The sequence below is a fragment of the Agelaius phoeniceus genome, chromosome W (assembly GCF_051311805.1).
Source record: "Agelaius phoeniceus isolate bAgePho1 chromosome W, bAgePho1.hap1, whole genome shotgun sequence".
Taxonomy (NCBI): Eukaryota; Metazoa; Chordata; class Aves; order Passeriformes; family Icteridae; genus Agelaius; species Agelaius phoeniceus.
In genome coordinates this window covers 20,259,880-20,404,058 of record NC_135301.1, presented here as the reverse complement: position 1 = coordinate 20,404,058, position 144,179 = coordinate 20,259,880, and the positions used below count along the sequence as shown (strand labels likewise).

Sequence of the window (144,179 nt, the reverse complement as noted above, 5' to 3'; positions counted from 1 at the left end):
ACGAACTTCTTCCCGCCTCAAAGGCGCTGTTAGGATTGGAGGAAGGAGTTGACAGAAGTTGACGATGACCAGACAGAATCCTGTATTTGAATGGAATTTATGCATCATGTATGAAGTGTATGAATATGCAACAGGCTATTGTTTTTAAGGGTTAATCCTTTGTTAACGGGTGTCCTTTTTCGGGCTCGTGCCGCCCAGAAAAAGGTACCCGGATGTCCGTAACTCTTTGTATTTGTTGTCTCATATTGTCTTAATTCAAATTGTCCAAATTATTACTACTCTAATTTTATTACTATTTTTATAACCATTTTATTACTATTAAACTTTTAAAATTTAAAAAAAACAAGTGATTGGCATTTTTCGCAGGCAATTAATCAGAGAAGCCAGAATAAAAGTTTGGGAAAAAGAAAACCTGCAGGGCCCTCCAGGAGAAACCAAAATGCCAACAGCACCTCTTGAGTGGGGTCAAAATAATTAGCAGGGGAGGAAACACATGAATGAATATCGTAATTTAATAATCAAGGGAATAAAAGAGGTGGCAACTTGAGGGCAAAATGCTAAAAAGGCTTTCGAGGGACAGCAGGGGAAAGAAGAAACTCCAACTGAATGGTTAGACAGACTTAGGAGAAATATAAAACAATGTTCCAGGATAGACCCTGAAACTGATGTGGGAAAAGCTCTGTTGAGGATTAATTTTGTCACTAATGCTTGGCCAGATATTAGGAAAAAATTAGAAAAAATTGAGGATTGCGATAATAAATCATTAGATGATTAATTAAGGAGGCTCAGAAATTTTATGTCTGGAGAGATGAAGAAAAGGCTAAAGTGAAAGCAAAAATTATGGCAGACACCATGCGAGCAAACAATTTGCAGAGAAATCAAAAAACCCCAGGCACTACTCCTAGATATGAAGGTCGTAGAGACAGGGGAAAGGAAAAGAATAGAACCCCAATGCAAACCAAATCTCAGGAACATTCCAGAAATATTTGTTTTTACTGTGGGGGCAAAGGGCATTCAAAAGAACCATTCAACCCAGAAGAAAGAGAATATACCGTATGCTGGACGGGAAATTTAAGGAGAATAACAATCTTTAAAATATCAGAAACCCCCAAGGACAAAACAAGAAAAGAGAAATGGGAAAGAAAAGGGCTGGGAACAAGAGGAAAAAAAGAAAGAAAAAGATTGGGATCGATTGCAAATATTGCCTCCTCTGTTCCCGCTTGCTCCCCCGCCATTCACAGTTGCCCCACCAGTCCCGGTCCCCATCCCAGGTCTGGTCTCACCACTCTTGGATGCCCTGCTGGTCCCTGCCCCCATCATGGCTCCAGCCCTGTTGGTGAATTTGTCTGCCCCATCCAGGTCTCCTGGCCTGCAGCCACTCTGCTGGCCATGCCGGGGGTCGCATAGGTCCTGGCTGTCCCATCCCTGACCGCTTCTCCCGTGGTTGTCCCCACTGCCCCATCCCCAGCTGCTCTGCCCGTGCCAACTGTGCTGGGCGCCACCGCCGCTGCTGCCGAGGCCGCCCCACCTGCTTTGTCTGCACCAGGAGCTGCCGGCCCAGCCGCCATGAGCCATGTGCGGGCTGTTCACGCTCCAGTTTGGTTTCCACCAGAAGACCCCTCTCCTTTGGCGGTTCCAGCAGCAGACTACACCCTGCCTTTGGAGGACCAAGCCTCGACACGAATCCCTCCACTCACCCCCCTTCCTCCGACACTTCCATCCATCCCTGCCCCGGGTCTCGTTTCTTTGGTAATGACAGCTCTCACTGTTCAAGAAAACTTTCTTCCTGAAGAAGATGCCCCTTATTGAAACACAAGGAGCTCAGTTAAAAGACAGCACTCCTCTGATCTTTCCTCAAAACACAGGAGAAAGGTTATAGAAGATAAAGAACAAAGAGTGGGATGAAGAGATTGGTTTATTTCCACTAAGAGAGATTCCAATGGGAGGGGGTGGAATGGGGTTTGTAAACGCCCCTTTGACTTCTTCTGAAGTCAGAAATTTTAAGAGAGAAATAAAAGGAATTTTGGAAGATCTCATAGGCACAGCTGAGCAATTAGACCAATTCTTAGGTCCGAACATTTATACTTGGGAAGAGATGCAACCTATAATGAAGATAGTTTTTTCTCAGGAAGAGAGGCAATTGATCAGGGCTGCTGTAATAAAAATTTGGGAAAGAGAAAACCAGCAGCGCCCCCCAGAAGATCAGAAAATGCCAATAGCACCTCCTAATTGGGGTCAAAATGATGAGGAGGGGAGGAAACGCATGAATGATTATCGTAATTTGATAATCAAGGGAATAAAAGAAGCGGCACCCTGAGGGCAAAATGCTAAAAAGGCTTTCAAGGGACAGCAGGGGAAAGGAGAAACTCCAACTGAATGGTTAGACAGACTTAGGAGAAATATGAAACAATATTCCGGAATAGACCCTGAGACTATTGTGGAACAAGCTCTGTTAAGAATTAATGTTGTCACTAATGCCTGGCCAGATATTAGGAAAAAACTGAGGATTGGCATAACAGATCGTTAGATGATTAATTAAAGGAGGCTCAAAAGATTTACGTCCAGAGAGATGAAGAAAAACCTAAAGTGAAAGCAAAAATTATGGTAACCACTATGCGAGAAAATAATTTCCAGAAGAATCTAAAACCCCCAGGCACCAGTCCTAGACACGAAGGTCGTAGAGACAGGGGAAAGGAAAAGAATAGAACCCCAGTAAAACCCAAATCTTAGGAGCATTCAAGAAATATCTGTTTTTACTGTGGGGTCAAAGGACATTATAGAAGAAATTGCCCTAAACAAATAAAAGATCTGAAAATCTTCCGAGAGATGGACACAGAGGAGGAATAAGGGGGTCATAGGCTCTATTTTCTGGGGGACAAATACCATCTGGAGCCTGTGATAACTTTAAAAGTGGGTCCCCAAGAAGAACAATTAGAATTTGTGGTAGACACAGGGGCAGAAAGAACCTGCCTGTTAAATATTCCAAAAGGTTATAGTGTAAGCAAAGGCACTGTAAAAGCGACAGGAGCAAAAGGAGACAGTTTCACAGTTCCTGCCATTAAAGATGTGGTAATTGAGGGAGAAACTAGAATTTGAATGGGGGATGTCTTATTAGTCCCTGGGGTAGGTAGCAACTTATTAGGAAGATACTTACAGGTGAAACTAGGAATAGAGGTTATACCAGAAGAAGGGAAAATGACAGCTAGAGTTTTAAAACTTGGCCAAGAGGATGCGGAAAAAACTAACAAGGAAGTTTGGGCTGGGGAAGGAAATAGGGGAGGATTAGATATTGACCCCATAAGGGTCATGACTGAGAGAGAAGATTGTCCCATACATGTACGTCAGTATCCTATATCCTTAGAAGGATGGGAAGGTTTGAAGCCAGTAATAGAAGGACTTATAAAGGATAGGACATTAGAACCTTGTATGTCTCCTCATAATACCCCTATTCTCCCAGTAAAGAAGTTCGATGAGAACTATAAATTGGTACAAGATTTAGGGGAGGTTAACAAAACGACTCAGACTCCTTACCCAGTGGTACCAAATCCTTATACTCTTCTAAGTAAGGTCCCATCCCAGCATCAGTGGTTCAGTGTAGTGGATCTTTAAGATGCTTTTTGGGCTTGTCCACTAGCTGAGGAAAGCTGAAATATCTTTGCCTTTGAATGGGAGGATCCAAAAACTGGGAGAAAGCAGCAATTAAGATGGACAAAATTACCACAGGGGTTCACGGAATCTCCAAACTTATTTGGGCAAGCTTTAGCAACAATACTACAAGCTTTCCCCACTCCTCCTGGAATACAAATTATCCAATATGTGGATGAACTTTTACTATGTGGGGAAGCTGAAGTTAGAGAGGCTACTATAAAACTTTTGAATTTTCTCAGGGAAAAAGGATTAAGGGTATCAAAAGGGAAACTGCAATTTGTAGAACCAGAGGTAAAATATCTTGGACACTTAATAAGTAAGGGTAGCCGGAAGCTCAACCTCGAGAGAATTTCAGGAATTTTATCTCTTCCCCCTCCCTCTTCAAAGAGGGAAATCAGAAAACTACTTGGATTATTGGGATATTGTAGATTATGGATTGACGGGTACACACAGGCAGTAAAATTTTTGTATGGAAAATTGACCGAGAGAGATGATATAAAATGGACTGTCTTGGTTTAGGGCAAATGTGGGAGAAAACTTTCAGAAAGGGTTTTTCTAGAAATCAAACCCACACAGCCCCTCCCCCCAACTGGTTTGGGAAGGATTCTTCTGAGAGAAGTGGAAAGAACTTGCTTATTTAACGGGCAAAGCACTCTTCAGCACAGAAAATGAACGATACTCGATGACAAAACTCATACACTGCTTTGAAGAGATGGCACATTTAGAAAGTCTTTCCAGTGGGTGGTTATGATGTTATCAGTCCCTCCGGCACTGGGAAAGGCTGCAGAGTAGGCCCCGGCAGGCTGCAAAGAACGATGTTTCTTCGGTGATTCTCGGGGTCCCGGTCTGGAGCAGGTTCAAACAGTTTTAAGAAAAAAGAAAGAAAAAGAGTCTAGGGAAAACTTGGATTGCTTTAGCTAGCTAAACTAATTAATTAACTAAAAAGCAAAAGGAGTGCAGTGTTCTGCTCCCTCTGTGCTTAGACAACAAGAGTGTTTTCACAGACTGTGGAGGAGTGAGTCTAGTTTTTGATAACAAAACTCTGTGCTTTTTCTTCTTTTTGCTTTTGCTCTCAGCCAGTCTTGAAGGCACAGAATATAATATCTAGCATGAACAGAACACACAATTGGGGATACAAGCATCATAACATCACCCTAGGACATGGACCAAGGAGGATGATGATAAATTAGAAGAATTGAAGCTAAAACTGGCCTCAGTACCAGCTTTAAGTTTACCCTCATTAGAAAAACCCTTCCATCTGTATGTGAATGTGGAAAATGGGGTAGCTCATGGAGTTCTGGTTCAGGAGTGGAGAGGAGTAAAGAGACCAGTAGCTTATTTATCAAAAATGTTGGATCCAATGAGCCACGGCTGGCCAGTATGTATTCAAGCTATAGCAGCTACTGCAATCCTGGTAGAAGAAAGTCATAAGCTTACTTTTGGAAGTAAACTAATTGTGTGTACACCTCATGCAGTTCGAAATGTGCTAAACCAGAAGGCTGAAAAAATGGTTGACAGACTCTAGAATGTTAAAATATGAAGCAATCTTGATAGACAGTGATGACTTGACACTAGAAGTAAACAGAAGTTTAAATACAGCTCAATTCTTATATGGAGAACCAGCAGGTAACCTAATACGTAATTGTTTAGAAATTATCCAATACCAAACAAAAGTTCAAGAAGATCTTGAAGAACAAGCCCTTTCAGAAGGGGAAACAATCTATGTGAATGGTTCCTACAGATGTCCACAAGGAAAAAGAAAGTAGGGGTATGCAGTAGTTGATGGAAAAAACATGCAAACTATTGAAAAAGGAAAATTACCCTCAAACTGGTCAGTTCAAACTTGTGAATTATATGCTCTGAAAAGAGCACTGGAATGTTTAGCACACAAGAAAGGAACTATATATACTGATTCAAGGTATACCTTTGGAGTAGTACATATTTTTGGAAAAAATTTGGGAAGAAAGGGGATTACTTAATTAAAGAGGAAAGGGATTAGTACAAGGGACTCATTTTAGATGTTTTAGAGGCATTAAAATTACCTGAAGAGATAGCTATAGTTCATATTAAGGGACACCAAAAGAGAATGACCCCAGAAATAAGAGGAAATAATTTGGCAGATCAAGAGGCTAAAGATGCAGCAGAAAATGGAGCTGAAAGGGTTATGTTAACTCCAAATGAGGAAAAATTGGAAATTCCAAAGTTTAGTGAAGCAGAGAAAAAAGAATTAAACAAGATAGGAGGAGAGCAAGATGAATCTGGGAAATGGAAACTTCCTGATGGGAGACAATTGCTTAATAAAACGCTTACTAGGAAAATATTAGAAGACATGCATCAGAAAACCCACAGGGGTACCTAGGCTTTGTGTGATCATTTTTTATGGAACTATGGGTGTATTGGGATTTTTGGAGTAGCAAAGCAAGTAACTGAAAGATGTATAACTTGCCAAAGGATAAATAAAAAGGTGATGAGAAAAACAACATTAGGAGGTCATGAGTTAGCTCTTCAAACATTTCAAAGTATCCAAGTAGATTTTACTGAACTTCCTCAAGTACAAAGATGGAAGTATTTATTAGTAATGACAGACCATCTAATTCATTATGTGGAAGAAGTTCCCACTGTCAAGGCCACAGCCAAGGTGGTAAGTAAAACCCTTTTGGAACAGATCATTCCCAGATATGGAATGGTTAATAGGATAGACTTGGACAGAGGAACACATTTTATGTCAAAAGTGTTACAACAAATAACTCAAGCCTTAGGGATAAAATAGGAGTTACACACCCCATGGCATCCACAGAGTTCGGGCCGGGTAGAGAGGAGGAACCAGACTTTAAAGAGAACTTTGACTAAATTAATAGTTGAAACCCGAATGTCATGGGTACAATGCCTACCTGTAGCCTCATTGAGGATCTGAACACAACTCAGGTTAGACCTGGGAGTGTCACCTTATGAGATGATATTTGGGTTATCTTTTCTAACCACCCAACATGAAAATGCTACTTATGAAGTAGGGGAAATGAATGTTAAAGGCTATGTTAACACCATTGCAAAAACCCTTAAAAACTTGCAGTTAATAGGGATAATCCCTCAAACCACACCTTTAGACTTTAAAATCCATAATATTAATCCAGGGGATTGGGTGCTAGTAAAAATTTGGAAAGAACAATTTTTAACTCCACAATGGGAAGGTCCTTTTCAAGTATTGCTGACGACCAGGGCTGCAATCCGGACCAGTGAACAAAGGTGGATCCACACTAGCAGAATCAAAGGATCCGTGTGTGACGGTGTTCACAGGAGTTCTTGGATGAGGGAAGAGACAAGAATGTTGACTCCATGTTTCAAAAGGCTTGATTTATTATTTTATAATATATATTACATTAAAAGTATACTAAAAGAATAGAAGAAAAGGTTTCATCAGAAGCTAGGCTAAGAATAGAATAGCAAAGAATGATAACAAAGTTTTGTGGCTCGGGCTCTGTGTCCGAGCCAGCTGGGCTGTGATTGGCCATTAATTAGAAACATCCAACATGGACCAATCACAGATCCACCTGTTGCATTCCACAGCAGCAGATAATCAATGTTTACATTTTGTTCCTGAGGTCTCTCAGCTTCTCAGGAGGAAAAATCCTAAGGAAAGGATTTTCCATAAAAGTTGTCTGCGACATGTCACCTTTTTTTATTTTAGTTAAATTAAAAAGAAAAGTGTTTGTAATTTCGACTGCTGTACCCATGCAGAGAAAAGAACAAACACTTGACAGGTTATCTGTTGCCAATCAAAACCTCAGTCAAGTGCTGATGTGGAATGATACGGGAAATTCTTCACCTGTAGAACATCAAATTCTATCATATCACTAAAACAATCTTACAATATAAAAAAATGCAAAAACAATGCAAAGAAAGTTCAAGTTGGAAAAGCTGAGTTTCAGGAAAAGTCCATGGACTGAAGATGTTCCTCTTTGACATGTCTAAAAGTCCCTTTTGGTCCTGAAACAGGCCTGCAGAATCATGAAACAACAAATTGCTAAAGAAAAATCCATCAATAGTTATCAAAAATCCATTGACAGTCATCAAACAATTTTGAGAAAATTTCTAGAATGTCTTGGCCACAGCCCTTTATTGAACCACTTGAGCTGAGGCTAATTTTTGGCTCATCAATGTTCAATGCTTTTGAGCTGCTACTAGCTCTTTCAAATATTTTTATTTAATTTTGTTTGTTTTTGTTTTTTGGTTTTTTTTTTTTTTTTTTCTGGAAAGAGCAGCAGCAGCAGAGGAGCCTAAGAGGAGGCCCTGGCCCTCTTGGAAGGATCAGGAACCCCAGACCTTGCCCACAGAACGGTGGCCCAGGTCCTGACAGGGGAAGCAAAGCCCCCAAACCCAATGGCTGGCTGGGCGGTGGCCCTGGCCCAGGGAACCAAGCCAAATGGCCCAGACCTGGCCCACAAGGCGGGCTCTGTGTCCGAGCCAGCTGGGCTGTGATTGGCCATTAATTAGAAACATCCAACATGGACCAATCACAGATCCACCTGTTGCATTCCACAGCAGCAGATAATCAATGTTTACATTTTTGTTCCTGAGGTCTCTCAGCTTCTCAGGAGGAAAAATCCTAAGGAAAGGATTTTTCATAAAAGTTGTCTGCGACACCCGTGGAAGGACCTAAGGAGTGGACGATAACATCAAGACCGGGTGATACCAAATATACTCTTAAACAGGGAATGGGTGGTAATGAACTGGGAAGACCCAAATGATCCAGGAAGTGTACACAGGATGTCCTAGGTTGACTATATGATGCTTTTATCCCCAATCATCTTGTTCTGTTTATGCTGAATAATAAGTTTTGCACCTTTAAGACTTGTTCCAGAGAGTGAAAGGGGGAGAGAAGAAGCACACAGTTTGTTTTTAGACACTGCACTCACTCCTCCACATTCCTGTTCCTGGACTCTTGTTGTCTGCGGATGAACAGACAGCGGGACAGAGCTCTCATTTGCTTTTAGTTAGTTTTAGCTAGCTGAGGCAAAGAAGTTCCCTGGACTGGGTTTTGTTTTTTTCTTTTTCCCTTTTTTTTTGGACCTGTTTAAACCTGCTCTGGACTGAACACCCAGAAGAGCACCGGCAGCTCGCACCTGTGGCCCACCGGGCCGGGCCTGGGCCACGGCATTTCCAGCACCAGAGGGACTGATAAGAGACTGAGTGAGCTGAACTGCAACACGGGGAGGGGACATTCTCAGTTTGTCATCTCTTTTGGAGCAGCAAGGGGTTTTATTGTTTAATATTGTTTCGATTTTATTGTTTAATAAACAGGTTTTTTCCACTTTTCTCCAAGGAGGTATTTTCTCCCAGACTGGTTGGGTTAGGGGCCAATTGAATCTGTTTTCCTAGAGGAGCCCCTTTGGGGGTTCTCTCCCAAATTTGCCCTGAACCAGGACACAGGATCACTCCTAACTGGGAAATAAGACCAAGATTATATCAGTGCCTTCAGGTACCAGCTGGACAATATCTGAGACACCTCCTATACCCTCCTTGGGGTGGAATACTTCCACTCCAAACAGAAGGATCAGGACTATTTCGGACAGAGAGGTCTTGTATTCTGGCCTTAGCCTGTGACTTATACAAAGAGGAGGAGGATTTACAACTTCCATCAGTGCCATATCAAATACCCTGTTTGATCCACCCAAATACCGGGCATGCTAGCTGGGTTAAATGTAAATGTTTAAATTGTGGGAAAAATGGGTGTTGTAGTTCACTCAATCAATGCCCTTGTTGCAGGACATGTCGAGTGCCAAATCGATCCTCTATCCAGGTAGAACTCAAAGCAACTGAAATAATAACTTTGTTTTGTGGATGGGAATTATTAGTGCCTGTTGAATGGGAAATACCTGAGGAACAGTGGGAAACCACAGTTAAGGAGTGTCAAAAACTATTTGCCTGGACATTAGCTAAGAGAAAGTGACAAGGAAATAGAGGGCAAGACCAGATTGGCCTCTGTATTCGCCACCAAGAAGATAATATACACCTACTGTGGGTTGCAACCCCACAGGCATGGGAGGTGGGAGTATAAGCCATACTGGACCTCTGTTATTCCTTCTTTTGTCACTCATTTTTTGTCTCTTCCCTTTTGGGATACTGACAATGTCATAGGTGTTATTGAAAGCTGTATATGGAAAGACACCGAGCTTCCTTTTTTATTTCTCACACTCGTGTCAACAGTCACTGTTATAACCCATCCAAATTAGGCAATTGCATGCACAGTGGGAAAAAAGTATTGGATTGTGGAGAACTTAGGATCAAGTGGTAACAGGATGGGAAGTCAATGCCCAAAAGGGGAGAGATGGATTTGTTTCATATGCGCTATTGGGAACAAGGCACAAGATTTGGCAAAAGAGCAATTGATAAACAAAAAGGCTAAGCCAGCACAACCACCTAAACCTGTGCAAATCTCACTTGATGATTTGTATATGAAACTTGAACAGCAATTAGAAAGAGAAACAGCTATCTCAAGGAAGGGTAAAAATCAGTTTGTGGACTTGGGGGAAAGAATAAGTAGGGAACTTAACCAATTTTTGGGTCTGTGGAGAGGCCTTGATGTCAGAAAAATGGCCATAGAAAGGTAGCAGCCTAGGCCCAATTGAGCTCCTTAAGTGGAACCAAATGAGTACAAGTGGAGAAAACCGACCAGAAGGGTGGATTTTGAGTTCAATAGTCATAGGGGAAGAATGTCTCTCTGGCACACTGGGAAAAAGTTTCATCATGAAGTAGGAAAAATTCCCTGTAAAAGATATAAGGTTAGTAATGGGACTTCTGTATGGTGGATCCCAGAAGAACCAACCATGTACTGGTCCCAGGGAAAAACAAAAAAAGGAAATTGTAAGTATAATAATAAAATTAGACTTTTTCAATGTAATGATACAGGCAAGAATCCTGATTTTGGCATCCCAGAAATCTCCAAATTTTGGGAGAATATAGATCAACAGAAAAATGATTATTGGAAAGCTCCAGATGGCCTTTTTTGGATATGTGGAAAAAGAGCATACCCAAACCTCCCCTCTCAGTGGAAAGGGAGCTGTACTCTGGGAATCATACAGCCAGGATTTTTTCTTTTACCAGGACCTGATGGAGATCAATTAGGGATACCAGTTTATGAGGCCCTAAAGAGAAATAAAAGATATTTTATTGCAGGACTCCAAAAATGGGGAGATGAGGAATGGTCCCCTGAACACATCCTGGAAACGTATTGGCCAGACACCAGGGCACAAGATGGGAGTTGGGGATATCGAACCCCAATTTAAATGCTAAATCGTATTATAAGACTGCAAGCCGCTGTAGCGATAATAATGAACATAACTGGTCGGGCCATGGAATTATTGTCAAGGCAACAAACCCAAACAAGAGCAGCCGTGTATCAGAATAGGTTGGCTTTAGACTATCTATTAGATGAAGAAAGGAGTGTTTGTAGAAAGTTTAATACATCAGACTGTTCTTTAAAAATAGATGACAATGGGGATGTTGTCCTGGATGTAGTCAATGATATCAGAAAAATTGCCCATGTACCGGTTCAAAGGAAGGAATCAGTGCTAAATACTAGCTGGTGGGATAATGTATTGGGAATAGAATGATGGAAGAAGTTAGGTTTCTTCCTTTTATGCGCTATAGCTGGTTTAATATTTCTTCCTTGTTTGATCCCCTGTTTCATTTGGCTCATCACCAGTGTAGTCCAAAGCATGCAATTAGTGACCATGGACCAAAAATTGACTACATCTAAAATGGTGCAAAGGATTATGGTGTTAAAGAAACAAAATAATATAGAAGACCCCTTCAAAGAAGCAAGATTGATCAGTGAAAAAAAAATGAGCAAATTATGAATTCTAGAAAACAATGAATATTGCTCAAGCCAAATTATTTATAAAAAGAAAGAGGGAGGATTATGCAAAGAGCATGTTACATGATTGGTTCTTTCCAGGAATATTATATGTGTTATGTTGTATTAATTAGTATTACTGTATTGATCTTTTTTTAAAGTAGTATGGTAAATATCGTTTTAGGTTATAACATAATGTTAAAATAGAAACTATACAATGTGAGATACTTTTTTACTAGCTATGAGATAATTAAGAAATTCTTCACACAGAGATAACAGCAACAAGACATCTAAATCCCCAAAGAGAAGAAATATTGCCTCCTTATTGGAGAAGACTAACATCCCTCCAACTCCTTCCTGTCTTTAAGGAGCCACCAGGATTAAGGGTGGGAAGTTGACAATAACCAGAGAACACCCTTTGTTTGAAAAGAATTTATGTATCATGTATGAGATATATAAATATGCAACAGGCTATTGCTTTTAAGAGTTAATCCCTTGTTAGCGCGTGTCGTTTTCGGGGCTTAATTGCCCTCGGAAAGGCACCTGGACAGTCCATATTTCTTTGGGGTTTTTTTTGTCCTTTATTGTCCTAACTCTGATTGTCCGAATTCTTATTACTCTATTTTTATAACCATTTAATTACTATTAAACTTTTAAAATTTTAAAGCAAGTCAAGGGTGTATTTCACACTACTTCACTAAAAAAGGACTTCCACCATCTGCTTGGGTGCCTCAGGGAAAACCCTGGGATCCCGAGCCCTTTCCCTCTCGCAGGGAGCCTCTTCCTGCTGTGTTCAGGAGCTAGGCTGCGCCTGCCCAGCCCCTGCTGTTTCTTTGTCACTGCTCCGAGTGTTTTGCTACACTGTAGCTCTGCATCCTGTCTGCTGGGACACCCCACAGTTCCAGCCACAGCTGTGGAGTTTCTGATGCATCTTGTTTACAGTTCTCTGAGAACTCCAGCGTGGGTCCACTCTCACGAGCAGCAGCCCTACCACATCTGCTGCAACGCAAACTCCCCCCACAGGCAAACAGTCCTCCCAAAACTGCTGCGGCATGGGTCTCTCTTTCCACAGGGTGCAGTCCTCCAAGGACAGGCTGCTCCAGCCTGGAAGCAAGGACCCTCTCTCTCCACCAGATCTTCCACTGGAACACAGCCTCCTCCAGGCATCCACCCACTCTGGCATGGGTGCCTCCCCAAGGGGCTGTGGGTGGATCTTTGCATCCCTTGTGGACCTATGGGCTGCAGGGGGACAACCTGCTTCACCATGGCCTTCACCATGGCCTGCAGAGGAATCTCAGCTATGGCACCTGGAGTACCTCCTCCCCCTCCTTCTCCACTGACCTTGGTGTGAGGGTTGTTGTCTTGGTTTGAAAAGACAGGTGTGTGCTAAGGAAGGCAGAAGCCTCCCCTGAAATGGAAAATGTAAACCCCTCCTGTCGCAGACATCTTTTCACTAAAAATCCTTTCTTTAGGATTTTTCCTTCTGAGAAGCTAAGAGGCCTCAGAGACAGAATGTAAACAATGGTTGTCTGCTGCTGTGGAATGCAACAGGTCCACCTGTGATTGGCCCATCTTGGATGTGTATAATTAATGGCCAATCAAGGACCGAGCTATCTCGGACAGAGTCCGGGAGAGCTGCCTTTGTTATCATTCTTTTCTTTTCTATTCTTAGCTTAGCTACCTTCTGAGAAAACCCTGTCCTTCTTTTTCTTTTTAGTATAGTTATAATGTAATATATATATATAGATATAATAAAATAATAAATCAAGCCTTCTGATCATGGAGTCAACATTCTCGTCTCTTCCCTCATCCAAGAACCCCTGTGAACATGGTCACACCCTCCCTCCAAACTGTTATAAATGTGAAATTAGGGGGGCTCTCAGGCAAAGATATGGGAGCAGGAATAACAGTTCTTTATTAGGGAAGAAAATAAAAATAAAATAAACAATGCAGTGAAACAAAACAACACTGACAGAGTCAGAATACCACCTGACACCCTGTGGGTCAGGGTGTTGGTAGCAGTCCAATTGGAATGGTGGCTGCAGTCCTCTTGGAGTGACAGATGTCGTTCTGTTGAAGCAGTGATTCTGTATAAGGATGTAGTCTTCCTCTGAAGATCCAGTGTAAGAGGCAGCTGCTCCTCTGGGAATCCAGTGGAAAGGCGGATCTGGTGTCCCAGAAATCTCAGATTATATCCAATTAGGAATGCTTGGCTCCTCCCTCTGGGTGGAGCATCTCACAATGGGATGCTGTAATTTTTATGAGTCATGCAGTGATATTCAATGGCCCATTAACAGCAGATGTCTCCCTGGAGGGAGGATTAGTTTGTGGAAGAGATAAAGAAAACTGCCCAATTAACAGAAGATAACCGCCACACCTCTAACAGATGGCAAATAGAATACATATTGCCTTGCAATCTAGGACAGTTGTTTACCCTCACATGTTCTCAGCTCCTCCTCTTCTCTGACTAGAAGCAAAACTGTGCCACTTTGTTTTGATTTTCTTCCTAAATGTGTCATCACAGAGGTGTTACCAACCTCTCCCATTGGCCCACTTTTGGCTAGCAGCATGGCCATCTTTAGAGCCATTAGCCATTGGCTCTGCCGGACATGGTGGAAGCTTCCAATAGCTTCTCACAGGAGCCATCATTGTGGCCCCCTTGCTACCAAAAACCAGGCCATGCAAAACCAATACATTACCATCGCAGTTTTCTCTTTGTTCTTGGGGAGTCCATGAGATTTTGCAATTTTGTATCTAGCAATTATTTACTGGGTTTTTTTGCCTGTTTCTCTCTTGCTTGTTAGTAAACTGCAATTTTTACACTCATATCTACTCCTACTTTAATTCTCCTTATTGTTGGAAAGGGATTGATTGAAACTAAGGACACAATCCATTTTAGAGTGTCCACCTCTTTAAATTACCCTAAACCAAGACAGATTGTTAAGCCTGGAGAAGGGACGGCTTTGGGGTGACTGAATTGCGGCCTTCCAGTGCCTGAAGAGAGACTACAAGAAAGATGGAGACGGGCTCTTAAAAAGAGCATTTAGTGACAAAGGGGGAATAGTTTCAAACTGAATAATAGTGGGTTTAGATTAGATATTAGGAAAAAAAATCTTTACTGTGAGGCTGGTGAGGCACTGGAACAGGTTGCCCAGAGAAGTTGTGGCTGCCCCATCCCTGGAAATGTTCAAGGCCAGGTTGGACAGAGCTCTGAGCAACCTGATCTAGTGGAAGGTGTCACTGCCCATGGTGGGAGCATTGGAACTAGATGGTCTTTAAGGTTCTTTCCAACCTAAAGAATTCTACGATCCTATGAAGTATGAACCCTGTTCCAAATTCTTAAAGGAGTTATAGAATCTTCTTTTGTTTTACAGGGCATTTCACAGTTCTGTAAAATTCAGAAGATGGACCCAGGCTCTTCTCAGTGGTGCCATCAATAGGACAAGAGCAGTGGGCAGAAACTGATGCACAGGAAGTTCCACCTGAACATTAGGAAGAACTTCTTTACTGTGCAGGTGACCAAGCACAGGAACAGATTTCCCAGAAAGTGTGTGGAATCTCCCTCACTGGAGATATTTAAGAACTGTATGGACACAGTTCTGTGCAATGTGCTCTGTGATATCCCTGTTTGAGCAGGGAGGTTGGACCAGATGACCCACTGTGGTCCCTTCCAACCTTACCCAGTCTGTGATTCTGTAATGTACATACCATTTTATTATTAGATTGAGGGGAAACCTGGGCTTCAGGGAAATTAAAACAGAATAATATTCAACGGCAAGGGATGCTGAGCCATTCCCTTATATGCCTCTTACCAGTTCAAGATGTACCAGTCCCATCTGATTTACAAAAGTATACTGAGGCTTGATTTAATGTCTGGTTTACACACAGAGAAGCTAAAAGAGTGAAGGGCAGGGGCTGCCCTTGTGACCTTAAGTCAGAACATCGAAACACAAGAGAGATGGATCAACTGACTTGGCTGAGCTCCAAATGGTAGTGTCAGCTGCTGAATGATGCTGATGCAATATATACTGATTGGAAAATTAAAATAAGGTGTTGGATCATCAGAGGAATAAGAATCTCATTTCTGAGTAATGCATATCCAAAATACCTATACTGAAAAGGAATGAAGCAGAGGTGGGGTGGGTGGGTGGTTTTGTTTTGTTATGTGGGGATTTTTTCTTTCAGGTTGCCGTAACTGCAACATCACCAAATGGAAACTCAGATTATTCTTCCTGGGTTGAGATCCTACTGTATTAGTCATACTGGCTGGAAATGTAATACAAAATGAAACAATATTACAAGCAAATTTCCTTAGTTGTCCTTCTTTATCATAATTGTTATTTGAAATCCAGAATGATCGGGTCATATCTTGTAATTACAATAATGCTTTCTCCCTTATCCCAGGGATGGAATAGCAATCACATTGCTCAGTTTATGAACACAATGTCTCAAGCAGGGAACAAACTGGGGCCTTATACTCTTGTGGGTCTGATGTGCCAGGCGATCAGATCCATAGAGTCCAGTAGATCCAATTGTCCCTTTCCTCCACTTGGATGGAGGCAGGGCCCCTCTAGTTCTGCTCATAGTACTCGTTGCTCACTTGTAAATATGAACTAGAGGTCCCTTCAAGAGGATTTGAAGTAATATCACCACTTCTATTTTGTCTGAGGACTTGCCCACTGGAAACTGCAGAGGCATTTATCTTAGAAGAATTTTCTGTAGTGGTTGTTCTTCTCAACTGATGTACTAGTGCTGCCAGGGCAGAGGTGGGTTTCCATCCCACTTCCTCATTATGTCAGGACCTTTCACCCCCAGTACAGCAAAAGCTGATGTCCCCATCACATATGGCTAAGCTAAGACAGAATAGTTTGTCATGTGATGAATTATCTTGGCTGAAAACCTCCTTAGCCAGCAATAAACATCCTGTCTTATGCGTGAGAAAGGATAAGCTAAAATTAGTGACTACAGACACAAGCACCTTTACAAACTATAAAAGACCACTACAATTTTCATGAAATCAGAAGTCTCTTATACACTCTCTGTGTGGAGAGCTCTCCTTCATGACCGAGACATTGGGGTCAAGCTACTTCCCCAGGGATTGAGAGGAATTAGGAGATGGTCTGCACACCACTATCAGTCATTGCTTAGTGACATTGGCTCCTAATCTAGACTATTTGTTAGCTAGCTGTAACATAGGTACCTTTATTATCACGCACTGTATTTTTATGCAGTAAGTAGTTTGTTTAAAGTCTTATGTCTGTTTTCCTTGATCTGTTCAAATAAATAATTCATGTTGTAATAGACCTGATCAGTCATTATTAAGAACTTGTGAGCAAAAGTGGGTTTTGGGGTGCTGGCCACCTCAATAAAGCTTCTATCTATTGCCAGAAACCTGTCAAAGGCAGGGACTTGTCTAAGCTTTCCCCCCCTCATTTATAACACTCATGTCCTCTCCGTGGTCACATAGGAAAACCACAGGTTACCTCATGGTGTGTTCCCTCTCTCAAGCAGGTGGTGCTTGCTCCCAATAGCAGAGACTTGTCATCTTATTGCAAAAGCTCCCATACTTTCTTAGTGATTTCTCATGGGCATCTCCTCACAGCACTGACTCCTTCTTCTTCACAGCACAGCCAACAAACTCCAACACTCTTCTCACCCACCTAACCCACTCTTTTGTAGCACTCGTCTTCTTTTTGGACACAGCTGTGGCCTATGAAGGGCAGGCCTGTTCCTAATCTTTGGTGATTAGTACAGCTGCAACACCTCAGGTGTGAGACTACCTTCTGCACTATCTTTATTTTCTTACATTCTATCCCTCCACAGAGACTCTGGTCCATACTGATGGGGCATGAGACGTTTCCTTTCAAACTTGCTTGAGTCTTTTGAATGCCTCCACAGTCTTGGACAATTTTTCCACACCAAGGTGCAGGTTGGTAGGGAAGGAAAAGGATGATCTTCATATTGCTGGAGTTGGGTAATCAGCTGATACACTATTTGCTCTCCTTTCTGTCGCTGTTGAGACTGTCGCAATACACAGAGGAACATCATGCATTTCAGAAGACTTCTTTCTGTTTACATCAACAGCATGCTGTCTTTTATACCTTCTTATAAAATTTATACCTATTCATTGGCCACAATAAATCAACATAATGTTCATTGGTGCAGGGTGGTCTCCACCACTGTTTTTCACCAATGTCCAATGACAGGCCACCTCATTTATCTTTTCTTCCTCTCGATTTCCATGTAGACGACCTTGGTAGAACTCCTTTCAGGGGCAAAGGTGACTCTTATCAGGTTCTCTTCTTCAACTAACTCTTTCTGGCTCACAGACTAGCTGTCAGCACCTTCTACAATTCCCCCTTTTTGTATTTAAGCCACAAACACAGCTGCTAAGGATTTTTGCAGGGCCCTTTGCAAAAATCCCAGCAGACGGGAAACACAAAGCAATGATTACAACCACCAGTGAAATTAAGAGAACACATTCCAGCAATACCCCAAGCCATTCAGCAATATCCCAACTTAGAAGGAAACCACTTAACCATTCCCATCCTTCATTCACCTGCAGATAACCAACTTCCTCCTTCAACTCTAAAATGCTCCTGTGAACTGACCCACTGTGATCTGACAAACCCATACAACACATGCCCTCAAAATCCTAACATCCATAACCAAACACCAACAGTAAAGAATACACCAAGGCACATAGAAAATGGATTTTTAGATATTATTACAGACTCTGCAGTCTCTTAATTACACATTTATGGCAGAATGATACCTTTACTTTTAGTTAAATAAATTTTCCTCTACACATAGTTGCATTTTTGTGGCTAAAAGACTAAGTCATCTGTCCAGTCACCAATTAGAACTGAGTAGCATCCACTTAACTTTACAACTGGCTGCTGCTATCATAATGGGCAACTAAACTAGTTGTTTATGATGTGGAGTTTTAGCTACTAATTCAACACCCTTATGTAAAAGCAACACCTCTCCCCTAGGTACATTAAATTCCTCTATTTTGGGACAGAAAGTGCTATGTAAAGGTACAAGACACATTACTCAGTGCTGACAACCTCTCTATAGAGGAGTGCAAAGAACTAAAGTAAAGGTAAGATGCACCAATTTAAATTTGGATTTTCAGCGTGAGTCAATATCCTCATTGACTTTGCCCTGAATTATGCGTTTTGGCTCATAAGCATGAGGTTACCAGAACATAAGAAGTCCAAGATGACAGAAAAACCTCAAAGAGCATCAACGTCTAAATAGATAACAGTGGTTTGGTTACGTCTTTCTTTGTCTGTAAAGCAATAGAGTCTTAACGCATGTTCACAACACATTCTTTGAGGGTCCATGCTTCAATCCACTTGGTCACCAGTATCACCCACACATTCTGCTTCTCTTGTGGGACCATCCATCCTGTTCCTTCTAGTATACTCCAGGTAAGGTTTAACGCAGCAAGCAGAAACCCAATGAGGGCCATTCTTTGTCAAGACACAAGCATATCCCCTTCCCCAAGTAATTAATTCCACTGGACCAGATCACACTCCAGTAAGTAAATCCTTAACCCATACCTTAATGTTTCTACGAAAGTTTGGTTGTTTAGAATTCAAAGAAGAAAAATTATAAAATATAGGAGACAATTGTGAATCAGGTAAAGGACACAAAACATTTACACATAAACAGCTTTATCTAATCTCACTTGAGGTGGTTCCCGTTGCATTCCCTCTTTTTGTTTTTGAACCTGATGCTTCAAAACACCATGAGTGCGCTCAATAATTGCTTGACCTGTTGGGGTATGGGGAATACCAGTAGAATGGTCAACACCCCAGGCATGGAAAAACATCTGCAGTTTTTGTGAAACATATGCTGGGCCATTATACATCTTTATATGTGATGGAAAACCTAAAATAGAAAAAGCATGGCAAAAATGACAAATAGCATCCTGAGCCATTTCACCTGCAAATGCTAATGTAACCATGGCATGAGAGAAGGTATCAATTGTAACATAAACATACTTTAAACGGCCTAATTCAGGTATTTTTGTAGCATCAGTTTGCCATTCTTGCAAAGGGAGTAAACCTCTAGGGTTAGTACCAGAATATTGTGAAGTATGAGTCGCGAGACAATCAAAACAAGAAGAAATAATTGATTTTGCTTCACTGTGTGATAACTTAAATTGTTGATGAAGCACCTGAGCACCTTGATGAAAAATAGATGAGACAAAACAGCCTGCTGAAGCACATTGGGTACAGTTTTGACTTCAGTAGCAGCCACAAGGGAATCCACAGAGGAATTACCTTCAACCAAAAATCCAGGTAGCAATGTATGACTATGAATATGCATACAAAATAGGAATGCTTTCGATTACAAATAACAGTCCATAATTTCAGCAACATGACAAATAATGGTTTCTCCTTAACATTATATAACACAGCTTGATCTAAATGTTTTACTAAATTAGCAACATAAACAGCTTGACCTGTGGGGGAGTGGGGAATGCCTGTCTTATGCTCCACTCCCCAATGCTGGACAAACTCTAGGAACTCCTTGGAGGCATACGCTGGGCCATTGTCAGTCTTAATCTCCCTAGGGATCCCCAGTACTGAAAAGACTTGCACCAAGTGTTGTTTGGCATGCACAGCCCTTTCTCCTGCATGGGCAGAGGCATAAACCGCACCTGAGTATGTATCTATGCTGACATGCACATATTTCATACGACCAAAACTGGGAATGTGTGTGACGTCTGTCTGCCACACTTCACAGCTCCCAAGGCCTCGGGGGTTAACCGCAACACCCAGGGATGGCACTGCCTGAAGTGGGCAATTGGGATAGGTGGCCACAATGGCTCAAGCCTGACTTCGTGTTATCTGGAACTGACGGATTAGACCTGGAATATTTTGATGGTATTGCTGGTGACTTAGCTTTGCCTGTTGGAAGACCTCCGGAAGGCGTGCCATTTCTGCTGGGGCGGCAAGGGAATCTGCTTTGTGATTACCTTCTGCAACCTCACCTGGCAAATCGGTGTGTGACCTCACATGCATCACATAGAAAGGGTGCTCCCGCTGCGAAACTAAATAAATTAGTTTTGAGAGCAACCTGAAGAGATGCTCATTCTCGATGTCTTTGAGAACTGCCTGCTCCGCCCTGGACACTACTCCCGCCACATAAGCTGAATTGGTAACCAAATTAATTGGCTCTGAGAACTTCTCATAGGATCTCACGACTGCAGCCAGTTCAGCGATCTGGGGCAACCCCTCCACAAACTCAACATCAGTTTCCCAATGCTGGGTCTGGGGATTTCTCCAAGTCATCACTGACTTGTGGGATGCCCCAGACGTGTCAGTGAACACTTGTAAGCGCCTTGAGTGGCCTACGACTCCTTTTCTCAGGAGCAATGAGGTGGAATTCCTTGTTAAACAGCTGGTGTGAGGGGGCCTGGACTGATACCTGTCCACTGTAGCTGTCCAGAGATAGCTGGAGACTGGAATTGCTCTGGAGCAGGTGTTCGAGCATCTCTTTGGTCAACCTCTCAGGAGAGCTCTTTCCCTCCTTAGCAAGGTGGACTGGAAGGTGAATACACTGAAAGTCACAACCAGCCAGCTGATGCAATCTTACCCTGGCCTTCCAGACCAGCTGAGCTATTGGCTCCTGTGGCTGTGTGATGGTTTTGGATTGCTGATGGGAGAGAAAAACCCACTCTATGATTAGAAGTGGATCCTTCTGCCCTTCAAACCACTGGAATATCAACCCGTGTATGTGTGGTAACTTCCCCAAAACAATGAATTCGAAAGGCAGCTCAGGCTGAAAACAATGAGCCTGCCTCTCAGCCAAAGCCTTCTGCACTTTTTGGATGGTGGTTTTTGCCTCTGGGGTTAGTTCCCTGGGAGAGGCTAGCTCTCTCTCTCCCTTCAGTAAATTGAGAAGGGGATCTAGGTCCTCGTTGGTGAGGCCCAGCCAAGGCCTCACCTGGTTCAAAGACCCACACAGGGAATGGAGATCTGCTAGGGTTTTGGGATCACTCTTAATTTCCAATTTCTGCGGAACAATGGTCCGCACAGTGATTTGCAAGCCCAGGTAATTCCAAGGTGGCATCCTCTGAACCTTGTCTTCCTGCAGTTGGAATCCAGCAGAGGTTAAAACTTTAACCACTAGGTCAAGTGTGTCTTGGAGTATTATGTCATCGATCAGGGGCACACACAAGCACATCATCCATGTAGTGTAGGATGATTGCCTCTTTTTTCTGGGCGCGCACTGGGGACAGCAATGAAGCCACGTACCACTGGCAGATGGAAGGACAGCATTTCATCCCTTGAGGCAGTACTTTCCAGTATTTCCAGCCAATTTTGGGGGAGAATCGTTGGGGAGGGCATCCCTGGTTGGAGAGATCCCATGTCCACAATTACCTTGTTTATTTCTCTTAAATCATGGAGGAGCCGCCACTTATCCTTCCCTGGCTTTTTTATTACAAAGACCGGGGAATTCCAGCAGCTAGATGTCTCTTCAATGTGTCCTTTAGCCAATTGTTCTTCCACAAGCTCCTCGAGCGCCTCTATATTTTCATTACTGAGTGGCCACTGTTTTACCCAGACTGGATCATTTTTCAGCCATATTAACTTTTGGGCAAGGCGCTCCACAGTGGCCGCTTCTAAAAATCCTGGGGTGTCTTAGGGATGACCAATTTGACCCCCCACTGGGACATGGTGTCTCTACCCCACAAGGGAGCTTTGTAATTATCAACAAATGGATGGACACTGGCCAATTTTCCGTCTGGTCCCTCAATTTGCACAATGCTCTTTGATATCTTTGCCAATGTGAATCCTCCTACACCTTGAATTTGACCAGCCACAGGCTGCAAATCCCAATGTGACGGCCACAACCTTTCAGGTAGGATTGTCACATCTGCCCCCGTGTCAAGCAACCTTTTCACGTGGAGATGTTCTGTTCCACGCATTAGGTTGCATCCCATAATGGGTTTGTCCTCGCCAACCACTTCTGCCCAGTATACACCTGGTGCCTTGTCCTCTACTGAAATTTCTGCTGAAACAGCAATGGCCTGGGCGATGATTTGCCCCTTGGCCAAAAAGAAGGGTGGCTGTGGACAGCGCACCAGGAGAATGAGGTTAGGTATGTTCCCCTTGATGGTCATGGGAGCCACCTCAATCTCCATGGGTGTGTGTGCAGTGTCCCCAATAACAAAGTACTCACTGTCCAATCTTGTGCGATCTTTTGTCTAGTTCTGCGAGTCCTCTGGTAGGTCCACTCCAATGAATGTCCACTGGGTAGACCTGAAAACAAAAGCTTTGGTGGTCACAAGCTTGAAACGCTTGTGAGGCCACCAGATTTTATCTTGTATACAGTTATTTTGCTTTCCTGCACCCTGCTTCCCTTCCTCCCCCTTTTCTGTTCTGAAGGAGGTTTTCCCCTTAGGGAAGCCCACTGCATTTATGTCATGGCGCGGGGAAGGTGCGCGCTCACATCTTAGTTTTTTTGGTGTGAAGGTTTTCTTTTGTTGCTGGCTTTGGGGGCAGTCTTGGGCAAAGTATCCTGTTTTTTTGCATCTGAAGCAAATGACATGTTGAAGTTGCTCTGGTGACATCTGTTGCCTCCTCACTCCTGGAGATACAGCTGTCACCATCTCTAGGTTTGTCGGCCTTGACCTTGCCTCTCGTGCAGCAAACAGTTCTGCCTTCCTAGCACAGGCTTCCATCATCTCTGCCAGTGTAGGTGGGGGGTTGAGAGGCAGTCCCAGGAGCACCCTGCTGCAGACTTCATTGGCATTCCTCTGTGCCATCTCTTTCACTATCTCCACTTGTGTCTTGGGGTCCTGTACTTGTCTCTCTACCTGTGCACAGAGTCAGTTGACAAACTGCAAGAAACTTTCTGAAGGAGACGGTTTAATGTCAAGGAAACTACAACTAGCTTTAACAGTTGGTAGCTGGTTAAAAGCCTTATCCGCAGCCTTTGAAATCTTATCAAGAATGAATTTTGATAACACCCGAGCTTGGTCCTCAGGCTTAGCCCACTCCCCCTCGCTGCATAGATGTTCATAAGTAATGTTATTATTTTCTAAATCTTTGGCACCCTGAGGGGTTTGCTTAAGTTCCTCCAAGAGATCCCTGAGAGATCTCTTCCAGGAGCTTTCCCATAGATCAAACTCTGACTGGGTAAGCAGGCACCGGAAAAGATCTAGGAGGTCAGTAGGAACAAATTTAAGGGATGTTAATGTAGCTCTCATCATGCTTCTAAAAATTTCACTATTTCTCCCAAATTCTAATTGACTTTTCCATAACTCACGCTTTGTTTGATATGAGAAGGGCTAGTAGGTTCTAGGGCCGGCCCTACCACCTGTGTATTGAACAGGGGCTACCAAGGGAATTACTTCTTCCTCCTGGTTTTGAACCCCAGGGTTTTCCCTTTCAGCCCCACCCCCGTGAGACCCAGCAGGGGGACCACCCTTTCCTCCCGTCCCACCCTCATGGGAACCGGGAAGGGGACCACCCCCTCCCCCACCCCCACTGCCTTGGGAAGCAGGCGGGGAAACACCCTTCACCTTACCCCCATGGGGAGTGCGAGGGGGTACACCCCTCGCCTCTGCCCCCCCTACCCTGGTGCCCTGGTAACTGGGAGGGGGGACATCCCCTCCTCCTGCCCCACCCCTATGGGAACCAGGCAGGGGCCCATCCCCCAAGCCCTTGGCCCCAGCCTCTTGGGACCCTGGCAATGGGGCATGGGAAACAAGAACAGGCAGGGGGGCAGGGAAACCGTGGGAACTAGAGGCGGCATCACATGATGACGTCACGGAGGGCGGGGGCATGAAGAGAGTGGAGGAAGGAAGGGTTTGTGAGACTGGAAGGGGTTGGGGGAGGGGACAGGTGGGCGAAAGGGATTGTGGGGAGAAGAAGGGTAAGTTGAGGGCTGAAACACGTGGATGCCGCCATTTCAGGCTCCGACCATGTAGTCAGCAGTATCCTGAATTCCCACCATGTGGTCATAGCCATTTTGGGAATAGGGGGGGTCAGAACGCGAAATCGGGGTAACAGGAACTAGGTTAGAGGGGTGCAGGGAAGGTGCTCTGTCAGCCTGCACACAACTGCCAGAGCCAGGGTACTGAGAGGGAGGTGGGAGGCCAGGGAAACAGTAAATGTGCCAGGTACCCTGTGATTGCCGGGGAGCCTCACTCATCTCTCTCAGTTCAGGAGCAGAGGGTTTGGGAGGAGGGATAGGAGAAGCCGCAGGAGGGGAGATTTGCTCTGGATGTCCATTACAAATACCTCTTTAGGACTTCTTTCTGAATCACCAGGAACACAGGAAAAAATTGAGACACTGTCCCATCTCCCTGTTCCGCTTTTGCTGTTAACAAGGCTCCAGTTTTGTTCCAGGCAGAGACAGAATTAACACTCTGCTGGGTAAACTGAGGGAAATGAAAAGATATCCAGTGAACAAACCGTTTATAAACCGCTTTGGAAACCTTAGTGTTTCCACTACTTAGGTTATCTAAAACTAGGATATAAATGCTTCTCTGTGTTGCAGAAAACTTTGCACCCATTCTGATGTTATTTGCTCTCTGCAGCACTCAATCTACGTTCTTTACAGTCAGCACAAACAAAAAACTGAAATCACTAAGTCCACAGCCAATCCGAGAAACAATCCGGGCAGCCTCCCCCCCTTCCTCTCCTGGGGAGAGACGAAAGTGCTTGCGCGCAAACCACGCGGCTTTTAAAATAGGGGGCGGCAGCTGCCGGCTCCCCCGCACCACGTGGCCGCCACATGGGTGCTCAGAGCTGCCTGCGCCGGTCTGCCACCGCTTGCCGGGGTCCGCCGCTGCCCGGCACGACCGCTCACTGCAAAAACACAAGCCATAGCTACTCTGCCACTGCTCGCGCCGCCGCGCCAAAAGCTGCCAGCGCTACCGAGTTTACCGCGAAACCTGCCCGCACCGCAGAATTACGCTATGCGCGACGGTGCCGCCGCTTCTCGGAGCTGCGCGCCGTGGGGACCTGACCAATGGAACCACACAGCCTCCGGAACCGCGCACAGGTGCTGCCGCAGTGCCGGAGCCGCTCCACCCACGTTCGACTCCACGGACCCGCAAACCCTCACTCTCGGGACCGGACCATTCCCTGCACCGGGAGCTCACCACCAACCTCTGTGGTCCCCCCCAGGGTCCCACTACCACTCGCGGGGAATATTTACCCCTCTTGGGGACTTTGGTTGGCTGGGACAGATGTAAAGAAGTCCTCGTCCAAAATCGGTCCACCAGGGGCGCGGTGGGTTCCCGATTCCACCCTCTAGCCTTCTTGCCGACAAAAACACAACGAAGAAGTCAGAGGAAGGTGAAAGTCCCAAAAGCTAACGTAATCCACTCATGGGAATTACCAGCTCCTTCATGACCATCGTGGGAGATGATCACGTGGGGTGCCACCTGTAAGAATCCTTGTATCTTGGGCTGTTGTAAGGGTCCAGTCCGGCTAGCTAGGACCCTAGCCCACACGGTCTTACATGGACAAGGCAAAAGACGAGAAATGCTCTTCTCCACATGGGGACAAGTGTCCTGTTTATTGGCTTGGGAGGAGACACTTCAGGTTCTAGCTACCTTCCAGGTGAAAAAGAGGGTGTGACCTTCTTGTAGTGGACTTTTATACCCGAGGAATGGGGGCAGGGGAATAGGACTGCAGCCAATGGGATACCATTGAGGAGGGGCGAGGGGAGGGATAACCAGGGGCCAGACTACCAGGGGGTATAGCAGAGGGGTGCATGAGGGAAAGACCATGTGATGGGGGAAGAGAAATAACAATCTACATGACATAACATACTCAGTATAAATTTCCAATCACCCAGTGCAAAACAACAACTAAATAACTATTTAGTGCAATACAACATCACTGGAAAAATCAATGCCCAGAACAAAGACGAGGTGACCGACAAGTGGTTGCACACGTACAAAACAACTGAAGAAAACCGGGGGATTCTACTCCAGCAGATCTAGTGGTTATAACAATGAGGCTGGGGGAAAAAGAGAAAAGGGTAGAAATTTTAGTTGATACAGGGGCCACATATTCAGTTTTAAATAAAGCTTTAGTACGTGTGGAAAATGATTATGTTGTAGTGCGGGAGGCAACTAGCTATTCTGAAAAGGCATATTTTTGCTAATCTTTGAGGTATAAATTGGGAAAACAATAGAGTATTCATAAGTTTTTGTGTATGCCCAGTTCGCCAAAGGCACTTTTAGGGAGAGATTTATTGGAACAGCTACAAGCAACCATTAAATTCAAAAATGAGGAGGCTACTCTGGAGATGAATGATCAAAAGAACATAGAGGTGTTAAGTTTAACCTTAACAGTCACTGAAATTAAGAAAGAAATGATTAAAGAGATATTAAGTCAAGTATTTCCTGGGGTATGGGCCTCTAATGTACCAGGGAGGGTGAAAAATGCCTCCCTCATAGTAATTAAGCTTAAGGAAAGGACACAACCAGTGAGAATTAAGCAGTACCCCCCAAAAAAAGAAGACAGGGAAGGAAGCAGCCCAATAATTGAAAATTTTCTGCGGTTAGGATTATTGAAAGAATGCCCATCTGATTTCAATACTCCCATTTTTTACCCATTCGGAAATCTGATGGGTCATACCAGATAGTACAGGATTTGAGGGCTGTCAATAAAGTAACAGAAGATTTATATCCTGTGGTAGCCAATCCATATACTTTATTAACTTGTCTAACACCTGAGCTAACCTGGTTTACTGTTTTAGACCTGAAAGATGCCTTCTTTTGCCTCCCTATCCATGAAGCCAGCCAGAAAATTTTTGCATTCGAATGAGGAAGCCCTAAAAGCAGGTGGAAAACCCAGCTCACATGGGCCATGTTGCCTCAAGGCTTAAAAAAATCCTCCACTCTGTTTGGGGAACAACTTGCAAAAGATCTGGAGTCCTGAGAAGCTCCACATGAAGAAGGAAGGCTATTGCAGTACGTGGATGATCTTCTAGTAGCCACTCAAATGAGGGAAGCTTGTGTGGCCTGGATGGTAAGCCATTTGAATTTCCTAGGACTCCAAGGATACAAAGTATCAAAGAAAAAGGCACAGGTAGTGAAACAGAAAGTAATCTACCTGGGGTACAAAGTCAATGCTAAGCAACGGACTTTAAGGCAAGCTCGCAAAGAAGCCATATGCCAAACCCCAAAATCCCAAACAACAAAGAAACTCTGAACCTTCTTAGGCATGGCAGGGTAGTGCCGGCTGTGGGTTTATAATTATGGACTGCTTGTCAGAGCCCTCTATGCTCTTATTGCCAATGGAAACAGAGATCTCCAGTAGACAAAGAAAGCCACAAGGGCCTTTCACCAGCTAAAGAGTGCCTTTATGTCAGCCCCAGCTTTAGGACTTCCAGATGTAAGTAAACCATTCTATCGTCCCATGAAAGACAGGTAATTGCCCTGGGAATACTGGCTCAGGACTTAGGTCCATTCAGAGAGCAGTTGCTTACTTCCCCAAGCAACTAGATGCAACGGCCAAAGGATGGCCAGGTTGCCTTAGAGCTGTAGCAGCAGTCATGCTGAGTATACAAGAGGCACGCAAGTTTACCCTGGGGCAGAAAATGACTGTGCTGGTGTCCCACACAGTGTCCGCAGTACTAAAAGTAAAGTGCAGCCACTGGCTTTCACCACAGAGGTTCCTGAAATACCAGACCATCATGGTAGAGCAAGATGATGTAGAGATAGTGGTGACTAATATTGTCAACCCAGCTTCTTTTTTTAGTGGAAATCAAGGAGAAGCAGTACACCACGATTGCCTGGAGACCATTAAAGTTACTTACTCTGTGACGGTGTTCACAGGGGTTTTCAGATGAGGGAAGAGACGAGGATGTTGACTCCATATTTCAGAAGGCTTGATTTATTATTTTATGATATGTATATTACATTAAAACTATACTAAAAGAATAGAAGAAAAAGTTCTCATCAGAAGGCTAGGCTAAGAATAGAAAAGAATGAATAACAAAGGTCTGTGGCTCGGACAGAGAGAGAGCCAGCTCTGCCGTGATTGGTCATTAATTCCAAACATCCACACGAGACCAATCACGGATCCACCTGTTGCATTCCACAGCAGCAGATAATCATTGTTTAGATTTTGTTTCTGAGGCCTCTCAGCTTCTCAGAAAGAAAAAATCCTAAGGAAAGATTTTTAATGAAAAGATGTCTATGACATTACTCCAGCCGCCCAGACTTAAAAGAAACTCCTTTAGATGATGCAGAGACCTGGTTCATGGACAGGAGTAGCTATGTTGCCAGTAGAAAGCGACATGCTGGGTACACAGTGACTACATGCAGAGAGGTAATAGAGTCTGGACATTTACCAACAGGCACCTCTGCACAGAAGGCTGAGATAATTGCACTGACCCGTGCCTTGGAAATGGCAAAAAGAAAGAAAATAAACATCTATACAGACTCGAGGTATGCATTCGAATTTGTGCATGCACATGGAGCCATCTGGAAAGAGAGGGGACTGCTGACCTCACAAGGAAAGAACATCAAACATGCACAAGAGATAATCCAGAAGCTGGAAGCAGTTCAGCAGCCAGAAAAAGTAGCAATTATGCATATTAAGGTACACCAAAGAGTGAGCTCAGAATTGGAAGAAGGAAATAAGCTGGTGGATAGAGAGGCAAAAGAAGCAGCAAAATATGAGGTAACTATTGAAGGAGCCCTAATTCCAGATGGACAAATTTCCCTTGAAGGTAAGCCAGAATATAATGAGGAAGATAGAAAACTAATTGAAGATCAGAAAGGGACATATAACTAAGAAGGGTGGGCTACCATTGAATGGAAGCTGGTAATCCCTTCCCATTTGTTGTGGTCACTAGTAAGGGAAGAACACCAGAAAGCACACTGGGGAATAGATGCCCTAAACACCTACTTGATTGAAAGAATCATTGCCAGGAATTTATATGCTGCTATTACTCAAGTGACCCAACAGTGTGATCTTTGCCTCCAGACTAACCCCAAAAATATGCCCAGGCCGAAACCTGGTCAGATTAAGAAGAGCCATGGGCCTGGATAGCAGTAGAAAATTGACTATTCAGAACTCTCAAGGAAAGGGAGGTACCAGTATTTATTAGTACTGACAGATACATTTTCAGGCTGGCCAGAAGCGTTCCCCACCAGAACTGTCAAGGCTCGAGAGGTGACCAGGGTATTATTACAAGAAATAATACCACACTTCGGAGTTCCAGCCACAATATCTTCAGACAGAGGATCACATTTCATTTCCAGAATAGTGCAACAGATTAGTAGCCACCTGAGCATAGATTGGGAACTTCACACTCCATACTGCCCCCAATCGAGTGGCCAGGTAGAGAAAATGAATCATTTGATTAAGCAGCAGATTGTACAACTAAGGCAGGAAGTTAATCTACCCTGGCCCCAAGCTCTTCCACTGGCATTGTTGCGAATTCACACTAAACCTTGGGCTAAAGAAAAGCTGAGTCCCTTTGAAATGCTTTATGGAAAACCATATGAAATACAAAAGGGAACGTCCACCCACATCGGGGAGGTAACATTGGCCACCTACATGGTGGCTCTAAGCAAATAGCTCAGAGAAATTGAAAAACACGTGGCTGGAACTCGGAGCAGGGAGCTAGATGGACCAGTACATAACATACAGGCTGGGGATTATGTATATGTTAAGCCTCTTGCAGAAAAGACTTTGGAACCACAGTGGGAAGGACCACTGTAGGTGCTTCTCACCACCTTCACTGCAATGAAGATTAAGAAGCATAAATGCCTGGATCCATCACTCTTGGGTGAAGAAGGCCCCAGAAGCCCCTTAGAGAGTGACATCAAGAGACAATGAACTGAGACTAGAACTTACTCAGGCAAAATGAGTATATTGCGGCCGGGGGTAGTTTGTAATTTCATTTACAGAATTGTTTTGTATATAATTATAACTGGAATCTTAGAATTAGAGAGTAGCTCTATTCAAAGCGATGCTGAATGGCCTTGGTCCCAGGCTTTTAATCAGTATACTAGATCCATGGGAGAACTTTCTGAGATAAAAGATCTAAACTTATCCACTGTAGTAATTCATGAAGATCAGGTATATGAGGAGCAGGAGTGGCAAGAATGAGAACTGTGGACACTTCAAGAGATCAGGAGAGAAGAAATCAAAATAGGGTGCTGGGTAGTCAATGGGGCGGCTTTGAGAGACCAGATGCCATTAGTGTCTCAACCTCTCCTGTATACAGGCACCAAGAAGTTTGTGATAGCCTAAGTGAATCAGACTGTTAGTGTAATTTCACCTTGATACAGCCTGTAGAAGTGACCTGCCTTTGGGCTCATGATGCTATCAAGCTCTCATTTAAATTTAAAATAGACACTGCACTTTTTACAACAGCAGGACCTTATACAACCCACACTAGTAATCAAATAGTTCAGACCCAACCCAAACTTGAACCTGAAGTGTATGAAATAGGCCCCTACGTAGTGAGGAATGTGGGTGAACAACAACTGTTGTTCAATCCAGAATGGTCTCTCAAACGTGTTGAGTTGCTAATGCAAATTAACATCTCAAAAATCCAACCAGCCTGCTCCTCTTTCCTAAGAACACTCTTTGAGAGCTAGACAACGTGGTTACAAAGATAGGTATACCTCAGGAGCAGAATAAGAAAGGATCTAACTGAGATATTAAGGAAAAGATTGAGAGTTTTAAATGGAATTGATTCAGAAATACTGATGAATAAGCTGGCCACTGCAGCAGGTAGCCTAGCAAAATTGAAGCAGCCTTTACAGTCATCTCTATTGGCATTAGGAACTAGCCAGTGGCAGATTTCAAAAGTACTGCCAAAGTGAGAAAAGGCCAAGGACCAAGACCACAAGTTAATAGAACAAGTGCTGAGTACAGTTCAAGATAATGTGTCTTTAGCTTTCATTTGTATACAAGCACAGTTATAGATGCAAGCAACAGCAGCTCTGATCATATGGGAAAGGGGCGAAGGTAATTTTCCAGCTGAAATTCGGAAAGTTGTCTGAGATAATGCAATTGATTTTGAAAAGAAGTTTCAATCCTGGTGGACTATGGTAAATTTCACCTATGATCCTGCTTCTAAAGTGGCCACTGCCTTTGTGCTTACCATACGTAATGCCACTGTTTACGTCATCCATCCCATAATTGCACTAAGATTAAATAATGAAAAAACAGTACCCTTCAGAACATAGAGTGTAAGCACGAAAGGTGAATGAAAAGTGGCAAACAGTAAACTTAGATTCCTGCATTACTAAAGAACAACTAAGATTAATTTGTGAAAGCAATACTATTAATGCCCAAGATGTGTGTCTAGACACTGAACAGAGTATTTGCCACTTCGAAGTTCATCTAGTTACTGGTCAGAAAACTGTGCTAGTATATACTGGTAAAGGTTGTGTGTGCTTCAGAACTGCTTGTGCTGCTGTAAAAATTTATAACAACAATGTTATTTTGTCTAGCAGAAATCATTCTAATTTTTGTATTTGTAATTTTGTTAAGATTATCGAGTGTGATTTTTCGTACATGGCCCCAGTGACATCCCACCAGTTTATTAAAATCAATTACACAATGTATCACAGACTATCACCTACTCCTATTAGGATGGACCTCACATTGGTAAAACAATTAATTAAGCACCAAGACCTACTGGGGATCTTGAAAAACCCAAGAAAGCAGAGAGACAACCCTAATTACTGTCCAACGTGATAGAAAAGAAATAACCAGAATTCTGCAAAGAATAAAACAAAATGCAGATCATCACTGGTGGGATGTGATCTTTGGGTGGTCACCAACTGCAAATGGAATCTTTAATAAGTTGTGTCATCCCACTGTAGTTTTGTTAATATTAGTGGGAACAAGTTTAAGATTATCCACTATATTGCTAATTTGGAATTAGAGAATACTACAGCGAGTAGCTGTGTTAACCTCCTTATCAAACGTACATAGTAAAGCACTAAAGTACGCTTATTTTCATAGGAATTTGTATGAAGTAAAAGAATTTACTTCTTCCTTGTAGGAAAGGGGGTAATGAGGCAGAGTAGAAATTTTCCAGGGTAGAAATCCATTTTGATTTAGGTGGAATTTACATCTTTAAGTATCTAGCTTGCTGTGTAGTCTGACTGCAAAAGCCTAGGCTCAGAGAAACTGCTTCAGTGAAGGACAGAGATAAGGGGGGGGGAAATAGAGAGTGATAGAGAGAGACAGAGAGACTGCTGTGAGAGCAGGTCAACCTGACCTAAAAATTCTTTCTGATAAAGAAGAACTAGCGGCAAATGTCATGAGAAATTTGTAAAAATGAATATGTATGAACCTATTGTGAAATTGTATGCATATGTATTTGAGAGGGGGATAAAAAGGGACCTGAAGTTCCCAGAAAGTACGCATGTCATTTTAGGGGAATGATTCCCACATGTGTCCAGCGCTGTAATAAACATACCGGCTTTACAACTTTCACAAAAGTTGTGGAGTTTTGTTTATCTCCGCAACACACTGTGACCAGAGAGCTCCCACCACAGCAATAGTGTGTTTCTTCTGCTGGCAGTTGGTTGTAAGGTGGAGCTTCCTCAGCATGGGTTACCTGTTCTTGCTATTCTTCGTCAGTGAGATCAAAGTTTTCACCTTCTGGCCAGTTTGTAATTATTTCCAAGATCCCAGGACGATTTGGGTTTCCAATATGGGTGTGGTGTGTGATGAGGGCAATCCATTTCCTCCATGTGGCATCGGTGGTGTGGTGGGTAGAGGGAACCTTTCCTTTGAACATCCACCCCAGCACTGGTAGTCTGGGTGCCAGGAGGAGTTCGCTTCAGTGCCTATTACCTCTGAAGCAGCTTGAACTCCTTCATAGGCTGCCAAGATTTCCTCATCTGTTGGGCTATAGTTGGCTTCAGACCCTCTGTATCTTCGACTCCAGAATCCCAGTGGTCGGCCCCAAGTCTTGCCAGGTAACTTCTGCCAAAGGCTCCAGGAAAGACCATGGTTCCCGGCTGCAGAGTAGAGCATGTCCTTCACTTTGGTCCTGTCCTGACTGGGCCAAGGACTACTGCATGAGTGATTTCCTGCTTGATCTGGGCAAAAGCTTGTTGCTGCTCAGGGCCCCACTGGAAATCATTCTTCTTGCAGGCGACCAGGTAGAGAGGGCTCACAATCTGGCTGTACTCAGGAATGTGCATCCTCCGAAAACCTATGGCGCCTAGGAAAGCTTGCATTTCCTTTTTGCTGGTTGATGGAGACATTGCTGTGATCTTGTTGATGACCTCGGTGGGAATCTGTCACCATCCATCTTGCCACTTTACCCCCAGGAACCGGATCTCTTGGGCAGGTCCCTTGACTTTGCTCTTCTTGATGGTGAAGTTGGCTTCTAGAAGAATCTGGATGATCTCTCCTTTCTCAAATACCTCCATTGCCATGTTCCCCCACACAGTAATGTCATCAGTGTACTGGAGATGTTCTGGAGCCTAATCACCAGTACCAAGTTTCTGGCTGCAGGGTCTGCAGCAGCTTGGAAAAAACCAGAGACCACTGCTTCTTTTAGCAGGATCCATCTTTATTAGGCACACTTCACTATTTATATGTTTCTGCTATGAGAAAGGTTTGGGAAGGTGCAGAAGCAAAAACAAAACAGCCACCCCACCAAGCACCCGTTAGAGCAGATGTTTCTGCCCTTATCAGTCATTCGCTCAAACATGCCATCTCCCAGTGTTTGGGTGGTAAAGGGAAACATTCACACATGGTGTTTATGGCTAAAGTCAATCCTTTGGTATGCACCTTTCCCAAGAAAACAGAGCCTTTATAAAAGTTGAGATAAATGTGATAGACTGCTGCTTCTACATAGAGCTCTCATCAAGGTCAGGATGGCCTGAGCAGGCCACTGCTTCTTCAGGCTCCTCTGATACAATGAGCTGGCTTAGTTTGTCCTGCAGCCAAGGGATTGGTGCAGCACTACACAAGCCTTGGCCTGCTCAGATTAACTGTTATGTGGAAAGGCTTTACCTTGGAACTGGAAGGTTACTTGCACTTTAGGAGATTTAGTATCTCACAAGGACAAAGGAGTCTGGGCCAGGAAAGACAAGAGGCTTTCTGTCAAACTCCTGAGCCCCTTTCTAAAAGAGAACTGAGCCTGAATGCAGGAAAGCCTTTTGGGAATTGAAACATGCTTTAATTACTGCTCCTGCATTGGGACTACTGGACTTAGAAAAACCTTCAGAATTGGTTGTGCATGAAAGGTCCCATTTGACACTGGGGGCATTGACATGATCCTGGGATCCTGGAAGAGCAAAGGATGGCCAGCCTGCCTTAAGGCAGTAGCCTCAACAGTCCTCCAAATCCAGGAATCAAGAAAATTAGCCCCAGGACAGAAATTTACTGGGTTTTGTGCCCCATATAGTTACAGTGGTGTTGTAACAAAAAGAAGGACACTGGTTATGACCAAGCAGGATGTTAATATACCAGGCAATATTGTTAGAACAAGATGATGTCGAGTTAAAAGTAACTGCCCTTTTGAATCCAGCAGTGTTCTTAACAGCTGACCCAGGAAAAAGGGAAATTGGTCCGTGATTGTTTGCAGACTATTGAACAGGCATACTCCAGTCAAGATGATCTACAGGACTTGCCCTTGGAAGAAGTGGATTGGGAACTCTTCATGAACAGGAGCAGCTTTGTGAAAATGGAATCTGAAAAGCTGGGTATGCAGTAGTAACTCAGCATGAGGTAATAGAAGCCAAAACACTAATCCCCCAAACATCGTCTCAGAAAGCAAACTGATTGCACTGATGAGAACGTTAGAGGTCTCACAGGATAAGACTAAATATATGGATGTCCTAGGGGGATGTTATGATGCTTGTATCCCGAATCGTGTATTCTGTTTATGCTGGATATATTCTGTGCCCTCAAGACTGGCTGAGAGTGAAGGTGGGGAGAAGAAGAAACACAGAGTTTTGTTACCAGGGACTGGCCTCCTCCTCCACAGTCTGCTGGAACACTGTTGATGTCTGGGCACGGACGGGGCAGAACACCATGTTCCTTTTGCTTTTTTTTGCTCCTTTTGCTTTTTGCTCCTTTGGCTTTTTAGTTAGTTAGTTTAGCTAGCTGAGGCAGTCTGAGCTTTCCCTGGACTGTTTTTCTTTCCCTCTTCTTGGAACCATTCGAACCTGCTCCAGACCGGGACCCGGGGAAATACTGAGAACACTTTGCAGCCTGCCGGGGCCCACTCTGCAGCCTTTTCCAGTGCCGGAGGGACTGATAACAGAGCAACCACCCACCGGAGAGACTTTCTGAAATTGTCATCTCTTCAGAGCAGCAAATGAGTTTTGTCATCCGGTATTGTTCATTTTGTGTGCTGAGGAGTGTGGCATACACATTCTCTGAAAAAATCCCTTCGCCCAGGATTTTTCTCCTGGGAAGCTGAGAGGCCTCAGAGAAAAGGAAAACAATTCTTATCTCATTTGCTTCTCCTGTATTGTGCTCATCTGGAATGTGTTTGGAGATTGTTTACCCAAAGGTGATTGACTGATTGGATGCTGGTGTGAGTTGTTTTGACTCTTTGGCCAATTGGGACCAAGCTGTGTCGAGACTCTGGAAAAAGTCACAAGTTTTCATTATTATCTTTTTAGCATTCAGTAAGTATCTTTTCTGTATTCTTTAGTATAGTATAGTATAGTATTCTTTAATATAATATAGTATAATAAAGTATTAAATTAGCCTTCTGAGAACATGGAGACAGATGCATCATTCCTGCCTTCGTCAGGGCATCCCTGCAAATACAATAGGGGAGTGCTTTGCCTGCTAAATAAACAGATTCTTTCCACTTCTCTCTGAGGAATCCTTCCCAAACTGGTTGGGGGGAGGGGCTGTGTGGGTTGGCTTTCTGGAGGGGCCCCCTTTGGAGGTTTTCTCCCAAATTTGCCCTAAACCAGGACAATGAACTGTCTTGAAATTTGCTTTTGGAGTGGTTCATGCCCATGGAGCCATTTGGCTGTAAACCTCTCAGGGATCCCCCGTGAAACATGGACTATAAAGAGATTGTTAGAGGGGGTATAGCTTCCTCAAAAGATGACAATAATGCATTCTAAAGCTCATCAATTAAGAGAGACCCCAGTGAATATTGGAACTAGCCTGGCTGACAAAGCAGCTTAGGAGGCTGCCAGTGGAGACATTCTGTTGGTCTTACCTGAGAAATATCGGCATTTGGACAAGGAGGCTGCCGAATATCAGGCTGAAGATGAGAAATTGGCAAAATTGTTAGATGCTGAAAAGAGTCCTGAAGGATAGTGGATTACACCCAGCAAAGAGGTAATAATTCCCCATCACCTTATGAGGAAAATTGCAGGGGAACAACATAAGGTAACTCACGGGGGAATAGAGTCTATAGTAGTAATATTGAGGACTCAGGTTTTGAGCATAAAAATGACTGGTGTCATTGAAAGAAATTATCCTGAGGTTTGGAGTGCCAGTGGGAATGTCATCAGTCAGAGGTTCACACTTCGCTGCTGAAATAGGGCAAAGTCCAGCTAAAATGTTAGGGGTGAAATGGGACTTGCACACCCCATGGAGATCTCAGTTGAGCAGGAAAGTAGAAATAGTGAATCAGTCTAACAGACTATGTTATATCCCTAGGGAAGGCAGTACCTTCTCACCACAGATACATTGTACTGGCAGCACCCATGATGCTGGACATCACTGCCCATCTATACCAATCCAGAGACTGGGTGTACCTCAAAACCTTGATTGAAGAACTTCTCTGAGAAAGGTGGAAAGGACCATATCAAGTGATCAAGTGGAAGATGTGTTTAATTGAATAGCATAATGAATCCCAAATTTAAGTGCAATAGCAAGAAAACTGATTGGCATAGTTATCATAGTTTTGATATTAATTGTTGGTTTATGTATTTTATTCCAAATTTGCAAAATAGGATGTAATAGAATGTATAGATCCAACAAAAACTATCTTTTCTAAAACTGAAAAAGATCTCAAAAAGATGGCTGGCTACTGTGTATAATGGAATTTTTTTGAAAAGGTTTTATTAATCTAGTGTTAAGAAGCTTGATTAGTATTGTTAAGGTACTAGATAATTTAAATGTTTTGCCTAATAAGTTTTATTAATAGTGATTATTGCATTTTAGTGTCTTAAGTCTTGCTAAACACTCAATGATTTAAGTGGAAGTAATCTTAAAAAAAGTAGTTAAGATCACTTCCAAAGGGGGAAATTGTTGGAAATGATAGACATTTCCTAACTAATTTTTAATTAGTTGTTTTAATTAATTGTAAGCAGCATCCACTTTTAGCCAGCACTAGTTAAGTTTCTTCACAGACTTATTGTTACTTTGATCATTAAATCACTGAAACCTTAAGTTTTTTAAAACTAACCCCGACAAGCTTCAATAAACAAAGCCAAAAGGATTTGAATACTGGGCATCTGGGATCTTAAATGTATGGCATTTCAAGGACATTTTAACCAAATGAAGTACTAAGGCCTGAACAACAGGCCTTGTGCCAACGTTGACCTCTGGATGAACCTTCCAACCAAATGTTATATGCATCCACTCATTAATGAAGTATTATTAGCAATATGATATATGTATCATTAGTGAAACATGTATTTACCTTTCCGTAATTAGAAGCCAGACAAGGCCATGAAATCAGACATCTGGCTTTGTGTCAGGACCCAGGACATCCCTCCGGCTGTCCTGAGCAGCCAAGACCCCTGCCAGGGGTCTCAGAGACCCTGGCACAGAGCCCAGAATGCCCGTGGTTTTGATTATGACCTGTGGAGCAAGTTACCAACCTTAGATGAAGATCTGCAAGCCACGACAAATTAAGTAGAATGATAGTGAATTTATCACGAGGTGAAAAAGTAGATTTTTGGGGTTTTTTTAGAATGGAGGTTCAGGGGGCAAGATGGAGGAATCTGGGCATGTTCTGCCTTCATCTTTCTTTTTCTTGGCCTCCATCTTCTGCTGTGATGTTGGCACTTTTAGATTGGTTTAGAGTAGAAGCTCACTGTCTAACATAGATGATAGGTATTGGAAAGTAATTGTAAACATTGTATACGTAGTTTTTAGTATAAAGACATAACACCGCCCCGGGGGCAGGCAGAATGCCTCTGACTGTCGTGCTGAGCAGATCTCGGCAGGACAGGAGAAAGAATTTTATAGATAAGATACAATAAACAACCTTGAGACTGAGAAATGAAGAGCTCTGACTCTTTCTTCAAGCACCGGGCTGGGAAAAGAGACTTTCTAACTTTTCTCGGGGTCACTCTGACCAGCTAGAGATCCAGACAGCTTTGTTTGGAGGTGTATGATCAAAGACAACTCCCTTGTTTCATCCTTGAGCCCTGGCCAGGCATTGGGAGAAACCCAAGGGGAGGATGTTCCCATGCTAGAAGTTAAGTCAGCTTGTTTATTCAACAATATAAAAGCTGGGCCTTCTCACAGCAAAGCTGGAAGCCTTGCTTGTGGGTGGACGGACCACGCAGGATTTCCCAGTTGCTGGGAGTGGATCTCCAGTCCTTCGCTGTGACAGGAGCTTCCCCAGCTGTTGCACAGACCTGGATGTAGGAGTTAAGTATTAGGGTAACTGGTGATGTATCTTTCTTAATCACTATAGGCAATGTTTTGTAGTAATTATTATGTGCATTGCTTAGCTTATCCTTTTGCAATTCTTTGCAGTTTTGCATTATAGTAAATTGTCCGGTTCGGCTGTCTGTCTCTGCCCAGACACGGGTAGGGTGGTTCTTGGGTGGCCCGCGTTTCAAAAGACGACTCTGGACTCTTCAGTTTTTCGATCTTCAGATTGTTTATTGTTTCTTATCTACAAAATTTTCTGTCTGCCCAACAGAGGTCTGACCTGCAAGGCAGCCAAAGGCACTCTGACCACCCACGGGGCGGTCGTGTCTTTTTATACTAAAATCTACGTACGTGATATTTACCTTTATTTTCCAATACTTTTCACCCATGTTAGCAAGTGCACCTTCACCATGAACCAATCCCCAAGTGCCAGCATCACCACAGAAGATGGAAGACAAGAAGAAGAAAGAAGAAGGACGAGACACGCCCTGATCCCTCCATCTTGTCTCCATAACCCCCCTGTATCAAAAACCTTAAAGTCTATATTTCACCCTATAAATGTGTCTTATTTACACCTTTCACTCCAAAGTGATTCTCATGTCCTCAAACTGCTGTTACTTCTGTGGATGGATCAAAATCAAGCCACCAAACACTCCTGGCAACATTCCAGGATTTCCGAGACCCCCAAGGGTTCTCTCAGTAACTCCAGACATCCGGAGTGATGTGCTGAGTTCCCACAGTAAATTACACTTGTTCCTTAAGTTTATGTCTGCGTCTTTGGTGCCGACTCTGCCTACTGGCAAAACACCAGAAGATACAGAGGAGATTAAGGCCTGGAAAACTGGAGACTCCCCACCTCAGAAAAAGAGAGCAAAAGGATTAAAGAATGTGGACTGGATTAACATGAGGAGGGAGAAATCAATAACCAATTGAGGATAGAATACTAATTAATGAAAAGAATTATGTAACTTAGAACCAATGAATATTAATGTCTTTGTTTGCTGAAAATGCATAAATAAGTGAAAACGCTTTGTATAGGCATCTGTGTGGAGGCCAGAACTTTGTCACCCCCCCACACGTCTTGGCCAAGAATTAAGTAATATCTTACTCACCAGCATCAAAAAGACAGTGGTAGGGAGTCTCATTTACCCCAACTATTTCAGTGACACTGTCACTTGTTACACAGGAGAGAAGACCAACCCCTACCTGGCTACAACCTCCTTTCAGGCAGTTATAGAGAGGTCTCCCCTCAGCCTCCTCTTCTCGAGATTAAACACCCCCATCTCCCTCAGCTGTTCCTCATAGGACTTTTTCAGCCCCTTTCCCAAGCTCCATTGCCCTTCTCTGGACACACTCCAGCACCTTAATGTCTTTCTTGGAGTGAGGGACCCAAAACTGAACACAATACTCCAGGTACAGTCCCACCAGTACAGGGGCACGATCACTGCCCTCATCTTTCTGGCCACACTTATTGCTGATACAAGTCAAGATGCCCCTGGCTTTCTTGGCCACCTGGGCACATGTTGGCTCATATTCGGCTACTGTCGACCAAAAGATTCAGGATGTGATCAGGGAAAAGGGGCCTGGTGAGGGCTGGGGGAAGGCCATTTTGTCCTCACCATAGCTGCAGAGACTGTACAGTATTGTGCCCCTGAGGGGACACCGTGGTTCCCCATCCGTACCCGGACACTGAGGGAAGAGGTTTTGCCCTCCCTTACCCAAGGAACATTTAAACCTCGATTTTGTTACGGCTTTATTGGCCGCTTGAGGGCAGGAGGTCCGGATGAACGGAGCGGGGGGTGGTGTCACCGGGCCGGGCCCGCCGCGCTTCCTGAGGTAATTTCTGCCGGGAAACAGCGCATTGCTTTTTTCAGCTCCCACCTGCGCCCGGCACGGAATGTTATGGCAGCCGCGCGCGCGCTCATCCTCAGTGCGGCTGCGCGCCAGCGGGTAACCCAAACTTCCGCTCCGATTGTCCTGTCTTGATCAACCACCCTTAATGGGCGCGTGGAACGAGGAGTGATCAATAAGTGTCGCCCTGCCCTCGCCGCGCGGAACACACCGCCCCACCCAACCTCCATCTCTCTTCGCCTCGCTTCTTTTTTTTTTTTCTTTTTTTTTCCTCTTATTTTTTTTTCGGGTCGTGTGCATTCGATCGGCGGCTAAATGCGCCAATCGGCGGCTGGGGTCGGGCCTTGGCAACCGTTGCCCAATCCTCGCCCACTGTTTCTCAAGTGACGAATGGCCGAACCAATGCGGCGCCTCCCCGCCCACTGCCGAGGGCGGGTCTGAACGGGAGCCAATGAGTGTGGGGAGGGCGGGCGCCCAGGGGAGAGCAACGCTGAGGGAGCAGGGCGGCAGGGCTGCTTGCTGAGGAGGAGGTTGGTTTTGGGGTGGTTTCGACGAGCGGCTCGGCCGCGCTGTGGGAAGGAGTGCCCCGTCGGCGGTGTATGGGCTGACTAGGTCTGGCGGGAGACGGGGGCTCCTTCCCGCGCCCTCTTCCCCGCACACCTCTTCACTCTTTGTTGTGGTGGGGAGCTGCTGGCGCTGAGGGCGGCGAACAGGCGCGGTGGGCCCCAGTGGCGGCGGCGGCGGCTCTGGAGGCTGCCTCTCCCGGCGGAAGGAAACTGCCGCGGGGGGGAGGGGGGGGGGTGGCGGCAGCTCCTGCTGGATGCTCACAGGGTCTGCTCCCAGGAAGTAGGGCCGGGGGCGTCGCTGTCACCTCCTCCGCCTTTCACACGCCAGAATAGCCCTCGACGCGGGGTGTTGAAAGGTGGGAAGGGTTGGCCTGCACCCTCGGTGTGTGTATGAGAGGTGAGGGGGAAAAGGAATATATGCTTTTCTCTCCTCCCTCTCTTGCCTGGACTTTTTATCTTACAGAGGTTAGGTGTGCAAGACTTCGCGCCGGGGTGGTGGAGAAAGCTAGGAGCAAGTTGGAAAGAAGTGTTTAGGATTGCAAGGTTTCACTTCAGCCAGTGCTCTTTTGTGTATTCCAGAGCCGTGGATGTGAAATATACACAGTCTACATGAGACATATACATGCAAATTTATTAGTGGTTTTCTTGATGGTATTAGTCTAAATGCTGTGGCTGTCCATGCATTGGAAGATGTAAACAAACATCATCTGTTAAATACGTCATCTACCTAGAAAAGTACATGGGGAAAGTTGTGTTGTGATAAATGCAAGTAGTTGGTGTTACGGCAGAGTTCCTTTTTGTAAATTTGTGGAGTTCCTATTTGTAATTTTTTTGTAGGGGCTGGAGGGGAAGAGAAACAGTGTGACACTAGTCTATTAGTCTTCATTCTGGGGAAATAAAAGAAGGCTAAAAAGTGGGTGAGTGAAGAGCTCTTGTGATAGTCTTGGAGAGCTGTTGAATTGAACAGCTGGAATTCACACTGCAGCCTAGTCCCATGTATTTTTGTTTGTCTGTCACAGTTTTTGACTAAAAAAACCCCAATGGGGTTGTTGTGCTCTTTTCAAATCCTTTACAAACAAGTGGATAGCATTAAGAAAAAGTTTTGCTTACTGAGTTTACCATCAAACTATTTCTGAAAAGAGCGCTAGTGAATGCTGCAACCTGTATAGGGCTCACGTTATCACAGTTCATGGTTATAAATGAGTCAGATTCCATATATAACAAAAAGTTTATAATAATAGCTTATTAGGAGACTGCATGTAACAGCAGGTTTGTCTTTTCTTAAGTGTTCCTCTTAGCCTGGAGTGCTGTACTTTCAGATTGATTTCTGACATTATTTTTGTGGAGACTGGACTCTCTAGTGAGAGACTGATTAGTCTTTGCTCTGTTCTCCAAACTGGAAAAAAACCCCAAACCAACAAAACCCCCTCTTGTTAAAGTGAAAGGCTTCCCTTAGTCTATACAGCAACGTTGTTCTTCTTTTCTATGCTTCACTGCAGTGTTGGAGCTTGCATTGTGTGAGTAGATTGACTGTGTATTTGTTCTAAGGTATAGCTTTAAAACTTAAATGTTTACAAACTAGTGAATTAGAGGAGAATGAGAATGTAAGTAAACAGGAGGTTTGTGAGGTCCCTTCCCCTGTTTGCTTAGCACTATCATGATGAAAAATAGCATTAGTTACAAATGCCTTTAAAAAGAGAAAGGGGAGGGTCTCATTTAAAGTGGCTTAAATTTAACTCAAAGACAAGTCTAAGCACATATTTAAGACCATATTGTGATTTTAAAAGAGTAACCTGGTAGTTGATTGTTGTTCTTCGGTTGTGTGGATCAGACTCAGACTACACTGACAGTCGCCAAAAGGAATGAGAGTGTTTGAAGATCCAGTTTTCTTTATGGAAGAAGCTGGGTTTGTGTAATATAATCTTGAAGAATTTGTCAACTTTCCTGAGGTTCTGCTTGATGATTAAAAAGAGCACCACAATTGGAAAAATGACGTTAAAATCATTGGTCTCTTAATTGATCTCTTCTTTTATTCCACCCAGAACAAAATCAAATAATTACAGTAAATCTCCAAATGAAAGCCCCTTCTGGGTCCTCTGTTTTCCTGTTCTACTTGATGTTTCAGAAGTGTTGAGCACCAGTTGATATAACTGAGTTTATTTGAGCTCCAAAAAATTCTCTGCTACTAAACAGAACTTAAAAAACCTTCTTTCCACCTCTGTAATCCTTTTCCCACAAAAGTACTGTGAGAACAGGCCTGGATAAAGACTCTGATCTCTGCTTGAGACTGAAATAAATTCCTAAGTTTTGTTTGTATAAAGAATAGCGTATAAAAGTTTTAGTTATTATCAGAAGTGTTTTTGAGCTTTCAAATGTATTCAATGCTGCCTTAATGATTGTGCATATAAATACCCTGTAATTGAAAGCATCCATTTATGGGCCTGACTTGCTTAGTGAGCTGTAAATTCTGCTTTTCAGATTGGATTTAATAACTTTTATCATAAAGCCATTAACTGATTGTGAAGTGTGCTGAGAGGCAAACAATACCTAAGCTTACTTTGCCAAAATATTTGTAATTGTTGATTTGTTAAACTGAATTACTGCAGGTCATGCAATGGGATTATTTTTTTTTTTTAATAGAATGGAAAGTACAGGCAGCCCTGTGTTCAGTACTCTGGGCTACTGCAGAAAACCTTCTGAAACATTCCTCTCCACTTTCAATAGAGAAACTGTTACAAACAGTAAGGCTTCATTCCATATGGCTTTTTTATTATTATGATGGGTGACAGCCATAAGTGGTCAAGTAACACCAAGAAGAGACTGAGAGAGCAGTTCCTGGGTGTCCTATCAGTTTAGTCTGGAACTCAAGCTAAATTTAATTACACTGGAGCAATATGAGCTTATGCAAAGTGAACTCTGCTTAACAAGGGGGATTGTTTGAGAAATGTTTATGTTTGGCCTGTATCTTGCATAAACTAATTGTTAAATGCAATTTTTTGGGGTTTAGTGAAGTGGAGAAGCTACTAAACTATACAGATAAAAACTGAAACAGGTACCTAGGTACCTGATAATCCATTCTGTGAATATTCCTGTCTAATTTAGCCCAGGAGTATTTATTTTCTAAAATAATGAAGTTGGCACTTTATTACACATGAAACATTTTAGTCAAAATTAATGAGGTAGGGGCTTAAACTGCTGTGGTTTGGAGTGCTTCTTTGGTGCTTTTGTGGGGCTATTATGGCCTTCTAGTATTAAGGAGCAATACTGTTAGGTTGTTCATAACACAAAGTGGAAGAAGTTTGCTGCTTTGCAGAAACAGGTGAATTGGCTGACTGCAGTTGTAATTTTCCTCATTTGCAATTCTACGGGAGTTGCTAAAATACCTCAATCCTATCAGTAATTTGATGAAAAGTTAGTAAAATTAATATCTTTCTTGTGTCTCCAGTTGCATGCAATTTTAGTATACCATGAATGAATGTGTTACATAGAGTGGTATTTTCTAATAGCAATATAGCTTTTCATTACTACATCTGGATGTCATTTTTAGTAGTCCTTAGTAATTAAAAAAAATCCAATTTCTGAAGTTTTCATAATGTCATGATTGTGTTTATTTTAGTTCTGTGTATGAGAAATATGAGTTTTCTCATTTGATTCATAAACAAACTTCATGAAGAGAGTGAGAGGAAAAGTCTACTTTCAAAGTAGGTGGGTAATTCTGTTTTCAGTGAGCTAAAGGTACTACAGTTATGCAGAGTTTCAAGATGCATTGCAATACTAGAACATAGTATACTTAAAAATTGAGTATGTTGAATCTCTGTAGACATGTTTGAAATTCTCATTCTAAAGCTGACCCAGAGCAAGAATTTTCCTTGCTCCTGTCCCCCCAGATCACAAGCAGCCAGCCTCATTGGCTCATGTTAAAGCTCAACCAGGACCATGGCTTTTTACTCCTTGGAACCTAGGGCTGTGAGCTGGCCAGATGGAGCCCCTTTGGAGGGAGCTCTTCAGAGCCACTCCCCACTGCTGGGCTAATTGGCTGAAAAGCTGAACTGGGAGTTAGATTTGAGGGCATTGCTCAGTAGGGCTGCATTCCCCTTTTTCCAAAACAAAAAAACCTAAAACCCTAACACCCAAAACCCAGTAAGGGAATACTCTAATCTGTCCTACTATGACTGAAATATGAGGAGAGAAGATGAGTACCATCTCATTTTTTTGTGTGGTTGTTTTTCAGAAAAGTATGTATGTGGCAGTAGGCTTGAGCTTCTCCAGTATGACAAAACCAGGTGTCTAATATTCATTTGTAGAGAAAGAATTAACCCTTATGGAATTGGAAAAGGCAGTTTTTGGAGGGATTATGGCTGCAATAGAAGTGAAATGTCTTGTCTGTTACACTGTGTAATTTAACTAGAGTGTATTCTATCTGAAAGGGAAATTGATTTTAGTTTGAAGTTCATGCAAAATTCAGGTTTCCTGCAAGTTGAGATCATTAACACAGCAGAGAACTTTCTCAGATTCCACAGAGAATAAACTGTCTCCTTGGATGGAATAACACAGCCTGAAGAATCGAGAAGCAGACAATAAATTAGTTTTGTTTTTTCTTCTGTTTAATGCAAGATGAAATACTTGTTTTATTGTTTTTCTAAGTCTTAATGACTTCTGACTTAATATAGGAGACATGCAAGTACTGCATAAACTATGCCTTTTAAAACTTCAGCTCCTACTATTGTTTAACCTAAGGTCTTGATTCTGCTTAAAATAGACTATGCTTCAATTAATGTCACTTTATTGTGAAACCGGTAATATCACAGGGGCACATGTGAAGGGAAAGGGTGGATATACCCTTGTCTTCTGAAAGATCTGAAACATTGTGCAGTTGGTGAAATTGATAAAGAATCTTGTCCAAATTCCAAGAGTAATGAAAAAAGTTTTCTTAAAAAAAATCTCAGAAATGGGACTAAAATTGTGAGGAAATGAGCTTGTATACTCTCTCTCAAATACCACTAATTATTTTCCTTGATCTTCTTTCCTTAGGAGCTTAATTTATACACTCTTTATTTCAGAACAGCTCTTGCAAATGAAATTCCTCTAAGACAGAATGCTTCTAGTAAAACTAAGAGAGATCAGATTTCTTTATATTCAAGTTTAAGATAAGTAAGCAGACTGATATTTCATATGTTGCATAAGGTTTTAGAATAAATTAGCCAGAAAGCACTTGATACTTTTGGTAGCACCAGTATGTTTATAGTATGTTCAAGTCACTCAGGAAAGGAAATTTTCTCTTGAAGATGTTAGTCTGATAGCATGCTGTCTTTAAGGTTTACTTTGTATTTTATGCTTAGTTATTGCTGGGATAATGGGCTTAATACTTGTTCCAGAGGACCACAGCAGAATGGAATAAATAGCAGACATGACTCAAGCTGTGACTTTAGAAGCTGCCAACTATGACACTGTTTGACACACTATAGAAACATGTGCATCAAGAAGCAGAGATACTATGGGGGCAGAGATTAAATAAATATCACCAGAGCTAGGCAGTTTGTAGCTTTTCCAGCATTAATCTGTTTGGAATAACAGCATGTGTTCGCTGTGTTCCATCAGTCTAAAGAAACTCTTGTACCTCTCTGGGAAACAGTGAGTGCACCTTGAGTATTCAATGTTGCAGTTTTAAGGCACAATCCAGAGAATGTGGACAGGGATAAAATAGTGGAAGTTTTCTGCTATGTATTGCACTGCTGCCTTGATACTAATAGTTCACCTATAGTTGAGTTCAGGAAGTGATCTTAAAAATCTCTCTGTAGTTACTCAGAGTCCCTGTATGTTGGTGTGTTGTAGTGGAAATTGAAAATAGTACATGGGAATTAAAATTCAGATTTGGGCTGTGGTGTTGGGCCTCAGTAGAAGAGAGAGCAAAGAAAGAGGCAGTAAAAAGAATAAGTGATTGTGAAGCAAATTTAAAATCCTTAGAAGCAAAGGCTGTAAATGAGTACTCATTTTTTTGAGATGGTTGGCTGTAGGCTACAAGGAAATCACAAAAAACATATGGCAAGGAAGAGGAGATATTACATATTTAGCATGTATTTAATTTGCAGCCAATTTAGCAACATGGAAATATTTCTTGCATCGTTGGCAAAGATTGTTTTCTGGGTGTGTTTGGGGAAAAAGCATTTTATATTTTTTTTGTGAATGAAGAAAATGTACAAGGCAAAAGAACTAGAGGAGTGTGTTTAGCAAGAGGCTTGTATCAACAGTGCCAGTGTATAAGAGGATGATTCTTTAGGAACGAAGATCAAAACCTATATTACTGTATCAGTTTGAAGGGAAAAGTTAATTGATTAATTGAAATGGGATTTACTGGTCAAAAATGAGCTGCAACAGTGACTCCCAAACCTGTTACCATAAACATAGCGTCTGAGACTGGGTAGATATTTGGAACCCAACACAGATGTAGGGCTCCTCATTTTTATTTGAGCTCCTACCAGATATTCAGCATCAGATATGCACTCTGCCTTCTATGTCCAGTTCCTCATGAGGTGTAGATTTCTGTCTTTGTACTTTTTATTTAAATTATAATGTTGAGAGCTTTAGGATAATATGACCAAAAAGATAAGTGAGAAGGTAACCATAGACTGATACAATTTTTCTGTGGTCTTTAGGTCAGTCCTTAGGCAATGTCTTTGAGTACTTGTAATTTAATTGAAGTAGTAAAGCTTTCAGGCTTGGCATGTCTCCAGAGGAGCATCCCAAACTGTACGAGCTGTGTTCAGATACTTTCTTTGTGACAAAAGGCTGATGATAGCCCTCCATTTGAGGGAGGGATGTGATTCAAATGTACAGAATCATGAAGCTTGCAGGCAAGATGAATAAAAACAGGTCTTCAGCAAAGCTTGCAGCAGTAGCGTTGTCCACAAAAATCAGATTCGTTACCTGGCGTGCAACAAGCCAATAATTACACACTCAAGGGAGACATGGATTATTTATTTCAGAGTTGCATGAGCCTGGGTGCTCAGTGGTATTCCACAAATCAAACACACCAACTATTAAAACTTTTTACTATTTATACATTTTAGCAAACCAAGGAATTAGTGTTAATTGGCTACAAGTTACATAGTTATCTTATTAATTAATATTCTATCTTCTATTGGTTAATGATTCCTTTGCTTCTAATGCTAATTATTTTGCATGCTCAGTCTTTCTCTTGAGTCAGTGGGTTTCTTGAGTCAGTGGCTTGTGAGTCTGTGGTTGTGATCTCCCCCTGCCAGAATTACCTTTTACCCAGTCGGAGCTGATTCAGCACAGTTGCTGAGTTTGCTTTATTAGTTTCTCTATCTTGGGAGGTCTGCCAAATGTCCTTGTGGCCTGTAAATTCTGCATTCTTTGTGTCCACTATTAGTGGTGCATCTTTCTTGCCAAGCTTTGTTAACCTCCCCCTAAGTCTGAGATCTTTGAAACATGTGGAGCCCTAAACCTTAACAAGGCAATTCTACCAAGAAGTAGTTTGTCTTTGTAACAGATGGACATCACTTAGAGCTTGTTAGCTGCTCTCTGTTTCATGGATTAAATCTCCCTTCTTGTTGATTAGGCTTAAAAGTATATAAAGATCAATGAACATCCCTTCTTAAGAGAATTTTACGTATTCCACATTTTGCAACAGTAGAACAAGAGGCACTTTTTGAAACTAAGATGATAAAGAAAATAGCTAAAAGTAGTTCTTTAAACAGTGATCAGTTAAATTCTGGTGCAGTCTGCCACAAGGTGGTGGAGACAGGTTCAAAAAGTGGTTAGATGAATTTTTGGGCAGGAGGTCCATAAATGTCTGCTAAAGGGAATGGGTAGGCATGTAGCCTTTAATTTACTGCTGTAACAGTTTAAGATGCTGAAGAATTATGAGAACAGGCTCAGAAAAGAGCCAGGTTCTTCTGCTTTCCTTGAGTAGCATGTCCTTTTGCCACCTTTAGAAATGGAGTGCTAGGCTGGATGTACCACTCCTGGCAGAGTAGGGTATTTTTTATTAATTTCTTTATTACTACCTTTTCCTTGCATAATTTGCATTTATCTAAATTGCTCATAATTCAACCTAACCATGCCTTGCACTTTGCACTCTCTTCTAGACTTGGAGCAGAGTGCTGCTCTCCTGTGAGTAGTCATCACAATTGGCTGAAGTATTAAGATTATGGAGTCCTGTCCTACTTGTGTCATATTTTCTCTGCTTACCCTTTGAAATATACAGGACCACTACTGGAATAGCTTAGTGAAATTCTTTTTGATACTCCTGGCAAATCCCTGACATGGCAAAAGAATAGCTAGAAAGAGGAAGCTAGTTTAAACCTCCCAGACTTAGTCTGCAGCTGTGGTGTATGTTGTGGGGTTTTTTTGTCTTTTTAATTTTTTTTAAATAGATGCTAAGCTGTAATAGTCATTGTAATAAAGGGCTCTTTAAGTGTATTCCTTTGTGGTTTATATTTTTTAAAAGCTACTTTTCACTGGGGTAGCAGATCAAACACTGAGAGCTTCTAGAGAAGCTGGATGAGTACACATCTATAAGGGAACTGGTTAAAACTAAGTATAGTATCTTGAAATTTCCAATTAGTTAGGTCTGAGCTTAGAGTCTTTTGGAAGTGGGAAAAGAATGATTTATATATTTTTTTCCCCTCTGAGTATGTCAAAATAGCGTGAGAGTTCAAATATACAGAAAAACTGAAATATATGGGACTTCCAAATTCTTTCCTGCTGCAAGACTTAAATTATTCAAATGTGCATTTGAAGCAGAAAGGGAAATCTTGGTTAAAAAAAACCAAACAAAACACCAGGGAATACAGAAAATGATACATAGATCAATCTTAAGGGACAGAATACTGCAAAATTGGACACCTCATCACAAGGAGTATTGTAAAGCTGAAAAATTGGATTAAAAGCCTTGAGAATATTTAGAGGGCCTAGGAGAATAGGCAATTTACCTTGGTGGTAAATGAGACTGTACTGAAGTGTTGTCCTGGGTTGACTGATGCTTGTATCCCTAATTGTCTGTTCTGTTTATGGCGAATAATAAGTTTTGCACCTTTAAGACTTGTTCCAGAGAGTGAAGGGGGAAGAGAAGAAACACGCTGTTTGTTTTTAGACACTGCACTCACTCCTCCACATTCCTGCTCCTGGACTGTGTTGTCTGCGGATGGACAGACAGCGGGACAGAGCTCTTTGTTTTAGTTAGTTTTAGCTAGCTGAGGCAAAGAAGTTCCCTGGACTGTGTTTGTGTTTTTTTGTTGGTTTTTTTTTTTTTTTTTTTGGACCCTTTTCTTTGGACCTGTTTAAATCTGCTCTGGACTGAACACCCAGAAGAGCACCAGCAGCTTGCGCCTGTGGCCCGCCGGGCCTGGGCTGCGACATTTCCAGCACTGGAGGGACTGATAAGAGACTGAGTGAGCCAAGCTGCAACCCAGGGAGGGGACTTTTCTGAGTTTGTCATCTCTTTTGGAGCAGCAAGAGGTTTTTTTGTTTAATATTGTTTAGGTTTCCAGGTGCGAGCTGCCAGTGCTCTTCTGGGTGTTCAGTCCAGAGCAGGTTTAAACAGGTCCAAAGAAAAGGGGAAAAAAACAACCCACAGTCCAGGGAACGTCTTTGCCTCAGCTAGCTAAAACTAACTAAAACAAAGGAGAGCTCTGTCCCGCTGTCTGTCCATCCACAGACAACAACAGTCCAGGAGGAGGAATGCGGAGGAGTGAGTGCAGTGTCTGAAAACAAACTGCGTGCTTCTTCTCTCCCCCCTTCACTCTCTGGAACAAGTCTTAAAAGTGCAAAACTTATTATTCAGAATAAACAGAACAGATGATTGGGGATAAAAGCATCATATAGTGAACCCAGGACAAGTGTGTGTTTTATAAGACTGACAATCAAAGGAGTATTCTGGGGCAATGAAAGGTAAAAAATTTGAAACTAAACAGGAAATACATATATTATATCTCAGTGAGCTCCATAGATGAGGAGAAGAAATGGTGTGTGGATAAGCAGTGATAGTGGTACTTGGTTGCCCACACCTTTCAACACTGAATTTAATGTTCAAGTATTACACCATCAATTGCTTGTATTTAAAATGGGATCCTTAAAGCAAAAGGGATTATCTTCTTTGATTTGGTCTTTTTCAATTTCTTGCATATGCCTCTGAAGCATCTAATGTTGGCCTTGCTCAAATATTGAAGTCTTTTTATAACACTCAGAGTGACTGCTATTCCCTGTTTCAGAAACCTAGTGTGAGAGTTTGTTAAAACAGAGGCCATGCAAGCCTCCTGTTTAATCTCTGGAGTTACTTCATGTACTGCATTAGGGGACTAACATGTTTCACTTCGAGGCTTGTGAACAGTTCAGAACATGCGAAAAAGGGAGTGTAAGATTGTCTATTTGGCTTTGCCACCAAAATAAATGATCTAAGTATGTGCCCAGATTTGCATTTCCAGCAAAGCAGTCAATGCTACAATGGCTGCTGAAGGCTGGGACTGGAGTCCTCCATGCATACTCCTGTAACTCCCCTGACATCAGCTGGAGTACTTAGAGTACTCTGTGTGAGCTGCTGCAACTTCTTAACCTGAAAGAAAACTAGCTCAGCAAAAAAGAGAACAAAAGCCACCCCTAAATGGGTCTGGTTTTACTTTGGTATTGTGAAAAATGCCAATCACTTGTTTTTAAAATTTTCAAAGTTTAATAGTAATAAAATGGTTATAAAAATAGTAATATAATTAGAGTACTAAAAATTTGGACAATTAGGATTAGGACAATACGAGACAATAAAAACAAAGAGTTACGGACAGTCCAGGTACCTCTTTCTGGGCAAAATAAGCCTGAAAAAGGACACACATTAACAGAGGATTAACCCTTAAAAGCAATAGCCTGTTGCATATTCATACATCTCATACATGATGCATAAATTCCATTCAAACAAAGGAGTCTGTCTGGTCAGTGTCAACTTCTTCCTCTTAATCCTGACGGCGTCTTCAGGGATGAGCGAGGCAGGAAGAAGTTAGTTTCTTCTGATAAGGGAGCAATAAATTCTTTTTCTCTGAAAGATTTAGGTGTCCTGTGGCTGCTATCTCAGTGCGAGTACCTCGTTCCTCTTAAAAAAAATATCTTACATAGCATAGTTTCTATTTTAACATTATGTTATAACCGAAAACTATGTTTAACATACTACTTAAGAAAATTAATACAGCATAACTTTCTAACATAACACATATAATATTCATTTTAATATTTGTGAAAAGCCAATCATAAAATATGCATTTTTCACAGTTATCTAGCTGAGTCTTTGTGGAAAAGTATTAGCACAGATGCAGAGGTGGTAGTGGTGGTGGTGCCACAGGGTAGAAAAGGAGGGCTGTGCTTCCTGTGTCTGGAAGCTGTTGGGTTGGCTTGCCTCCCTTTGAAACTGTACCCTGAGTGTCCTAGTCAGTGTTTAATTTGAAAATTTCTATTATTCACTTATTTAGGATAGATTATTTTGAATGGCTTGCATAAAGTTCCCAGTGTAAATCTTGAGACCCTGTTAATTGGAACTTATGTCTCCCAGATCCAAGAAAACTACATTTCTTGCTTCGCCTGTGTTTTGAGGTGCTCTCAGAAGCTGGTTTATGGAGGTATAATTTAGTTGAAACTGAAATGTCATGCCTACTAAATGTTCTGTTTTGCAGAAGTTGAAAAGTTATGATTTAAAGTTACTTGTAGAATATAATATAGTGTCTGTTGACTTGGTTCTCAGTGAAACTGCAGATGTGACAAGGTATAAATTAGCCATAAATACTGTAGCCTGAAGTATCCCAAATCAACCGTGCTGTTTTGCTGATGGGAAACTTCAGTAAGATTAAGTTGGTGTATTCTGAAAAGAAGTGAGGAATGTACCTGTACAGGACGTAGAGACATGTAAGCTGCCTTGAGAGCTCAAATTGAGTAGACTGAATCTAGTGTTAAGTTTTAGCTAAAACAAGTTTTTTTCAGCTGACTGAACTAATTTATACAGCTTGGAAATAAGGGAACTTTCTGGAGTTTGTTCCCTGGAAATAAGATTTTTTTTTTACTTCAATGTCATACTTCTATCCATAAAACCATTATGTACTTGAGCAATTTCTAACAGCTGTCTGCCTGAAATAATTTGGCTGGTTTGGGACTTATTTTAATACATAAAACTAGTCTAATAGAAGCTCCAAAACCAAGACTTTTTTTCTAAATGGCTATAATTTTTCTTTTAAATTATTTGAAGTGCAAGTTGTAGTGAGTGTTAAACATAGCCCAACTTTCAGCATATCTTCTAATATTTCATTTCATATAAACATCCTGACCAGGTAATTGATACTGAAAGGCTATCAAAATTGAAAACGGACAGTTCTACTACCCATGTATCTGCAAACTAAGATTTTAACTATCCTTTACTAAATTTTGAAAGACTTCATGATTTTGAGCACTGCCAGTTGAGAAGATTAATTATCTGTAAGCCACTGAACTCTGGATTGAAAGATGGAAATAAGCTTATTATCAGATTTATAAGTGAATTTCAAATTGGTGTACCAAAAACTGGTAGTTACTTAAAGCGTGACAAACAAGGAGAAAAGGCTTGTGAAATGGCTGGCTCTTGGAAGACTTCTGTCAAGCTGTCATGACTAAATGACATTTCAAACACAATTTTGCTTGCTAAATTAATTTGGAGATGGGCAGAATGTGCATATCACTTGTGGAAAATTTTAATAAATTAATAGATCCAGCTAGCCTAGGTGCAAAGCTAGACTAGAGTTAACTTGGTTTTTTTTTTTTTTGTTTTTTTTTTTTTTTTTTGGTTTTTTTTTTTTTTTTTTTTTTTTTTTTTTTTTTTCTTGGATTTAGCCCGGAAAGACTTGAGGAAAAATTAAATGTCTAATCCAACAGTAACCTTAGTGTGTGCTAACTGCTGAAGAGTCTGCAGCAAACTTGCATTTGAATTTTATTGGTGAAGTACCTAACCTTTATGCAGACTTATCTGACTTATTTGACTTATTTTAGGATGCAGGGTCCTATGGCATTTGGTAATAAAAAATCTGAAGCAAGGTATTTGTTTCACGTGAAACCTCAGTGCTAATGTGTCTGTTTTGGTTTGTGTTTTTAGGGATCAGACGGGAATCTCTTTAATTTATTGCTTGCTGAGTGTTCTGTCTGGTGAAAGTCATGTCATCCATATTGCCATTCACTCCACCAGTTGTGAAGAGACTTCTGGGGTGGAAAAAATCTGCTGGTGGCTCTGGAGGGGCTGCTGGTAGTGAGCAGAATGGTCAGGATGAAAAGTGGTGTGAAAAAGCCGTGAAAAGCTTGGTCAAGAAGCTAAAGAAAACAGGACAGCTGGATGAGCTTGAGAAGGCAATTACCACTCAGAATTGCAGTACAAAATGTGTGACAATTCCAAGGTAAGTGCTGTTATGTTTAAAATTGTTACAACCACTATGGAAATAAGTAAATGGATGTTTAGGCTAGCTGAACAAATTACTAAAAAATCAGTTGCATGCTTTGATTCCTTACAAATTCTTTAAAACCTATTTTGGTTTTATATAGTGCTTGCTCATAACTGAATTGCGTGCTTTGTAAAGTTACAATTTTTAATAATATCTTTGTTTCAATTTTTATTGCTGCTTAGATTCAAATTCTGTGTATTCTGGTGGTACCTAGCACAGTTCTTAGTTTGCAGCACTGCCTTATGGTTTTATTTAATAACCCTGTCTATAATCTGAGGAGCATACTTGAACTTTCATTTTAAAAATAAGACTAGTTTTTCCTTGGTCAACACTTCAGTCATCTATTTATTTTCTGTTGTGTCCGGTAGTTTCAGTTAAATTGTACAAGCTGTATCCATTCTCCCTTTTGAAGTTTTGTCTTTGGAGGCACACTGTCTGAAGACTATGTTAATTCTTTGTTATTGGTTATTGTAAATGCTTTTTTATTGAATAACTTGAAATATTTCTAGAACTGTTCTTCCACTCTTGATATGCATATACATTTAGGTAAATAACTTGCATTCTACCGCTTTGTCTTTTTCAACTTAATTCATAGCAACTGCTGTGCGAGGGGCAAGGGTTATGTTTGTAAGTATAATGTGGTCTGTTTTCCATTCATGTTGTACAGAAATACCGCTAAGGTGCCTGTGCAAGCTCATTGTGTGCAACACAAGTATCAAATCACTTCACAGGTGTGGTTTTCTATGAAAAAGAGGATCTGGTGACATGGGAATATTTTGGGCATTTAGTGCCTTGACACTTAAAATAATTTCTAGGGGAGAGAAACTGCATCTGGTTTATGACCCTAATTTCTGTATTAGCATGTTCATCCCAACTACTTTTAAACTTTTATTAATCATAGCACAAACTAGGTTTGACTGGTGTCACTGATGATTTCCATATATCAAATGTATTATAGCTCCTATAATGGTTCTAGTGTTCTTTTAGATTTGACACAGCTGTTTGGGAAAATCATGAGTATGCTCTGAATAAATGACTACTTTAATTGTATTTTCTCTTTTCTATCCACCTTTTGTTTCTAATGCTGCCCTCTGCTTGTATTTTCTTCCCTAGAGCAGTTCCAAAATCCTCTGGGTTTCCCTTCTGCTTTCTTCCTTTTGCTGGCTGGAAAACAATCGGGAATAAAATATTAGCTCTTTCTTGTCTTGGTGTATATCAGTAGACTAAGATTGGAACCTGTAGGGGTATGTATTTCTTGACTTGACATAAGATGACTATGTATTTAGCAAGTCTTTACCATGATAAAGACAAAATGCTTTAATTGCGAGGTGTTTCATATGACAAGTTAAATATCCCATATAGAGATTCACTTGATATAAAATGTGTATCTATCTTCTAGAGATCTCCTGCAAAGGTACTGGGGCAGTAAATATTCATATTTCAAAAGAACAGTTGTCTAATTTTTCTAGAGGATTTAAACAGTATGCTAATATATAATTGTTTTCCTAGTCTACATTTGGTATGTCCTGCTTGCATGACCTTTTGTGTGACATACTAAATAATTCTTTAAAACTAAATACAAAGCTCTATGATACTCTGTATAGCCTCCATGTTATGACCAGTAGTTCTTGCTGGGCTGTGATATACTGTTCTCCTCTATCCTCCAGTAAGCTGTAAAAAGTACTGGACCTAGGTTTTACTTTTCTTAACTACCTTAGGAGTAAGCTAGTAGCTAGAGAGCTCTTGAAGTGATGTTGGCAATTGTACAAGGTTTAATTTTAAACTAAGAAATGGCTTTAGTATTAAGGGATGAGATTATTTCAGGGTTGCCAGAATTCTTGAGTTTCATAGTTAGGTTTTGGATTGTTGATATTATTTCACTTTAAAAGCAGGAGTCTGGGTTCCCAGGAAATAAAAAAATGTCAACTCAGTACTACAATGACTTCTGGAGATTCTTGTTCTTGGATTTAGTAAGTTAATGACACTGCTGATTGAAATCTATTTAATGAATGTCTTAATGATCTGCAGATCGGCCGGGATAAATAATAAAATGCTGAATTTGGACCTTTTTTCCTTCCTAGTCAACAGAAAGTTTGAGGTGCCAAGATGCTGTGATGTAGTTCTGATGTGGCAGCTGGGCTAACTTTTCAAACCTTGTTTTGCTTGGGGAGGGTTTTTGTGTTTGATTTTGTGTGGGTTTTTTAAACTTCCTTTAGATTTACTTACTAATACTCAGTGTAGATATTGACAAATGTGGGATGTTTCTGTTTCCCACTGTTGCATTATTTCCTCGACAGAAGTTTCATTTGTGATTTCACAAATTTCTGGTCCCCTTGGAGATTTCCAGAGAGTTTGATATAGTACTTTAGTATACTTTTTCGTCATTGAAACCTAAAGCAACTAAACACATACAAGCTTTTCTCAAAACTGAAAGCAGCTTGAACAAAGGTTGTATTAAATTGCCTCCTCAGAAATCTGCATATTATATATTACTGTGTCATTGATAATCCTGTTGAATTAGGATTGCTCTGTTCCTATGCTGTTTGTCAAGATGACTACATACTGAGTGAGGCTGTTACTGTGTGCGCTATGCAAAGGCTGCTCATGTTGTAATTAACAGAACTTCTTATGCAGACTAATAGAGGTTTTGAGAAAGCAGAAGCAAACAGATGGAGTGGGTGTTGGCATTGCACAGCAGAGATGCTTAACTCTTCATAAGTGGGTCAGTAATCTAGAGCAGAGGCTGAACAGAGGTCCTTTTGACACTAGCCCTCTAAGTAATTTGTAGTTATTTTGCTGAATCCTCCCAGCAAGCCAGTGGGATTTTAATCACATAATCCCTGAGTATCTTGAAACTAAATGTTGGCATGTGAATCCACCATTTATATGAGTCTTCTAATGGAGCAGTTTCTTCCTTATTATCATGGATTGCTCTGTTGAAACAGAATCACAGAATCATAGAATGGTTTGAGTTGGAAGTGACCTTAAAGATCACCTAGTTTGAACCTCCCTTCCATAGGCAGGGATACCTTCCACTAACTAAGCAAGGTTGCTCAAAGCCCTGTCCATAAATACTTTGTAATTAGTGGTAGCTAAAATCCAAGCCTTTAACAAACCAAACCATGCGACATAGTGAATAGTCAAATGGCATATTCATAGTTTATCTTCATTATTTAAAAAGTTCTTTCAGTGATGACAGTATACAGTATTGGAATCCAAAGCAGAGAAACAACTAGTTTCATAATCTCAGTATTTTGGTGTGATCAGCTGTGTGGCTTTACTGTCATTAAAAGAGTATAGATATGCTTCATGCCTTCTTCTTGCTTCTTTTAAATAGACTTGCCAAATGCACTTGCTTTTGTAAAATGCCTGATAATGTACAACTAATAAGAGTTTAGTTGGGGCAGGTTTGGGATAATGTTGGCCTGGAATGTTGTAACTCCTATGTTTTTAAAACTGAAATAAAGCTAGTCGAAGGGAAGCATTGAGTTTAGACTCCTTCGTGATGTCCTGTGTTCCTCTAGAGCATATGTCTGAAATCTAGTGCAGAACTGACTGTGTCCTTCCTGAGCTGTAACTGAGTACATCCATACCACAGGTTGAATTCTGCTTCAATGCAAACATTTGTAAAATGTGATGACTGTATTAGGGATTTATTTTATATGAAGTATTGCTACTAAAACTGCAGAATCTGGTGAAAGTTCATCAAACATGTGAAAGCAAGACCATTTTATATGGTCAAAATTCTCTAAAGAAATTATGAATTTCTCTAATATACTAATGTTATTCCTTTGCTTGCTTGTCCTGCAGCCCTTTTTTTCATTCCCTGCAGTGAGTTGGCACTAAGGATAAGATAAGCAGCCTAGGCATAGCTTATGGTACATGTTAAAATTGTTTTCTGAAGGCTCACTCTCTTTATTAGTTAATATGAGCCTCCATACATGGAACTTTAGTGCTGATCACAGTGTCTACAAAGGAGTTAACAGCAGAAGTAAACTAGGCAAAGATGGGATAACTGGCTTGGAACTGCTGTTTCAGAAAAAAAAAAATATTTTAAAATTATGACATTTTGAGGCCTTTTCTTCTCATAACTGAATAAAAAATAATTTCTAATTTAGGTCTAAAGGGCACATTTTTCTTGACTATAACCTGTGCTACTTGTTAGCATGTTTTCTTTAATTCCTTGGGAATATTTGTCAGGAAAGTGATCACATAGCTGCATGCAATAACCTAGTTTTAGGGATGCTTTTGATCACCAGTAGGGCAGAGGTGTCAAGCTAATGTGGCTTTTAGAATAAATTGTTTTCAAACTTTAACATCTTTCCCCAAAATAGGTTGATTTAGAGTACAGCAATACAGGTTAAATCCATTGGAAATGGATGGTTTCAACAATTACACTTAGGGGGAAGGGAAAGTTCCTCTGGAAACTGTTTTAGGAGAGTTCCCAATATCTGCTGCTAAGCTATGAGTTCATTAGGTAAGGGGACAACAGCAGGCAGTTGGATTGACACAGTAGATCCTAAAATAACATTGCTATCCAGACAGAGGTGAAGTCTATTTTCCCAGAAGCAGAACTTGGCACTGTCTGCTAGTTTGTAGCAGAGCTGGGATAATTCACTATTCAAGTTGGGGATGGACATTGATTCTTAATCATAGCTCACAAATTGAGAGTTGCTATATATAAAGAACATTCTCATGGCATATACCATATCTCAGTCTGGATGCATTCACTTAGCTGTAAATTGGTTCTATGAATTTTTGAAGACTATAGTTGAACATCCTAAGCTTTCTAAAATAAGTATAGTTATTTAAACAGTGCATCAGAATATACTATTTTTATTGCTGAGGTTACAGGAAGAATGTGCTTGTAAATTGTTTGTTTATAAACTGACTCCCTTTTCTTATGACAGGATTATTGAGGGTGAAGCAGAGCTCCCTGTGATTTTTCTCTTGTTGGAATTTCAATTAAAATAATGCTTTAGAAGAAAGCCAGAGAGGTCTTTCCTGGAAATATGGCAAGAGATAGTTGATATTTTGGGGAGTGTTGGCCAAAACAAGCTTAAAAATGCCCTCATCCTCATGATAGCTGGTGCTGTGAAGACTTTGGCTGTGTTAACTGGAAAGGTATAGCAGGAAGATCAAATTGTCCTTCCTTTTCTCAGTTCTGTAATTATGGTGGGAGTTGAACATTATCTCTATGTTCTTTGTAAAAGACTAAAGAAAGTTCTTGGTGCTTTCTAAGTGCGTTGCACCAGGCTCTGGTGTCCACAGGGCAGTAAGGACAGAGTGATGGTGTGCTTTGCAGTAGCTTCCTGTTGCATGTGACATTTCTTCATCTTGGAGTTGGCCCTATGTGTATGTACTTCTCTGGCAGCTTACTGTGTGACTTCCTCTTAGTAAATTGTCCCGGCCTCCTGCTGAGAGCAGGCTGCACGGGCCAAATAGCTCAGTCCTCTTGCAGGGACAGACTGCCCGAAACCCAAGCAGCTCTCAGCCGCTGGCAACCTTTAGCAAGCATAAGGGATATCAGCTCTTTAGTGATTATCAGCTCTTTGAGTTCAGCTCTTTTGCTTGCTAAGGCACTGCAGGCCAGCTGGCAGACGCAGAGAGAGGAGAAGGCTGCTCTGGAGTTCCACAGCGATGTCTTTATTGGGGGTCTGTGAAGGGTTCCAGTGACGGCTCTTCTAACCAGAATGGGCTAAAGCAGCCCATTATATAGGGTATAGAGGGATCCAAAATTGTCCAATAGCAGGGGTTAAGGGAAAGTGACCTATGGGGTTAGAGAAAGATAAGCTGGGGTCCAAAAGGCAGAAGACAGGGGCTTCTTTGCTATTTCACCGTGACTTGGCATTTTCCTATCTTTAAGCCTCTTCCCTCCATGGAGCCCTAGCAGGCCCAGTGCCTTCTACAGTAAAGGGTGTTGTGCAGCCTGAATTTCCAGCCTGGGAAACAGCCAGGCAGCTGCTTGTCTGGTGAATAGAGTCCACCTGCATTGCCTGAACATAAAATGTAAGGTGATCCTGTGAGACAAGCAGTCTGTTGTTTCCAAAAGTGGTGAGCGTAAAGCTGTTGACTTTAGGAATGTTTTTCTGACATTTTGTAGTGTCTTTTAATCTGTGTTAAGCATTTCTTTCAATAATTTTACGACGACCACTTTCAACTGTTCCATGTTCTGTAGTGCTGTATTGTACAGTCTTGATTAGTGCGTAGAGAGAATGAGAGTGCTCTGAAAGATTCTACTAATTTCCTTGGAGCCTTTTGCAGAGCTGGAGTGGCAGAAGCTGGCACCTGGTTTTCCAAGACGATCTTGCACCCAAAGATAAATGGTTCCAGCTCTTCTTAGTTCCTAAATTTTCAGGATTATGTGGTTATAGACGCAAGGATGCTGGCCCTAATTACATATGTGTAAAATGACATGTTCAAACTCTAGGTTGCAGAACACTTTTAGATGCTGTATGGACATACAATGATAAATAAAAATTCATGTCAGGTTTGACTTCAAGTCTCTATGAAACTTAATTTCTAAGTTTGATGTTAGCAATCAATAAGACAGTGTTGTGAGATTCTGCTTGATTGACTGGGGCTTTGAGTAACCTGGTCAAGTGGAAGGTGTCCCTGCCCATGGTGGGGGGGGTCGGGCTAGATGGTCTTAAGGTCTTTTTCAACGCAAATCATTTTGATATCTGTATACAGAAGAACGTATGTGCATCAGTAGGGCACTGCCCAGACACTGTGTATTACAGCAGTTAGGACCTTGCAAATCAGTCATTCTTTAGAAGATGAATTTGAAGATTTAAGTTTTCTAGCCTTCTAACAGTGTTGATTGAAGTTAAGAATACCGATTGTGTTCAAGTGTAATTGAGTTTTAATTATAAATACTAAAATATAGCTGATAACTTGGTTTGTTGAACAGCTGGTGATGAGGACTGAATTGCTATAACTAAGGGTAAGCCTTAGTGTAGACATAGTTCAGGTTACAGCATCTTATAATGATGTCATCCTGAAAAAAAGAGGTCTTAGAGTATTAAAGATACTTAGGGCAACCATTCTGAAGCTTGTGCAATTCAGGAAGCCATGTAACTTAGCCACATAACTTGTTAGAGTTGGTGTGTCAAGCAGAAAGTATCGGCATGTCTTTTGAGGTAGGTTAACATGTAAAAATATAAATGTACAAGATATTTAGCCAGTTATTGGAATATGATCCCAATATTACTGGGTGGAATGTGCCTGGGCTCTTCTAGCCCTTGCTGCTTGACCAGAGGCGGCAACTGTGGTGTTTTCACCTCAGAGACACACCCCTGGCTTGCTGTATGTTGAAGCTAGGCACTTGGAACAAGTCCAGGCAAGCAGGAATTCAGTTTTTACCTCTAATGGGAAGGCTTTAGGCGAGGTGAAGAGGAAAAGGAGACGGATTCTGCCGGAGGGTCAATCCAGAGTTTTATTCCATGGTCACAGATCTCCGAATCTTGGTAACAGCTCCAACAGAATCCAGACCACATGGTCCCGTGTCTTTTTAAGCCCAGGGAAAGGGGGAGGGGAAGGGGTAGGTGTGCCACCAACCAGGTGGGAGGGGGGCAGTCTCAGAGGACAATGACACCTAGACTGGCCAATGATCCCAGGGCTGAGAAGCACCTTTTGAACTTGACCAACCAGACAACGCCCTTGCTGGAATGTTAAGATTGATGGACAGCACTTAGCAAGGGGGCAAGGGGGAGGGGAAGGGAGAGGTTGGCACACCCGAGGGACTGGGAAAGGTGAAACAGGATATTGCTTCACACCGCAACATCTCCCCCTAGTTTTGTTTAAAAAGAAGAGGACTGGGTTTGTGGTGCAGAATGCTTGCCAAACCATGGTTGGTAAATCGGTTCCTCCTCTACAGGAGGTTCAGTGCTTTCCACTGAGGCTTCCATGTCATCCATTGGAGCACTAAGGGCTTCCAAATGGTAAACTTGAGGAGGGGGAGGTGAGCTTGAAATCAACTTGAGAACCATGTGTTTGATTAGTCCAAAAACAATGCTAACAACTACAATAACAATAACTAAAATAAACAATACTAAAATTACAGTTTTCAGAATAGATCCCAACCAGCCCAAGAGTCCCCAGCCTTTGAACAGTCCACTCAGCCAGTCAGTTTCTCTCTTGATGTCGCTCACCATGGTTTTCATCTTGTCAATCGTGGCATGGACGTTCTCTGCTTTTGATGACAAGTTGAGGCAGCAGAGACCTTCAAATTCTTCACAGCGATGGTTGTGCAGAAGGAGCAGATAGTCTATGGCTGCCCTATTTTGAATGGTGGCTTGCCTGGTAATCTCCTCATCTGATAAGAGTTCACGCAGGGCAGTAGAAGCAAGGTTTGCCTGTTTTGCAACCCAACATTCCAATCGGCCTAATTCTCCCATGCTTTTTGCTGCCGAGATCCACGGCAGAAGGACTGTAATTGCGATTGCCTTAGGTCTGGACCAGTGAACAATTTCTGAATTACAGTCAGGGTCTAATTGCCTTAGGTCTCTTTTTTGGATAGCTAATGTATGCGTGTTGTTTTTTGTTTGCCAATGAATTAGGTTTGTTCAATTTGGGGTTAACAGGCTTGGCTTGCCAAAGGTGCATGGACCTGCAAGCAGACGAGGAGGGAGACCTGCCCATGCTCTGTCTCCACATATTAAAAACACACCTTTTAGGAGTTCACAAGGCTTATAATCACCACCTGATGAGTGCATGACTAGGACTGTATTTTCACACCAGTTTTTGTCTGTGTAGTGTGGGTTGCTAGGGTCAGGGTAGGTGTTTTGTTTAGCTTCCTGATATGGTAACCGGGAATTGAATTTAAAGTGAACACAAAAGGTTGCATTCATGGAGCATAAGAGATGGAACTCTCGTGGCTCCCTTTTTGGCACTGGTAACTTTCTCGCCCACTCCTGCCAAAACAGTAAAGGATTGTTAGCAGGATAGCGGCCAGGAGAAGGTGTGAGTAAGTTAACTTCATTTAAAGCATTCCACATTTTATTTGGGAACTCTGTGGATTTAAAGGGAACTCCACCAGGCAAGTTGATAGGGGGTCAGAGGCTGTTGCTGTGGAGAGACAAATGTGATCTTGTCCAAGGGCTCTGGCCAAGGTGGTCCATACATTCGCTTTGGGCTGAGGGACTATCCAGGAGATCGCTGGTGGAATGATCGCAAGTAGGATGAGGAGCAGGCTCGGTCTCATGGCGTCTCAAGACTGCACATGAACAGCGGGATCTAAACCGGTAAAAGGAAACTTAAGACAAATATATAGTACAAACTATTCCAGATAGGAGGCTTAAATGGAATTTCCTCCAGAGAACGCGTGCAGCGTTTCCTTCTCCAGGCAGCGTTAGCAACCTGGCGCGCTTCTGTCAATTTCTCTGAGACCTTGGGAACATAGGGCCTTACCCATTTGGAAGGAACCCACTTTAAGCCAGAGGGGGTGGACACACAGGCGTATCCACGTCCCCAAGTAACCAATTTGTAAGGTCCCACTGTCTTCCAAGTCTCAGGGTCCTTTACTAAAACCGGAGGCTTTTCTTTCATCACCATATGACTGCTCCCCCCAAAGTGGCGTAAGATGGGCGGGTTCAGGCTATCTCAGGAACAGTTCAGAAAATTGATTGTGAACAGCGCCCTGGACAACCGGATGTGGGGAGGTTCCACCTTCAGAACCTGTTGCTGCTGGTCCAGGACTCTTTTAATATCAGGGTGAGTCCTTTCTACAGTGGCTTGACCTGTAGGGGAGTAGGGGATGCCAGTTTTGTGCTCTACTCCCCATTGCTGCAGGAAGCTCCCGAATTCCTTGGATTTATAGGCAGGCCCATTATCAGTTTTCAACTCCTTGGGGATGCCCATGAAAGAAAAAGCCTGTAAGAGGTGCTTAATGGCATCATTAGATGACTCTCCTGTGTGGGCAGAGGCATAGACAGCTCCAGAAAAGGTATCTACACTAACATGAACGTATTTCTGCCGTCCAAATGACTGTATGTGTGTAACATCCGTTTGCCACAGTTCACAACTGTTCAACCCCCTAGGGTTTGCTCCCGTACTCACTGTAGGGAGTGCATGTTGTTGGCAATTTGGGCATGTGGCCACAATTGCTTTGGCCTGTTCTCGAGTGATGTGAAACTGATGAACTAGGCCAGGTGCATTTTGGTGGAAAAGCTGGTGGCTGATTTTTGCCTGTTCAAAAACATTTGGGAGAGTGGCCATCACTGCAGGTGTAGCAAGAGCATCTGCCCTTCTGTTGCCTTCAGCTATAAACCCTGGCAAGTCGGTGTGTGACCTGATGTGCATCACATAAAATGGTTGCTCTTGGCGGGTGACTTTACAGGTTTTGAGAGCAATTCGAAAAGTGCGATGTTAGACACTTCTTGCAGTATTGCTTGATCTGCCCTGGATACTACTCCTGCCACATATGCAGAATCTGTAATCAGATTGAATGGTTCTGAGAACCTTTCAAAAGCCCTAACAACTGCAGCCAATTCAGCAACCTGAGGTGAACCTTCCACCTCAGCAATGTCCATCTCCCACTGCTGGGTTTGAGGATCCTTCCAAGTCATAACAGACTTGTGGGACCTCCCGGACGCATCTGTAAAGACAGTCAGAGCCTTTTTTAAAGGTCTCCTACTCTGAGCACTTCTCAGATTCAGAGTAAATTGAACATCTTGTTGGAACATTTTGTGGGCAGGCCGCACTACAGAAATTTGTCCTGAGTAGGAATCTAGAGCAAACTGCACTACTTGGTTTTCTCAAAACAATTGTTCCAATATTTGCATAGTATTTTGACCTGATTTTAACCCGATTGGAATGTGAATGCACTCAAAGTCACATCCTGCTAACTCCCTGATCCGGGTCCTTGCTTTCCAGATCAGTTCTGCTACCAGCTCTTGAGGCTTTGTCATTCTCTTGGACCTTTTGTGACTGAGGAAAACCCATTCTATGATCAAGAGAGGGTCCCTCTGGTCCTGGCCCTTTTTAGGTGTGCCCTTAGCCTTAGGTGTTTGTTTTTCCTCCCACTGGAAAATGATTCCAAGGAGGTGTGGCAACTTACCTAAGATGATAAATTTGAATGGCAGGTCAGGCCGACATTGGTTGGCCTGTCTTGTGGACATTGCCATCTGAACTTTTTCTAGAGCTTTCTGTGCCTCTGGGGTAATAGACCTAGGAGCACCTGGGTCCTCTCCCCCTTTCAATAAATTGAAAAGAAGGGCAAGGTCTTTGTTAGTCAGACCAAGCCATGGCCTTACCCAATTTAAAGACCCACACAACTTGTGGACATCCACAAGGGTCTTGATCTTTGGATTGATTTCTAGTTTTTGAGGAACAATGGTCCTATTTCCAATTTCTAGGCCTAAATATTTCCAAGGTGGCATCCTTTGAATTTTCTTTTCCTGGTGCTCGAACCCTGGAACAATCAATGCATGGATCGTTAGGTCAAGCACATGTGTGAGTAAATCATCATTGGGGGCACACACAAGGATATCATCCATATAATGATAGATGATGGCCTTTTCTGCAGCTGCACGCACTGGGGAAAGCAGGGAAGAGACATACCACTGGCAGATTGCTGGCAAGACCTTAAGACCCTGAGGAAGAACTTTCCAATGTTACCTTTTCATAGGGGCTTCCATGTTGATGGTGGGGACCGAGAATGCGAAACGCAGTGCAGCATCAGGGTGTAGGGGAATATTGAAAAAACAATTTTTATATCAATAACAGCTAATTTCCAATCCTGGGGAAGCATTGTTGGGGATGGCGTACCAGGTGGGGGAGAGCCCATATCTTCAATGACATTAATTTGTCGGAGGTCATGGAGGAGTCGCCATCTCTTTTTGTCAGCCTTCTGGATGACAAACACTGGAGAGTTCCACGGGGATGTGGTCTCCACAATGGGACCCTTTTTCAGTTGCTCTTCCACTAGCTCCTCAAGCACCTTTATTTTTTGTTTACTGAGTGGCCACTGTTTCACCTCAACTGGTTTGTCTGTTTTCCATTTCAGTTTTTGGGTGGGGCGCTGTTGTTCAATGACCGCTGTACAAAAATGCTGTGGAGAGTCTGGAATATCAATTGAGACACCCCACTGGGCCATTAAATCTCTCCCTAACACTGGTTCCGAATAATCTAACACAAATGGACGGATATTTGCCAATTGTCCGTTTGGTCCCTTGATTTGGATGACGCTCTTGGATTGTCTTGCCAATTGCAGGCCCCCTACGCCTCGAACGTGACCAGCAGCATTTTGCAAAGGCCAGTGTGCTGGCCAGTCTTGTACTGGGATCACTGTGCAGTCTGCACCCATGTCTACAAGCATCTCAATGCGTTTTGACTCCCCATCCCCACTGACATTACACCATAATTTGGGTTTGTCACTCCCAATAACTTGGACCTGGGCGACTGTGAGCCCTTGTTTTTCAGTGCCTTCAGGTAAACATGGCACAGGGATAGCTTGTGCAACAATTTGTCCTTTGGGAAGAAATAGGGGTGGGTGGAAACAGTGCAGCCCGAGAACAAATTGCTCAGGATCTGATGCTGTCATTCCTGGAGCAATTTCGATCTCTTGTGGTGTGTGTTTGTTGTCCCCAATGACAATGTACTTACAACGAATTCAGTGCCAAGTACTCTTCTGTTCTGGATTGACAGAGACAAAATGCCAGTCAGTGTCTTTCAGGTGGAGTGATTCTGTCAGCTGCAACCTGAAAGGCTCATTGACAGAAGACGTGGTTAACATAGGTTCACCTAAATCATAACAAAGGTTACTTTGTTTCACTTTCAACAGCGGACCAACAGACGTGGTCTTTGAAGCATCTGCTTCACTTACAGAAATAGCAATATTACCCCGCACTTGGTTTATTTTGCTTCCCTTATTCCCTTGGCCTGCTCTTTTTGTGTCTGCACGCCTGGCAGGCCAGCGCTCCCCATTCAGTTTTTTTGTTGTTGACCCCCGGGAGTGCTTGTTCTCCTCCCCTGCCATTTCTAAATTCATGAAATTGCTTTTTCAGGGGGCACTGGCTACTCCAATGCCCAAGGTTAATGCAAAGCAAGCATGGCTTTGTGGGGTCAACCATTGTTGGTCTTCGCTGCTGTACAGTGTGCTGCTTTGCTGAGGGAACGGGCGCTGGGCTGGCAACGGCGACACGCTGAGGTGGTCTTGGCAGCAGCCTTGGTCTGGTGTCTTCAGCAACACTCAGCAGAGGCACTTTCCTGTTACAAACTAGAAGCATATGTTTTAGTGTAGGGGGGGGGTTCTAGAGGAAGGCTCAAAATTGCTGCTCGACACTGTTCATTTGCATTTATAAATGCCATTTCCTCTAAAACCTCTTCCCTTGCATTCTCTTTTTTAACTTGGATTTCAATAGCTCTAGTTAACCTTTCTACAAATTTCAGAAAAGGCTCTGATAGTAGCTGCTTGATCTTACTATAAGGTTCAAATGGACCCTCAGGTTGAAGGGAAAAGAAAGCCTTTTCAGCTGCTTCGTTGACTTTCTCGAGTGTTTCTACAGGAATTACGGTAGCTTGGATTGAGGATAAAGACCATTGGCCTTCACCAGAGAGATGCTCAATGGTAATTGGCATGCCATTGGCATCTTTCGCTGTGTTTGGATCAGCAGGCAAGCCTGGGAGAGCTTCTTTTAGCAATTATTTCTATGCTAATTCCCATAATTTGAATTGTGTAGAGGTCATGAGACACGGAAAAAGCTGTTTTAAAGCATGTGGGACTACTACAGTCCTACTCAGTTCAGAATTTAAAAGGCCGCGGAAATATGGGCTGTGTGGGCCATACTCCCTGTGGGATTTGCAGACCTCTTTAATCAATTGTCGTCCAAAAGAGCTCCAATTAGCAGTTGGGGCTGCTCCCCCTTGTGCTGCAGGCTGATATGTAACAGGAGTGAATGACAGAGTGGGACCCTGTATTGGGTCTGCCATTCCCTGCTCCGCATCCTTTGAATCGGAAGCATTGAGATAACAGATACAGCAGTGGGGACATGCAGTGGGTGTGTCCCCACCGTGGGAACCCGAGGAGGGGGCGGGGACACAATGGGCACAGGGGGCGGAGACAGGGGGCTGGCAAGGGGCAGGGATACTGTGGGAACAGGGGGCGGAGACACCTGGTGACATCATGTCAGCAGACACCCCCTGGGAGAAGTAGAGGGGCGGAGCTGAGGGTACAGCAGGTAAGGGGAGGGGAGGGAAGGTTTCACGAGGAGCAGGAGGGGAGGAGGATGGGGAAGGAATTTTGGGATGCTTAAGAGGATCTTGGGAAGAAGGAGACCAGGTATGGGATGGTGACACGTGGCATCCTCTATCTTGTTGACCCCCTAGGGACTGGGGGCCATTTTGGACATCACTGCTCTCTGAAAAGCTAACACATGATCTGGGTTTCAGAGCAGGGGATGCAGGATTTTGGGAAAGGTTCCACACAGTCTGGCCAGGGCCTTGTGGACAAAGGAACTGAGGCATTTTAAAGTACTCTGGGAGTCGACTTCCCAGAGCATGAGCAGAGTGTGCTCTCTCTAAAATACCAAGTTTTGGGGTGCAGGGTATAGAGCTGAGAGGGGGAGAAACAGGGAGAGCAGAGGTACATTCCTTGATATTTGGCTTTTTCTCCAATTCCCTTTGTTTGAGCAAGGCTGTTCGAACTTGTAAACTCCAGAACACAAATTTAGCTGAAGATGTGTTCCCAGACTGTCCCAAGGTTATCAATTCATGCCCTACTTTATCCCAAAATTGAATATTGTGGACTTCTTCAGGAGAAATTTGTGGGAAGTGTAGAAAAAGCCACCTTATAAACTGTTTCAATTTTCCTTTAGAGAACTTTACATTTCCACTGACTAAAATTCCAACAATATGATAATACACTCCTTTTTGTGCTGTGCTTAACTTCGAGCCCATTTTAGATGTAAAAGGCACAGTACAAACTCCTGCCCACTGAAAACAATGCCAAATCAGCTACTGATTTCTAAAAAAACCACGGTTAAGAAGCAATAACGATCAGAAGATAGCCTTTCACAATGCAGCTGTTTATACTGCTTTTAAAAATGCTGCTGGCAGCAGCAGGGAATCGGGACCTGCCCCCCCGCACCGAGAGAGAGCAGCCCCCACACCGAGAGAGCCAAGCACACCGCACACTGCGCTGCAGAGCCGGGGGGAGGGGCAGGGAGAGCTCTCCTGCTCCTCCGAGCTGGCGCCACCAATTCCAAAAGCAGCAAAGCCACGCCGCAGTGAGCTAAAGCGTAGAACACAATTGCTCCCGCTCCGCAGGGCTGTGCAGCCTAATATGCAAGAGTGAAAAGAACAGAACTCACAGCAGAGACTGTTTAGTGGAGCTTCTACTCCCCCAAGGAGCAGAAGTACTCACTGAAATCGAAGCTGGTGCTAGATGGTCTGGCAGGATAAGTCTTTTCACCAGAATGGACCCCACGGGCAGTAGGGGCTCCCCTATTCTCCTCTGGAAAATTTGCTCACCAGAAAGGAGCAGCACTTTCCAGAGGTGCAGAGCAGTCCGTGAGACTTCTTGTGGGTTCAGTCCCAAAGTCTCTGCTGAGAGCAATGCAGTCAAAGCTCTTCCAGTGGATGCTCAGCTGGCTAAAGTCTTTCTGAGGTTCTGAGATGACTTCTTGGGGCTGCAGATTCGATCAGCCTCCCGTTGGGCGTCAAATACTGGAATATGATCCCAGTATTACCGGGTGGAACGTGCCTGGGCTCTTCTAGCCCTTACTGCTTGACCAGAGGCGGCAACTGTGGTGTTTTCACCTCAGAGACACACCCCTGGCTTGCTGTATGTTGAAGCTAGGCACTTGGAACAAGTCCAGGCAAGCAGGAATTCAGTTTTTACCTCTAATGGGAAGGCTTTAGGCGAGGTGAAGAGGAAAAGGAGACGGATTCTGCCGGAGGGTCAATCCAGAGTTTTATTCCATGGTCACAGATCTCCGAATCTTGGTAACAGCTCCAACAGAATCCAGACCACATGGTCCCGTGTCTTTTTAAGCCCAGGGAAAGGGGGAGGGGAAGGGGTAGGTGTGCCACCAACCAGGTGGGAGGGGGGCAGTCTCAGAGGACAATGACACCTAGACTGGCCAATGATCCCAGGGCTGAGAAGTATCTTTTGAACTTGACCAACCAGACGACACCCTTGCTGGAATGTTAAGATTGACGGACAGCACTTAGCAAGGGGGCAAGGGGGAGGGGAAGGGAGAGGTTGGCACACCTGAGGGACTGGGAAAGGTGAAACAGGATATTGCTTCACACTGCAACAGCCAGTAGTAAAATGCTGTATAGTTCAAAGGAGCTTGTCTCTCAAGTCAGGGGGGAAAAAACATTGAATTTTGGGGACTATATTGTATACTAACTGAAGCACTGGATAAAGGCTCAGGGGATATGGATTCTGGCCTTGGCTCTGCTGCTTTTTCTCAGGTAACCTTACAAGTTTTTAATTTGCTGTCATTTTTCAGTCTATAAATTTAGATGATTTTTTGTAAGGTGCAGGATAATGCAATTTCTTCACCTCAGTAGTATAAGCTGTATTATTTGTTTAAGGAGTAAGTTTAAGGTATTGTTCCCATTGTAGTATCAGTGATGTGGAAAGCAAGTTTATAGGTGAAAAAATGTTGGAATTTGTGCAAGTTCAAGTTACTGTTGCTCCTCATTAGGATTGTCTTAATAGTAAGCAGGAAGAATTGGAATCAAAATTAAGTGTTAAAGCTTGCTTGATTTTTATTGTTTGTTAGGTTAACAACTGATGCTAGGACTGCTGAGTTTTAAGCAAATGAAAAAGAGCTACTTGTAATTACTTTAGTTACTTACCTGCTCATTAAATCCTGGTATAAAGCTCTTACTAGTTAGAATAATATCTGTATCTGGCCCTTTACTGCCATTACAAAGACATATTAGTCACTCAAGAAAAATGTTGACTGTGCTTTGATGTCAATACTGAGCCCCAAATTATCTCATAAATAGTACTTATTTTCCCTCCAGTAATGGAATCAAGGTATTAGTTGGCTTCAGTCAATTCTAAACTATTCCCTGGTTTACTGTGATAATTTGCCTTTATATCAGGCCAACTATTCAATGTAACAAAGATTCCTCTCCTCATTATATTTTTCTTCTGTAGAAGTTAGCTAATTTAGTTTTCTTGGTACTGTAACAAAACACCTGAGTGATGTTTTTACTGGTGGGAATGTTTTATGACAACCAGAGCAATTTTACAGAAAAAAACCCTTCCTGGTTGTGTTGCTCAGGCAGTTAGCTTACAAAGAATGTTTACGATAAACAACATACTGCAGTTCTTTTACTTCTGCAACTTTTAACACAAATAGCTAGTTAATAGGCTCCCTACTGATTTAATCCTGCTTCAAATCTATACCTGCTGATTTAATAAAAGTAACTTCTTACGTCTTGTTTACTTTTTGTTTAATTACTCTGAGTTGCGGTGCTGATTGGTGGAAAACTAAAATTTACTGTATAAAATGCTGTAGTCTCATAATGGACAACTTTCTTTGGCTTCTATCATGCTGCATTATTTGAAGCTGATCAGCAGGATACAACAGAACAATTGAGAGCTCGAGTAAGTTCGCATCTTGCTGCATATGCTTAAAAATTGGCAGAAGAACTATAAGGTTGGGAAAATCATCTTGAACAAATGCTGCACAGTAATCTGACTTGAGCATTTGTTCAGAAAAGATTCCTCAAATTGTGGCTTTTTATTCTGAAATGTACAAGCAAATTTTAGTAGGTTAGTGAATTGCAGAATTAGGACGTGACAATGAAGATTGTAAAGCAAGTATGGTTTATTCCAGCTGGGGCACATGGGGGATATTTCCACCATACATGCGTACCTGGTCAAGACAGGTTTCAGGTTTAAGTACACATTGATCCCACAAACCCACACCTCCCTGTCCACCCATTCCCTGCCCACTCTCTGCCTCCTTGCACTTCATATTATACTTAGTCTTCTGTGGTGCCATGCCTTCTGGGGGTCGTGGGCAGGGGTCTTTCAATGAAGTAAGAAGTCTTCCTCAGGTGTTTGCTACTTGACCTTCGTTTCTGGGCATGCGCTGTGGAGGTTTGGCCAACTCCTAGGTCAATGTGTCCTGGCCAAAACCAGGAGCCTGGTTCCTGCTGGTTTGGGTTCTGCTTTATGGGTTTGAACAATACCTAAGTCTCACTTTACTGAGCTTAGACAATATACATTTTATTTTTATGGCTTTTCCTTTTTGGCACCCAATTTATATGTTTCTATATATATATTGCATGCTACAGTAATAGAGGTTACCAAGTACAAGCTCCTGTGTGGAACACGGAGTTTGTCAGCTGCACAGCTTATCTTTTGCTGAGTTTGGGATCATGTTAATACAAGCAATGGTTCTGTGCTTTGTCTTTATGTTGATGGCTGGGGGAGCTATCTTGTGTGGACGATGAGGGATTATACCTCCTTCTGCCTGCCCAAGATTGATGTGAATGGTTTTACAATGCAGACTCCTGTGGTCCATGTTCATCCTTATCTGATCTGTGTATTACTATTAATTAATATGGTTAACAAATAATGTGGTTTGTGGAATCTGATGTCGTTCTGGTGTAAGAGAAAACACTTAAGATGAGGAGCTATTGAAATCTGCCCTGAGCCATCCAGTTCCTGGGTAGCAGGATGTGTGGAAGGATTTGGGAAGCTTCTTTGGGTGATTATCACCTGCCATTGCCTGGGACTTGACTCCTGAACAGATAAATAACCCTAAGAAACTGACCTGTCAACTGATAGAAGGGTGCCTTGCCTATCCCAATGAAAACCAGAAGCTTCTCACCCTGTACTGGGGCCTGGTCTGTGCCTACAGAGCTACTCTACAGTACTCTCAGAGGACTGTAGTTGAGGCAGGAACCCAAACTGCATTTGAGGACACTATGCCTGAGAAAGGGACTCAAACCACAGCAACTACAGTAATTGCTCAAGTAGTGAAAAAGAAATATGGATAAGGAGAGCTACAGGTCTATATCATCAATTAGAAAGGGAGGATCACACACAGAATCACTAGGTTGGAAGAGACCTTTAAGATGATCAAGTCCAACCCATGCCCTAACACCTCAAGTAAACCATGGCACTGAGTGCCACATCCGGTCTTTTTTTAAACACATCCAGGGATGGTGACTCCACCACCTCCCTGAGCAGACCATTCCGGTACTTTATCGCTCCTTATGTAAAAAACTTTTTCCTAACATCCAACCTAAATTTCTCTTGGTGCAGCTTAAGACTGTGTCCTCTTGTTCTCTCAGTTGCTGCTTGGAAAAAGAGACCAACCCCTACCTGACTACAAACACCCTTCACAAAGTTGTAGAGAGTGATAAGGTCACCTCTGAGTCTCCTTTTCTCCAGGCTAAACAACCCCAGCTCCCTCAGTCATTCCTCATAGGGCTTATGTTCCAAGCCCCTCACTAGCCTTGTTGCCCTTCTCTGGGCATATTCAAGCATCTCAAGGTCCTTCCTAAACTGAGGGGCCCAGAATTGGACACAGTACTCAAGTTGTGGCCTCACCAATGCCAAGTGCAGGGGAAGAATGACCTCCCTGGTCCTGCTGGCCACCCTATTCCTGATACAGGCCAGGATGCCATTGGCCTTCTTGGTCACCAGGGCACACTGCTGCCTCATGTTCAGTTGGCTGTCGACCAGTACCCCCAGGTCCCTTTCCCCCTAGCCACTGTCCAGCCACACCGTCCCCAGCCTATAGCATTGCAGGGGGTTGTTGAGGCCAAAATGCAGGACGTGGCACTTGGACTTGTTAAACTTCATCTTACTGGACTCTGCCCATCTATCCAACCAAGGAGGAAGAAGGAGAATCAGCAAAGGAGGAGTTAGATCAAGAAGCTGCTCCTTCAACACAGAAATTGAAAGGAGTGAGGCAAATCAAACAGGAAACTGAAGTTACTCAGTCCCTGATTTCATCAGAACTTCGAGGCTCGCATAAAGATTACAGCTGCCAGCCAGGTGAGCAGATTTCTGCATGGCTGCTTTGATGCTGGGATAATGGGGCCAACAGTCAGCAGTTAGGTCATGAAGCCCAACAGCTGGGATCCCTTGCTAAAGATTGGGAAATTGAAAGAGGAATTGGGAAGGAAGGAGCAATTTGCAGCCTTTGGAAATGGCTTCTCTCAAGCATGAGGGCAAGATATCCATTTAAGGAAGATCTTGTAAACTCCCCAGGGAAGTGGACCACTGCAGATGAAGGTATCCAGTTATTGAGAGAATTAGCAGTGCTGCAAGTTGTCTATAGTGACCTAAAGAATAATGTCCCTAAAGATCCAGAGGATGTCTCTTGCTCAATGGCCCTGTGGAGGAAGGTGATTCAAAGTTCCCCCGCATCATATTCCAGAAGCTTGGTAGCAATGTATTACCTGAAAATGGATATGCCAACTGTAGAGATGGAGCCAGGAAGACACTGAAACTTACAAGAAACTCTGGGTACTTCCACATCCCTACAGGCCAGCACCTCAGCTTTTAGGGGCAGCCCAAGAGGTCAGTTCTCTCCTGCCCCAGTCAGAGGGAAACCCCAAGCACAGGCCATGTAACGAACTCTGTTTCTTTGTGACCAGAGGGAGGACATGAGGAAGTCGGATGGTGAACCCACCTCTAAGCTGGAAGCCCATGTCAGTGAACTGAGTGGGAAGAGAGTTGTTAAGAAGGGGCTGCCCGAGAAGGCTGTCAGTGTAGTTGCTGCAGAGAGACAAGAAGACAATCAGCAATCTCCCAGACACAAGTGAAATCACTTCCTTTGACCCTGGTGAGGGGACATCTGGTGTGGCATTGCAAAGGTCAGACAGCGAGTACTTTGACCAGGAACAGGAATAGAGTCCCTGCCTTTGGCCAGGAGGAGGAAATGGATGATCGGGTATACTGGACTGTGTGGGTTTGATAGCCTGGCACATCAGATCCACAGAAGTATAAAGTTTTAGTAGATACCGGTGCACAGTGTACACTGATGCCATCAGGGTACAGGGGCACAGAACCCATCTGGATCTGTGGAGTGATAGGGGGATACCAAGAATTGTCTGTATTGGAGGCTTAGGTGAGCTTAACAGGGAGCAGATGACAAAATCACCCCATTGTGACTGGCCCAGAGGCCCCTGTCTCCTTGGCATGGACTACCTCAGGAGAGGGTACTTACTTCAAGGATCCAAAAGGGTATTGATGGGCTTTTGGTGTAGCTACAATAAATACAGGGAAGGTCAAACAGTTATCCACCCTGCCAGGCCTCTCAGAAGATCCCTTCATCTTAGGATTGCTGCAGGTTGAAGACCAGCAGGAACCAATTGCCAGGACATTGCACTGGCAGCAGTATTGCACAAACTGAGACTCCCTAGCTCGCATCCGTGAGCTGATTCGTCAACTGGAGAGCCAAGGAGTGATCATCATGACTCACTTGCATTTTAATAGTCCATATGGCTAGTGCCAAAGTCTGATGCAGGGTGTAGGTTAACAGTAGGCTATCATGGCCTAAATGAAGTAATGCTACCACTGAGTGCCGCTGTAACAGACATTAGAGTTCCAATATGAACTGGAGTCGAAGACAGCCAGGCGGTGTGCTACAATTGACATTGCCAATGCATTTTTCTCAATTCCTTTGGATGTAGAGTGCAGGCCACAGTTTGCTTTCATTTGGAGAGGTGTCTAATACACCTGGAATTGACTGCCCCATAACAAGAGATGTGGGACTTCAGGCGGCTCTTCAAAATGCAGTTTATTGTATCCAAGATGTTACAACAGTCCAGGGTCGTGGGTGACAGAGCCTGTGCCTACAGCTGTCTGCTCCAGCTGCAGAGAAGCTTGAAGACCCTTTAGTTTTGGTTACATTGCATTATATACTTTTCTTTGCTGAGCATCTTAATACATAAGAACCAGTCTATACCTTTACTTTTACCTATAGCCTATCATAACTACTATAATTACCATATTATGGTTAATACTATCCAATCACATGAGTTAGTATGTTACAGTTTAAGCCTAAAGTTGTTTTTCAGTTTTCTTGCAGTGGAAAATTCTTAGACCTTTTTTCTACTTGCCGCATCGACATGTCTTGTTTGCCTGTGGTATCTTTCTGCTTGGTAAAAAACATCCTGTTGTTTGTGGTCAGCTTATCCTTTGCTCTAAGTCATAAAATCTCTTTCCAACTTGACATAACCTTTGCCTTCTTAGTTGTCCAGCAAGACTGGCTCAGCAAACCTCCATCTACACTTCTATTATTCTTCTGTATCAAAACTTGCTTCCGTCTCTATTTCATTCTCAGATTCTACATTCAAAGATCTTTCTGCCAAGCATACATATCTGTTAAACTTTCTTGTCAAACTTTCATCCTTCCCAACATCTCCCCTGTTCTGATGAACAACAAAGATGCTAGAAACTCTTATTCATCATTCTCTACACACATTGAAGTGCACAGGGTACCACTACTATAATTACAATTATCACCACTAAAACAATCAAGCCTATTTTACAAAGTTCCTTCAGCCAAGGTGCAAAGCTCCAACCATCAAACAATCTAGCCAAGATGTTTAATCTGTTGTAGTTTGGTTAGCTAAATCTCTTAAGTTTTGCAGCTGTTTATGAAGAAAAGCAGAATGATCAGACAAGTTCATACAACACAATCCTTCAAAATCTTCACAGCCATGCCAATGTGCTAGTAAAAGAAAGTCAATAGCAGCTCTATTTTGTAAAGTGGTGTCCTAGGGTGACGCTATGATGCTTGTATCCCCATTCGTGTGTTCTGTTCATGCTGGATATTATGCTCTGTGCCTTCAAGACTGGCTCTGAAGAGCAAATGTTTTGTTTTGTTATCAGCCTGCTCCCCCACGGCTGGTGGGACACAGAGACGGGGCAGTACATAGTGTGGCTTTTGCTTTGCTCTTGCTTCTGCTTTGCTCCTGCTTTGCTCTTGCTTTTTGCTTCTGCTCATTAGTTAGTTTTGCTAAGCAGTCCAAATTTTTCCCTGGACTGTTTTTCCTTTCCCTTTTTTTTGGAACCACTTGAACCTGCTCTGGACTGGGACCTGGGAAACACCGAGTTTGCACCCTGTGGCCTGCAGCAGCCATCCCCAGCACTGGAGGGACCGATAACAGAGTGACCACTCCCAAGAGAGACTCTGAATTTGTCATCTTTTTCAGAGCGGTGAAAGAGTGTTGTCATCTGGTATTGTTCATTTTGTGTGCTGCGGGGTGTTTTCCACTTCTCTCCAAGGAATCATTTCTGAGCCGGTTGGGGGGAGGGGCCGTGTGGGTTTGCTTTCTGGAGGGGCCCCCTTTGGAGGTTTTCTCCCAAATTTGTTCTAAACCAGGACAAGTAGCATGTCTAACTGCCTCTTCATGTGTTAGCAAATCACTAATCATAGCAGAGGTGGTGTTCTGGTTTGAAAGCAAAACCAGTGTGAGACTCCAAGTCAGAAATACAATTTATTAGGAAAAGGAAAAAAAAACCACAAAATGCATGCAATAATACAAAAGAAAAACCACTGACAGAGTCAGAATACAACCTGACACTCTGTTAGTCAGGGTGTTGGTAGCAGTCCAATTGGAATGATGGTTGCAGTCCTCCTGGAGTGGCAGATGTGGTTCTGTTGAAGCAGTGATCCTGTAGAAGGGTGTAGTCTTCCTCTGAAGATCCAGTGGAAGAGGCAGGTGTTCCTCTGGGAATCCAGTGGAAAGGCTGATCTGGTGTCCCAAAAATCTCAGATTATATCCAGTTAGGAATGCTTGGCAGAGCATCTCACAATGGGATGATGTAATTTTTATCAGTCATGCAGTGACATTCAATAGCCCATTAACAGCAGATGTCTCCCTGGAGGGAGGATTGGTTTGTGGAAAAGATAAAGAAAACTGCCCAGTTAACAGAAGATAACTGCCACACCTCTAACAGATGGCAAATAGAATACATATTGCCTTGCAATCTAGGACAGGTGGCATTTACTTCTTTACTGAGCCAACACCCTAATTTGTTTACCTGTTTCAATGCAATTGAAGAACTTAGCTGAGGCCAAAAATGCTTGTAACAATTGATTTTCCAGAGTTCCAAGGGTGTAAATCACTATCGCAGTTGCCCTCATAATGATGCCCTAAGGAAGATCTTAATTTTCTATTTTTCTTTTTGATTGCTTTTTTGACACTGGGAGCAATTATTGTAAGTTGTCCCAGGGCACAAGGGCCACCATCTAGTTTTGAGGGAATACCTTGCCAAGCCCTGTTTCCACAGATGAGCCAAATTCCTTTAGGAAATCGAATTGGAAGTTTGTTAAAACGATCTGTGTGAGGTTCATCATATGTAAGAAGCTTAATTTGATGACACCAAGAAGTCATAATAATGGACTGGGTGATAAGGAGTAACATTTAGATGAGGCCCATTTTTTCCTACGAAATGAAACAAATAACAAGTGTCCATAGTTAGTGAGCCTAAAATTTCTAATTCTTGAAGGTCAGATTTATCAGCTTTAAAATTATCAATATAAGTTTGGTGTCTCAGGCTGGGAGTTGGGGAAATGTGGTGATCATCATATGGCCAATATTTATCAAAAGTGACATTATCGAAACCTGGGAAAGGCACTCCAACTAAACAAGTTGAAAAAGTTTATCAGGGCTTGTGTTGAATAAGCAGATGGTGTCAGAACCTGCGGACTTGGCTAAAGAAACCCAAACATTTGTCTTTGGTTGAGTTACAACTGAATCTTCACTGCAAAAATAAAAACAAATGGGTAAAAGTAGCATGCATCCACACATATAATAATACAACTCCATTCTTTTCTTGAACTGTTTCTGGCAGACAGTTTTCTCTGGGTGATTCTGTGTAGTTCACATTTGGGTGCCTGTTTCTCGGCTTCCACTCGCGGGATCACTGGCTGATGTGGAAGCGTCAATGGGCTTTGATGGGTGGTATGGTTTCACGTTTTTTGCTGGCAGCCACTTGAGTCCCTTATCTGTAGAAATACATGCAAACCCCTTCCCCCCTGTTCTAAGACCATATGGTCCTTCTATTTGTCCTGATTCTAGATTTTTAATTAAAACTGGGGGGTGCTCTTTCAGTTTTGGTTTTTTGTTGTTCATGAAATGTCTGTAAATAGGAGGATCAGGCTCTTCTGCAGAACTGTTGAAAAATTTATAAACATACAAAGCCTTATTCAACCTCCTCTGAGGTGTGTCCTGGGTGCCTCCCCCTTTCTGCTGATCTAAAAATGCATTTTAGAGTTTGATGTGTTCTTTCCAGCATTCCCTGACCTGGGGGAAAGTAGGGAATACCAAATGTATGGTGAATGCCCCAGTCATTTAAAAATGTGGCCAATTCTTGTGAAGCATATGAGGGACCATTATCAGTTTTGATTTCTTGAGGGACACCTAATGAGGAAAGTGCTTGTGAAAAATGCTGGCAAATATGCTTAGCTGTTTCTCCTGTATGTACAGATGCAAAAACTGCTTTTGAAAATGTATCAATAGAGACATGGATATTTTTAAATTTCCCAAAAGAAGGGTACTCTGTGACATCTGTCTGCCATTTCTGTAAACTTTCCAACCCCTGTGGGTTGGTTGCTCCTGTAGAAGGGATAGATTGGACAAGCTGGCAGTCGGGGCAAGCGCGTACAATGGCTTGTGCTTGCTCTAGGGAGATGTGAAAATCTCTTTGAGTGCCTGTGCATTTTGGTAAAAAAAGGCATGACTCAATTTAGCTTGTTCAGTAATGTTAGGCAAGGTAGCTGCAGGAAGCACTGAAGTGGAATATTCAATGTCTGCTGCAACCCTTTCCCCAGACCCTGCTAATGCCAATGCATCAGCATGTGCATTTCCTTCTGCCATAAATCCTGGGAGACCAGAACGAGCTCTGATCTGAGAAACAAAATAAGGATTATTTCTGTATAACAAAATTTGATAAAGACAGGTAAGCCTAAGACACAACTTGTCATTGTTAACATCCTTTAAAACAGACCCTTCAATTCTCGTAAAACATTAGCAACATATGCTGAATCAGTGACTAGGTTAAAAGGTTCTGGAAAGAGCTGAAATGCTCTTACAACTGCAGCCAATTCAACAATCTGAGGAGAACCTTCAACTTCTTGAATATCTTGTTCCCAGGCTTTAGTATCTTTTTTTTGCCATGTAACTACTGCCTTGTGTGTTTGTCCTGACCCATCAGTGAAAAGAGTAACTGCATCTAAAGGCTCTTCACTGATAAGGGGTTTCTCTTTGTAGCATAATTTAGCTTTGATCAATTTGCGTGCTGGATAATGAATGGAACAAACACCTGGAAAATCTAACAAGGCATACAGCAAATCTTCTGACTTTTGCATGGCCCATTCAAAGTAGGTTTTAATCATAGGTAAATAGATGATTACAAATTCACAACCTGCTGTAGAAAGAAGCCTAGCTCTGCCATTGATAATAATCCGAGATATCATCTCTAAAGATGTGAAGATTGTCTTTGGTGCCCTGCAAGAAAGAAAAATCCATTTGATTATTAACAGAGGATCTTTTTGAGAGGAGTCCCCTTGGAAAATGAGGCCATACAGTCTCAGCGTTTCTCCTAAAACTGCAAGGAAAAAAGGTTTATCTGGAACATAGCGATGTGTTTGTCTATTTTGCAGAGCATCATAATTGTCTCTAAAGCCTTGCAGGCTTCAGGAGTAAGAGATATGGAGGATGATTTTTTGGCTCCCTCTGTGGTTCTTGCTGCTGGTGGCAACTTGCCTGGCAATGAGATGCAGGTCCCGCTGTATTGAATTTGCAGGGACCCCCGTGGCAGGGAGGAATGATGCATCTGACTCCATCTTATCAGAAGGCTAATTAATTACTTTATTATACTATATTATTCTATACTATATTACACTATATTACATTACATCTAAACTGAATCTGCCAAGCACTCAACTCTGCACTCAACTGCACAGAATCTTGTGACTGTTGGCCAGCAGTCCCGACTCACACACACACTTGGCCCTGATAGGCCAAGGAAACAAAACACCATCACTTTGGGTAAACAATCTCCATATTGCATTCTACTTTTGCACAAACACAGGCACAGCAAATAAGATAAGAATTGTTTTTCCTTTCTCAGAGGTTCAGAGAATGTGAAACCCAGAAATATTCTTGGGAAGAATTGTGCCTTGCTTTTCTCTGTGAAGAGAAATGTGGCTACATCTCACCCCTCTTCCTATAATAAAAAGAAAAGGAGACTGCGTTTGCAATTCTTCTGCTGGGCCCCTGCAGAAGAGAGAACAAACACATCTCGAGAAGTTTATCTGTTACCAATCTAAACCTCAATCAAGTGCTGATGTAGAATGATCAAGGAGATTCCTTACCTGTAGAATATCAACTTCTATTATATTGGCTGGAGGTCTTGCTCTTTGACATCCCTGAAGGTCCTTCCTGGTTCTGAAACAGACCTGCAGAATCCTGAAACAGAGAACTGCTAAAGAAAGTCACCATCAACTATTTAAAAATCCATTGATTATCAAACAATATTTAGAAAATTCCTGGAATGCCCTGGCCACAGCCCTTAATTGAACCACTTGGGCCGAGGGTGACTCGTGGCTTTCCAGTACTTTGAGCTGGTAGCTCATTCCACCTTTTTTTTTTTCTTTTTTTTTTTTTTTTTACCAGGAAGACCAGCAGCAGCAGAGGCTTTTTGGACCCTGCGCCACTGGGCGGGGCAGAATCCCTGCCCTGGCCCCGGTCGGGGGGGGGGGGGGGGCCAAAGCACCCAAACCTGGCGGTGGGTGGGCCGGGGGCCCAGGCCCCGGTGGGAGGGCCGAGAGCTCCAGACCTGGCCTAAGGGGCGGGGTCTTTCTTCTCACAGCCCGCCCCGACCATGCTGCAAGTGTCTCGGCAACAAGAGTGGCCAAACGCCTTCTCCCTCTCCCCCCAGAACCACCGGTACATGCCGCTGGCTGGGAAGGAGAATTTTTTTCAGGAATGTGAATCCCCATGACGGATTTGGGGTCCCCACTTGCCCAGGACAAACAAGTGCCGTCCTCTCCCTGCCACGCCGTTCTCCCCCGTAATACAAATGAATGTTGCCCAGCCCTCTGATCAGTGGCACCACCCCGATTCCCTCCAGGCTTGGGACCAGAAACCACCTCCCCCACGCTGCTGGCGCGCGCGGAGGGAGTCAGGTGCTCCAAACCCCAGCGAGAACCCCCCCAACCAAACGAAAGTCGGCCCCCGAAAAATGCCATGTCCCAGAAAAACACCTAGTTTCAAAGTGTTCAGCCAGTAGGCGCCTGCAAACAGCTGTCGAGCTGCGCGTCCCCTGGGGGACAGGCTGGCGTCTCCTTCCGCCGTCCCAGCCGCTGCCTCAGGGGAAGACAGCTTGGGACAGTCCGAACTCGGGGGAGGGGGGCTCCGGGCCAGTCACAGGCTCCGACGTAAACGCTGATGCAGAGGACGAAGCCTCTGAAGGCGGCGGGACCACCGCCAGGCGCGGCGGGGGCACGTCCCCCACCGGCGCGGCCTCTGTTGCTGTGGGAGGGGGTGGTGGGCTGGTCGCAGGCGCCGCAGCAGCCGCCGCCGGAGGTGGGACCGCGAGCGGCACAGAGGGCAGTTCTGTGGGCTGGTCACCGTCCTCAGCGTCACAGCAGGCATGCTGAACGGGAACCAGGCCGGCGGGAGGCGGTGGGGGTGATTGGGGATCGTCCCCAGCTTCAACATTCCCCTCCGGCACGGCGGGCGAGGGCAGGGCCGCCGTGGTCTGAGCCCATGACGGGCTGTGCTGGAGGCGGGGCGGCGGGCAGCGCCGGCGCAGTCTGTGCTGCTGCTGGAGCGTTGCCTAGCAACTCGGGGACAGGCTCTCGTTGCTCCAGCTGCTGTCGATTGCGTTGCCTAGCAACCCGGGCAAAGCAGCGAGGGGCGGCGTTGTGGGCGGCAACGCCGCCGCTGAGCTGCGGGCGGCTCTCTCAGCCCTGGGAGGGGGATGGAGGAGGCGGCTCCTCTTGCACATGCTCCAGAGGGCCAGAAAAAAACTGCTCTGCCGGCACCTTGGGCAAAGCCCCCCCCCCGCTCTGTGCGGGGGGGCAAGCCAGCAGTAGGGACTGTCCTTGAACAGACTTCTCTCCCACCGGCTGTGGTGGGGGGAGTTGGTGGCCCCCGCGCGGGGGGAGACGTCCCCCCACGTCCCTGACGGAAGCTCCCTTGGAGTCAGAAACGCTCTTCAAAGGAACGTCCTCCCCTCTCACAAATTTGGAAAGCAGCTTCCAGATCAGCAGCTGCCAATGGACTTCCCCAGTCCGTTGGAAGTGCCTCATAAGATAAACACCCAGGGCATTCCACGCTCAGGGGTCCCAGGAGGAATTCATGCCCATGGGGAACTCACAGACTGTCGTAACGGCGGGAGAGATGCGACACACCATATGCGATGAATAGCAAATCTCGAAGTTTATTGAAAGCTTACACATTTTTATATTAGTGTTAATGAAGCTTATGCATATTGCAAAATCTGAGCTCATTATTGGTTAAAGCACACTATGATCAAACACACCTACTTCTATCTCTTAACAATTATTTTGCTTCTATGTGTACATTCTTCTAATTTCTCTACCTTGGGATAACTACATTTTCTGGCAAGCAATTTTCTCCCCCGTCTTCCCGTTTTAGAGAAGGTCACTGTGACCTTCATCAGTAATTGGGCACCGGTTGCTCAGTTCCCAGCTTGTTTCTCTTACCCTTATCCATCGGTATCACATCGGAATGTCCTTTCTCAGCTAACCAATTCTCCAAAAAGCTCTCTACAACAGACTCTTGCCCAGTCAAAAAACTCGTTCTTGCTGGGACACGAGAATTCCATGGTCACGAATCTTGAGCTCCCAGAATTCCAAAGTGAGTCTCTGTCCCCATGAAAATTGAATGCTGAAGTCTACAGACATCTCTTGCCAAAGTCAAAGCCCATCGCAGTCTGGCAGTGCCTGACAGAAGAGTTTTCCCCACCCCTGCCTCTAAGGCCAGCGGGCCAAACACGGCCAGAAAAGACCAGGTCTCCGCCTTGGGAGATGCAGGAAAGGGTTAATACCTCTTCAGGGAAAGCAGGCGGCAATGTCCAGGCTCGGGGTCCATGGGGTCCTACAGGCTGCTCCCGTCCATCCCACAAAGATCTCTGGACAAGCTTTCTGGGAAGATTTGGCAGATTCTTCTGTGCTCAGCCTCGGCTGCGAACTCTGCCTGATTTCAGGGTCTTGGTTCTTCAGTCCAGGCTACAGCCAACGTCGGGGTTCACCACTTATAGTTTGCAGGGAATGCCCTGTGGCAGGAAGGAATGATGCATCTGACTCCATCTTATCAGAAGGCTAATTAATTACTTTATTATACTATATTATTCTATACTATATTACACTATATTACATTACATCTAAACTGAATCTGCCAAGCACTCAACTCTGCACTCAACTGCACAGAATCTTGTGACTGTTGGCCAACAGTCCCAACTCACACACACACTTGGCCCTGATAGGCCAAGGAAACAAAACACCATCACTTTGGGTAAACAATCTCCATATTGCATTCTACTTTTGCACAAACACAGGCACAGCAAATAAGATAAGAATTGTTTTTCCTTTCTCAGAGGTTCAGAGAATGTGAAACCCAGAAATATTCCTGGGAAGAATTGTGCCTTGCTTTTCTCTGTGAAGAGAAATGTGGCTACACCGCTGCCCCTGCAGAGTCAACTTCCAACCCCCGTGCACCTTGGCCATGGAGCCCATGCCAGCCCTGCCATACACCCAAGGCTGGAAGCACAGCTCTACTATTTGTCATGGACTGATCCAAACTGAACTGGAAAAATGTGATGCCCCTGAACATCTACAATATACTGATAATGACATTGTGTGGGGCAATAAGGCAGAAGAAGTGTTTTAGAAAGGGAAGAAAATAATTCAGATTCTTTGGAAAACTGTCCTAGGGTGACATTATGATGCTTGTATCCCCATTCATGTGTTCTGTTTATGCTGGATATTATGTTCTGTGCCTTTAAGCCTGGCTCTGAAGAGTGAAAGTTTTGGTTTGGTTTCTTATCAGCTGCTCCCCCATGGCTGGCGGGACACAGAGACGGGGCAGTACATAGTGCACCTTTTGCTTTTTTGCTTTTGCTTTTCGCTTTGCTCTCTCTCTCTTGCTTCTGCTTTGCTTCTGCTTGCTCTTGCTTCTGCTCATTAGCTAGTGTCCTAGGGTGACGTTATGATGCTTGTATCCCCATTCATGTGTTCTGTTAATGTTGGATATTATGTTCTGTACCTTTAAGACCGGCTCTGAAGAGGGGAAGTTTTGTTTTGGTTTTCTTATCAGCCTGGCGGGACACAGAGACTGCAGCTTTTGCTTTTGCTTTTTGCTTTTGCTCTCTCGTTCTTGCTTGCTTCGCTTCTGCTTGCTTTTGCTCTTTAGCTAGTTCAGCTAAACTGTCCAATTTCTTCCTGGACGGTTTCTCCTTTCCTTTTTCTGACCATTTTGAACCTGCTCCGGACTGGGACCTGAGAAACACCAAGATCCTGCACCTTCTGGCCTGCAGCAGCAGCCCCAGCGCCAGAGGGACTGAGAACAGAGTGACCACCCCCAGAGAGACTTTCTGAATTTGTCATCTTTTTTCAGAGTGGTGTCATCCGGTATTGTTCATTTTGTGTGCTGGGGGGTGCTGTGCTTGTTAAATAAACAGGTTCTTTCCACTCCTCTCTGAGAAATCCTTCCTGAACCGGTTGGGGGGAGGGGCTGTGTGGGTTTGCTTACTGGAGGAGCCCTAATTTGGAAATTCTCCTCCAAATTTGCCCTAAACCACAACCAAATCTTGGCGCCCAACGCTGGGCTCGAGAGAGTGAGTGGAAAAACCCTGTTTTGAGGGTATTTTGGTTGCCATTACTCTCTGTTTGTTTGAAGCAGTTAATAGCCATGCTTTTTGAATTCATGATAAGTGTTGGGGTGAAGGCTTGCATGTGCTTCTGGTCCCTAGGGTTTTTCGAGATTTTAATACCTCTGTGGTCCCTAGGTTTATTTTCCTATCCTGAAATAGTTCTAGTATTGTCCCTCATACGTAGTTTTTACAGCAGAGGGGCAGTGACCAGAATAGCTATCCTGCTGGGCTTGATGGCAATGATGTGCAAGAAGTTTATAAACATGTTGGGGTCTGCTCCAGGTATGAATGGTTCTTGGCTATGGTTATTCGTCCAGTTTGTTAGAGGAGGAGCAGCAGGGAATGAGTCTTTTCAGCCTTTGCTTTCCTTCTTATCCTATGAATCGGTTGCATCAGTAGTAAAGGATGTTCAGTTTCCCCTGAATGTTAGAGAAACCATCTTTCCTGTATTCAATCTGGTAACCTTCTTCTATACAGTCTGCTGTTTCTCCAGAATGAGGGCTGAGATTTCTAGACGGGCTGATGAGACCCCTGACTCAGGAGTAGACCCAGGTGTGAAACATCCTGAGTGGTGTGGGAAATGGGAGGAAATGGGCCAAATCCTGAAGGAATTCTCCGACCCTATAGTCTGGGATTTTCCCCATAAACAAATTCAGAACCCAGCTGAGGTGGGGAAATATCTGAAAGAGAAATACCAGGATGAGCCTAAGGAGAGAAAGGTCATTGAAGTGAGCTGGGCCCTGGCATATGCTTATCACACTCTGTTGGAGACTGTAGGACAGCAGACAGAGGCAGGGGGGCAGGGAGATAAATCAGCTATCCCAGTCACTCAGGCTGCAGCCAACACCATAGGCTCAAAGCCAGCAGCCAAACCAGATAGTGAGCCTAAGCCAGCAGCTAAACCAATGGCTGTTGCTACCAGTACCAGAAGTGGGAAATGCACGGACAAGACCAATCGACCAGTGGATGATGATGATGATGATGATGATGCAGCAGAAGGAACCTCAATGCCTCCTGACATAAAATCAGGAGTCAAAGCAGCAGGTGCAAGACCAGATGCAAATATTGAGTCCTTTTCCCTGAAGGACCTTCGTGGCTTACGGAAGGATTACACCCGACGACCTGATGAATCTATAATTAGTTGGTTAGTCCATCTCTGGGATGCTGCAGGCGAGGCTACAATTCTGGATGGCACGGAAGCGAGGCATTTGGGATCCCTATCCCATGATCCTGTCATTGACCAAGGAATGATGAGGGGGGCAAACCCTCAGACCCTCTGGGCACGGGTCTTGGAAAGTGTTGCACAAAGATACCTGTGTGCAGATGATCTTTATATGCAACAGACACAGTGGAAGACCATAGAGCAAGGGATCCAACGCCTGAGAGAGATGTCAGTGGCAGAGATTATCTTCTCAGATGATGTGACAACTAGGAACCCAGACTTGGTGCCATGCACGTCTGTGATGTGGCGGAAACTTGTGCGACTTGGGCCACACGAATATGCTTCTGCCCTAGCCATAATGAAGCGGGATGAGAGGGACGAGACTGTGCTGGATATGGCAAGGAAGCTCTGAGCATATGCAGATGCTGTGCATGGCCCAACACATGCCAGAATTGCAGCGGTAGAAACACATCTGCAGAACTTAGAGGATAAGATAGAGGAGAATCATAAGAAGCTCAGAGAGGAGATTAAAGAAGACCTTCTCCAAATCTCGGCAATACAGATCAGAGGTTCTGGTATCCAAGGCAGATGTTCCCCAGATGGCCAGAGAAGGTACACCCTACGAACAGAGCTGTGGTTCTACCTGCGTGACTGTGGAGAAAATATGAGGAGGTGGGATGGAAAACCTACTGCTGTTCTGGCACGACGGGTGCATGAATTGAAGGAAGCCACCAGGAAGAAAGCAGCTCCAGTTGCCCGTAGCCAAACCACCAGGTATGATGCTGATGATGCCATGTCTGATCCCCTTGAAGGAACATCCAAGACATATGCCCAGGGAAAGAAGGATAACCAGGCTTAGAGGGGCCCTGCCTCTAGCCAGGTAGAGGCCAGGGAAAATCGTGTTTTCTGGTCTGTGTGGATTCGTTGGCCTGGCACATCGGAACCACAAGAGTATAAAGCTTTGGTTGATACTGGCGCGCAATGTACATTGATTCCGTCGAGACGTGGGGACAGAGTCTGTTTCTATTGCTGGTGTGACAGGGGGATCCCAGGATTTCACTTTGGTGGAAGCTGATGTGAGCCTCACTGGGAATGAGTAGAAGAAACATCCTATTGTGACTGGCCCAGAGGCCCCATGTATTTTGGGCATAGACTACCTTCGAAGTGGGTATTTCAAAGACCCAAAAGGACTCAAGTGGGCATTTGGGATAGCTGCTGTAGAGACAGAGGGCATCCAGCAATTGAACACCTTGCCTGGGCTGTCTGAGAATCCATCTTCAGTAGGATGTCTGATGGGAGAAGAGCAACGAGTGCCAATTGCCACCTCCATAGTGCATTGATGACAGTATAGAACCACTCGAGATGCTGTGATCCCCATCCATAAGATGATCCGTGAGCTGGAGAGCCAAGGGGTGGTCAGCAAGACCCACTCACCCTTCAACAGCCCCATTTGGCCTGTGTGAAAATCTGAAGGAGAATGGAGATTGACTGTGGACTACCGTGCATTGAATGAGGTGACTCCACCACTGAGTGCTGCCGTGCCAGACATATTAGAGCTCCAGTACGAGCTTGAGTCCAAGGCAGCGAGGTGGTATGCCACTATAGACATTGCCAATGCATTTTTCTCCATTCCTCTGGCAGCAGAATGCAGGCTTCAGTTTGCTTTCACATGGAGGGGAGTGCAGTATACCTGGAACCGACTGCCCCAGGGGTGGAAGCACAGTCCTACCATCTGCCATGGACTGATCCAGACTGCACTAGAAAGGGGTGAGGCTCCAGAACATCTGCAATATATTGATGACATCATTGTGTGGGGGAACACAGCTGCGGAAGTGTTTGAGAAAGGAAAGGAAATCATCCAAATCCTCCTGGGAGCTGGTTTTGCCATTAAAAAGAGCAAAGTAAAGGGACCAGCTCGTGAGATTCAGTTCCTGGGAGTGAAGTGGCAAGATGGACGGCGTCAGATTCCTACAGACGTCATCAACAAGATCACAGCAATGTCTCCACCCACCAATAAGAAAGAGACACAAGCTTTCCTAGGTGCCATAGGCTTTTGGAGGATGCACATTCCTGAGTATAGTCAGATCGTGAGCCCTCTTTACCTGGTCACCCGCAAGAAGAACACTTTCCACTGGGGCCCTGAGCAGCAACAGGCCTTTGTCCAGATCAAGCAGGAGATCGCTCATGCAGTAGCTCTTGGCCCAGTTAGGACGGGACCAGATGTGAAGAACGTGCTCTATTCTGCAGCCGGGAACCATGGCTTGTCCTGGAGCCTTTGGCAGAAGGTGCCTGGGGAGACTTGGGGTCGACCACTGGGATTTTGGAGTCGAGGCTACAGAGGCTCTGAGGCCAACTACACTCCCACAGAGAAGGAAATCTTGGCTGCCTGTGAAGGAGTCCAAGCCACCTCAGAGGTGATTGGTACAGAAGCGCAACTCCTCCTGGCACCCCGACTACCGGTGCTGGGGTGGATGTTCAAAGGCAAGGTTCCTTCCACTCACCATGCCACCAGTGCCACATGGAGCAAGTGGATTGCTCTTATCACTCAGCACGCCCATATAGGTAAACTGAATCGCCCTGGGATTTTGGAGGTAATTACAAATTGGCCCGAAGGTGAGAATTTTGGTGTCACAGATGAAGAACAAGAACCAGTGACACGGGCTGAAGAGGCTCCTCCATATAACCAACTGCCCCCAGAGGAAACACGCTATGCTCTTTTCACTGACGGTTCCTGTTGCATCTTAGGGATGAACCGGAAGTGGAAAGCAGCCGTATGGAGCCCCACACGACAGGTTGCACAAGCTACTGAAGGAGAAGGTGGATCAAGTCAACTTGCAGAACTCAAAGCCGTTCAACTGGCCCTGGACATTGCAGAAAGAGAGAAATGGCCAAAGCTCTACCTCTACACTGATTCATGGATGGTAGCCAATGCTCTGTGGGGATGGCTGGAGAGGTGGAAAAAGGCTAACTGGCAGCGTAGAGGAAAACCAATTTGGGCTGCTGATGAGTGGAAAGATATTGCTACCAGGGTAGGGAGGCTACCTGTGAAAGTCCACCATGTAGATGCCCATGTCCCCAAGAGTAGAGCCAATGAGGAGCACCAAAGCAATGAGCAGGTAGACCAGGCAGCAAAGATAGGGGTGTCCAAGATAGACCTAGATTGGGAACACAAGGGAGAGTTATTCCTAGCTCGATGGGCCCATGATGCCTCAGGCCATCAGGGCAGAGATGCCACCTATAAGTGGGCAAGAGACCGAGGGGTGGATTTAACCATGGACAGTATTTCACAGGTTATCCATGACTGTGAGACGTGTGCTGCCATCAAGCAGGCCAAGCGGGTGAAGCCCCTATGGTACGGTGGGCGATGGTCCAAGTACAAGTATGGGGAGGCCTGGCAGATAGACTACATCACACTGCCCCAGACACGCCAGGGCAAGCGCTACGTGCTGACCATGGTGGAAGCCACCACAGGATGGTTGGAAACCTACCCTGTGTCTCATGCTACTGCCCGGAACACCATCCTGGGCCTGGAAAAGCAAATCCTGTGGAGACATGGTACCCCTGAGAGGATTGAGTCAGACAATGGGACTCATTTCAAGAACAGCCTTATCAGCACCTGGGCTAGCGAACATGGCATTGAGTGGGTGTACCATATCCCCTACCATGCACCAGCTGCAGGCAAAGTGGAGAGGTACAATGGACTACTAAAAACCCAGCTAAAAGCTTTGGGTGGGGGATCTTTCAAAAATTGGGAGCAGCATTTAGCAAAGGCCACCTGGTTAGTTAACACCCGAGGTTCCACCAACCGAGCAGGTCCTGCCCAGTTTGAGTCCCTGAATGTAATAGATGGAGATAAAGTCCCAGTGGTACGTGTTAGAGGTTTGTTAGGGAAGAATGTGTGGGTCAATTCTGCCTTGAGTACAGACAAACCCATTCGTGGGGTTGTCTTTGCTCAGGGACCAGGTTGCACATGGTGGATAATGCAAAGAGATGGAACAACACGATGTGTACCACAGGAAGATCTGATTGTGGGGTGAGAATGATATGCAATATCACTGTTTGTTGGATGTTACTGCCATTGCCTGTACATTAAACCATACAGACATGAGATAGAAGGAAATGTGTAAGTGTTGAAGGTCTGGGCAAGTGGGAGATGGAGAAGGAGATGTGCAAGTGTCGAAGGTCTGAGCAAGTGATAGATGGAGCTTTGAGTGAGTAAGGTGAAAGGGGTGAAATCCTGCCGCTCTGTAGTATAGGGCCTGGATTCAGTGGTCCAGTGTGGGGATGTGATGAGGGCATGATGGGTATTGCTTGTAAATTGTGGGGGAGCAGATGGAAATTTTGTGTGAATAAATGCATGATGTGTGGTAGTATGTTGATGATATGGGGATAAGGGGTGGAATGTCCTAGGGTGACGTTATGATGCTTGTATCCCCATTCATGTGTTCTGTTAATGTTGGATATTATGTTCTGTACCTTTAAGACCGGCTCTGAAGAGGGGAAGTTTTGTTTTGGTTTTCTTATCAGCCTGGCGGGACACAGAGACTGCAGCTTTTGCTTTTGCTTTTTGCTTTTGCTCTCTCGTTCTTGCTTGCTTCGCTTCTGCTTGCTTTTGCTCTTTAGCTAGTTCAGCTAAACTGTCCAATTTCTTCCTGGACGGTTTCTCCTTTCCTTTTTCTGATCACTTCGAACCTGCTCCGGACTGGGACCTGAGAAACACCAAGATCCTGCACCTTCTGGCCTGCAGCAGCAGCCCCAGCGCCAGAGGGACTGAGAACAGAGTGACCACCCCCAGAGAGACTTTCTGAATTTGTCATCTTTTTTCAGAGTGGTGTCATCCGGTATTGTTCATTTTGTGTGCTGGGGGGTGCTGTGCTTGTTAAATAAACAGGTTCTTTCCACTCCTCTCTGAGAAATCCTTCCTGAACCGGTTGGGGGGAGGGGCTGTGTGGGTTTGCTTACTGGAGGAGCCCTAATTTGGAAATTCTCCTCCAAATTTGCCCTAAACCTCGACAACTAGTTTAGCTAAACAGTCCAAATATCTTCCTGGACTGTTTCTCCTTTCCTTTTTTTGGACCAACTTGAACCTGCTCCAGACTGGGACCTGGGAACACCAAGAGTTTGCACCCTGTGGCTACAGCAGCTGCCCCAGCGCCGGACGGACTGATAACAGAGCGACCACCCCCAAGAGAGATTTTCTGAATTTGTCATCTTTTCAGAGCGGTGAAAGAGTGGTGTCATCCGGTATTGTTCATTTTGTGTGCTGGGGGGTGCTGTGCCTGTTAAATAAACAGATTCTTTCCACTTCTCTCTGAGGAATTCTTCCTGAACTGGTTGGGGGGAGGGGCTGTGTGGGTTTGCTTACTGGAGGGGCCCCCCTTTGGAGATTCTCTACCAAATTTGCCCTAAACCAGGACAAAAACTGAGTTTGTCAAAAAGAAAAGAAAGGTCAAGGGACCTTCGGAATAAAATGGCAGGTTGGACGCTGTCATGTGCTTACAGAGGTGGTTAACAAAATTGCAACTTTTCTCACCAGCTAACAAGAAGGAAACACAAGCTTTTCTAGGCCTTGTGGGGTTCTGGAGAATGCATGTTCTAGGTTTATAGCCAGCTTCTGAGCCCCCTCTGTCAAATGATCTGAAAGAAGAACCTCTTCAAGTGGGGCCTTGAGCAACAAAAGTTCTTTCATGAGAGAGAGAAAGGGGGAGAGAGAAAGAACAGGCAGAGAGAAAGGGGGAGAGAGAAGGGAGTGAGAAAGAAAGGAGGAGAGAGAGAATGGGAGAGAAGGGAGGAGAGAGAGAAGAGAGACAAAGAGGGATGAGTGAGGAGAGGGAGAGCAAAGTGGAAGTAGAAAGAGGGAGAGAAAAGAGGAGAGAGCAGAAGACAGTCACCACATGTGGATCCTACAGCATCCTCTGAGTTCTCCTTCACCCTGGACTTTGTTGTGGGGATCCCAGAGTCATTCTTCTGGGGGTACCAACTTTACACAGTCCAAGTTTTGGGTATCTATGGGATGATCACAATGGCATGCCTAAAACTTGGGATGATATGTGTATGAGCAGTTGCTTCTGTCCAGATGCATTAACCAGTATGTGCTAGCCAGATCTCACCTCTGCCCAGCCTGGAATTAGCACCTTCCTGTCACAAATTCCTCCTCTCTGTGCTTATCTCAAGTTCCTGTTCCTGTGGCTTTTGGCAGGTTCTCTCCATGGCCTTGACCGTGTTTGAGATGGGCAACTGTGCTTTTCAAGTCCTTACACCACCCAGCACCATCAATGTAACCCCTAAGCTATATCTCCCAGTGCCAGATCTAGATGTCTCTTGAACACTTCCAGGGATGGTGACTCTTCCACTTCCCTGGGCAACCTATTCCAATGCCTGACCACCCTAACAGTGAATTTTTTTTTCTAATATCTAATCTGAATCTCCCCTGTCTCAGCTTAAGGCCATTTCCTCTGGTCCTCTCACTGCAGGTATGGCAGAAGAGACTGGCTCCCACCTCACTACAACCTCCTTTCACATAATTGTAGAGAGAGGTTAGGTGCCCCTGAGCCTCCTCTTCTCTAGACTAAACAACCCCAGCTCCCTCAGTCATTCCTCATAAGACATGTTTTCTAGACCCTTCATGAGCCTTGTTGCCCTTCTCTGGACATGCTCCAGCACCTCAATGTCCTTTTTGAAGTGAGGGGCCCAAAACTGAACGCAGTAATCAAGGTGCGGCCTCACCAGTGCCGAGTACAGGGGGATGATCACTGCCCTAGTCCTGATGCTTACACTATTTCTGATACAGGCCAGGATGCCATTGGCCTTCTTGGCCACACTGCTGGTTCATATTGAGCCACGTGTCAACCAGCACCCTCTGGTCCCTTTCTGCCAAACAGCCCTCAAGCCACTCTTCCCTCAGCCTGTAGCGCTGCATGGGGTTCCTGTGACTCAGGTGCAGGACCCAGCACTTTGTCTTATTGAACCTCATGCAGTTGTTCTCAGCTCATTGATTGAGTCTATCCAGATGTCACTGCAGTCTTCCTACCCTTGAGCAGATCAGCACTCCCACCCAACTTGGTATTGTCTGCAAATTTACTGAGGATTCACTTGACCCCTTTGTCCAGATCATCAATAAACATGTTAAATAGGACCACCCCCAAAACTGAGCCCTGGGGAACACAGCTAGTGACCGGCCACCAACTGGATTTAGCTCCATATACCATAACTTTCTGGGCCTGTCCATCCAGCTGTTTTTTTACCCATCCAAGAGTGCACCCATGCAAGCCACAAGCAGCCAGTTTTTCTAAGAGGGTGCTGTGGGAGATGGTGTCAGATGCTTTATTGAACTCTAAATAGGCTACATCCACAGCCTTTCCCTCATCTACTTAGTGGGTCACTTTGTCATAGAAGGTGTCTTAGTTTAAGACAATTTAAGGTGGATGTAAATGAGTTACCTCTTTAGTTTTAATGAATCCCTTCCCACCAATAAGAAGAAACTAATACAAGTAGATATAAGTGAAAAAATAAGTTTACTAAAAAATGAAACATCAGCAAGCAAAAAATAAGTTGTAGACACTAGTTACAAAGTTGCTGAAATCCCACAGACGCCCTGTGAACAGAGAAACCCAAAATGGCAAAGTGTCTCCTTCCCCAAGAGGGTGCTCGCCACGTGTGTAGAGAGACAAAAGGAAAAGACAGTGGCAGCCCTCCCTCCAAGATGGCATGCTCTTCAGGTGCCTGTGTTGTCTGTGAGACAAAAGGGAGATGGCAGACTAACCCCGCTCAGTGCACCCTTGCCCCTGGAAAAAAAAAAACAAACAGGAAAGTAGGAGCTTATGAAGCAGTTTAGTGGAAGATGGGGATTGCTGATGTTTGTGAGGGTCAGTGTTACTGCTTGTTGCTGCCTGCTGCCTGCCACCCACTGGACTTTGCCGGAGGTGGCACTGCTGTCTTGGGTCTCTGCTTTCATGGGGGGGGGGGGGAAGAAAATGGACTCTCAGGCACTCATGCATGGCAGCCCAACCCCAGACCAGCTTAGACTTCGCACTGCTGACAGGTGTTGCAAGTTTTACTCTGAAACAGTTTTTGATCATGAAATGCAGCTTCTTGAGTTGCTACTTTTGTGAGTCCAGAAACCTGCCTGAAACAACCCCCTCCAGAGGCCAGAGAGAAACAGAAAATAAACCACAAAAGGGAGCCTTGAGCAAGAGCTACAAGGTGAAAGAGAGAGAGAGAGAGTCAAAATGGCAAGAGAGAGAGGGCTCCCTACATGCTCCAACTTTTAAAAGCCCCGGGCAACCCCTGCCCCACCATTGCATTGCAGGGTCTTAAAGAGACAGTAACAATTTTGGGCACAGATAGATATGGAATACAATAACATTTTGGGTTACCCAGGACAAAGGAGATCAGGTTAGTCAAGCAGAACCTTCCTTTTGTAAATCCATGTTGGCCAGGGCCTGATCCACTCATTGTCCTGCATGTACCATGTAGTGGCACTCAGGATCATCCATAACTTTGCCTGGCACCAAAGTAAGGCTGACAGGCCTGTAGTTCCCTGGATCATCCCTCCAACCCTTCTTGTAGATGGACATTACATTTACTAATTTCCAATTAGCTGGAACTTCTCTGGTTAACCAGGATTGCTGGTATATGATTGAGAGTGGTTTGGCAAGTTCTTTTGCCAGTTTCCTCATTACTCTGGGGCTGATCCCCTCTGGGCCCATAGACCTGTGGGTATCTAATTGGCATAGCAGGTCACTAACCATCTCCTCCTGGATTATGGGGCCTTCATCCAGCTCCCAGTCCCTACCTTCCAGCTCAGGGAGCTGGTTATCCTGAGGACAACTTGTCTTGATATTAAAGACTGAGGCAAAGAAGCCATCAAATACCTTTTCTTCATACTGATGCACAGACAGATGACTCTTCAACTAATTAAAGTTGAAAAGAAGAGTATTTATTGTAGCACACTGGACACGTGGAATCATTTCCAAATACATGTGCAAGGAGTCACAGACTCCTGCTCTCTATTTATGCAGAAAAGGTTTTACATATCCAAGTGGTTTCTAAGGACACATAATACATAATCATTACCTGCCCACTTTGTATTATAATCAGCTGAAATATACATTACTGCTGTGCAATTGTACTCCCTTAATTGGGTCTGTGGGATTTTGAAATAAGGGAGTGGGGGTATGGGAGGAAGAAAGCCATCTTCCTCATGGTGAACTCTTCACCCATGGCCAGTTGGCAGGACTTTTTGATCTGCTGGTCACGGTCCAAGCCTCTCCTAACTGTTTGATTATTCTTAAGGCAAGGTATTTCTATGGTCTCTGCTCCTTCACAATTGCTACATCTATCCCTGTCACTCCTAGCTTCTCTTTCCTAATGTATTTGTTACTCTTTAACTAAGGTACTTGATTCTTGCCACCTATATTACTAACTTAGCTTCTTAACTAATTTTAAAATCTCAACTAAAATATGCAATCTTCTACTATCCCAATTGTATTCCTAGCTGGCCCCTCGACTCATCTACAGTTTTCAATTATCCTAAATATATTTCCAGCTGACTCTTTGACTCAATACCCTGACACTAAACTACACTACCCTCTACATTCAATAAATGGAGACTCTCCTTGACCCTCCTTTTGCTGCAAATGCATTTATAGAAACTTTTTTTTGTCTTTAACTGCAGCGGTCAAATCAAGTTCTTGTTGGGCTTTCGTCCTTCTCATCTTTTCCCTAGATATGTCCCTTGTGACATCCTTATAGTCCTTCCAATTTATCTGTCTCTCCTTCCAGAGATGATAGATTTTTTTTCCCCTAAGTTCCAGACTAAATTTTCTGTTTAACCAGGCTGGTCTTTCCCTGACAACTTGTCTTTCTACACATGGGGACAACCTGCTCCTGAATATTTAACAATTCCTTTTTAAAGCATATCTAGCCTTCCTGGACACCTTTGCCTTTCAGGACTGACTCCCCAGGTACTCTGTCAATAAATGTCCTAAACAGGCCAAAGACTGCCCACCAGAAGTCCAAGGTGGAATTTGGCAGACTTGTTAGGAACTGTCTGTGCTGAATACAATATTGTATGTAAGCCAATGAACTTTTTTAATAGCTTTGTTTCATCTATATTACACCTAAGCTTGTCAAATCAGGCTTTCCTATTACTGTTGTCTTTGAGACCCTCTCTGAACTAGTTCCAAAGGTTTGGCATGTTTCCCTTCCAGCTGTTCTTGAACCTTAGGTGTATCAGAAAGAAAACTGGTATGAGAGGAAGGATTCTGTTCTTTCATCCATCAATTAATTGATCCTTTCCTCAAAGTTAGTATCAGTGGAGTGTAATGGGACAGTGTCTTCAGAGGAGCTTCACCAGTGATGAACCAAAAAAAGCCCCACAAAAAACCCCAACCACACAAACAAAAACTAATTAGTATACAAGGTACAGATCTTTAATCTGCAGACTTCAACCTGTTTTCTCAGGCAAATTTTACACAAGCAGCCATGAGCAATGTTAATGCATTGGCATTTGCCCATTTGTTGTGAGAAAATAGGATTCTCTAAATCTAGTGGTCATTTCTTACTGCTCTAACTCTTGTTTTGATAGCTTGGTGTAGCTCTCAAAGCAAATTCTGCACCTCTTTTCTACCCCCCTGGCAAAATTAGTAAGTCAAGGTAGTAAGTCCTGTAAATGTTAGGCTGGTATAAAGGTGTTTGTGTCCCTGTGCTAAGTAACTTCTCCAGTTCAAGTGAAAACCTGATCATATTTTTTGTTGCATTTTTCTTGTTTAGTCTTTCAGTGAAAATGTGAGTAAAAACAAATGTCAGGCTCATATCTATAGGGAAGATTTTGCATAACAATTCTATAATTTGAAAACTTTAATCTCCTACTTTAAAACAGATAAATGGGGTACTGTCATGGTTTACTAAAATTATTTTTTTGTTTCAGTCACAGCTCCAGCACTACAAATGCCTCAGAAAACGCAGGGGTAGACAGATTAAATGGAAGAAATGCTTGTGATTATAGGATGCAGGAAAAAAACCAAATGGAGGTGATTGCCTTGAATGTGGAGTTGGCAAACTTCTTAGTGGCTGTAGATTCTAAAATATATGAAAGATTCAGTAGAAATGTTAGTGGCTCAACGTAATATTTCACAAATAAGCAAGTTGAATGTCCAAGACCATTCTGTAATGATTTCTGTATAATGTGGGCTTTGACAAGCATGATGCTATTTGCATTTCAGGTTTTATTTGCCATTTCTCTAGTGCTACCACTTCAGGTAAAGAGAAGGCTGTCAACTGAACTTGGTGCCTTTTAAGCTCCTTTACAGTTCTGCTTTCTGAGACTGAAGAAGATTATATTTAGCAACTTCTGTATAGAGTTTCTGGTACTTCATATGTAAATATCTTTGAAGTGGTTCTGATGATGTGCCATTCACAAACCTGGGAATTGTGTAGAAGAACAGTAATTGGCATGGCCCAGTGCTGGGGAATGTCCTAGCTGCTTTCTAGCATAAATGATCACGTTCCAGGGCATGGGAATATTTCCAGACAAGACTTAACTTATGAGTACAGATGTTAATCCTTGATTCTCTTAAATTCTTTATGGAATAAGGAATAGAAAGGTCTCTTCACAAGGGGTTTTGGATGCTTTGGATGTAGGTTTAGGAGAGAATGCATCTTATTTATTTTGGGACAGTAATTCTGTACTCCTGTTTCCCTTTCAGAGGGTTTTAGTGGTTGCATTACAGTGGTTGTTTAAACATCTTTCAGAATGCAGTCACCTTTCCAGCATCACCTTTCTGGGATGAATAGATGTGTTTGCCCTCTGTCAGGCTATTGCTTGCATATGAATGAACATATTGTGGTCTTTCATGGAAGTGCTGTGCATGAAGTATGCTTTTTAGGGTTGTGAGGAATTTCATTCTGATTTAGTGTGTATGTGTGTGAATATTAAGAGGCCTTGTTTACCATCTGGGTGATATAGTGGGGGGACAGTCTTGAATCTCAGGTAATGGATCTTTTATGTAAGCAGGAGAGTGGAGAGACCACTCTATTTCCACAGATGTTTCTTCCAGTGAACAGTAAAAGCTATTTTGAGCTGACTTTATTGATTGTATGGGTTGATTTCCTGCAGGCTTTTCTGTGTTTGATTGTGCATTATTGGAGTTGAGTATAGTCATAGTGTAGATGAACTAGTAAATGATTTCTATTAATCCTAACTCTAAGCAGACACATTCTGGAAGATAGCATGTCATGTAAGCTGCTGTATGTTAGAGCAGTTTTGCTCTAATTTCTAACTGTTCGCTTTTTCTGTACCTCCTGGCCTGCCTTCCCTCCATGGTGTCCTGAGCTTCATTGTAACCTATGACTGTTGCAGTCACTTCAGGATACCATTTTTCGTTCTGTAGGTTATGAAATATGCTGTCAGCTTTGATAGTTTGAATATTTATAGATAGAAGAGGTTAGCAATATAAAATACTGTTCCTATTCATCATGCTTTGTCAGGAACTGTGAAATTTTACTTTTTCATGTGCTATCTTAAGTCTTGTGCAGCAAATGTGTGGCATGCCATGCTTTCACCAGTGATGCACCCCACAATTTTGGGAATGTGTAATCTGTAATAGTGTCAGCTTTGGAGCACTGCTTTGTATAAAGGATCCATTGCTCAAAGGTAATGAGCTGACTGTGTCAATTAATATGCAGCAGGCTTTGTGTCTGCTGATTGTTCTTCTGATTTAATGTATATGATGGTCTGTCTTACAAGCAGCAGTGGTGAATATTTAAGGACACAGTACAGTGTTGGAATGCTCCCTGGCATCCCACAGGCGCCTTATGCGTCTTCAGGGCAACTATTTTAATCATTATGCAGCTTCTGGCAGTCTACCATCCTAGAGACATTTTAGGAATGTGAAAAAGAGAGGCTGTATGCTCTGCTGATATAGTGATGCTCAGGATCCCTTTTTGCCCACTTTCTAGAGATCTGTGATGCTGCCTGTGTCTGAGATAGATGTAACTTGTTCAGGAGAGTTGACTCTTTGGAAGAGCTGGATCTAAATCAGAGAATAGGCCTTCTCATCTGACACTGCTGCTCTCTACTAGACAAATGTTCGCTATTACAATATTTTACTTGTGTCCGTAATCAGTAAAATGTCAAAGGCCATATTTTATGTAACAATTTTATTTGTGATAAATGAAGACTGCTGTCCACAATTATAGTCTTATTCCTGATTCGTAGTGCTCATGAAGATCTACAGTGAATAGAAGTGATATAGATGAAAAGTAACTCTCAAAAGTTAAATTTTCTGCCATGTATGTTCTGTGGTCAGATAGCCAGTTGATTGATTTGGGTTGCTGCTCAATTGCATGAACATTTCAGCCTCCCTGGAATGGCACTAAAAGTGAGGTGTTTGGGACAGGCAAGAAGGGGACAAGAACCATTCATTCCCTTCATCAGTAGCCCACACTTATGTTTATGTCTTCTTGTTTCATAACACTACTGAATTTTCCCTCTGTAGAGAAGGGAAATAAAAATACCTACTTCTCTTCCCTTAAGCACTCAATCCAAACTTGTGACGGTATCAGCTAAGTTTAGTAGTTTAAATTGCAACACCTATATTTAAAACCAGGAGTTTGGTGAACTTGGATTCTTTTCTTTCTGTTGCAACTTTTCAGAGGCTATTTATTTTAGAGACTGTAGCAGACAGTCAAACTTCAGGCTCTGTAATTAGGAAATAGAGATGTAAGTTGCTTTTGAACCAAATTCTCATAATTTCTGAGGTGCGAAGTCTAGTTGTATGTCACTTGTATAAAAATAAACTGTCCATTTTTAGTGATCACAGAGCAAGTCTGTGATAGAGCTGAGCTGGATTTATGCTTCTGAGTCTGCTTTCTGTTTACAAACCCATGCTGTTTTCTTGCTTTGTTTAAATCTGATGTTGCCTTTACTTTTTGCCTCTGACTGAAGGCTCCTTTTTCTTTACTGTTGTGATCTTGTCCTTGAACCAGTTTGGTAAAAAATTAGTTGTCTCTCTTTTCCTTCTTCTTGATTTAGCAATTAAAGGTTTGTTACCCTGTAGCTGAATCATAAAATGCTATACTGTAAAACTGTGTTAAACATTCTGTGTTTTGTATACTGTAGAAAAGAATATTTAGTTCTTTAATCAAGGAGAGTACAGAAAACAGTGAAAAGTATTAGCTACGATGTGCTTTTCCTTAAAGTCTGAATTTTCCTCTTTTGGGGAAAGCAGCAAGTTAGTATGTGCATAGAGAATGAGATTAGTGCTTAAGTGATGGTACCTGAAAGTTAGATTGTGACGTTCAGTTTCAGATATACATGGCATTTGTTTGAAGTCTTCAGGAAGCTTATGTTTAAAAACAAACAAACCCCCCCCCCCCCAAGAAACAAACCCAGAAACTACCCTTTAAAACAGAATTTTTTAAGAGCTAGGCTGAAGAAATTTAGCCTTTTTTAAGTGATGTTACAACTGTACTGACTTCTTAAAAGCAGAGAACTTGTTCAACTTTTAAAAACATTTATCATTTACCTTGAATCACTTGTTCCATTTTGATAGCCTCCTTCATATAGAAAATACAGCATGCGATGTCAGTCTAAATGCAAGTCAAACAATGCTCTATCTTCTATGTGAAAGGAAGTATGCTGTATGTTTTTCCATGTTTGACACCATAGTGTTTTGAATAACCATGTTCCATATTCATATCAATTTTTTGTTTTTGTTTTTAATTTATTATGCACAGCACTTGTTCAGAAATTTGGGGACTGAGTACACCAAACACGATAGATCAGTGGGATACAGCAGGCCTTTACAGCTTCTCTGAACAAACCAGGTGAATATTCTGCCCTCTTGCATCATAGAAATCTTGTGGGAGGGATTTGCTTTGGAGGGTCTGTAATGGGATGCTTTAGCTGTAAAATAGACTAAAATGCTTCCTAGGCCTCTCATGGTACAGCATTTTAAGATATTTGCTTGCCAGTGTAGAAATCCAAGTGTTATCAGCTGATGTTTTGACCAATGAAATTCTAATTCTGCAATATTGATTTTTCATGACACTGCTATTGAAAGAATGGGAAGACTTGTTAAATGCAAGCTCTAATATGATTTGGTATTTATATTAACAAAGTTGGGAAGCTTGATTCTTTAGGCCTAATCTTACAAAGTATTTTAACTGCTTTGTATGTCACAAGCTTTCAGTTAAATCTTGCTAATTGGCTCAGATATGAGCTACTAAAGAATTGTTTGTAAATTCTTCAGTAGTTAATGGCAGGCAAATTCTAAACAGGGTCTTTATTTTTTCATGTCACATTACTTGATTTCTGTATTGAGGTTTGTCTCCCATCCCATAACAATCATAAACATCTGCATTTGTGTAAGCATATGCAGTCTGTCTTAAAACTAGCAAAATTATTTCAGCTGATAGTAAGGCAGACAAAGTCAAGAAGATAAACTGTACAGTCCTTAAAAGATGTGCATTCATGCTTTTTGCATTGCAGTTATACTGCCATGTGGATCACTTGGGCAGCTGACTGCTTATAGGCTTATTTGCAGTCCTTTGGGAATTCTTAAAGCCATAAAGCATCTATGCCACAGCAAAGCTTTGAGGTTTAGTAGTGGAAGGGACTATTAAGTGTGTGATTTTTTTTTTAACAACTCTCTTCTGCATTTAAAAAAATATATGAAGCAATCATCCCAAATACTTGGTTGGAGGTAAAGTGGCTTTTAATGAATTCTAAATTTAACTGCCAATGATTAGAGCAACCCAAATACAAGTTAAAAGACTACTGATATGATCATTTTTATCACATTTGAAGCTTTTCAACAAGAGTATAAATGTCACTAGCAGTATCAATCCACTGAATTCTGAGAATGAATAAACTACCCATCCCATGTGTGTACACTCTTGCTTAAGTGGCTAAGAGCATGCAGTCTGTAAAAACTTTTTAACATCTTTTCCCTCCAGATCTCTTGATGGCCGTCTACAGGTATCTCATCGTAAAGGATTACCACATGTTATTTACTGTCGTTTGTGGCGTTGGCCAGATCTTCACAGTCACCATGAACTTAAAGCAATTGAAAACTGTGAATATGCTTTTAATCTTAAAAAGGATGAAGTATGTGTAAACCCTTACCACTACCAGAGGGTGGAGACACCAGGTAGGAAAACTACTTCTAACTTTGTATAGCATCTGTATGCGCTTGATCAGCATGTTATAAGTGAAAAAGAGAAAAATGCTTTCTCTTGCCAAAAGTACAAGATTCTTAGAGATACAGCTTTTGAGAAAACCACCCCTGATAGTTTTTAATAGTAAAGTTACTGAAAAATCTTTATGAATGTGGAGATACCTTTAGTCCGATAAACATTTCCAGGACCACTAGTAGTTTCCAGATGGCTAAATATGGCCCAGACTTAAAAGGAGAACAGAGATGATTCACCTTTGCTACTGTGGAATAGTCTTATTCAAGAGGCACTTCAGGAATCTGTTTCTACCACTATCAGTACAATCATAATACTAGCAGTACTGAGATTCAGAAAATTTCAAAACATCTGAAGATATTGCTAGATGGTTTAGATAGATATTTTTTCCTTTTAGCTCACAGAAGCATGCATTTTGAGGGTCTTACCAATGCTTTGAATTTTGCTTTTCCAGTCTTGCCTCCTGTACTAGTGCCACGGCACACTGAGATTCTAACAGAACTGCCGCCTCTTGATGACTATACCCATTCCATTCCTGAAAACACTAACTTTCCAGCTGGAATTGAACCACAGAGCAATTACATACCAGGTATTTTCTTAACTTTCACTGTAAACAGTATGTTTGACATTGTGCCGCTGAAACAAAGATAATTTTATGCTCCTAAGTGATCAAATTAATTGCAAGATGTGCCAATAAGTTAGATCTAGTTGATTTTGTGTATTAGTTCCAATGGAAATACCTGAACATTGCTGTTTGCAGAACGCGATCCTGTGTGAAACTATATTGCTTACTTGGTTTCAGTAGCTTATTTAAGATTCAGAATGCTAATGAGTGAAAAATAGACCTTTGTCTTCTGCCTTCAATCTGTTTTACAAGCATATAGGGGTTGCCAAATGCTGTGTGTTGGAGACTGAGCAGCAGTTTACTACTCAATCTCACCACGTAGTTTGTGGAGAATACTTTAAGTTGCAAATGAGTGACGTAGTGTTTTGATCTGTAGTCCACAATTGATCAAGGTCTGCTTTGTGTGTTTGTTACTATTGTGTGCACAGTTTTGTCTTTTTAGTATGAAAGAGCAACCTAACAATATTGAAATCAAAGAATTCCTTCTTCCCCTTCTTTGCCCCTTCTCCACCCCAAGACTACCCTGCTACAGTGCACCCAAAACCTGGTACTGTTACTGAAACATAAAATCAGTGAACTTTGTTTCCTGCCCCAACTTTGTGTTTCCTATCCCTTTAGGAAGTTGCCTGGAATGTAAAACCAAGTAAAGCTGAAGCTTTCTCGTAAATGTTTAATGCAGCTATGTTATGAACAAGCTTAAAATTCAGATCTAGACTCTCTTGAAGAATAAAATTACTTGAAACTCAAATATGTGCAATATAGAAATTGTATCTATGTGTCTTAAACAGGTTATTGTTTGTGTTTTCTTTAAATGCATCCAAAAATTGAAATGGCATTAAAAATGCAATAAATTTGTTCTCATCTGTTTAATCTGGGCCATGTTTGTTGTCACCTAGGGACAGCAGATCTTTAAAGAGCAATTTAAGGGGACAGAAATTGGTGCTGCTTTCCTAACTGATGTATGCCTTTTTTGACTCCATCTGAGGGCTTTTGATACCATTTCCTAACAACTTACTGGAAAGCTACCATTTGCAAATCCAGTGCTATGGAAATGAGCTAAAGCAGCTAGGTAGTTATTTGCAGGAAGTATGTTCAAGGTGATTGTGGGTATTCACATGATTTTCAAATGATTATGCAGCTAACCGCACCTTGCCTCCTTATCTTTGTCACTGACACCCTCCTGTTATATTAATGGCATCTTACTTTATTTGACCTGGCTGACTTAATCTTGAACACTTAGCTAGGTTCTGATAAATCTTGTGTGTCTTGACAGCCTGATTCAGAGAACCATTTTCTTTAGCAGTAGGCCAAACTGAGACCGTGGTAGCTTTGCACCACAATACTGTCTCAGTACATGGTCTACAGAGAGGTTGGTTTCACTTACAGCTGGGAAGATGACAGTCGTGAAGGTGCAGGATGGCTCTTGGGGCTGTATGTTCCATTAATACTACTACATGGAGGAAATCTCTATTCAGACAGAGATTAGTTATGGAAAATAATCTATGCCAAAGACTCTAGATTAGCAACTGGAAACAGGAAGTGTGGGTTGGATTGGAAATGGTAATTGACCTTTTACCATGGCTGTGGCCTTAACTATAATGAACGATTTGGAGAAGGGTGGAGTCCACTTTATCACAATGAATTCAATAAAAATGTTCAAAATTAGTATGATTTTTGTTATCATAATTCTTGATAGTGAAGATTTCCTTTAATCATCCTTTTAAATTCTCATTTGAATTTTGTCACATCTATATTTAGCTCACTAGTTTTACAGAGTGAACCAAGGATAATTCTTTTGGTTAATTTTTTTAAATCAACTGACTTTATCTAATTTCCTGTCTCTGACTTCCTTCTGACCTTAATATATTGCTGTAAATCTCAGACATGATATTTGATATAATTTGATTTTAATTCTTGGGCAAAAAGCTCTTAATTTCTGCTGTTTGATAGTAATGTAATTAAATGTACTTAATCCCTCAGATGTCTCAGAGACAATTCTAAGGTGATGGTAGACATAGTTATCTTCAAACACTTTCACTAAAGCAATCCAGGTTTTGCCTTTAATATATAGAATCATAGAATATCCTGAGTTGGAAGGGACCCACAAGGATCATTGAAGTCCAACTCCATATAGGAAAAAATATTTGCCCAGTTCAAAGAAAATTATTTCCTGAAAGGTAGTTGGTTAACTTATCTGGATTACAAAGTACCTTTTGAATGGAGAAAAGGAACATGCATACTCTTCTGGGTTTTGAAGATATTTCTGTTGAATTAGGCAAAGTTTCTAGTATCAGAATGCTTCAAACTTGTTTCTGAGTTTGCTTTGGTTACTGAAACTCCATCTTTAAAGAAAGCTAGTTAAAAGAATAGATGATTGTTTTAATAGAGCTTGGAAGTAATAATGATAATAGAGCTTGTGCAGTATAACTAGTTAAATAATATAGTTATTATTGAGTGAAATTTTTAGATAATGAAGGAAAATGGATTTGGGAATTGAACTGAAAAGTAACCTTCAAATCTATAAGGCATGGGAGGGTATCTGACCTGATGGTTATAGTACATTAAGACAGCTCACGTGATTTTTTTTGTGCAAGTCACCAGATGTGGGGTTTTTTTATTTGTAATTCTACTAAATGTGAAAGCTGTTGATCACAATTACAAAACTGTTACTTATTCTAGTGAAAGTATCTTGTCTTAAATGGAAAAGACAAGTAGTAACACATTTGAACAGTTGACTGGCATAAAAGAGATTATACATTTTGCATAGACAATTAAGGCAAGTAATGTGTTTGAAGACCGACTGGAAGGAGAAAGGGATGGCAAAATGACATTCTAATAAAGTATTTAGGTATTGAATAAAGCTCATGAGGACTTGAGAACAAAAACTCAAAATGCTAAATTGTACAAATTTCCTCAGTCATTGAACCATTAGGTGTTTTGTTGGGGTTTTTTTTTTGACAGAAACACCACCTCCAGGATATATCAGTGAAGATGGAGAAACAAATGACCAGCAGTTAAACCAAAGCATGGATACAGGTAACTACTTTCAAAACTTGGGATCACTAGCTGTGATCCCTCTGCACAGCAACATGAATTCAGGCTAAAAGATGATGGCAGTTTTCCTCTGTACAACCTGGTGTTTTCTGTTTAAAATATCACTTTCAGTCTTTAGTGAACAAATTAATATTTTGTTAGGGGAATGCTTTTAAAACATTCTGTGCCATATTAAGTACATTACATTTGTTTTGTAATAAAAACATACAGATCTAATTAAGTCATCATCAGATTTTAATAGCTGATTTGTTTTAACCATCTCCAATTTTACCTTCTGGAAACAGGTTCGTTGAAGCAATGTGTCTGTTGGCCTAAACAAGTTACAAATTCTGAATTTTGAGAACCTGTCTCTTACCTCTGGCACCTTATCACTTCTGCCATGTTTCAAATCAATTCTTGTATGGAAGGGTCTATGGAAAGAGTAGTAGAAAAATTAAGCATATGTGCCTTTGTATGAAAGAGTTTCTAGATAATGTGGTTGGCTTTAGACTTTGTCAAAGAACAGTTAATGTGCTGGATAAGAACATCCTGCTATCTGCTGGCAGACTTGAATGTATTTGGTTAGCTAATGTTAGCAATCTTTTTCAGTTAGTTGGAATCAACTGCACCAGTTTCCAAAAGAACTGCAATATTTTCCCACTATGTGATAATGGCTACCTTAATTTAAAAAGCCTGATATCAGCAATCATTGTAGGAATGATTCTGTGCAAAGCCTCTTTGTATTTTGTCTACAAGTGCACAAATTGTGTTGGAGAGTTCATGTTTTTCTAAACTTTTTCCTTCCTCCTTCCAGGAAAGAATAATCTCAAATGAGGAAATCCAAGTTGTTCTTCTAGAGATAAACCCTCTCCTTTCAGAATAGAGGCAATATCTTGCTTGTCTCGTCCACTTTTTCTTAGCTTTTTTTCCACTGAATTTGAGAAGAAGTCACTACCTTCTTACTGGGCTGAAGCACCTCTCTTATGAAGACAGACTGAGAGAGTTGGGGTTGTCCAGCCTGGAGAAGAGAAGTCTCCAGGGAGACCTTAGGGCACCTTCCAGTACCCAAAGGGGCTACAGGAGAGCTGGAGAGGGACTTTGGACAAGGGCATGGAGTGATAGGACAAGGGGGAATGGCTTCAGACTGATAGAGAGTAGAGTTAGATGGGATATTGGGAAGAAATTCTTTCCTGTGAAGGTGGTGAGGTACTGGCACAGGTTGTCCAGAGAAGCTGTGTCTACCCCATCCCTGGAAGTGTTCAAGGCCAGGTTGGATGGGGCTTTAGGTAACCTGGTCTAGTGGAAGGTGTCTCTGCCCATGGCAGGGGGATTGGAACTAGATGATCTTGAAGGACCCTTCCAATCCAAACCATTCTATGATTCTGTGACAAGCACATAAATAAAGTTATGTTCACAGATTGTGCATGAAGTGAAAGTTCTGCCAAATACAACACTAAGATGTTAATTAGGTTTATGAGGTGGGGTAGGGTCCCATGAGTCTGGAAAATTAAATTCAGTCTTAATTCACAATAAGTGTGTGATATGCTGGAAAAGTGGTGTTAGTATTTCTGAGGTTTCTTATTCTGAAGAATTTCAATGTAAAACTATATCTAGATAATGGTTATTCCTACTTATCTGAAATAATGAGAGTCATTTGCTCTCAAACAATCTGTATTGCTTCAACAGGATCTCCAGCAGAGCTGTCTCCTAGTAGTCTTTCTCCAGTTAATCATAGCCTGGGTAAGCTGGAAATTCTTGTAATTGTTTCTCTGTGTGATGACTCTTCTTTATGTATATATTACATTAAAACTGAAAACGTACTTAAAAAAATTAAGAACTGTATTAGGAGGAGACTATTGGGTTGGCTTCCTGATGATAAACATAATAGGGCTGGGTAAATAACTTCTTAACTACTACTCTATTTCTGTAACTGTTGAGTTCCTAGCAAAGAGAAAGAATAATATGGTTGTGTGTACAGGACTAGTGTTTAGAAAATAGTTTAAAGGATGTTAGCCAATCCATAGTGCTGCCCAGACTTGCTGACTCCCTTGTATATATGTTCTGCTACTCTTCTCGTGTACTGTTTCACCTGTAACCGCAACACAATCATTGCTCCCACATTAGTTGTCCACCTGCTTTGATGAGGTGCCATTGCTGTGTATTTGTATAAATGCCTCAGGAAGATCAGATTCCCCTGGGTTTGTTTAAGGAATGATGACAGAAAAATGCTGTTCAGAATGCTTAGTAAGTAATGAGGGTAGGTAAAAAGGGGAAGCAGCTCAGGAAATGTTGAAGATGCACAGGGAAGATATTGAGCTCTCATAGGGGAGAGTAAAAGGACCTTGGAACTGCTTTTAGATAGAGATGGTATAAGATCTAGTGTAATATAAGAAAATATAATTTTCATATTAATATTTTTCCCTTTGTGTGATTCAGTGTTTGATAGTTTAATCTTTTCTTTAACATTGCCAAAATGTTTGTAAGTTATAGAAAAGCAACAGAAATGTCTCAACATCTGGCACTCACAGCAGCATTAGTTTTTTGCCAAGCAAAATGCAAGTACTGAACTAAATGGGCTGTGGTCAGATTAGATCACCCCTGTAAGAATCTGCACACCCCCTCTTCCCCTCCTTCTTCCTTTGTGTGAAAATCTAAATTCCATTATGTTTACTGGAGTAGGTAAAAATGACAGCAAGTAAAATATAATTTGTAGAGACTAACAGCTGTTGTTTCTGGGAGAGACAAATAGCAGGGCAGATAGATTTCTTTTCAACCTCGAATTCTGTATTAAGCTTGTTTTAATTTTTTTTTTTTTATATAGACTTGCAACCAGTTACTTACTCGGAGCCTGCGTTTTGGTGTTCAATAGCATATTATGAATTGAATCAGAGAGTGGGAGAAACCTTCCATGCATCCCAGCCTTCTCTGACTGTAGATGGCTTTACAGATCCATCAAATTCAGAACGATTTTGTCTAGGTTTGCTTTCCAACGTAAACAGAAATGCTACAGTGGAAATGACAAGGCGACACATAGGTAAAGATTTCTGATCTTTAATTTCATTTTAGACGTTAAATTATCTGGAATGATCCAGGTAGGATGGGCAGATCTGTGTTTTGGGTTCCTTTCCCTCTTGTGCAGCCAGCCATAGAACTTCTCCCTTGGGGCTTGCAAAGAGGAGCTTGATCTCTCTTGCTAAGGACAGAAGTGGAAAAATAGAGAGGTCGCTGCTTCTGAAATTGAGGAGAAATATAGCTGCTTCTGTTACTGCAGCCTGTTGCAATTGGGAAGAGATGTAGTGATGGCTACAGCTGAAAGGATCTCCCTTTCCTCAATCAGTAGTCACTAAGCTGATGGCAGCAGCAGTCACACAACTGTCAGAATGCAAGCAGCACAGAAGGAAGCCACTCAACTGTAGGGGATTTCTGTTGCTCATGTTGCTGTTCTCTGCCTTCTGGAAAGAGATGACGCACCAAAGTATCCCAAGGGGCAGATATTTGGCTTTCAGGCTCTTCATTGGACTGCTCTGCCCTAGGTAGCATTTATATTCAGAGTTGCTTATAATTGAAATTAAGCTTTAATTGCAAAATATTAGCATGTTGCTTATTTTATTCTAATTTATAAAATGCAGCATGAACATTGGTAGTACTTGAATGCTTTTCTGAAATGGGAAAAGCTGCAGTTAAGATAACATGCTGTTTTGACATTATTAAGATTTTCTTTGTAATGGTTAGTAAAGAATATTGTTTTCTACAATGTTTCGTTGATGAAGAGACAGGGGAAGACTGGTTCAGTGATCAGAATCTGATTTATTGTGGGATACAAACACTTATATACTATTTTAGGGAGACTAGTAATGTGAAGTACAATGATTAGGTTAAAATCACATTCACAAACTTATGCATATTACAACATCTCTTGCTTGCAGAGTTTAATGAGATTTTCTTTTTCTGGTAAACCTGCCTGATTTAATCTTCTTGCAATCTAGATCTAATTTTCAAAGTTCCATTTGCTTTTGCCAAGGTATTTTGTTTATCAAATCTCATGCTAATAAGGTCCAAAGTCCATCATCTGTCTTGTGTCCCCCAACATCCCAACAATGCAGTGTCTTTGCTTTAGGTTCTTCAATAAACTAGCCCTTTTTTTCTGGATTCTTTTATTTAGCAGTATTCATTAGGTTTTTTGGTTTGATTTTTAGTAAAAATTTCAACTTCTTTAATAGAACCTTCTGATTGCCTCTATGCCAATTCTAAATGCTTGTCTAATAAAAATTTAGATGTGCAGAAGCCCAGGCTATACCTGTGCTAACTAATCAAGATGATCAGTGATGAGGAAAAGCAAAAATGTAAGGAACTCTTACTGTTTTTAATAGACCAATTCACATTTTGTTTGAAAAATTGTTTTAAAGAAAAGGGGAAATAGGAACTATGGCCTTTAAAGAACCTGGTAATTATAAATAGCTTTCTTTGAGAGCTCAATTGTACATTACTTATCTTCTGCTAGAAATAAGCCATGCAAGTTTTTTCCACTCTGAGAGAGAGAACAAAACCACAATTTAAAAGTGAACTATAATATTTCTTAGGGGTTTTTTTGTAATAGGGCTGAATGAATTTATGTTGATTTTGCTCAAGTACTACAGAGAAAGGGGTATGCAGTGGGTTGTGAAATTGTATGGGTGCATGTAAGCAAAGAGTGTTGAAGTGGTACACTGTGTTTTCCTTTTTTGCCATAGTGGCCTGTGCTCCTTCATATACAAAACTTTAATACTAGCACAAGTTTTAACTCTGTTTAACCTAATATTTTTGATTCTGGTATTTCTTTAACTAAAAAATTATTTGTAATCAACACTGCTTTCTAATTTTGATTGGGTTATAAGCCATTACATGGCTAGAAAATTCTATCTCACTCTTGACCAAAAATTATTCTGCTTCTCCTTCAACTATTTTGAGTTTGTGGGAGGAAAAATGCAAGTTAATTGTGTTCTGCTCCCGCTACAGCTGTCAGCCCAGCAGTGTTGTCCTGTAGATTATTGATTTCTGTTTCTGTTATGAAGAAAAACTGTGGCCTTCTCTGAAACAAAATCCTCTCTTGTTTGTTAATCTTCTTGGGTCATATCATAACTAGAGTTCTTTTGAATTTTGCTACAGGAAGGGGAGTACGTCTCTATTACATTGGTGGAGAAGTTTTTGCTGAGTGCTTAAGTGATAGTGCAATTTTTGTTCAGAGCCCCAACTGTAATCAAAGATATGGCTGGCATCCTGCAACTGTGTGCAAAATTCCACCAGGTTAGTAGCTTGCCAAAGGTATTGTGTAAAAATATTCAGTGAATGTATTCATTGGACATTTGATTTCCTTTTCATAGTTTCTTCATAGCTTTGGGTTTCTGTGTAGCAAACACAAATATTCACTGATTGATTGTACTCTTTGGACTTTTTTCTTTATAGGATGCAACCTAAAAATCTTTAATAACCAAGAATTTGCTGCTCTTCTGGCTCAATCTGTGAATCAAGGTTTTGAAGCAGTTTATCAGCTTACTAGAATGTGTACCATAAGAATGAGTTTTGTTAAAGGATGGGGAGCTGAATACAGGTAAAAAACTTTCGGTTTTCATTTTAAAGTTAATTTTTCTTCTTTCGTTAATCCACTATTTCTGTCTGGTTTGAAAGCTGTACCTACAGGCTTCTTAGTGCTACTGTAGACATGCTGTCTGCAAGTTGAACACCATATTTTCCTTTTTCTCCCTCCTCAGCTATTGAGTTTTTAAGTTATAAAGACCAGAAATTGATTTTAGTATTATAGTCAGCTGTTGAGCAAGGAATGTTGTCAAAGTTGTTTCCTCACTTGGTTCTGCTTGCTTGCTTAGTATGGTAAAATCACTGACAATATCTAGAAGTTTCACAGTTTGTGCGGAGAGATTATTTGCTGTTTGTTAGATGTACAGTAATTTTGGTCTCTGTCCTGTTCTGTGTGGAGTATAATGAGTTCATTAGGTTGTGGTGAGGGATGCAATTGATAGTATCTTACAGAAAGAACTGAAGTCATTTGGAGTGCATTCTGCAGAAAGAAACAGCTGGAGAACATGCATTTAAGGGTTGACAAATATTTTGGAACTTGTAATGGAAAAAACTTTGTGGGAGTAAGATGACTGTGTTTATGTAGTAAAACAGCTAAAAAATTTTTTGAGTGGAAAAAATAGCCGTGTATCTGCTTTTTGAATAGATTCCAATTATATTCTTTATTTAAACAAATTCCTTAAACCTCTCTAGAAATTGTCCCCTGAAAGAATGAAGTCTGACGTATCAATACCCTATTGTAATACATAATGACTTTTTTAAAATCCATATAATTTCTGAAGTTCAATAATGGTGTGTTGGTTCCACTGTGAATCTTGAGAGTTTGTTTCTTTTATCTGCTCTTGAAATATACACATGTAAATAGCAGCATCATTATGTGGGGGGAGGCTTCTCAGATAAATTAAGCCAATTTTGTAGAAGTCTAATTAGATGAAATGAGAAAATTGAGTAATGGAATAAATTGGTACCTCTTTGTTAATAAGAGATACGCAAAAAATAATGTAGCTCAAGTTTAAAGAACTATTGCATTTGTCAGGAAAATTAATCCACAAACATCAGAGGTTTATGTCCAAAAAGGAGACAGAGGAGTCCTTTTACTTTATTCGAATAAAGGGAGAGGCCATGGGGTGTTCCCCTGGGATCTCTCAAATTTTTAGAGGACGCAGCCTCCTTTTTATCCTAATATCTCGGCTGCATTACCCTTCTGTCTTTCCCCATTGGCTGAGGTACTTGAGAGGTACAGACTTCCCGAAATGCCTGATACTCAAGATTTCCCTCTAATGTATAACCCTCCTTTTAAAATTTTTAATTCTTATGGAATTTAGGGTTTTTCCCCATTGTTTCTTTCATCTTTCAATATCTAATTTCATTTATCAGCAAATCTACAGTTTGTTTGTAAAGGTAAATATCTTTCTCCATTCATCAGTCAGTGGAATCCTTCCCATTGTTTCTTTTATCTCTCAGTGCTAGTTTTATCTACCAGCAGACCCACAGTTCGTTTGTAAAGACAAATCCGTCATTCCTCTCAGATTTGTCTCAAAAGAAGTATGTGTACATTTACACATACTTAAATACAATATTCAAATCAGAACAGAAGGGGCTTTATCAGTCAGATTATATGGAAACAACTTGAAGTGAATGGAGTGTAAGTGCTGAGTTAAAACAGTGAGGAGCCCTTCGGTAAATTTGTTTCTAAGGAGGGAGAATGTTGGTTGTTATCAGTCTGTTGAGAGATCATAGGATTAAAAAAACTGCAGTGCAAACACTGCTAGAACACCACAGAAACTGATTACTGGCATAATGCTGAACTAATTTCTTTGCATCTCTATTTAAAATTATGCTAATAAAGTATTGATGCACAAAACCTGTAAGTTATGCTGCAGTTGTGATTAAAGCAAGACGAGGCTGCTCCTGTGTTGCAGTGTGATGTAATAGCCTGTCCATCCGGGTTCTTTCCCCAGGTGTGCCAATAACCCCTCCCTTCCCCTTGCTGAGTGCTGTCTGTCAATCTTGGCATTCCAGAAAGGGCGTGGTGTGATTGGCGAAGTTCAAAAGATGCCTCTCAGCCCTGGGGACATTGGGCCATCCAGGTGTCATTTGTCCCCTGAGACCTTCTCCCCCTCCCCTTACCTGGTTGGTGGGATCCCTACCCCTTCCCTCTCCCTGGCGTTAAAAGACACAGCAACCACGCGTTTTTTTTGTTCTGTTGGAGCTGTTGCTGGATTCAGAGGCCTGTGTGCCTGGAATAAAGCTCTGGATCGAAACCCTCCAGCAGAACACGACTCCTTTTCCTTCACCTTGCCTAAAACCTTTCCACCAGAGGTAAACCTGAGCTCCTGCATGCCTGGACTTGTCCCAAGCAGCCAGCTGCAGCATCCAGCTAGCCAAAGGTGTCTCTGAGGTGAAACCACCACAGCTGCCACCTCTGGTCAAGCAGCAAGGGCCAGACGAGCCCAGGCACGTTCCATCCAGCTATATTGGTATTTAATTCCAATACTCCTGCAAACACAACCTTGAATTTAAATGAATGTAGTCTGAATTGTCAAAATATTGGGGGTTGGGTTTTCCTTTCCTTTCCTTTTCTTTCCTTTCCTTTTCTTTCCTTTTCTTTTCTTTCCTTTTCTTTCCTTGTTACTTGTGGATTTTTTTCCCATTGAGTTGCTAAGAAATACTGATGACTGGGTGCTTGAGATGTCGGGAATGGAACCCTCTGGTTTTTGGAAGTTTTCTCAGGGGTGGGGGGAGGAGGCGGGACTGGACCACAGAGATACCAAGAGAATAGAGGCAGGTAAATAATGAGGGCTGGGGAGTTGGGGATTCTCTCTCTTGCTCTTTGGCATCAGAGGAGGACAGCCAGGCTGTTGCTTACTGCGGGGAGAATTCACCGGCACTGCTGGAGCTCAGTCCTGAGTGAGGGACCTATCACCATATGCTCTTATGCCCTGGGAAATCCTGAACTTCATCTCTCCCTGCTCTTCTCAGCACCAGGCTGTCGCTGCCCCACCCCTGCTGTTTCTTTGGTACTGCTCTGGGTTTCTCCACACTGTAGCCAGCACCATCCTGGAGTTCCAGCTATCACCGCTGACCTTCTGATACATCTCATCCACCACCCCGGAATTTTTGCTCATTCCTGCCAGCTGTGACAGTAACTGCACCAAAGGGGAAAGTGCCAGCAGCTGAGAAGGCTGTTTCTGGATCCCTGGTTCTGTTTGTTGTTAATGCCATAGTTATTGTTCTTTTGTTTGCCTTTGTTATAAATGAATTAGCCAATTTGATTAATGAGGAGAATTTGTTCCATAATTAAAATACAATTGCAAAAAGGCCACAAGCAAAGATCAGATCAGTGCTGAAGTAGGCTAACAGCATTGGGTGAGACGGGGGGGGGGGGGCCTACTATGACTCCTCTCCACTGTGCATCACGAAGAGACAGCTCTCACAAAGTCTTTTTTATATATTTCCAAGCTCTGAGGGTGGCCGGGGAGGGTTTCTTGCTTTTTTATCGTTGATCTTATCCTTTTAGCATATTTATGTAGTGTTTCCTTTCTTGCTGCCGCTCTTGCTGAGAGTTTCCTGAAACTGGTAAATAATTCACCTTGTTAGAGGAAAATCTCCTGCAATATACATTCTAGGAGACACATATTTATCTTATCGATGATGCATATCGAATGCATATTGCTGGGATTTGGTCAGACGAATAATCCTCTGGAATCAACATTTCTGGAGACGAATATTCAGGCTAGGATTTTGATGCATATTGCTGTAATCCCATCAGAGGGAATTTCCTGGAACCCTCCTTTGGTGTATGCTAGGATTTTCATCAGGCGAGATTACTGTAGCCTCAGCACGAATTTATACATATAATCTATTACACCTTGTTTTACATACCAGTAAAGAACTGTTATCCCTATCCTCATATCTTTTCCTGAGAGCTCCTTAATTTCAAAATTATAATAATTCGGAGGGAGGGGGTTTACACTCTCCATTCCAAGGGAAGCTCCTGCCTTCCTTAGCAGACACCTGTCTTTCAAACCAAAACACAAAATAGACCAGGAGGCACTGTAAAATCCATCATTCTTGTTCAAATTTCTGTGCTTCATCATTATGTCAAAAAGGTTTTTTATACAACAGGCCTGGGCAAAGCCAGAGCATTACTTATATTTTATGCTATGTGTGTAAATGCACAGGTATGGCAAAGTGGTACATTTTGTTTATTTACCAAGCTTTTAAGCTTGGTAGACAAAATAGTTTATAGCTTTTTGCTCAACACATGTTGGCTAAAATTGAGGATGGTGGTAGAAGTTCAGATCAGCAGTCAAGTGTTCACGTTATCACAAGAACTATTCAGGTCTAGGATCATCTTCTGAAGAGAGTTCAGTAGAGATATAATTACAGCAAACAGTGATATGTGAGCTGGAAATCTGTGGGTAGAAGAGGCTGAATTTTAGCTTTGAGACAGCTGCAAAGCAACTGTTGCTATTTTGTCAACTTCTGCCAGTGTAGTGCAAAGCTAGGGTTGTTGAACAGAACCAGTTATAAAATTCTGAAGAAGTGTGTTGTGGAACACATTGTAGGGGAGTTAACAGCATTGGAATAATGAACTTCCCTCTTTGGGAAAGGATTCGAGACTAAATGGAATTCTGTTTCCTGTGATTTAAGTTGTTCTATTGGATCACTTTATTTTAGCTTAGACATTTGGGGCTAAGATAAACAATGTTTTTTAGAGTGCTGAGAGTGCACAGACCCCAGCTGCTTTCTTTTCCTAGAAAATGTGAAATCACCGACAACTTTGGAAATTCATCTTCTCTCTAGCTTAATTTTTCTGCCTTTTCAGTTCCTCTGTTTATATAAATAGATTTCCTTAAAGCGAAGGGTTGCAGTGCCAACAGTAAAAATGAAGGGGCTGGGTTTGTGTCTGGCTACTCTGCTGCCTTTGAATCTTAATCTTGCTTTGACTTTGGGATAGCTAAAATTACTAGGAAAAACTGTTTTAGCAACAGTAGTCTTGGCAGTCAAGTTTGGGAAAATTCCCATGCCTGGAGCAGGTATAGTGAAATAACAAAATTTTTCAGGCACAGTATGTCTGATACTGATTTTTTTTTACTTTGGAGATGAAAAGGAAAATTTTTGAACAACAGGTCTCTGAAACAACAATATATGGGTGAGTGAATGAAACTTTTTTGATTGTCAGCCCTTCAATTTTACTGAGACTTGCGAGAGGGTTTTTAATTAAGGCCTTCTATTGTGAAAAATTATAGGTAAGTTTATATTGAAGACAATGGAAACACAATTTTTACTTTGGTTGTTTTTGTGAGGATGTTGCAGTGCAAAACACGTGTAGAAATGTAAGATTACAGAAAATTGGAGATAAAAGTTTACTGTTCCTTTGAGATAGCATCAGTTAGCACAGTATAACCACACACTGTGTTTTGACAGTGTTTCTGACATCTAGCAGTTTCCTTATACATTTATCTTGTCATTTGCTCCAAAAAAGCCAGACCTTATGATCATCATAGCATTCGGCTGTTTGACCATGCTAATAGTGCAGAGTCAAGGGTTTCTAGTTTGTATTCCTCAGTAATTGTCTACAAAATTCAAACCCAGTTATGCATGCAGACTCTTTGAAGGTTGTGATGCAGCTGCACACAGCTATCTGTGATGTGAACACCACATTGGTTGGACAATCTTCAGTTTAGAATTTATTTTTAGATGTAAAGCTCTTGGTGTGGTACTTGAAGCAAATGCTGAAGCTCTTATTCTTCAGAGCAGAATATTCTCAATGTATTATGGACAAGCATCTAATTATTGATGTGTCTTACAGACGTGGAGTGTTTTGGAGTTTTTGTTGGTATTTTTCCTTCAAAGACTGTCTGAAACAAGTTTAGTAACAGTTATGGTAATGGTTGTGGATTTTTATCTTTCTGTGTATGAGATATAGATGGAAACAGATTTGATCATATTATGGAGAACCTTATGGTAGCTAAAGCTGCTTTCTGACTTCCCTATTATTTATTTTCTAGGCGGCAAACAGTAACAAGCACTCCTTGCTGGATTGAACTTCATCTGAATGGACCTCTACAATGGTTGGACAAAGTATTGACTCAGATGGGCTCCCCTTCAGTACGCTGCTCCAGCATGTCGTAAAACTCCTTCCTCTGTTACCAGTGGGCTAAATATCAAGGCTAATCAACAGACAATATAACACCTCGTCTGTCATAGTATTTGTGTGTGGTCCCCATGAACTGTTTACTATCTAAAAAGGTTTTTTAAAAAGAAAAAGAAAGAAAAACAGCACTTGAGGTCTCAGCAATTAAAGCACCTTGTGGATTCTGTTTCCTATACTCTGCTACTAGATGAAAATTTAGTGTATAGAAATGCCTTCTTCAGAAAGAAAATGGGACTGTTCTCAAGACTCTTAATGGTGTTTTTATTGGGTATATAATTGAGTGTCCTAATGGTTTATCAATAACATGAATAACTAAGTATATGTACAGGTAATGCATCATGATCTCAAATATCGCAGTATTCTGCTGTTCTACATTTTAGTTCCCATAAATAGTTGCTTGGGTTTTTTTGATTTGGGTAAATCTCTTATAAAATTCCAAGACTCTACTCCCTTATTCTTTTTACTTTTTTAAATAAGCAGATTTTTGAATTGTCCTAAATATAAAAAGCTCAACTTTTTGCTGCCTTCTTAAAGAAAAAGAAAATCCCTCAATTGGAAAGGAAAGAAATGTCTTGAGATTCATCTGTGAAATTTTAAGACACTATATACTTAATGGGGCTTAAATCAATTCATATTATAAATTCCAAGTATCTATCACACTGAGAATCTACTTTTCCCTACCCATCTGAGTTGATGAATCTGGTGCCAGCATTATTGCTGGCAATGGTGTAATTTCAGACGTTTTTGTTTATCTTGAATCATTGAAGTCAGTGGTTTTTTTCTCATGGAATGAGAATTTATCGTAGCATTGGATACTGGATTAAGTACACAAGGTTATTGGCTTACCCCTTACATCTGTATTTTTCATTGAACAGATGTCACTAAAAATTGTGGGTTTTAGTTTTTAGAGCTAAATACCTTGAAAAACTCTTTCCCAAGGTAAACTACTCTTTCATATATGTTTTAAATAGATGCATCTTCTTAATATATTTCAGTAACAGATTTTAAATTTCTGATCTGTGTGGCTTTGTATAGCTTACTTGTATACCAGATCATACGCATTCATTATGTCCTAATGGGTCTTGTTATTAAAAGTAGTTGCTTTTGCAAAACCTCTAGGATAGTGGTTGCTGAGGTATGACCAGCAAAGGAGGACTTCTAGATTCTTTGTGAGTGCATGTTATTGTGAACCCTTGGACACTACAGCTGCACCATAATAAAAATATTCTGAAATATATTCTACAAATAAGTCTGGGTTGGGGATGGGTTGGGAAGCTATATAGAAGGGTTATTCTGACTTGAAAAATATATATCTTACTAACGAGCTTTGTGATCTAGCTGTCTGTCATTCTTTTGTTATTGTGGCAGTAGCGGGATTGTCTTTGTCTCTTTCCCATTGTTTCATCCATTACACTAGTACTGTACTTTGTAAGTACAGCTAGTGATAGCTTTTAGAACAAAAATGGGGCCAATGTTACAGCTTTTAATCTTTTAACTGAATTGACAATAGTGATGGATATTTTTATGCCAAAATGACTAGGGCATAGAAGCAATACCAAAAATCAAGCTTTGAAAAAGTGGGACGGACACCTTTCAAAAATTGGCAAAGAAGTTACCAATTTATGCTAGTTTTACCACTAGACTAATGTATTGGTAGAACTTGTGAACCTAAGAAATAAGCTTCATGTGTGTTGCATTTGCCTAACGTGAATACACTAATAAAACTTTTAATTCCCATGATGGTTGGGTTTTTATTAATTGCTGTCTATATTTTCTGTTGAAGGTTAGGAGTCATTCTAACCCACCCAAATAAATGGCACAACTGTCCTGCATGTTGTGGCTGGAAAGGTATAGTTTAGATGTTAAAATCACTTCTCATACAGCTGTTGTGCAGGTTCTGGATCTATGTGTGTTTAGCGGTACAGATTTCTACTCTCGATCAAATTTATTAAAGCAGTTGCTTTTTCCTACCACAATCAAATTGCATCCTACTAGCTCAGATGATTACTTTCACCTGTGAAACAGATAAGCGCGACTTGTCTGGGTGAAAGACTCCCATTGCATTTATGAGCAGTTTGCAACTTGAATCAGTTGGATGGCCTAATTCTGTAGTCCCCTTACTGTGGATTTCTGTATGTGTTCTTTCAGTTACAGCAAAATTACTTGCTTTGCCTTGAATATTGTAATTAATAACCTCGACCGTACCCACCCTTTTTTTGGTGGGCACTTCCAAGTAGACAAGGACACCGCAGACATTATCTGTGGACCTGTGGTGCTGCCTGCATGCAAGGCCATCTCAGTCTATGTAGGTAGTTTTTTTTAACTTCTGTTAGTACCACTAAGATATTGTCTCCTGCAATTGCTGTTTCAGCCACAGCTTAGTGGCACAAGGGAATTTATCTGCATTTGAAACATTTGATTGCCTGTATTTCATTTAAATTCTTTTGTCAGTTCTTGAGTAACTTTACCTACTCCTGTTTCTTAATCCAGTGCCTTTCTGACTTATCCCACTGCTGTTCTGCTCTTCAAATTCTGACCAGTACCTGCTCAAGCATCTTAATGCAGAATGCCTGTGGTACGTAAGGAATGCGATTTCATCCCTCTTCTGCCAAAGTACTGATATCCAAAGTACATATGAAAAGTGAAATTTTTTTTCAGTGAGGCTGTTTTGTAAAATAAAATAGTTACCAAGCCAGAAGTACTCAAATGGAGATGCTTAAAGAATGGGTAGCCATCTGCTTATCTGTATTGTCAAGCTGGAAAAACTATGCATGTAATTCATACCTTAAGTTTGGACTTTGATTCTGTAACCCTGGGTTCTGATCTCTCTCTTGTCACTAGCCCTGTCTGAGCTTGATTTTCATAGTATTGCCAAAGCCAAGTAATCAAAAATCAGATAGTTGATGTAAAAACCAGGCCTAAAAATTAATTTTGAGTTGCCTTTTGGCAAGTTGGGTACGCTGAGCTAACATTTAAATACCCTTTTCCCTCCAAAGAAAAACCTGATTTCATTTTGATGTTGTTTCAGGGCTGAGGCTTTGAGAACAATGTCAAATGCCTGGATTCTTGTGGTTTTAAATTGTGAGAACTGATAGTAGAACATTTTCTCTGTGTATTTCCCCCTTACTTTAGTGCATGTTTTCTATCTAGGTGGTAAGCTCTCTGCAACATGAATTCTCCGCTGTTACTTTAGCATCTTGCAGAGTACTTTGGCTTTCAGGTGCTGTTATATAATTCTAGAGCAGTGAGAGCTGTGGTGTTTTCCTGCTCTTATTCAGGACATTGTGCTTAATCAGAACTTAACCTCCTTGAGACTGATTGCAGATAAGCAGCATAAATAGTTTAATTTTAGACTACCCGTATAATCAGAACAGAGAGGTAAAGTCTGAATTTGGGGCTCTGAATTGCTCTCTGGTAGAGAACCTAGGCTATTGGCTGAGGTGCCTGATTTAAATGCATAAAGTAAGTAGGAATATCTGCCTGTCCTGGTTCTGGCCAGGACAGGGTTAATTTTTACAGTAGCCAGGAGGGGGCATGGCTAGCACACAGAGGTTATTCTTTACAACCTCATGTCATTTTCTGGGAACAGGGGAAGGGGTCCTTTTGGGGTCATCGAGTGTGGTGGGTGGGTGAGTATTGCCAGGCTCTGTGTGGTGAACAAATCCTGTGTGAATTGTTCACCTCCCTCATACACTTTCGTTATTAATATTGTTGCTATTACTGTTTGTTTCCTTATTTCACTGTTGTTTCCAGTAAATTGTTCTTATCTCAACCCGTGATCTTTACCTTTTGTGCTTCCAGTTCTCCTCTCCAACCTGCCCCAGGGGAAAGGCAGGAGTGAGCGAGCAGTGCATGGTTTCAGTGGGAACACTAAATTGGGGAATATCATTCCTAAACCATGACAGCCTTATTTGGTGCCCAACTTGGGGCTCAAAGGATTGAGATAACAACAGATCTTACCAGAGTGGGTTGGAACCAAATTTGATCTAAGCATTTGTTGTATTAGGTTCAGAACCACTGGTCACAATGTTGCTTGGTCTGTTCACGTGGTTGTGGCACCTAACCCTGTATATATTCCTGTATATGCAACATGTGCTCTTCATTATGATTTTCAGAACAAGGAGAGGGATCAGGAGTGTTTTGTTGATGTACTGTGTGATACTGGTTTATGACAGAACATCAAAGGCAATGAGGGTCATTTGAGATGTGTCTTCAGTGCTTCCCTTCTGCCTTTACCTTGCATGCGACTACTAGGAGTCCTTTAATAATCATACCCAGCCTGTGGGGGGGACAGGGGAGGACAGCTTTTCATCCCCTTTTCCTCCTTCAGGCCTGTTACAACAGGTTTTGAGAATTTTGAATTCCTTTTGGGTGTTAAGGAAAGCATGTTCTTGTTGCTATGTTTGCCAGGTCACCTCAGTGAGGTCCTGTCATGGTTTGACACTGGCACAATGCCAGTGCCCCTATGAGGATACCCTCTCCCTGGTTTCTGCTGTGAGATGTGACCAGGAATAAGCAAAGCAGGCTTCCACTTAGAAATAAAGAAAACAAAACTTTATTAACTACACTACAACTATATATAAAAAGGAACACACACAGGAAAAATGAAAACCTTACAAATACATTTCCTCCTCCCCCCACCAAATTCCAATACAATACATCTATTCCCCAAATCACCAACTCTTGGTCCAGCACCACCTTTTAGACAATCAATCCTCAGTTCATCAAGAAGAGAAGAGTCCCTCTTGTACCATGGGCTTCCCCTGGAAACACAGTCGAAGCCTCGTGTGTATCCGTGTCACTCGTGGCACCACCCGGAGTACATCTGCCGTCGTGACCTCTTCCTTTCATGTCCAGTGCTCTCACCACTGAACACAGACCAGAGCTGCTTCTAGGGTCGTCTTTTTAAGGATGCTTTGTCCCGTTCCAAAAAAGAGCACAGTCTCACCTTTGGGACACCTGTCCCCCCCATATTTTTTCACCCCCTGGGGCCGAGGGGTACCAACACTGAACCCTCTTGGTTCTGAGGCATTGCCTCCCCCTAGATGCAGTCTCTGTATCACAAGGAACATGGTTCTGTCCATGGCTGTACAAAAAGAGTCCAGCAAAAGCCACTCCATCATCTCTTCCCACTAGGATTCTTCTCTATTCTTCCACTATTTCTCACTCGCCCAGACCTCTCTCACACTTGCACATTTCCTTCCTCATCTTCCACTCTATCTCTCTTCTAGGAAAGGTCAATGTTCTGTAAAGTTTTCATTGTCCAAAAAGGGTTAAAAACTTGGACTCTGCCTTCTCAGGAACTCCCACAGCGGCTGGACACCTTCTCGCTGCATCCTCCCCCCGCCTCTGCTTCTCCTTCTCAGCCGTGCTGCCAGCACATGTTATCAAGTTTCAAGGTAGCATAGTCTCAAGCACAGGCTGTACTCTCTCTCTCTCTTGGGGGGGGCTGCCCGATGCCTCCTGGTACTTCTCCCACCCTTCCATCCTCGGGGGCCTCTTCACCTCCCCTCTCAGTCCAAGCCTCGGCCTACCTCACCCAGCTGCATGGCTCCCCTCCCCCGCCCAGCAGCAGCAGCTGGACGGGGGAGAGATCTGAACTCTTTCCTCACCGGAACCCAAGAGAGCCTCCCAGGGGAGAGCTCTGCTTTTAACCCCATGTTCTCAGAGGCGGATCCATGTCCTAATGGCCATATTAGATGCCAATATTAAAATCTGAACATCCATTGGCCCAACCACAGCATCCCAAAAAACACATTTCCTGTCAAACCACCACATTCCACCCTTAAAGAGGGTGACCATATCATGTTTAGTTACAAGAGATTTTTAGGAGGGTCTTTCAGAGATCTGCCCTGAAGGTGGATAATCATGAATGGCATGGAAGGTGGAAGAAAATCAGCCAGCTTTTGAAGGACTATTCTGCTCTAATGGTTTGGAAGTTCACCCCTGAACAACTACAGGACCCTGATAGTGGCAGTATATTGGAAAGAAAAATACTGTGGCAGTTCTAGAGAGGTGCGAAGTTATGCAAGGTGCTAGACCCTGGCTACTATTTATTGGACACTGCCCATTACTAGACAGCACCCTCAGGGGGAGGAGGAGGAGGAAAGCAGACCAACAGGCACTATGGCCACTCAAACTGCAGCTGAACCAGAGGTACAACCTATGCTGGTAGCAGTTGCCCCTGTACAGAAGAAGAAAGCCAAGACAAAATCAGTTCTTTTAGGGATGAAGAAGTAGGGCCCTCACAGCAGGAGGAAGAGGCAGGGCCAGAGATAATAATACAATCCCTATTCCTGGGTAAGCTGCAAGGTATGCAAAAAGATTTCAACTGCCAGTTAGCTGAGCCCACAGTAACCTGGTTGCTCTGATGCTGGGATGTCATGGCCCACAGTATGAAACTAGATGGCAGTGAAGCCAAGCAACTGGGATCCCTGTCCCAGGATGTGGGCATTGACCAGGAGATTGTGAAAAGAATAGAAACTCAGCCTCTGAAGGCAGCTCCTATATAGCTTGAGGGAAAGACAGCTTTTCAAGGATGATCTAGTAGTGCACCAAGACAGGTGGAACACCATGGAACAAGGTATCCAGCATCTGAGAGAATTAGCTGTGCTGGAGGTACTCTTTAAAGATTCAAATAATGAGCAATCCCCTATAAATCCAGATATGGTCAAGTGTACTCAAATTGTGCAGCAGAAATTCCTATGGAGAGTACCATTGTCATGCATCTACTCATTAGCATTGATGTCAATGAAAGAAAGAGAACAAAGAGTGGGTAATTTGGTTAACAAACTCCGGCAATATGAAAAAAGTATCTCTTACCCTATATGGGCTTGTGTCTTGTCTGTGTAAAGACTGTCCAAGGACCTCCATCAATTTAAAGAGGACTACCAGCAATTTAAAGAAGTGTTCCATGCCCTACTAGTACAAAGAGTTTCTGCTATTGGGAGAAGGTGCCCCCTGCTCAAGAGAAAGGGTACACACCACAAGGTCACTTGTGGTCTTACCTACATGGCCACGGAGAGGACATGAAGAAGTGGAATGGAAAACCCACCTCTGCCCTAACAGCATGGGGATGTGAGCTGAGAGTAAGAACAAGCACTGCAAGAAATCCTTCAAGGATAAATGCTGCTCCAGTTTCCAGTGGGCAAGTACTCAGACAGAAGAGGAGGATGTAGTGGTTTGACCTTGGCCAAGTGCCCACTAAGCTGCTCTATCACTCCCTTTCCCAGTGGGACAGGGGAGGGAGAATAAGATGGAAAACAGCTAAGAGGTTTAGATAAGGCAGTTTACGAAAGCAAAGAAATAAACAAGCAAAAGTTTGCATGCACATCAGCAAAGGGAAAAGTTAATTTCTACTTCCCGTCAGTGAGCCACTGTTTAGCCTCTTCCCAGGGAGCAGGGCTTCAACACATGCAACAGTTGCTCTGGAAGGCAAACATTGTAGAATCACAAACAAATAAATAAATAAACAAATAAATGCCCCCCTCATTCCTCCTCCCTACCTTAGCTTTTATATCTGAGCTGACATCATATGGTATAGAATATCCCTTTGGTTAATTTGGGTCAGCTGACCTGGTTATGTCCCCTCCCAGAATCTTGCCCACTTGTCACCGCAGGGTGTCCCTGACCAGGTAATAATTAGCATTGACTCCATGATTCACAGAAGGCTGATCAATCTCTTTATTATATATTATCATTATTAAGAAACCCATTGCTTTTATAGACAGTTACACTACACCTGGACCTAATTGGTCCACCAATCCAAACACCATCACCATTGGCTAAATAAGAAACCACCCTTTGGTAAACAAATCTCCTTAACACATTCCACATGTGCACAACAACAGGTGCAGCAAATGAAGATAAGAATTGTTACTTATTCTTTTCTCTGATCTTCTCAGACTTTTCCCCAGGACAATGCCTGGGAAAGTTGTCTCTTTCTCTGTGGCCAGAGAGCTGCTGCCACACCTACTCCCAGCCCCTTGATGGGGGGGAAGGAATGTTAGAGGGACAGCACTGCTCAGCAGTAGCCAAAACACTACCAATGCAAAGCACAGAACTGTGAGGGGTGCTAAGGAAAAATTAACTCTGTCTCAGTCAGACCCAATACAGAGGGCTAATGTCACTTGTGATCCTCTTGAAAAGACATCCAGGTCATATGTACAAAAAATGAGCAACAAGTACTATGACCAGGACTAAAGGCCTCCAGCCAGGTGGAGGAAACAGACATTTGGATCAATTGGACTGCGTGGATCCAATGGCCTGGCACATCAGATCCACAAGAGTAAAAGGCTTTAGTTGACACTGGTGCACAAAGTACCCTGATGCCATCGAGATATGTAGGGACTGAATCCATCTCTATTTCTGGGGTGACAGGGGGATCCCAACAGCTGACTGTACTGGAAGCTGAAGTGAGCCTGACAGGGAACGAATGGCAAAAACACCCCACTGGGACTTGCCCATAGACCCTGTGCATCCTTGGCACAGATAACCTAAGGAGAGGGTATTTCAAGGGCCCGAAAAAGCATTATTGGCCTTTTTGGATAGCTGCTTTGGAGACAGAGGAAATTAGACAGCTAAATACCTTTCTTGGTGTCTCAGAGGACCCTTCTGCTGTGGGACTTCTGAGGGTCAAAGAACAACAGGTACCAATTGCTACCACAATGGTGCACTGTCAACAATATCACACCAACCAGGACTTTGTGACCCCCATCCATGAGATGATTAATGAACTGGAGAGCCAGGGAGTGGTTAACAAGAGTCACTCACCCTTCAATAGCCCTGTATGGACAATGCATAAGTCCAGTGAAGAGTGGAGACTGACAGTGGACTATCGTGGCCTGAACAAAGTCACGCCACCACTGAGTGCTGCTGTGCCAGACATACTGGAAATTCAGTATGAACTGGAATCCAAGGCAGCAAAGTGATGCACCACTGACATTGCTAATGTGTTTTTCTCCATTCTTTTAGCAGCAGAGTGCAGGCCACAGTTTGCTTTTACCTGGAGGGGCATTGTCCTGAATTAGGGCAAATTTGGGAGAAAACCTCCAAAAGGGGGCCCCCCCAGAAAGCAAACCCACACTGCCCCTCCCCCCAACTGGTTTGAGAAGGATTCCTCAGAGAGAAGTGGAAAGGACCTGTTTATTTAACAGGCACAGCACCCCTCAGCACACAAAACGAACAATACCGGATGACACCACTCTTTCACTGCTCTGAAAAAGATGACAAATTCAGAAAGTCTCTCTTGGGGGGTGGTCACTCTGTTTTCAGTCCCTCCGGTGCTGGGGTAGCTGCTGCAGCCACAAGGTGCAAACTCTCGGTGTTTCCCAGGTCCCAGTCAGGAACAGGTTTGAGTAGGTCCAAAAAAGGGAAAGGAGAAACAGTCCAGGAAAAATTTGGACTGCTTAGCTAAACTAACTAATGAGCAGAAGCAAAAAGCAAGAGGAAAGCAGAAACAAGAGCGAGAGCAAAGTGAAAAGCCAAGCAAAAAGCAAAAGCAGCACTATGTACTGCCCCGTCTCTGTGTCCCGCCAGCCATGGGGGAGTGGCTGATAGCAAAACCAAAACAAAACATTCACTCTTCAGAGCCAGTCTTGAAGGCACAGAACATAATATCCAGCATAAACAGAACACACGAATGGGGATACAAGCATCATAACGTCACCCTAGGACAGGCATCCAGTACACCTGGAACTGTAGCAGTCTGAATTGCTGCTAGTAAAGTCCAAGGTAAAGAAGCAAAAATGGGCCTTTGCATAATATCCACAGATGTTTAATTTATCCACGTGGTGAGATGTTCAGGTCCCAGACGCACACACATGGAGGGTCCAGCTTTCTCTCTCCAGGGGCCCGGGGGCTGACCCTGGTCTTGGGGCAGTACAAAGATAAGGGCCAATTAAGGAAGAGGGAAGGAGTGACTCAGGAACATAGGAACAGACATAGGAACAGGGGAAGGAGCCAATGGGATGTAACTTAGGGGATGCCCCCCAGGGCCTCCACAACTCCCCGTTTTTTTATATTATTAAGAAAGTTTCTCTGAAGAATCAATTGGATCAACACAAAATGACAAAAGCAATCAAAAGCACCCAGAAGACAATTTTCAAAATGCAAAAAATTCTGAGTTCTCAATGTCCTAACAGATTTCCTGGAGTGTCTTAGAGCTGGCAGGAGGGATGCAGGATCTTTCGGGAGAAACAGGGAAAAATCTGGAATTATTCTAACTGCCACGGCAAGACATGGAACAAACAACCCCAAACATAAACCAAACATCTCAAAACTGCCACAGGTAGGGAGACATCCCCAAATCCCCACTACCACAATTCCCCCTTTTTTATTTAATTTTTATGATAGCATTGTGGGGGTGATGGCAGTGGCAGTTAACTAAACTCCAGATTCTTCCCACCATCGCTGAGAGGGAAAAGATTCTTGGCTGGAGCTGGTAACAGTTTTAACAAACAGTTTTTTACAACCGCCAATAACAACAGAAATTAAAAACAGAATTAAAACAACTAAGCAAATGTCTTTGATGACAGATGACATCCATCCGGACAAACACCATTCTTTAAAGATGTTAGAAAGCCAGTTCCCGGTGTCCTCTTTTATCACTTGCACAAGGTCTCTCATCTTATTGATCAAGGCGTGGATGCTTTGGCTTTTGTCGGTGATGTTGAAGCAGCACAGTCCCTCAAACTCTTGGCACCCATGACCGTGTGCCAGCAACAAAAAATCAATGGCTGCCTGATTCTGTAAAGTCGCCTTCCTAGTCGCCTCTTCTTCTTCTAGGTCGCTGATCGCTGTCGATGTTAAGTTGGCCTGTTTTACCACCCAGCACTCAAGATGTCCCAATTCCCCGAGTGCTTTTGCAGTTGCTACCCACAGTAGAAATATAGACACAGCTGTTTTTGTTGGTTTGGACCAAATTTCTACTTTAGGATGGCAGTTTTCATCTAATTGTATTGTGTTGCGTTTAACTTTTTGAGGGACCAAATTATTTAATTTAGATTTCCAATTAACAATTTGGGTTTGGTGGGGGCAAAACAGGGACAGCTGACCAAGGGTACAAGGACCTCCTATAAGATGAGAGGGGATCCCCGCCCAGGGTCTTTGCCCACAAATAAAGAAAATTCATTTTGGGAGTTTCAGGGGTGTGAGGCGCCCACAGGAATAGGTGAGAGGTAACTGGATAATAGATTTACACCACAGGGCTGCTTGGAATTCTTTATGATAAACCTTACCGGAAATATAAGTTTTGTGCTGAAAACAGGCTTATAAGGGAAATTAATACAAAAAGGGGCTATTGTTGAAACTAACAACTCAAATGCTATGGGCTCCTTTTCCAGTTGGGGCAAACTAGAGGACCATTTGCTCCACAAAACTAACGGATTGTTAATAGGGAGATATTTTTTGAGATTCGGGGGAGGGTTTTGATTTGTACTGTTTACAAGGAACTGGAGATGTGAAGGGTATTGATCTAATGAAAATGGGACCCCTACTAGGCAGGTTGACATCAGGTCATCGGCTGAGGCCATTGATGGACATAGATGGTCTCATTGTAGCACATGAGCAAGGGTTACCCATACATTTTGCTTCGGCTGAGGGACAATCCACACCTTGAAATTCTGGGACTGGAGGAGCACCAGGAGCAACGTGATCAGCTATTTCCACATGTTGTCTGGTACAGATGTCACTTGAACATAAAAGAAGGAAAACACATTAGGGAAATTTAACAACAACTTTCATCAGGGAATAAAGAAAAGAGATATGGGAGTTCTGAGTGTTCTTGTTCCTTTTTCTTCTTTAGGTTGGAGGCTACAGCCACATTGGCTGGGTCCTCCAACAGTGACGGGGTGATAGTTTGGTGGTCTTTTTCTGTTAATAGGTACAGCCTAACCCATTTGCACGGGATCCACTTCGGACCAGAGGGTGTGGACATGCAAGCGTACCCATGCCCCCAAGTGATTAGGTCGAAGGGCCCTTGGATTTTCTGTGACTCGGGATCTTTTATTAGCACTGGCGGGGTTTTTTTTGAACTTTAACATGGGATTTTGATTAAAGTGTCTCTCTACCAGTGGGTTTAGACTTTCAAAAGAACAGTTCAAGAAGTTAAGGGTGAACAGTTCCTTTGAAAGCCTGAGCTGGGGAGATAATAGCTTGGTGTCAGCCCTCTGGCGTTCTAGGGTTTGTTTCAGGTTTTTATGAGTTCTTTCTATTATTGCTTGGCCGGTGGGGGCGTATGGAATTCCAGTTTGATGTTCAATTTCCCATTCAAGCAGGAAATTATCGAATGCCCTGGAGACATAGGCTGGCCCATTGTTGGTTTTAATGACTTTTGGAATCCCCAACACGGAGAAGGCCTGTATCAAGTGTTTATGTGCATCCATTGCCTTCTCCCCTGTGTGGGCTGAGGCATAGACTGCACCAAAAAAGGTATCTACACTAACATGGGCATATTTAAATCTGCCAAATTGGGGTACATGGGTTACATCAGTCTGCCAGATTTCACAACTTTGGAGACCTCTGGGGTTTACCCCTGCCCCCAGTGATGGTAATGCGGATCCCTGGCATTGTGGGCATGTGGCCACGATTGCTCTGGCCTGGTCACGCAGTAGATGGAATTGGCGGACCAAACCAGGAACATTCTGATGGAACTGCTGATGGCTAAGTTTGGCTCGATGGAAGTCATTGCCTCGGCCAGCCAGTTGTAATGGTGCAGCCAAGGCATCAGCTCTGTGGTTGCCCTCTGCGATGAAACCTGGGGGATCAGAGTGTGATCTAAAATGCATGATGTAAAAAGGTTGCTCTCAGTGGGAAACCAGCTGTATTAATCTTGAGAGCAGCTTGTAAATCACCAGATTCAAGACTTCTTTGAGCACCACGTGCTCAGCCCTAGACACCACCCCTGCCACATAAGCCGAATCAGTTACGATGTTAATAGGGTCTGGAAATTTCTCAAAGACTCTAACAATAGCGTCCAATTCAGCTACTTAACGGGAGCCTTCAATGATTTTAACATCAGTTTCCCACTGCTGAGTCTGGGGGTCTTTCCAAGTCATTACAGACTTGTGGGAACCCCCGGACGCATCGGTGAAAATGGTTAGAGCCTTGAGGGGCTTACGACTTTGAATTTCTTTTGGCATTAGATGGAATTCACTATTAAACAGTTTATGACGTGGTTGGTGAATGGTCAATTTCCCAGGGTAACTGTCTAGGGCAAACTGGAGGTTCTCATTTTCTCTCAGCAGGTGTTCCAAAGTCTCATTATTTAATCTTCTGGTGGACAGCCGAATTGGTACGTGAATGCATGCAAAATCACACCCTGCAAGCAACCACACGGGTGCCCTGGCCTTTCAAATGAGCTGGGTCATGAGTTCTTGCGGCCAAGTGATGCTTTTGGGCAGACTGTGGCCAAGGAACACCCACTCTATAATCAAGAGGGGGTCCCTCTGACCTCTGTCCCACTGAAAAATCAACCCATGCAAGTGTGGCAGTTTTCCTGAAATGATGAATTTGTAAGGGAGTTCAGGCTGGCAGCGGTGGGCCTGCCAACTTTCCAACGCTAATTGGATCCTTTCTAGCGCAGCCTGTGCCTTTTGGGTTAATGTCCTCGGGGCATCCATCTCCTCCCCCAGTGTCCTGGTTTGAAAAGCATCAAACCATGACACCCCCTTTTAACAAATCGAAAAGAGAAGACAGTTCACCCGTGATTGGGCCCAAGCAGGGCCTCACCCAATTTAAGGTTTCACACAGTTGTTGGAGATCTCACAGGGTTTTGGGCTCATCTTTGATCGCCAACTGCTGTGGTGTTATTGTGTGGTTGGTGATTTCGAGGCCTAAATATCTCCAGGGTGGAAGCCTCTGCACTTTTTCATTATTTAACTCAAATCCTGCCGCTGACAAAGCAATAACAGTATCATCAAGAACCTGTGTGAGTATGTTGTTGTCGAGGGCGCATACGAGTACATCATCCATGTAATGACAGATGATGTACTCTCCTGCTTTGGCACACACTGGGGACAAGACTGGCAACGTACCATTGGCAGACAGTGGGCGAGTTCTTTATCCCTTGAGGAAGAACACACAAATGGTAACCTCGCATTGAGGCTTCTCGGTTGATGGAAGGAACCAAGAAGGCAAAACGTGGCGCATTGGCTGGGTGTAGGGGAATTTGGAAAAATTTATGTCAATGACTGACAATTGCCAGTTTTGAGGGAGCATTGATAGGGATGGCATACCCAGCTGGAGAGACCCCATGTCCTCGATTACATCATTAATTTTTCTCAAGTCATGAAGGAGTTGCCACTTGTCTTTCCCCGGCTTTTTGATTACGAATACCGGGGAATTCCAAGGGTGATTGGTCTCTACGATGTGTCCTTTGACCAACTGTTCTTCCACAAGTTTATTGAGTGCTTTTAATTTCTGTTTACTGAGAGGCCACTGATCTACCCAGACTGGTGTTTCAGTTAGCCAATCTAACTTGTGAGTAGGGTGCTCTTTCTCAGTGGCTGCTGTTAATAACCCTGAGGGGTCAATAGCTCTAATTTGGCCCCCCATTGGGACATGCAGTTTCTCTGCCATAAGGTAAACTTGGTGTTCAGCACGAATGGGCTTATATTTGCCAATTGCCCATCGGGCCCTGTATATTTTATGATGGTCTTTGATTGTTTTGCAAATTGTGTGCCCCCTACACCTAAAACCTCGCAGTCCATGTCCTGCAATTCCCATTGTGATGGCCATTTGTGCGGTGGAATGACCATCACATCTGCCCCTGTGTCTATCATCCTTTGAAGTTGGACATCGTGCCCCTCACTTTTAAGGCTGCACCATATGAGGGGCTTCTCCTCTCCTACTACTTCAGTATAATAAACTGAAAGGTCCAGGTCGTCCCATAAACATTGTGGCACTGGAATGGCCTGGGCGATGACCTGGCTCTTTGGTAGGAAGAAAGGGGGATGGACACAGCGTGCCATGAGAACGAGACACTCAATGATAGGTGGTAGAAGTCCCGGTGCAATCTTGATCTCACAGGGTGTATGCTTTGTGTCCCCTATGGCAAGGTACTCACATCCCTGCCCGTAGCAAGACTGGACCCATTTGCAGAATGTGATTTTCAGCTCTGGGTCCATGTAAAGTTCTTTCCAGCTAGAGTCGGTAAACATCACAGATTAGGTAAGGTGTAGCCTAAAAGGCTTGGTCACGTCCTGTGTGGAAAACAAGCCAAAGGGGCTATTAATATGATATGGTGCACAATCATCATCATCATCCTCACACCCTGCCCCATTTATTTCATTGCGTGGAGGAGAATCGTGTGGGAAGTCAGCACATCACTCCGGATGTCCAGAGTTACCGAGAGAACCCTTGGGGGGGGCTCGGAAATCCTGGAATGTTGCCAGAAGTGTTTGGTGGCTTGATTTTGATCCTTCTACGGAAGTGACACCTGTTGGAGGACGTGAGACTCACTTAGGAGTGAAGGGTGCAAGAAAGACACATTTATAGGGTGAAATATAGATTTTGGGGTTTTTGGTACAGGGGGGTTATAGAGACAAGATGGAGGGATCAGGGCGTGTCTTGTCCTTCTTCTTTCTTCTTCTTGTCATCCATTTTCTGTGGTGATGTTGGCACTTGGGGATTGGTTCATGGTGAAGGTGCACTTGCTAATATGGGTGAAAGGTATTGGGAAATAAAGGTAAATATCATGTACATAGATTTTAGTATAAAAAGACACGACCGCCCCTTGGGTGGTCAGAGTGCCTTTGGCTGCCTTGCAGGTCAGACCTCTGTTGGGCAGACAGAAAATTCTGCAGATAAGAAATAATAAACAATCTGAAGATCGAAAAACCGAAGAGTCCAGACTTGTCCTTTGAAGCACGGGCCGCCCAAGAACCACCCTACCCGTGTCCAGGCAGAGACAGACAGCCGAACCGGACAGAATCGCGCTCACCTGCTAGGTTTTTTGTTGTCTATTTTCATCATGCTCCCTTCCCTACTCCCTTCTTGGTGGAATTGGGGGGGTTCTCCCCAGATAAGGACAGTCCCTTATAAAATCTCCTTTCTGCCTGCAATGAAAGCAGGGATATAGTTTTGACACTCATGGTGAGATGGTAGATGAGTGTTCGCCACTGCTGTCGCTCGTTCTTGGGATGGTGACTTTTTCGGTGCTTCTACTTGAGGGAGTCTCGCCTTCCTGGTGCATTCTTCCATGATTAAGGCAAGTGATGGTGGTGGTGATGAGGGAAGACTGAGGATGACTCTTTAGCAGTCTTCATGGGCACCTTCGGTTAGGAGGTCTATGATAACGTCATCTTGGGCATCTGATCTAGGGATTCCCCTTCCTATCACTTCTCAGACTCTGTCTAAAAAATCTAGAAACGCCTCATCAGGTCTCTGTTTTAAGGAGACAAGACTGGGCAAAGGATCTTTAGTGGGTAGGAGGTTAAAAGCTTTTTCTGCCCCTATTTTAATTATTTCTATGACTGCTTGAGGGATTTTTTTCAGCCTGAGCTGTGGGTTGCCCCCACTCACCCTCCCTCACACGATGTTCTATACAAAAGGGTTTGTCACCTTCGTCATTTGCCGTTTCTTCATTGTCCCATAAAGTCGGAAGGAGGTTGGTAAGCCAATCTTGCCAGGCTTTCATCCACAGCGTATATTCTGATGGACCACATAGGCTGGAAAATATTTCTTTCAGGTCCCCGAGAACTAGGACAGTTGCCGAAAGGATGGTCCTTAGAAAGCCTTTAAAATATTCACTTGACCTACCAACCTCCTTCGGGGTTTTAAATAATTCTTTAATGTTGTTGTAGGGAAAAGGTGCCTACTTGGGACGCTTTCCCCCAGCACTGTAAGAAACGGGCACTGCAAAGATGACTGGGTTGCCGTCATCTGACATCCGGTCTTCTACTTCGTCCTTCCTTTTACCCACAGTACTGTAGGAACTGGAAGGAGGAGTGTGGGAAACTGGAGGTGGGAGGGACGGCACCGAAGGGTGAGGGGCAGAGCTAAGGCAGGGAACGGAAGCACCGAGAAGGGCAGTGGTTTGATCAGGGGGTGGAGCAGAGGGAGATACAGGGGGCAAAGCTAGGGTATTATGAGGATGGGTGCCAGAGGAGAAGCTAGAGCACAATTGAGGGTTTTAAAACAGGGTAAGAGGACAAGGGAGGAAGGGATTATGGGAAGTAGAAGGAGGGTCACAAGATGGGGACAAAGCCACGTGGTGTCCACCATTTTGTGACTCTTGGTAAGGGGGAAGGGAGCAAGGGAGAAAGGGATTATGGGGAGAAGAACCACAAAATGGAGGCAAAGTTATGTGTCATCCTCTGTTCTGTGACTCTGGGTGAGGTGAGGAATCTGGGGGACGACCTACAGGTTTTTCTACAGGTAAAAGGGGTGAGGTATTAGGGTCTCGGAAAGGAGCTCTGGCAGGGTAGCTAGTCCTGCTAGAGCCAGAGGGGTACCGGGGAAGATGTGGGGAGCTAGGGAGACCCACAATGTGGGGGCAGCAGTGCACTTGCTGCAGGTGGTTTGGTCCCCCAAGCTCACTCGGTTCGGGATGCTGGGGTTTAGGAACAAGGGTGACTGGAGCAGGGGTTTCAGGAGGAACTGGGGAAGATTTATTTTTATTTTCTTTCACTTTCTTTTCGATTTCTAATGTGAGAGTTTTCAATTTTATAAAGAGAGGATAAAAATCACTTTTTGTTCCTTCATCTATCATTGCATCTTCTCCAAGTTTAATTCCGATCCTATCCCAAAATCTTAGTGGTTTTACTTCATCAAGAGTAGTAGTCGGAAAATGAAAGAAAATCTACTTAACAAATCTCTTAACTTTTCCCTTAGATAAATGAAACCCTCCTCCCACCAAGGAATCCACAACTTGGTTATAAAATCCCTTCTCCCTAGCAGACGGTCTGGCACCCTTTGTGACTGAGACTATTTGCTAGGTTTTTTCCACCCACTTCCGAGGTAAAACGACAACTAAAGGAAAAACACTCAAGAAACCCCGGGGCGGGGGGGGTTTGAACGTTGCGCAATATGCCTCCCCTAATCTCTGGGAGTTATCCCCACCCAACACTCAAGGTACCCCAGTCGGGTCTGTCCCGGACACTGGAGTACTCACAAAACCGAAGACTCTTGGAAACAAAAATCTTAGAGGTGGTCCTGGATCCAGAGGAAGGCTCCTCTCATGTCTGCAATGGAGGGGTTTCACTTTCCCGCCCGCTGGGAGCCGCGCAACCAGAAAATGCGTGAATTCACCCAGCGGCGCTTGATGGTCCACGAACTTCACTTTGCAGGGGCGTCCACATACCCTGGAGACAGTTCTTTCCGTGGGGTCTGTGCCCCCTTGTTGGTGCGCCAAGCTGACATCGCGCCACGATCGTGGGAGGTGCAGTGGCGCCGGTCACCCGTGCGCTCCGAACACTTTTTGCTCTCAGCGCACGCGCCAGGGATTGGCTGTGTTCCTGCTTTGCCGCGAGCAAGCAGGAATCGTGGGTCAGCCACTGGCACAGATCAAAAACCACCGGGAGCTGCCGATAAACGTGGACCCTACATCCAAGGAGGGAGGCGAAGGGAGAAGAAAGGGCTCCGTGCTTGTTATTTCCAAGTTGCCTTTATTTCTTTCCCGCGCCCCAGTGGTGCCGGGACAGCGCCGTGTGGGATCAGTTATTGTTTCCCACGGTGGGGGCAGCTCCGAGGTGAAACAGGTGGCGCAATTTCGCAGCCAGCAGCAAAGCCAGTGGTGGCAGTCTTTCTCGTGGGCAGGAGCCACACGGGCAGCAGCAGCCTGCAGCAGACAGGGCAGCGCGGGGCAGCAGCAGGATTTCCCGTCACCGGGACAGCAGCGGCTCACTGGCAGCGGAACCTTTCTGTGGCCAGAACAAGAGCAGCAGCAGTCCGGGTGGCGTCGGAGCCTTTCCGTCACCGGAACAAGACAGCAGTCATCGCACAACGCAGGCGTTTCTCTCCCCTGCAGTGGAGAGCTGAGTTGGAGCCGCTGGTCCTGGCGCCACACGGGGCAGGACGCGGGGACGCAGAACTTGAAGGGGAGAACAGCGGCAAAAAGAGCGAGGGGACCGAGAAAACAGCGGCTTTTATATGGGAGGGGAGCGGGAAAGCAAGAAGAGACGGTCTGGCTAGCCAGAACAGCAACTTATAAACATAACCTGGACATAAACCAATGGCAAAAAGGGAAAATTCATAACTGACAGGGAATTTTTCAGACAGAGGGGCAGTATCTAGGGAGAGATCCCCAAATCCCTACTACCACACAGGTCCTGTCATATCGGCTGCTTGGGGGCCTTTTCTTCCTTGTATTATATTAAATTCCACAATTTTTCCATCTCCTAGACTGTGGAGGTATTACTTGGGGTTATTCTTTTTTATAGCAGTCTGATGAACAAACATATCTTCTTTGTTATCATTCCGGGTTATGAAACCGTATCTGTTTTTTACACTGAACCAATTTCACTGTCCCCAAAAGGTTCATGGCAAGGAATTTTTTACCTTTGCCAGTGGATTTGTGTTTGTGTTGCTGGACATGTTGCTGGTGCTGGTGCGCTGGCGTGCAAAGTTTGCCCTGCTTCCGGCACAGGCAGCCGCGCTGAGGCTCGGCTCCCTTCCGGGGGTCTGTCTCGGCTGGTGCCCGCGGGCACTGCCAGCACGGGGCTTCCAGAGCAGCAACGGTGGGCGTGGGGTGGTGGTTTCGCTGCCAGGAAATCCCAGCGGGGCTGTCGTCCTGCCCGGCCTCAGCGGTGCCCCAGGCCTGCTGGTCTCATCCACCCGCCCTCAGCCCCCTTGCAGTAGGCTGCCACGGGGACAGCTGGACAGCTAGTATCGGCCGGCTCGCTTTGGCCATGCGGAGCAGCCGCGGGGTGGCAGCGGTTTTTCCACAGGGGGGGAGCCGCAGTGGAGCACGGAGCGGCAGCAGCCCGGTGTGAGGGGGGATGGCTCTCGCCACCCGCGCCGCATCTCATGGTGCTATAGCAACTGAGGTAAACACATCTGTGGGAGGATACGTGAGGACCAGAGGACAGAATGGGGGACCCCTTGGCCCCTGCTATACGGTCTCCGCCATCTTGAGCACACGAATGTGACCATGCGGCCGTGGCCATGCGGTGAGAGACAACTTGGTCAGCAGGAGTAAAGACAGGAGAACCTGGGGGAGTCTTTCCTTGCGACAGGGGAGGGGGTGCAGAGGCACGAAGAGGGGAATGAGATGAGGGACTACATTTTGTTCGTCACGAAAAAGAGACCAGTGTGTTACAAGAGTTGTCTGCTGACTATTTCTGTACTACTTCATGAGATATGAGCCACAAGGATACCAGGGAAGGGGTTGCAGGAGCCCACACATAGTCCCACCCAGCAAATGGTACAAACAGATAACTCACAGAAATAACGACCAGGGAAAGGCTGGGGAAAGGGCAGGGGCAGATTAACACCCAGCAGGGAAACCTTTCCCGCTGACAAATGGTACAAGCAGATAACTCACAGAGATAACGACCAGGGAAAAGCTGGGGAAGGGGCAGGGGCAGATAAACAGTCTGCAAGGCAGGATATTTGCTTGCTTAAGCTTGATAGGGCACAGTTTGCAAGGCAGGACATTTGCTTGCTTAAGCTTGATAGGGCACATATTGCGTTAATCATAAGATTTTGGTAATTTTCCACGGAGAAGTCACCAAATAAGGACATAGGGTGAAGAAGATGCAGCTGAGGAAGACTCCGCAGCCTTTTATCACCGACCACCAGGAGACAGAAGGATGAACCCCTAGCAACAACCAGCGCAGGCACAGAGAACTCCGAGATAACATGGACTCCTGAAGGATGGAGAGGATAAAAGGACTGAATCAGAAACTAGTTGGGGCGGCAGTAGGTGGAGCAGAGACTCCCCTGTCGCCCAGCGCTGAGCCTTTGCTTACGTAGTATAACTGCTTCAATAATTAATAAATTCTTTGATTGGAAATTACTCGTTTTGAGTCAATTTTATAACAATTTGGTGCCGTGACTCGGATGAGAGTTTGGATCGGGTAAGATCTACCCAGAGTGGGGGGCGCCTCATCCAGTGCTTTCCGGGTGGCCCCTCTGGGAGAACCTCCGCCACTCTCACCGACGACCCTAAAATATATACTAGTAAGCAAACGGGACAAATTATACCAGTGAACCCCTTAATAATCTGTGCACGGAGTCCGGACGAAGACGCAGGACGCGTAAGTATAAAAGGGAATCCGTTCGGGCGGGGTTGGGATCCCGGAGTGTGGCGGTGGACAAGTGTGAATGAGAGGAGGGCCAGCAGCCGGACTCTCCAAGTGAGTGCGGACCCTTGCGTAGTGCGGTTCCCGTAGACCCGCGAGGGCTCGGGCCACGAAAAAGGGGAAGTGAAAGGAATTTGAGAGTGAAAGAAGGCACTGCGGACGAATGGGGCAGGGGAAAAGCAAGACCCCAACCCAAGTCAAACTCCCCCCCATTCCAAGGGACAGTCCCCTAGGATTCATGCTTAGTAACTGGAAGCATTACCCGGGGACCGAGACTAAGGATAGGGCCAGAATGATACATTATTGCATGGAAGTATGGGGTGGGAAAGAGATTTCCAAAAAAGTTTTTTGGCCCGTGTTTGGATCATCTGAAGACTGGGTTCGACAGGACTTGAACCTATGGGTAAATTCTAAAGAGCCCTTCTCGCAAGAGGAGAATGATTATGCCAAAATATGGGTAGCAAGACCCGAAGTGTATGTTTTCCAATTAAGAGAAGGGAAAGGGGATCCGGACAAAAAGGGGAAGAGGGACAATCATTTGGGCGACTTAATTATAGCACCGCCCCCATATGTCCCACCGCCAGCACCCAATGCCCCACCACCTCCACAACCACCTGCACCGAACAATGATGAAGAGGGTAACCAAGGGGAGGTTAACCAAACCGGTTACCAAGGCCCGATTACAAGGAGCCGCAGTAGGGTTGAGACGGGGCTATTCCCTCTACGGGAGATGCCCATGGGTGGACCACAGGCGGGTATAGGATTTATTACTGTCCCCTTGAGTTTGGCAGATGTACGAGACTTTAAGAAGGACATGGGACATTTATTAGAGGACCCTTTTGGGGTAGCCGAGAGGGTCGACCAGTTCTTAGGACCAAACATCTATACCTGGGAAGAAATGCAGTCCATTTTGGGCATTCTGTTCTCTACTGAAGAACGGAATATGATAAGAAGGGAAGGAATGCGTATTTGGGACACGCAGCATGTCCAAGGCCCGGCTGCGGACACTAAATGGCCCCTACAGAACCCCCATTGGGACCACCAAAATGCGGCACATAGAACACATATGCAGGATTTAAGGACCATAATTATTCAGGGGATTAGGGACTCAGTCCCGAGGGGGCAAAATATAGATCGGGCATTCAACGATAGGCAAAAGAAGGACGAGTCGCCTACGGAATGGCTCTAGAGATTATGGCGGAACTTACGATTGTACTCCGGAATGGACCCCGATAGCCAAACTTCACAGTCAATGCTGAAAGTCCATTTCGTTTTAAAATCGTGGGATGACATAAAGAAGAAAATCCAGAAGTTAGAGGACTGGCAGGACAGGGGGCTGGATGAACTGCTTAGGGAGGCACAGAAAGTATATGTCCGTAGGGACGACGAAAGAGACCGCAGACAAGTAAGGTTAATGGTCGCAGCAACAGGTGGGGGGAGGTACCAAAGAGAAGGGCGAAAGGGAGGTTCGAGTGAACAAAAAGAGAAAAGTATAGGGGAGTCAGAAGGGGTGAAGGTGTGTTTTTATTGCAGAAAAAAAGGGCATTTTAAGCGAGAATGTAGAGTCCGAATCAGAGACGAGAAGCAGTTCCAAATGGACTAGGGGGGTCAGGGGCTCTATTTGGTGGGGACCCGGAAGAATCATAAAGAGCCCTTGATAAAACTTAAAGTGGGTCCCCACAACCAAGAAATGGAATTCTTGGTAGATACGGGGGCAGAAAGATCCACGGTACAGAACCTACCAAAAGGATGTACCATCTCTAAAGAAACTGCCACTGTCATAGGGGCGAAAGGGGAACCTTTTGAAGTACACATCATAAAAAATGTGACTATAGAATCAGGATCCAAAATAGGGATGGGAAATCTATTATTGGTACCCGAGTCAGATTATAATCTGCTCGGGCGAGACATGATTATAGAATTAGGGATTAGTATAGGTGTAGATAATAAGGAATTAAAAATTAAATTATGCCCTTTAAGGGTAGAAGATGAAAAGCAAATTAACCCCGAAGTCTGGTACACGCCTGAGAGCGTGGGACAGCTAAAAATCACTCCATTTTCGGTAACTATCAAAAATCCGGATGTCCCCGTCCGAATTAAGCAATACCCATTATCCCCAGAAGGGAGACGAGGATTAAAACCAGAAATAGAAAGGTTGTTGAATAATGGATTGTTAGAACCCTGTATGTCTCCGTTCAATACTCCCATCCTACCAGTTAAAAAGCCAAACGGCACCTATCGATTGGTGCATGATTTAAGGGAAATAAACAAGCGGACTGTAGCCCGGTTCCCAGTGGTGGCAAATCCTTATACCCTCTTGACTAAACTGGGGCCTGAGAATTTATGGTACAGTGTTATAGATCTCAAAGATGCCTTTTGGGCATGCCCTTTGGCTAAAGAAAGCCGGGATTATTTTGCATTTGAATGGGAAGACCCCGATATGGGAAGGAGACAACAATTAAGATGGACGGTACTCCCTCAAGGATTCACTGAGTCCCCTAATCTCTTCGGGCAGGCTTTAGAGCAAATTTTACAGGATTACCAAGTGGGGCCAGGGGTTACATTAATCCAATACGTAGATGATCTACTCCTGGCGGGGCAGCAGGAAGAGAATGTACGGAAAGAAAGTATTAAGTTATTGAACTTTTTAGGATTAAAGGGATTGAAAGTCTCCAAGGCAAAACTACAATTTGTCGAAGAAGTAAAATACCTAGGCCATTATCTAAAGAAAGGAGAGAAGAGAATAGACCCCGAATGAATACAGGCGATTTTAGCATTACCAATTCCAAGAAATAAGAGACAAATCAGGCAAATACTTGGACTAACTGGTTATTGTCGACAATGGATTGAAAACTACAGTAGTAAGGCGACTTTCTTGTATCAGAAACTTACTCAAGAGGGACTCCTAAAATGGGATCAGGAGGACACCGAAAGGCTGCAAGAGCTTAAAGAGAGCCTAATCCATGCCCCGGTATTAAGTTTACCTAATACTAATAGACCCTTCTTTTTGTTCATAAACGTAGACAAGGGGGTCGCATATGGGGTCCTTACTCAAGAATGGGCAGAGAAAAGGAAACCGGTGGCTTATTTATCAAAGATCTTGGATCCAGTAAGCAGAGGATGGCCTACGTGCTTACAAGCAATTGTAGGATGTGCTCTTTTGGTAGAAGAAGCCCGGAAAATTACATTTAATAGCAGCCTGAAAGTGCTGTCCCCCCATAACATACGGGGAGTCTTACAGCAAAAGGCTGAAAAATGGATCTCAGACGCAAGGCTTCTAAAATATGAAGGAATATTAATTGAGGCTCCAAATTTAACTCTAGAAACTACTAATATCCAAAATCCAGCTTCCTTCTTATATGGAGGACTAGAAGAAGCACTAACACATGATTGTATAGTGACT

General features: G+C 43.2%; 1 protein-coding gene across 1 annotated transcript; it reads left to right on the top strand.

Annotated features, from left to right (window-relative positions):
- Positions 1-41,408: 41,408 nt before the first annotated feature.
- LOC129132410 (mothers against decapentaplegic homolog 2-like) lies at positions 41,409-121,274 on the top strand. The gene is made up of 10 exons (XM_054651474.2): positions 41,409-41,453; positions 54,604-54,898; positions 103,909-104,102; positions 104,597-104,731; positions 107,729-107,803; positions 109,487-109,540; positions 110,622-110,834; positions 112,946-113,083; positions 113,243-113,387; positions 119,389-121,274. The coding sequence occupies exons 2-10, from the start codon at positions 54,663-54,665 to the stop codon at positions 119,510-119,512; spliced, it is 1,314 nt and encodes a 437-aa protein (XP_054507449.1). The 5' UTR covers positions 41,409-41,453; positions 54,604-54,662; the 3' UTR covers positions 119,513-121,274.
- The last annotated feature ends 22,905 nt before the right edge of the window (positions 121,275-144,179 follow it).

Bases quoted from the DNA above. Each gene is read 5' to 3' on its own strand.
- LOC129132410 (XM_054651474.2), top strand. From the start codon at position 54,663: ATGTCATCCATATTGCCATTCACTCCACCAGTTGTGAAGAGACTTCTG. The intron at 54,899-103,908 runs GTAAGTGCTGTT...TTTTCCCTCCAG, and splicing joins AAATGTGTGACAATTCCAAG to ATCTCTTGATGGCCGTCTAC. The intron at 104,732-107,728 runs GTATTTTCTTAA...TTTTTTTGACAG, and splicing joins ACAGAGCAATTACATACCAG to AAACACCACCTCCAGGATAT.